At 41.6% G+C, this 144179-nt stretch overlaps 1 protein-coding gene across 1 annotated transcript; it reads right to left on the bottom strand.

Annotated features, from left to right (window-relative positions):
- Positions 1 to 34438: 34438 nt before the first annotated feature.
- On the bottom strand, positions 34439 to 136966 carry LOC121278836 (syndecan-2-like). The gene is made up of 4 exons (XM_041189295.1): positions 136875 to 136966; positions 136473 to 136771; positions 40268 to 40403; positions 34439 to 34614 (listed from the first exon to the last, which is right to left on the bottom strand). Exons 2-4 carry the CDS (start codon positions 136530 to 136532, stop codon positions 34439 to 34441), a joined length of 372 nt encoding a protein of 123 aa, XP_041045229.1. The 5' UTR covers positions 136533 to 136771; positions 136875 to 136966.
- Positions 136967 to 144179: the final 7213 nt, after the last annotated feature.

Genomic DNA, 144179 nt, shown 5'->3' with positions numbered 1-144179 from the left:
GCTGGCCAATTAAGGCCCACCCAACGTGACGCACAGCTGGTTGTGCTTAGCACTACCTGTGCGAATGGGGGGAGGAGGGAGAATCAGTGCCTGCGGTCTTTCATGCATGTGCACAAAAGAGCACAGAAATCTCTTTGAGGCACAGAGCTACCTCAGGGAGATTAAGTACATAATAAAAGTTCATAAATAATAAAGTTAAAAATTATTTAGATATGTCACCTCGTGTGACAGTGTCGCATGAGCTGGGATATGTTTATGAATTGTGCAAAATTTATTTATTTACTTAATAAAACTTCCAGGAAACCTCATCCCACCCGTGGATGAGGTTTCCTGAAAAACGCGAAAGCCGCTTGGGCTCTTCGCTTGCCCACCAACCTTAAGGTTGGACGGGCAGTGTGTTGATAACAACTTTCATTGTTTTTTTAACAGCCTCAATAGGCCGTTGACAATTCAGCAGGCGCACAGCTGCCTCCAGCACATGCCCGCCAAATGTAATATCTAAATGATGCGTGCTGACGTCAGGATGCACGCCCAACGTCATCACGCATCGGCATGCCAGGCCCACCCCCGCACGCCGATGTCAAAATTCAGGCCATAAGATTGAGGAGGCTTGACATGCTAAGTAGATGCTAAGAAGGTGTTTCCCCCTCTCGTGGGGGAATCTAGAACTAGGGGGCACAGTTACAAATAATGGGTCTCCCAATTAAGATGGAGATGAGGAACTTCTTCCTTCAGAGGGTTGTTGGTGTTTGGCTTTCTCTTCCCCAATGAGCAATTAACACTGGGTCATTGAATATATTCAAGGCTGAGTTAGATTTTTGTTTGGCAAGGGAGTCAAATGTTATGGAGGGCAGGGGGCAGACAGGAAAGTGCAGTTAAGTCCACCTTGGTCACAGCCTGAAACATTAACTCTGTTTCTCTCTCCACAGATGCTGCCAGACCTGCTGAGGATTTCCAGTATTTCTTGTTTGTATAATGTTGGTTCTGGGATATGTTTTAGGGATGGAGGGGAAAGGCATTTCCAGAGTTTAGCTCCTAGACAGCTGAAGGTCCTGCCAAAAGTCATCAGTAAAACATTAAGCATTATAATATCTGCAAGAGAGAACTGAAATTTGTTACTAGACCCTTTTTAAAAAGATGCCTTTTAAAAGTTTCTTGAAATTTAACCCAGTCAATTGTACTTCCATTTTGTTTCATACGGTTTTGAAATTATTGCCAGAATGAAAGGCTAATATTTAAAACAGATACTCTTATTCCATGTGCCCTCTTTTAGGTAATCCATGCCTTTTGAAGCATCAAGTGCACAAAGTATCCTCACACCTTGGTAGACAATGATATATTTCCCAAAATATTTTCATGTGTGACCACAATTACAAATGGCATATCAGTCACAGTCACATCCATTAACATGCCACCCAGCATCAAAGATGTTTACCTTAATTGGTTCCTGATGAAAAAAATTTCCTTTCCCTCATAGGCTTGGTGTCTGTGTCCTACCATTTTGTACATTGTAAGAGAGCAGCCTCCCTTTACATAGTCCCAGGTCAGGTATAACTCAAAAACACAACCTTAGTTTCCACCTGTACATCAAGGAAACTCTACCTTATCAATATGTCCACCTCTCTTGACCCCACCATTGTACCTAAATCATTAGCCTGCTTGTCCAACATCCAGTGCTGGATGAGCAGAAATTTCCTCCAAATAACTATTGGAAAACTGAATCTATTGGCTGGAATTTTCTGACCTCATCATGGTGGGACTCACCACAGGATACTTGGTAGCCCAGCCAAAAATCCATTGATTTTCAGCAGGATAAGACTATCCCAGCAGTGGGCAGGGCTGGAAAATACCACCCATTGTCTTTGGTTCCTACCACAGACTCTGTTCCCTAACCACCAACCCCATCCCTCTCCCTAGCATTTGTGTGTGGCTGAAACAAACTGTTCACAACCTTTGTTACTCATAATAAGCACTTGTCATGGAAGAATGAGTCCAAAGTTAGTCTTTTCCCTCAAGCTGGTTTATTTTCAAGACAGCTCTGCAGTGTTGCAGATTCTCCCAATGCCTTCCACACTGGAGTGTTACAGCTGTGTTCATTTATACTCTTTACCAATGCCCATCACCTGTTTTAACATTGCAGTTGTCTTAACAATCTAATTTTTAGATAATATAATTGTCGGTCAACAAGAAGATTGTTATTGGACCTTGACAATGTAATTACTGATACATTGACAACCTCAATGTCATCTTTGGCCCTGAGATGAGTTTCCATGCACATAACTAATCACTAAACACCTTCATAATATCACCTGCCTTAGCTCATCTGCTGCTGAAACCCTCATCCAGGCCTTTGTTACCTCTGGACTTGACCATTCCAATGGAGTCCTGGCGAGCCTCCCACTTCTTACCCTCTGTGAACTTAAGGTCCAAAGACTATACTGCCCATGTCCCAACATATCAAGTCCATTTACCCATCATTCTTGTGCTTGGTAACCTACATTGCTGCATTTCTTAATCAGGAGCCAATGTTAACATTAGCATCTTTATTTTCAAATGCCCCCCAATGGCCTCACCCCTCCCTACCTCTATTAATTCCTCTGAGATATATGTGTTCCTCCAATTCTGGCCTCTTGAGCATTCCCAGTTTTACTCGCTCCACCATTTGCAGCCGTGTTTTTAGCTGTCAAGGCCCTAAGCTCTGGAATTCCCTTCCTAAACCTTGTCACACCATTACCTCGCTCCCTTCCTTTAAGATGTCCCTTAAAAACTACCTCTTTGACTAAGCTTTTGACTGTCTGCCCTATTATCTCCTTATGTGTCTTGCTATCAAATTTTGTTGAATGCTCCTGTGACTAGGTCATGTAAGTACAGTAAAAACAAACTTGCAATGTTTTACTATGTTAAAGATACTATATAAATACAAGTTGTTGTTTACTCTGCCACTGTAACATGCCAGCTGCAACCTCAGAAAACACATCCTGTGGCCTATCTGCATAAGATTATCAATTTTATGCTGAGTTAGTGAAAGCTTTGTGTTATGAACTCACAGTGGCCAGAGACTGGATTAAGGTTACACTTGCTCATTATGCATAGGATTCAATCAGACAATGGATACTCTTATCCCATCACTATGGATTCAATCCCAATTCCCAGAGGTGAGACGCTTGCTCCTAACTTTATTGCTGCACCAGCTCCCCTATTCATGTAGAAGAACATATTTGGGAATTACCAGCTAAACATCCAGATATACTGTTCATATAGCGGATGTGTTTTTCTGAATAATATTATTGCAACAGGGATCAACAGAGGTTTACTCTACTCATAACTGTTCTACGCTTGACCTGAAAATGTTCCACTCTTCAGCACTAATATTCCTCTGCTTGATAAGTACAAAACTCAGAAAAAAATTACTTTTGCAGAGGCATAAATCTCAATAGGTAATTTTAACTTACCACTGGGTGAAAAACAGGCCGTAGCAAACCGACCACCTGCTTCAGACCCAACCCAATTCTCTTTTTAATATATTTGTTGTCAGTACAAATCTCTCAAATCTTCTTAAGCTTTTGCAATCGGGTGAAAGCAAAATACTGTGGATGCTGGAAATCTGAAACAAAAACAGAAAATGCTGGAAAATCTCAGCAGGTCTAACAGCATCTGTGAAGAGAAAAACAGAGTTAACATTTGATACGGACTCGAAATGTTAACTCTTTTTTTCTCCACAGCTGCTGTTAGACCTGCTGAGTTTTTCCAGCATTTTCTGTTTTTGTTTGTAAATAGGTGCTTTGGAGTGAGCAACTAGTTCCTCTCTGTGGGCTACAATTCACAGGACAAATTCATAGAAAATCCTTTAACTAATGGGTCTCATAGTACTTTATAGAAATACATACTGTATAAGATTGAAACACCTTTAGAACATGGATCATGCTGAAAGATGCATTGTTCGAACAAAATCTTGTTCCTTAATCATTCTTACGGTGTCACAGGTATTTTGTAACGTAAACTACTTATTTTAGGATTGCAAACATTCAAAAATACTGGAATTTAAATAATTACAAATTCTAAGGTTGCAGTACTGTATTTCATAATCTAATATAAAGTACAATAAAAACACACTTTGCCAATCCTGTTTGTCAGATCTTTTAAATAGAAATGTTTGTTTTGTCATCCTCACTGCAATGTCTTCTTTTCCTCTTTTTCTCTATTTTCAATCTATTTCTGATTTAGATCGAAAATGCTTAGCATTTTGCCTATTGGTTCTCCTGGTTCATTTATTGCCAGTCTCTGGGACAGTGCCATGTGACACTTCTGTGAGGCCAGCATTACTTACAGTAAGACTTATATTGTTGGTTGTTCAAGATAACTATTTTGATGAGAATTTTCAGCTCATACCTTGTGAATAGAAACAAAAGCTATTAAAACAACAAATCACTCCATATCAGGATAGCTTTGTCAATGTAAAATGAATCCAATGTAAACAACCATAACTATTTTTAAGATGCAAATGTTAAAACACATCTGCTCACTCCCCATCTTCAGTTTTACATTTTACAATATAATGTAATATTTTTCTTAAGATTTTTTAGAAAAAGGAAAATATTTGTTCTCACTGAGCCACTTATGTAACATCTTGAGGATTAATTTTAAATATGTCTAAAATGGATTATCATGTGACACAAAACAGGTGTTACACACATTGAACTGTGCAAAGTGGGACAAAATGATCAATGTTAAGATATGATGCCCACACATAAATCAACAGATATGGTGTAATTTTGCATTGTAAATTCGGAGGCATTTTAACAGCACTACTGGAGTACATGATTTTAGTATTTGGAGTGCGCAGATTGGTTTCAGTTAATTTAATATGACTTCTAATAACTTGGCTCATTTGAGTTTATTGGCCCATCAATGCAACACATATATCATGTTAAAGCTACATCAAATTTGTGAATTGTCAAATATGATTCTGAGTAGCTACAATACTGGACTTCCATATTCTGCATCATGTGAGTGTAAAAATTGAGTGTGAACATAGGTTCTTCTATGTTTATGTCTTCAATTCTCTGATTGCTTGAAGGCAAGGAAGAACTTGATTTTCACAATTAAAGGACATCCCAAAAAGCTTCACAAACAATGAAAAGCTTCTTGAAGCATAGTCACTGTTGTAATGTGGAGAATGTTACGACCACGTCCAATGTTAATTGCTGCACAAACCAAATCCCAGAAGGAAACTTGGCTTACAGGCCACAACCTTTTTTTTTGTATTCTGAAACCGAGATGTACTGAACTCAGCAGTAAGAGGTCTAGTAACACTTTTGGGATTTTAAAAATTATAAGTAAAAGTTTTATTAACAAAAATAAAAGAAAACTTAAGCACACAAGCTTACAGTTACACAATTAAGGTTAGTATTTTAAAACATTCCCCCAAAAACTCTCTAATTGGTCAAACCCACAGGTAAACACCTTCCAGGCAATACTTCCTTATGGATGTTAACAATGAAATCCAGTAATATTACACAGGCAAACTACTGTAGCTTCAATAAAGGTTGTACCACATGACATTTGCCTTCCACTCTGCAGTGGAATCTACTTCAGAATAAACCTGCTTGCTGCAGCCCAAGACTTCTCTGGCTTGGCTGGATGGGTGATTCAAACAGCATCCTCCTCCAGCCCAGCGCTCCAGCTCAAACAGCTCCAGCCATCTCTAGCTCAAGAGTTATCCACAGCAACTCCAACTTTTCCCCCTTTCATCTCAGTCTCATTGCTCTCACACCCCTTTGAAACCCAAATCCTTCCAAATATAAAATTTTTCATGTTTCTATCTTGTCTTTACTTTTAGGTCAATAAAATATAATATCCCCACTACTTGTTTACCTATGGAACCCTAGCAGGATGCAAACATTTTCTAGTCAGTTCTGACTCCCCTTCGATATTCAGACAAACTCTCAGCTTATCTAAAAATGCAAATTTTAGATCAAACCTATTCACTTGCACCTCAACTTAACACCTCTATCCGTTTCATGTTTCCAAACCCCCAGACAACCTGACTCCTATCAAACTCTTGGCCAGTTTAATTAAATCACACACACACAGACCCCCAGCCTTCTTTACAGCATAATGCAATTACCTCAAAATATTTTTTAAAAACAAGAAACACACAGCAAAATCCCACAAGCAGCACTCAGATAACTTGATTTACCAATGTTGCTTGAAATAAATATTGACCAGGACAACAGAGAGATTACCCTGCTTTAAGAATGGTGCAATGGGATGTTTTACATCCACCTAAGCATAAATGGGGCAGCAGATTAACAGCTCTTACATATGAACAAACAAATTAGGGGCAGTAGGCCATTTGGTGCTCAAGCCTGTTGCGCCATTTGATAAAATCTTGGCTGATCAAATTGTGGCCTCTATTTTCCTGTCAATGCTCTATACCTTTTGATTTCCTTGTCAGTTAGGCATCTGTCTTACTCAGCCTTAAAAATATGCAGTGACCCTGCCTCCACTGCTCTCTGGGGAAGAGAATTTTACAGGCGAAAGAGCCTCAGAGAAAAAAATTCTCCTCATCTCCATCTTAAATGGGAGAGCCTTTATTTTTAAACTGTGTCCCCTAGTTCTAGTCTCTCCCATAAGGGGAAGCATCCTTTCAGTATCCAACCTGTCAAGTCCCCTTAGGATCTTATATGCTTCAGTAAGGTCACCTCTCATTCTTCTAAACTCCAAAGAACACAGGCCCAACCTGTCCAAACTTTCCTCATAAGACAATCCCTTCATCCCAGAAATCAGTCAAGTGAACTTTCTCTGAACTGCTTCTAATGCAATTATGTTCTTTCTTAAATAAGGAGACCAAAACTATACACAGTACTCCAAATATGGTCTCACCAATGCTCTGTACACTGTAGCAAAACTTCCCTATGTTTGTATTCCATTCCCCTTGCAATAAATGATAACATTCCATTTGTCTTCCTCATCACCTGCCGTACCTGCGTACTAACGTCTTGGGCAGAATTTTGCTCTTGACATGTGGAATCAGCAGGGGCAGGCAGGAAGCCAACCACGGCCCGCAATCAGCAGTGCACCGCGATTTTGTGTGGGCAGACCTTGCGTAAGACGCGGCTGTGGAATGAGCGCAAAGGGGCGGGTGGAGGTGGGTGCACAATGTCCGCTGGGTCCACAATATCCGCCGGGTCCAATGGTGACCCGGCGGCCGATTCAAATGCGGCCTCGGTAGCCCTTGGAAGGCTGCCACCAAAGGACGCGGAAGTCATGCTGGAGAGCATTACAGGTGGACATGGCAGGCAGGAGGGCAGGTCAGCAGGGCATTTCCGATGAGTGCCTCCTCCAGGAGAGAAAACCCAGTCCCCAGGGACAGGAGGAGGAGGCCCCTCCCACCTCACCGAAAAGGCCTGGGAGGAGGTGGCATCCAGGATCAGCAGCCATGACGTGGTGAGGCGCACATGGGTGCAGTGTGATCGGGTAGAGTGAGTACCATGTTGGCATTGGTCACTTTGCAGAGCAGTTAAGAGCTGCCCATCCCCCGTGGACCTCAGAGGGATTAAGAATGTGAGTGGCAAATGTGAATGAGGCAGCATCTGGGCAAGGGGGTAAGCCCTGGCTGTGGCTCCAGGGTCACAAATTGGCTGAGCCCTGTGAGGTATTCCTCAGGTGGGGTTGGCCAAGCTGTAATGGCGCTGCAGGTACAGGATGGACTAATCAATGCTCCTCTCTGCTTTCCGGAGAAAACATCTCATAACAATGTGTACTGGCGGGGGACTGCCACACCTACTAATCCTCACTCAATATAAGCAGGAGGCCCTGGAGCTGGAGAGGCACCATGCGCCTAGTTCAAGCAGCAGCGGTGAAGTTGGGGTGCCACAAGGATGTAAGAGTGCTATGCACTGAGGTCAGAATGTCTGGCATTGCAACCATTCCACTGTTGTCTCTATATTGATGTGAACCTCGAACCTGAAATCTCCATTTATAATGGAAAGACGAGGGCACCCTGATGAATGTCTCTGTCTCATGAGGCTGCCAGGCATATACAGTAACAATGTGATGACTTCATCTAATGACATGTCCTTGTTGTTCCTTTTAGGGTCACCACCAGCTATTCGGGATGAGGAGCCTGAAGCCCACCTCTGACCCCTGAGGACAACACTGATCAGAATGCGTCAACCCGCTCTCTCAAGCAGGCACCAGCGCAGATACCAGCACCTCGGTGGGCATTAGATCACTGGCTACTATTTCGGTGCACATCGGTGAAGGCACTTCACACTCGTTTGAGGTGCAGGCGGAGGCAGAGAGCGCCCAGGACGCTGGCAGTCGGAGGACAGCTGGGGACCAGGACAATGCTCAGTCGATGGCTGATGATGTGCCTCTGGAATCCTCCATGAGGCAACAGATGCTGAAAGTCCAGCAGGGTGTGTGGGAGGATCTGGCAGGGATACATGAGGGAATGCGTGCCATAGTCTCCATTGTGGAGGGGTTCTTGCTGAGCGTGAGCAATGCGTTGACCCTCATGGCCGAGCGCATTGCCTCCTCCCTGGAGAGAGTGGGGACTCTCAGGGGTTCCTGGGGATGCACTCGGACATGCAAGCCCTCACAGCGGCAATGCCCTCAGGTTGTCAGTGTCAGTGTGGGAGATGGATTGGGCACCCAGTATTCCAGCTAGGTGCCCATCCATCAATGATGAGCATGGAGGTCCAGAGCGACTTTATGTTGGTGCACGATCTGCCTGTCGTCTCTGCGAGCTCCGCTCAGGGCATTCCTCCACCCCTCTGCCAATGACCATGGGATCTAATGAGGCTGCAGCGACTGGGGAGATGCCAGCCATGGCACTGGCTGCTCCCTCCCAGGCGGGGTCAGCCCCGGCTCCATTGGCCAGAGGATGCCTGCCAAAGTCATCAAAGCCAACAGGACAGCAGAGTGAGCAGGCTGTCTCCAATGCTAGTACCAGCAATCAGGGAGCACCTGGACGTAGCACCCGCAAGCGAAAGCTCATTTTTGTTTCCCCCATTTTTATATTCAGTGTTTATTAGTGTAATGGAAAACACCTGTCAATCTTAATTTGTAGAATGTTTGCCAGGCACTAGTTAATTAAACGTGCTTTTGTGCAACTGGCTTCTGGATGCTTCATTTGCTCTGCAGGTACAGGGTAAGCCATGATGTTATGATGGACGTGCTTATCCTTTATTGAAATGGCACATGGTGTATGTTGTTGACCAAGGAACAGGACCTGTCACGGATCGAGTATGAAGCCTGCAGCCCTGGCATGTGACGGTGGCCCATATTTGGTAGTCTGGCTGAAGGAGCGTTGGATCAAAGCGTCCAGGGTGTCCCTGACTCCCTAGAGATTGCCCAGTTCAGTGTCAATGTCCTCAGCGTTCTCCTCACTGTGCTCATCCTTGGACCCACTACTGGATTCATCATCTGTTGCCTGTGCAGCTGTGTCAAGTTCTTCCTCCATTGCGTCTGCCCCTTTCCAGTGCCAGATTGTGGAGAGCGCAGGATACAACCACTATCAGTGACACACGATCTGGGGGGTATTGGAGTGCGCCCCCTGAACGGCCCAGGCATCAGAAGCGCGTCTTGAGAAGACCTATGGTTCTCTCCACCACAGCCCTTGTGGAGGCGTGGCTCCTATTGTACCGCTGCTCTGCCACTGTTCTTGGGCGATGGAGAGGCGTCTTGGGCCACCTTTTGAGGAGATAGCTCTTATCACCCAGCAGCCATCCATCCTGTCGGGCTAGAGCACTGAAGAGCCTCGGCACCTGGGAGTGTCTCAGGATGTAAGCATCATGGGAGCTGCCAGGGTACCTTGTAAAGACTTGCAGAATCTGCATCCTGTGGTCACACACTATCTGTTCATGGAGTGGAATCCCTTCCTGTTGACGAAGGCACCCAGCTCACCCGCTGGCACCTTGATGGCCATGTGTGTGCAGTCTATAGCACCCTGGATGCAGGGGAACCCACCAGTGCTGCAAAGCCTCTGACTTGCTCAGCCTGGCTGGCCTCAACCTTACGGTAATGAATGAAAGTCAATGCATGCCTGAACAGAGCTTCTGTCACCAGCTTGATGCAACTGTGGAGAGCTGATTGGGAGACTCTACACGGATGCCCCACTGAACCCTGGAAGGAGCCGGAGGCATAGAAATTGAGAGCCACCTACAGCACCACTGGCATGGGGTGTCCACCCACACAGTCGGAGCTGATCTCAGGGTCGATCCTTTGACAGATGGAAGTCACTATCGCTCTTGAGAGACTGAGCCTGTTTTGGCATTGCACCTCAGACATATTGAGGTAGCTGCATCACCACCTGTAAACTTTGGCAGCAGGATATTGGCGTCTTTTGTGGCCCCTTCCACCTTGGACTGCCTGTTGGTCCTGCGCCCTTTGTGCCTGCACCTCTCCTCCCACAGGTTGCTCCCCTGGAGGCTGAACAGGAACACCTGGCCTCCTCCCTCTTCTGGCTCCCTCTTCCTCCTCAGAAGAGGTGCCTCCAGCAGAGACCACAGTCCCCATTACCAGGGTAAGAGGAGGCTGTCTGATACCTGGAAGGCCCCAAGTGGTATGATTCCTCCGGAGCCCTGAACTGAAGCCTCTTATTTCTGTCAATGCAGCTCTGAAGCGAAATGAAGATGTCCTGTTCACAGAAGCAATCAGCAGCAAGTTATATCCTAAACTACAAATTACTCGCATTTACAAGCCAACTGACCCCTCTTCTCCCATCCGTGGATGAGGTTTTTGAAATTGTGTCCTGCACGCCTGCCCATTTTGCCTGTACAACAACCTGAAAATTGCACGGGCTACGTAAAGTCTGAGACAACTGTGCCTCAAGTACCTTAACTGGCCACTTAATTAATGGCAGGTGCACCTCCATCTTCATCGCACACCCGGCTACTGAAATATCGTGAGAGTGCGCATTGATGTCGGCACGCTCTGCTGATGTCAACGTGCTTTATTTCACGTTCAGGTGTGTCGGGCATGTGCTGAGCTAAAAATTCTGGCCCTTGTGATTCATGTACTAGGACACCCTGACCCCTCTGTACCTCAAAGTTTCCCCATCTCTCTGCTTAGATAATAAGCTGCTATTCTATGCTTCCTGTTAAAGTTGACATGTTCACATTTTCCCACATTATATTCCACCTGCTAATTTTTTTGCCCAGTCACTTAACCTATCTAAATCCCTTTGCACACTCCTTATACCCACAGTACTGCACTTCAGTCCCAGCCTAGATCTTATGCTTAAGCCTCAAATCGGACTGAAGTGTCAGCCTCTTGATGCAGAGGCAGGAATGCTACCCATTGAACCATATCTGGCAAGTTATCAGCAGTTGTCCCGTACTCACATATTTCAAGAAGTGAAAAATTGGGGAGCTCTGCAGTATTACCTGGAATGCAAATCAATATTAATGAAGTGGCTTGTCCCAGTGACCTGTTCCAGTTGCAACAAACTTACACAGTAGAGGTTACTTGTAAAGAATTCTTAGACCTTTTTGCATCATCCCCAAGATTAATAAATTAGCAAAGAAATTTGTGTTTTGTTCCCAGATTTTACCACCACAGATCTATCTGGTGAAATTTCACCCTTTATTCTTGGTATCAATGCAATATCAACCCCACAAAAAGTCTATTACTTTCCTTCTCTAATGGTCTTCAAGCTTAATTAGCATACATATATATAGAACTGGAAAATCGAAACCTTTTTCCCCCATCTGACTGGTTCCAGAATTCAAACACAGAATGGACTAGTAATCCAGAGACCCAGGGCAATGCTCTGGGGACCTGGGTTTGAATCCCACCACAGCAGTTGGTGGAATTTAAATTCAATAAAAATCTGGAATTTAAAAATATAAATTAAAACATCTAATGATGACCATGAAACCATTGCTGATTGTTGTAAAAACCCATCTGGTTCACTAATGTAATTTAGGGAAGGAAATCTGCCATCCTTACCTGGTCTGGCCTACATGTGACTCCAGACCCACAGCAATGTGGTTAACTCTTAAATGCTCTCTGATCAGGGGAATTAGGGATGGACAATTAATGCTGGCCCAGCCAGTGACACCCACGTCCCATGAACAAATAAAAAAAAAAGTTCACTGCCTATATCACCTCAGTTCTTTTTCTCAACAAACGTTTGTCCAACCTCCTTTTAAATTTACTTATTCTATCAGCCCTGATTGCTTTACTTAACAGTCTATTCAAAAACATTCAATATCATATGTGTGAAATTAGGCTGGATTTAATGCTTCCATACTGATGGGTCTGAAGGCTGCAGGGGGCCTACCCACGTCTACCCTGTCCCCACCAGAATTATACCAGCGGTGGGGGTGACATCGAGTGGCCACCCACCAATGGGTCATTAATTCCTTCTTAAATGGCTCATACTGTCACTGTTGGGATTTAACTGGCAATGAGAGAGGCCACGCTAAGTGACCAACCCAGCAGGTTCCCTGGGCCCATTGGAGGGTCCCCACAGTTTTAGGTCTCCTCAGTTTGCCTTCCCCCCACACGGCCTCTCAAAATCCCAGCCCCAGCCCCCACACTAGGCACCAGGTGAACCTCCATACTTCCTCAAATCCCGGCCACTGCCATACATCTCTGTCCTGAAGTCCTGGATATCTGCCAACATCTAATTGGCCAGCAGCTCTCGGATGTGGGTCTTCCTGATCCTGAGGGGCGGGAATCACACTTCCAGCCTATTAATGGCTAAATTGAAGTCAATGGAATCAGGCGATAAACTCTCCACTGCTTTGAGTCATCCCAAGCGCAAAGAAAGATGGTTGTGGGAGGTCAAGTCATCTGAGTTCCAGGACATCACTGCAAGATTTTCTCAGGGTAGTGTCCTAGGCCCAAACATCTTCAGCTGCTTCATCAATGACCTTTCCTCCATTATCAGGTCAGAACTGGGGATGTTTACTGAAGAAGCACAGTTTTCAGTACCATTTGCATCTCCTCAGAGTAGTCAGTGTCCATATTCACCAAGATCTGGACAACATTCAGGCTTAGGCTGATAAGTGCCAAGTAACACTCACCACACAAGTGCTGGGCAATAACACCTCCAACAAGAGAAAATTGAACTATCTCCCCTTGACATTCAATGGCATTACCATCGCTGAATCCCTCACTATCAACATCCTGTGGAGTCACTATTGACCAAAAACTGAACTAGACCAGCCATATAAACACAGTGGCTACAAAAGCAGGTCAGAGACTAGGAATTCTAAGGAGAGTAAGTCACCTCCCGACTCCCCAAAGCCTGTCCACCATCTACAGGGCACATTTCAGGAGTGTGATGGAATACTCTCCATTTGCCTGGATGAGCGCAGTTCTATCAACACTCAAGATGCTCGATATTATCCAATAAAAATCAGCCTGCTTGATCAGCACTCCATCCCGCACCTTCAACATTCATTCCCTTCACTAGGTGCACAGTAGCAGCAGTGTGTATCATCTACAAGATACACTGCAGCAACTCACCATAGCTCCTCCTCCTCCTCTACTACCTAGAAGAACAAGGGCAAATGATGCAGGGAACATCACCACCTGCAAGTTCCCTCCAAGCCACACACCGTCCTGACTTTGAACTATATCTCTGTTCCTTCACCGTAGTGGGATCAAAATCCTGGAATTCCCTTCCTAATAGCACTGTGGACTGCAGCAGTTCAAGAAGACAGCTCCTGACCACTTTTTCAAGGGCAATTAGGGATGAGCAATAAATGTTGGTCTAGCCTGCAACACCAACCACCCATGAAATACTTTTTTTAAATGGCTGTGGGGCAGCTGGTGTTCCCCTCGGTGAGATCCCGCCACCCTCCTCCTCCTCCACCACCTACCCCCGCCACCCACCAACTTTAGTCCATTGTTATATCTGACCTGTCTAAAATCACGTTCCCTTTTCCAAGCCTCATCCCGAGAAGCCTTACTCTCATTTTCTGAGGCTTCCCAGGCTAATTTTAAAGATTAGAAATTCCTGAATAAGATCCCTTCAGTTTTCTTCCCTACAATGTAAATGAACACAGCATATGTACTCTTCTTTTAGATCAGCTATCCACCACCAGGTAAGAGATGGGGATTTCAAAATCAGACAGGCTCATTTTTGGTGATGCTGTGATGTGGAATATAATCCCAGTGCCCACATTTTGTGGTACAAGCTACTCCCAATAGTGGGCAGAGGGTCTCATTTTTATGAAGCAGGCAAGCTACAATGAGTGCAATCGTCAGCCCATGTTATTTGAATGTGGAATCAGGCTTTGCAAGTAAATATACTTGAAAAACTTATTCTGGTGAAGGCCTGTAGATATGCATTTAATGACAACTGCTTAAGCAGCCTGTGGTCTGGTTCTCCCGAGGCAAAATAAATAACAAAAAATTTAAAAAGCATCATTAATATTCTGACCCAAGTTGCTTCACAGGGGCATTATAATGCAAAAACTATGGCTTCAGTCTTCCAAATATTTAATTGGAGGAAATTTATGCTCATCCAGTACTGAATATCAGATAATTTAGCAACAGTGAAGGAATCAAAAGTGGTGGTGGTAAGGTAGAGCTGGGTGTCATCAGCACACATGAAAAACAATATTGTGCTCATATGATTTTGCCCAGGAACAGTATATGGATGAGAAATAGAAGGGGTCCAGGGGTAGATCCTTATTAGACAGCGGAGGTAACAGTACAGGAGTGGCCATTGCCAGTGATACTCTGGGTCCGATTAGATAGATAGCAATCCCACTGGATGACAATGTAGAGAGATTGGAGGAGGATGGCATGGCCAACTATGTCAAAGGCTGCAGACAGTTCACGAAGGAAAAGGAGGGATGGTTTACCTTTATCAGGGTCACATGGGGTGTCATGTGACTTTGAAAAGAGCACTCTTAGCTCTATAGCAGGGGCAGAAAATGGATTGGTAGTTCTGTCGAAGGGTCATGAGGACTTGAAACGTCAACTCTTTTCTTTTCCGCCGATGCTGCCAGACCTGCTGAGTTTTTCCAGGTAATTCTGTTTTTGTTTTGGATTTCCAGCATCCGCAGTTTTTTGTTTTTATAAGGATGAGAAGTTATTCAGCTCAGATGCTGAGGCAGGAAGCAGTGAAGCACTGACAAATTTGTTTGAGAGCACCTCAACAGGTGTTAGGTCCCTTATCTGTATATGCAAAAGATCTATTGCATGATTCAGACACAGCATTACATGCCGATTTTTTGGTCTTAATGAGAGGCAATGCAATTCCAGCTCACAATGCACGTGCGCTCCCTGACCACAACATTAGAAGTCTGTTTAGTCCCCAAATAGTGGGCGTTGCATATCCAATTTCTAGGGCTGGAGTCCTTTGATGCACCTTTTCCAGAACCATTACTTCTTGTAATGTATTTATCAGAAATGCATGTAGTGCTCCAGATGGAAGTGAATCAATGCCCTACATTAGATCAAATAACAGGGTGTGATTTTGTGCCAGGCTATGCACTCACAACTCAAGGTTGCTGCTACCACACATTGAACTAACATCCTCAAAAATCTTTCCCCTGCTGTTACTTATACATGAACACAATTTGTAGTTTAAATGTTTAGCTATCATCACTAGCCTGATCATTATTTACTTATTGACATTAAATTTAATTTGCTGTTTCTCAGCTCAACTCCCTATGCCCTGTGGGGTAATGTATTAGCATGGATTGAGAATCGATTAACACACAGAAGATGAAGTGGGTCTTTTCAGGTTGGAAAGACGTAACTAATGGAGTGCCACAAGGATCAGCCTTAGGGCCTCACTTATTTACTATCTATATTAATTACTTGGAGGAGGGGACAGAGTGTAATGTATCCAAATTTGCTGACAATACAAAAATAGGTGGGAGTGCATGTTGTGATGAGGACATAAGGAATTCGCAAGGTGATATAGGCAGGTTGAGTAAATGGGCGAAAACTTGGCAGATGGAATTTAATGTAGGAAAGTGTGAGGTCATGCACTTTGGTAGGAAGAATCAAAAGGCAGACTATAATTTAAATGGAGACACTCTCCAAAAAAGTGCAGCAGAAAGGGATCTGGGTGTTCTTGTGCATGAAACACAAGTTACCATACAGCTGCAGCAAGTAATTAAGAAAGCAAATGGAATTTTGGCCTGTATTGCTCGGGGGTTGGAGTTTAAAAATAGGGTGTTGGTGAGGCTGCACCTGGAGTACTGTGTACAGTTTTGGTCCCTGTATTTAAGAAAGGATATACTGGCATTGGAAGTTCAAAAGAGATTCACTAGGCTGATTCCTGGGATGAACTAACTTATCAAGAATGGCTAAACAGATTAGGCCTTTATTCAATTAGAGTTTAGAAGAGTGAGGGGTGATATTATTGAAACGTACAAGATTCTGAGGGGGCTTGTCAGGGTAGACGTCTGAGAAGATGCTTCCACTAGTGGAGGAATCTCTAACTAGGGGACATAGTTACAGAATAATGGGACACTTGTTTATAACTGAGATGCAAAGGAATTTCTTCTCAGAGGATAGTGAATGCCTGGAATTCTCTACCCAAGAGAGTTGTGGAGGCTAGATCACTGAAAGTATCTAAAGAGGAAGATAGATTTTTGAAATAGTGGGGAGTTGACGGCTATGAGGAGCTGGCACAAAAGAGGACTTGAGGCCTGGGGCAGATCAGCCATGATCTTACTGAATGGCGGGGCAGGCTTGAGGGAGATCCGAGCACTGATTCTTCTGATAACACGATCAATCACTTTCATCATTTGATGCAGTTTCACAAACCACCTGCTTGTGTCTTTGATGCAGCTGCTTTTGTATCAGATTTCACACTTTTTGCATTAATTAAGATATCTTAGGTTTTATAGCAAAACAAAATCATGTAGTAATGCTGAACTGAGCTAATATAAACATCCCATTGCAGCACATCATACTCAACAGATGGAGATAAGGTACAGTATTTGTTTGATTGCACTTGCTCATTTATTTAGCTCCAGGCAATCTCTACTAAAGAAAACAAATTCCTTTCGAAGCTCTTTCTCAACATTTGCCTAGGCTTGGTCATAACCAAACTGACCGGTGTTGAAAACTTGCAAAATATTTCAGACCTAGAAGTACATTGTAGAACTTGATTATTTCTCAACAGCAAACAAATGTTCTCAATCTGGAATACTGATTGGAAATGCGAGCAATGAGTAACATCACATCCCCACAGCCTATTTATCTTAGTCAATATTTTCATTTAAGCTGGAATAATAGACCAGAATACATTGTGAACTCTGAAAACTTGCATCCTCCAAGTAAACTGCAATTCAGGACTGCTATGTAGCCTGTCTCAGCAACTTACATTTATATACCATTAACATAAAATGTCCCAAGGTGCTTCACAGGAGCACTATAAAGAAATATCTTACACTGATTCACATAAGGAGATATTAGGGAAGATGGCAGATTTTTAAGGAGTATCAAAGTAAGGGAGGTGGAGAATTTAGGGAGTGAATTCCAGAGTTTAGATTCATGGCAGCTAAAGGTGTGGCCATCAATGGTGGAGCAGACAAGCAGGGATGCATAAAGGGCCAGAGTTAGATGAGTGCAGATATCTGAGGACTGTGGGGCTGGAGATTATAGAATTGAGAGGAGGACAAGGCTATGGAGGTATTTGAAAACAAGGATGAGAATTTTGAAATCAAGATACAGCTTGGTTGAGAGCCAATGTCAATCATCAAACACCAGGGTGATGGGTGAACTGGACTTGGTGCATAAACATTCATGTATACAGAGTGCACTATGTGGGAGGCCAACCAGAAGTGGTATAGACAAGTCTAGAGATAACAATGTTATAGATGACTGTTCCAGCAGATGAACAGAGGCAGAGTTGGGTAGGCAATGTTAGAGGTTGAAATAGGTGAGTCTTAGTGATGGTGCAGATGTGTGGTTGGAAGCTCATCTTGGGATCAAATATGACAAAGTAGTAAACAGTCTGATTCAACCTCAGTTGCCAGGGAGAGGGGCTGTGTTGGTAGCTAGGGGACAATGTTTGCAGCTGGGACTGAAGTCAAGGGCATCAATGCTCTCAATATTTAATTGGCAAAAATTTCTGCTCATCCAGTACTGGATGTCAGACAAACAGTCTGATAATTTAGCAATAGTCAAGGAGTCATGAGAAGTGGTGGAGGGGTACAGCTGAGCGTCATTGGTGTACATGTGAAAACTAACACTGCTTTTCGATGGCATTACCATGGGACAATGTGTGAGAAATAGGAGGGGTCAAGGATAAATCCTTGGGATACGCGAGGGGTTACTGTGAAAGAATGGGAAGAGAAGCCATTGCCAATGTACTCCCTTCCTAACACCACATGGACTGCAACAGTTCAAGGAGGCAGCTCACCACCACCTTCTCAGGACAATTAGGGATGTGCAATAAATGGTGGCCTAGCCAGTGATGCCCACATCTCATGATTAGATAGCTAAGAACAAAACAAGGTAATTGCCGTCTCAGCCAGCTGGACGACAGTGGAGATGCATCGGAGGGCGACGGTGTGGTTAACTGTGCCAAAGAGCAAAGACAAGCCGAGAAAGACTAAGTAGTATATAGTTCACTTTTGTCACAGCACATAGGATACTTGTGATTTTGACCAGATTTGTTTTGGTAATGGAGCAGGGGTAGAAAGCTGACTGGAGGAATTCAAACATGGGGATACAGGAAAGATAGGCATGGATTTGGGAGGCAAAAACAATCAAGGACTTGAGAGGAGCTGGGAGATGGGTGGTACAGTGGAGTCAGGATTTCTGTTTCAGGAGTGGGTAATGATGGCAGAATTGAGAGGTGGACAACTGTTAACAATTTCAGCTAATAAGGGAACCGGGGGGGGAATTGAGTGGGCAGCAGTTTAGTGGGAATAGCTTCAAGGGAGAATAAGGTGGCTCTCATGGACAAGATCAGCTCAGAGAGGGCATAAGGGGTGATGGGAGAAGTACAGAAAGATGCAAGTTCAGGGCGAGGCCAAGAGGCAGGGAGCAAGAGATGAATAACACAGGGCAGGGGGGTCTCCATTCCCCTCCCCAGAAACAAAGTCAGTGTGGAGCTGACCTGTTGAAGCCAGCCTGCCATCAGATTGGCTGTCTGTCCAAAATCTCCTGTTTTCTCTCCTGCATGTCGAAGTGAAGAAAACTCCAAAGGCAGAATTTTTCCCTCATGAACAGGAGAAAAATAGTATGCAATGATGTTGGGCGAGCATCCTGACATCATTGCACACTCGGTTGGCATGCGAGTCAGCAGTGTGCCCGTTGTCATGTTAGTGGCCTGCATGACTGCAAGAGGAGGAGGAGGAGGGTGGCCCATGGATCCCCAGAACCAGGTAAGTCTGGGGTCTTAGGCAGGGAGGGTTTGGGCAAGCCTGGGTTGGGGGCTTTTGGGGGGGGGGGGGGTTGGTGGGAGGAACAGGCTAGTGGAGGTAGGAAGAGGAAGGTTTCCAACTTTGCGGTGGGGGGGGGGGGGCATCCCACGATCCATCTTCTTTTCTTTCCCACCCTTGGAATAAATGATAAAAAAAAAATCAGGCTACCTGCAACAAATGTTTTATGGCATGGGGAAGCATATTATCAGGGTCAGTTGGTTTGGTGACAAGCCTAATTGACCCTTGATTACCTAGTTAAATAAGGTGGGTGAGCTGCCAATTTCAATGCCCACTCAGCCTCCCCCCATATTATGGGGGTGGCAGTTTGCGGGTGGGTGGGAAGGTGATAGGGTGGGTGCCCCCCCCCTGCCAAAAACACATCCAGTGGGGGCAGGTAAAACGTAGCCCAGGGAGAGTGTAATGGTTTTATTGGGGTCTAGTGCAAAGGTGGAGGTGAGGATGCACTTGAGCAGAAATGCTGTGGCAGAGTGCCAAAGACTACACAGCTGAGATTTTGTATTTGCAACTGACGGCACCAAGTTACAACATATGTTGCATTGAGAGTTGTCATAGGTTTACATTCTTTGTTCAAGTTTGTATATCAAACCACATGACAAAGATGCAAGTTGAGGATAACGATGCTCTAATTCTTATCTTCAGAGCCTATACATTTTTAGTACAAACCTTCATATTTTTACATAAAAGATCCTTGGGGCAGGGTTTTTAACCTCATCAGGCGGGCAGGCCCAGGAGCGGTTGCAAAAGCGTCCACCACCTGTGATCAGGCCCCAACTGCAATTTCACACTGGCTGGCCGTTAATTGGCCAGCAAGCGTGAATCGTGTGCCAAAATGCTCAGCGTTGCCTGGGTGGCCAGGGAAGAGGAGGAGAGCGAGCTCGGAAGTCAGCGCATACACGTGGGTGCACTCACTGAAAGCTCCTTGAAGGCAGAGACCCCCCTCAGGTAAAGATTTTTAACATGAAAAATAAAGAATGGAAACATAAGGAAAACATCCCCTCATGTGACTGTCAGATGAGCAGGGCCATGTTAAAAATGAGTTAAAGTTTTTATTTTCTAAATCACTGGTCAAAATCTCATCCCGCCCCAGGATGAGGTTTTGCAAAAAAATGCAAAGGCCGCTTGGCCTGCCCAGCCTGTTCGTCCACTCGCCAACCGTAAGGTTGGACGGGTAGAGAAAAATTCAATTAAATTAACTAATGGGCTTAATAGCCCTCTTAATTGACAGCGGGCGTACTGCTGACTCACACGCATGCCAACCGAAATATCTCGAGCGTGCGATGATGTCAGGATGATCCCCCAACATCATTGCATACTATTTTTCTCCTGTCCACGAGGGAAAAATTCTGCCCTTGGAGTTTTCTTCACTTCGACATGCAGGTGAGAAAACAGGAGATTTTTGACACCAGATATACTACATATTGTGCAAAGGATATTAAGCAACTAAGATGACAACTTCCTACCCAAGAATCTCTACTGACAAACTACGAAAAGCAAAGCCAAAGGATTAAGCTGGGGATGAGAGTATTCTAATTCACTGACCATCATCTCATGTTAAATTTGTATGCAGGCTGGAGAATTTTTGATTTTAAAAAGAAAGAAAAATAAACACCAGCTGCCATATTTTGTCTTTTCTACATAGCAAAAGTTGCAAATTGGAATATTGCATGGATTTGGGATGCACAGATTTCAGAAGATCATAAAAACACAGCTGGTCTTTTCTCCCCCACACAAGCTACAAAATAGTAATGAGAAATTTTAATGGTTCCTTTAAACTGCTAATTTAAAAATCATACAATTTTAAAGCACAGGCAGCTATTTACATTTAACCAGTGCCAATTCTCAATTATCCACCAACTTTTATTTACCTATTGCCCTTTACCCATACACTTTTTAATTTTTCTTTTAGAAATATATCTTTGAAAAGCTATTATGAGCTCTGCTTCGTTATTCCGGTCTCATTCATTTTTTTTTTTAAACATTTTGCTACAAATCAAGACTTACAACTCAAACCACTTAACACAATTATTCGTTGGGCCAAAGAACCTTCTTTTGTGATGAATATTCTATACAATTCTATGTAACTCTATAAGTAGGTCACTCTGTACAAAACAGCTAATGCTGCAAGATTTAAAGTTTCAAAATAAGTATCTAATAGTATTTTTATGCACGCCGGTAATTCATGTTTAAGATCAACTAGAAAATGCAGAATTTTTTTTATTCATTGATGGGATGTGGGAGTCACTGACTAGGCCAGCATTTATTGCCCATCCCTAATTGCCCTCGAGAAAGTGGTGGTGAGCTGCCTTCTTGAACTGCTGCAGACCATGTGGCATAGGTACACCCACAGTGTTATTAGGGAGGAAGTTCCAGGATCTTGACCCAGCAACAGTGAAGAGATGGCAATATATTTCCAAGTCAGGATGGTGAGTGGCTTGGAGGGGAACTTGTCCTTTTAGATGGTAGTAGTCGTGGGTTTGGAAGGTGCTGTCTAAAGAGACTTGGTGAGCTGCTGCAGTGCAACTTGTAGATGATACACACTGCTGCCACTGCGTTAGTGGTGGAGAGTGTGAATTTTTGTGGATGGGGTGCCAAATCAAGTGGGCTGCTTTGTCCTGGATGGTGTCAAGCTTCTTGAGTGCTGTTGGAGTTGCACTCATCCAAAAAAATTTGTGTCGTTCTAGCTCTTGCAGCCCCCATGCGTTTAATGTTATCTGCGTAAGTCACTCCAGGCAAGCAACTTACTCCTAGGCCACTCCCCATGTCAACTAGCTGTTAGGATGAAGAAAGTAGAGTCATGGTCAGCGTATTTTCTGCTTATGATGAGAAGCTCACGACCTCCTGACATCGCATCCTGAGAAAGGAGAACTTACCATATGGGGATCAGGTTCTTCTTGCAAAAAAGTGTGATTAGTCATTGGTGTACTGATTTATTGTACGATCTATTGTTCAGCTCTCCCCGATTCCCAGCACAAACATACAGCTTTTCATTTTGATGAAATGCTCAGTTTGTCCTGTGATGATGCTTCAAATATAAAGTCTATATTCCCCAAAATACTTATGCAGGCAATTAAAGTGTTGTGAAAGAATTAACCCCATGATAAGCATCATCTGTTCTAAATGATGTACTCAGAAGTTAGTAAATCATTGTGATTGAGAAAATGAACCGACCACTAAAAATGTCCTAGCTAGAGAATAATCAGTATAAGAAGGATCAACAGTAAATAATAGATGAACTGGGATTTAGGTACCTTTTTTTTTAAAAATAGTCACTTTGTACCTTGGGATAATTTGAGGAAATAAATACACTTGCTTTCAGATAGCTGCTAATGAGGCCAATATTTTCATTACCATTCCTAGAAGGAAGTTGAGAGAGAGATGATGCCCATGGACACTCATTTAAAAATCCACATACATTGTCTTACTTGTTATACATGGAAGAGTTACAATAAAAAAGACAAAATTTAGAACTCTAACTATGCAGTAATTGCAGATAGGTTAATTATTCCCTTATCTACAAAAGATTCATTAATAAAATAGTGTATATAAAAGATTTATGAGAGAATGAGGGGAGCTGGGTGTTTGACAGGCCTAAAAGGTGAAAGTGTCAGCTACAATGCAGGTAAACTACAATTTCTATTTTTAATTAAAGGTAGGAATGCAGTAAAATACCTCAGTAACAGCTTTATTTGGTCCCTGACAAGACTGTAAAGGAGTATTCTGAGGCTTATAAATTGTGCATTCATACCAATAGGTTTGTTAACACAGTTTCCTAAAAGACACATGAATGAAGGCGATGGTAATTCATTAGTGGGCCACATAATTTATTCAGTAGTTTATGTTCCCCATCTTTCAAATTAAAACGTGTCTGTTAAACAGTAAAAACTGCAGCACTTAAATTAACTGAGCTTACAAAAGACCATACATTTGCTGATATCAACCTCAAAAAATCTGCATGACAGCAGTAAAGGAACCAGGGAATTGTAGGCACTTAGTAGGCTTATGAAAACCTGTACCTGTTGATTTTAAGAGGTCTGGTCCAAAATCTTCATTTCCTACCAAATTTAAAAAGAAATTAATACAAAAAAAAAGATAAAATTAACATACATCTGTGGCTGTAGAAATCTACTTAAGTCACTAGTCTTTGGGTCTGCTCAGGATTATCATTATTTTATATCAGATCTTATGTACAGGAGATCTGTGAATACACATGGGCACAACTTTACAGAATGTAGCCAAAAATAAATTTTGTACTCCGTTTTCAGGTATTCAATTGCTAGATGCTTAAAGAAATAAAGCACAGTGTAAAATAAACATCGTGACACTACCATTCTATACAAAGTAGAGATCATGTTTACATAGCTCCCAAAGCTGAAATTACATTTACACATATTATTTGAAGACAAATTGCACCATGAAAACTATAGAAAGGCATTTTAACATATCTGAAAAGATAAATTAATGAACAATTTACTTGCAAGATCAATTTTATATGCATTATGACTAAATTATAGAACTCTGATAGAAAATTTAAGAAAACAGAAGAAGTATCTATCATACTTTCATTCTGTCTGTAGGTGGAGTTAATATCTTTTCTTCCTCAAATTTGGTAAACAATGGAAACTAAGCCATGTTCACTGTCACAATCTTAAGCATTAAGACTAGATCGAATGGCATGTTTGAGTTTAAAAAAAAACATGAAAATGTTTTAAATACAACAGGGTTTGTTATAAGAGAGCCTTGATGTCTTTTTCATTAAGAAAAGGTCTTCATTATCTCTATGCAAAAAGCTTTAATTAATATAGTTCAGTGATCTCGCAAATAGAGATACTTCGAAGGTTTATGCATAAAACTCCTTGGTTGGTGCCTTTTGATAGGCCGCAGTGGATGGTTTGCGTTCACCAAGGTCGTAGCTGCCTTCATCCTTCTTCCTCATGCGGTACACCAACAGTAAGATAAGGAAAATGGCGAACAAAAAGCCAATGACTCCTCCAGCAATAACAGCTATGAAACAAATATTAAAATGGTGAGATAAACATCAGCAGTTATATTTAGATACAATTACCATATTGTCATTCACTTATGAACATTGGATACAGTTAGGCATCTGAAAGATGATTCTGCTATGGAGTGCAACCACCTTACAGAGGGTTAAAATTTTATTTTGGCATGTTTTCAGTACTTGAGTTGCAATTAATTATGTGCAAACCCCAGAAATTCTGGACAAGACATTGTACTGGGAGTTACCTAGTTTAGTTCGAGATTAATTTTTGGGGTGCCATTTCTCTGACTCCTCACAGTCCTCCATTGTATGGGTCCTTGTCACTTACAATATAACTGTACCAACATAATTACTGTCATTTGTGCCCCAGTACTGGACACTAGGAGTGTCCAGGGTACCCAGGCTTGTTAGAGCAGTGCAAGGGAAAGTGCAGGTGCCCAGATGTGCTCCACCCACCTAAATTGCGCAAAATATCTTGATCCCAGCAACAGGTTATTGGGGTCAGGGGCAAGCCGAGCTCCTGGTTGACACATTAACCCTCTTTTGGGTCAGAACTGTCAAAGACACACAGGCTATTTTTAATTAGAATCCTGAATAGTGCAAGTGTTTAATAAATTTTCCCACTTAAAACCTACTTTGGAGCTCATGACGGCTTGTGTCCCAGAATGCCAAGGGGAAATAGCATGCTCTGGGCACATTTTTTGAAACGTTTTGGATATGAAAGCTGGGCTAGAGGACTAGCGATTGGCTAATCATCTCTGCTGAGAGAAAGAGAGAGACAGGAGCAAGCTAGGTAACCATGGATGAGCAGGTTCAACATTGATTGTGGGTAAGCTTCTATAATATTAATGTTCACACAGATAAACATTTAAAATAGTGCAAACCTGATAGGAAAATATGTATCCGGAACTCGATATTAAAAATAAAAAAGATTAGGAAAATAATTAATTAGTAATTAAAATGCAGTAAGCATAGCAGGGCAGGTGATGTTCTGCAGCTGTACGTGGGATCTTATGGAAACCAATGTGATCCATGACGACCACATCCACAGTAAGTGTCCACTGCTCAAGGAGCTTCTGCTCACAGTCAATTAGCTGGAGGCTGAGCTACAAACACTACGATATATCAGGAGGGAGAAAGTTGCCTAGACACTGTCCAGAAAGCAGTCACAGGCTAGGGTCTTCTGATTTGGGTCAATGGTCAGGGACAGGGACAGGATAGTGTGACTGCGAGTGAGGCAGGTAAGGGGATTGAGAAGGCAGGAGTCTCAGCCCTTGCAATTTTCTAACAGGTTTAAGATTCTTGCAGCTTGTATGGATGAGAGCATGGGTTGTAGGGCGGAGCAGCAAACTGACCATGACACTGTGGTAGAGGAAGCTATTCAAGCAGGGGGAATAAATAGGAATGCAGTGGTAGTAGGAGACAGTGTAGTCAGGGGGCTAGACCCAGTTCTGTGCAGCCTAGAGCGAGAGGTCAGGTGGCTGTGTTGCCCACATGATGCCAGAGTTTGCTTGGTGCTGGAGAGGAACTTTCAGTGGAAAGGGGAGGATCCAGTTGTTGTGGTCCATGTAAGTACCATAGACAGGACTACGAAAAAAGTTTTGCATAGGCAGTATGAGCAGCCAGGCACCAAATTAAAAAACAGAACCCCAAAGATAATAATCTCTGGATTATTACCTGAGCCACAAGCAAAGTGGCATAAGGTAAATAAGATTAGGAAGTTGAATGTTTAGCTTAAAGATTGCTGTGGAAGGAATGGCCTTTGATTCACGGAGCACTAGTACTAATGCTGGGGAAAGTGTGAGCTGTACCACTGGGATAGTCTTCACCTGAACCGTGCTGGGACCAGTGTTCTGCTGACTTGTATCACTAGGGTGGTAGAGAGGGTTTTAAACTAAATAGGGGGGGGGGAAAGAGAGGAGGGGGAGGAATCACGTGAGGGCAGATACGGCAGATTAAAAAGGTAAAGCCAAGGCAATAAAGCAAGGTAGCAAAATGGTAATGCCAATCAGTGTGGCGGGAAGGGACAGGGCATACAAACGTGTGTGACAGTAGGCAAGGACAGAGTTGGCAAAATTAATAAAGCGACAGAACTAAAGTCTCTGTATCTGAAAGCATTCATAACAGAATAGATGAATTGACAGCTCAAATAGGAATAAGTATACATGATCTGATAGCCATTATACAGGTGTGACTGCAAAGTAACCAAAGCTGAAACTTCAATATTCAAGGGTACCTGACATTTAGGAAGTTCAGGGAGCTAGGAAAATGTGGTAGGGTAGCTCTGTTACTTAAGGATAGGATAACATTAGTATAATAGTGAAAAGATGACCAAAGTTCTAAAGATCAAGATATAGAATCAATTTGGGTAGGGATAAGAAATGACAAAGGTAAGGAGTCATTTGTGGCCATAAGTTTATAAGTCCCCTAACATCAACTACGCTGTAGGATGGAGCATACTGGAAGAAATGATGGGTCTTGAAAGAAAGGTACTGCAATAATCATGGGTGATTTTAATCTACACATGGATTGAGCGAATCAGATTGGCAAAGGCAGCCTGGAAGATGAGCTCAGAGAGTGTTTTTGGGACCATTTCTTGGAACAGCAGTTCTAGAGCCAACCCAAGAGCAGCTATCCTTGACCTGGTAACGTGCAATGTGACAGGATTCATTAATGACCTCATAATAAAGGAGCCTCTATGAAGCAGTGATCATAACACAACCTGAATGTGAAATTCAATCGAGGGTGTGAAGAGTGAGTCCAGGACTAGCACTTTAAACTCAAATAAAGGCAATTACAAGTGTATAAACAGAGTTGGCTAAAGTGAGGTGGGAAATTAGGTTAAAGGGTAGCACAGTGGAGATGCAGACATGTAAGATATTTCATTACACTTAGCAAAGATACACTCCAGGTGAGAAAGAAAGGCTAGGAAAAGGATGCACCATCTATAGCTAACGAAGGAAGTTAAAGATAATATCAAATTGAAAGAAAAGCATACGATTCTGCAAAGATTAGTGCTAAGTCAGAAGATTGGACAATTAAAAAAAATCAGCAAAGGAAGACTAAAAAATTAATGACAGAGAAATTAGAGTATGAGAAAAAGCTAGCTAGAAATCTAAAAACAGATAGTAAGTGTTCCTACATGCATTTAAAAAGAGTAATTAAAGGGAGCATTAATCCTGCAGAGACCGAGACTGGGAAATAATGGGAAATAAGGAAATGGTGGGAGTGTTGAACAGATATTTTATGTCTGCCTTGACTGCAGAAGGCACAGATAATATCCCAGAAATACTTGTAAACCAAGAGGTGAAAGGGATAGAGGAACTCAATTACAATCATCAGGGAAAGGGCACTGAGAAAATTATTAGAACTAAAGTTTGGCAAGTTCCCATTACCTGGTGGCCTGCTTTCTAGAGTCTTAAAGGGTGTGACTGTGGAGATAGTTGTAATTTTTCAAAATTGCTAAATTTGCTGATGACAAAGATAGGTAAGCGAGTAGGTTGTGAAGAGGACATGTGGGTTTAGATTTTCACAGAGAAATGACAGAAGAGGCCAAAAATCAGAAGTCCTGCCCCCAAACACAGCACCTACCATTTGCACAGGGGCAGAAAGGCACAGGTCAGGATTGGCAATGCACGTTTTGCAGAGGCAGCTGCCCAGAAAATAATTGTCTTTGGGTATGGCCCTGGGACACCTTTGGGGGAGGTCAGGTGCCCCTTGGGATTGTTAAAATCAGGCATGAAAGTGTGTAAAAAGAGTATAAACTCGTAACTGCCAAGCTCATGAACAATGAGGTGTCAAAATGCACTGTCAAAGGAAAGTTTCAAAAAATTTAAAACTCCTGCCCTTTAAATCACTGAAATAATGTCCAGAATGTTTTAAAAATCATTGCTTGCTATTTCACACTGTCTGCTGACATAATCCTGAGGGCTACCATTACAGGATTAGTGCTACTTGACTTGATTTCACAACGTTCCATTATCACAGTAGGGTGTCTGACAGTTCAGTGTGACTGACAACTCCACTTTGCTCCAGATTCTGACGTGGGATTATGAATTCCAATGCTTATTTTTATAAGGGATTACGCACTTGAATGAAAATGTTCTTAGAAGAGATTATGTAGTTGAAGGAATGCAAATGTTTTTTTTTTAAATAAAGTTAAAATAAATATAGACACTTAGACCTTAATATTATTTCATCTCATCATGGCTCTTGAGGTTTGTCCATGCTGGATACTGGGCGAGTTGCATGATAGGTGTAAAGGCAAAGGGTAGTAGTTTGGGGGAGGGGGGGGGCATGGGTTGACATGATTTGGCATTAACTCTGAAGAGTCATATGGACTTGAGACGTTAACTCTACCTCTGTCTCTCCAGAGATGCTGCCAGACCTGCTGAGTTTTTCTACCATTTTTTGTTTTTATTTCAGATTTCCAGCATCCGCGGTATTTTGCCTTCATGAATTGACATTAAGTTGGCATAGGGGCTATAAGAGGCAATGGGCTGGGCAGAGGGGCATAGGTTGGTATGGAGGGGATAAGGGAAATAAGGTGGCATGAATGAGGCATGGGGAGTGTATGGAGGGGTAAGGGGGCATGAGGGGTAAAGCCTAGAGTGCTGTTTTATTGTTTTTCTGTAAACTACAACACAGTGCCAGACACAGACAGGCCTTCCACCCAGCCCGCCTCCGCACTTGTTCTGGGGTTGCCCGACCTGACTCCCAGGGAACCCTGCCATCCCACAATGAAAATCCCAACTAACTTCTGGGGCATTTTCTCCCGGGTCAGGTTTACAGAGCCAGGAAACATCCCGACTCTGCACACCCGATCCAGGAGTGGAAATCCAGGCCAAGGAGTCTCAAAAGGGATATAGATAGGTTAAGTGAGTGGGCAAAAATTTTGCAGATGGAGTATAAATGTGGGAAAATGTGAACTTGCCCACTTTGGCAGAAAGGGTAGAAAAGGAGCAGATTATTTAAATGGAGAGAGATTGCAGAACTCTGTGGTACAAGGGGATCTGGGTGTCCTGGCACATGAATCACAAAACGTTTGCATGCAGGTGCAGCAGATGATTAGGAAGGCAAATAGAATGTTGCTGTTTATTGTAAAGTCAATTGAGTATAAAAGTAGGGAAGCTTTATTACAGTTGTACAAGATGTCGGTGAGACCACATCTGGTTACTGTGACCAGTTTTAGTCTCCTAAAAGGTATAGCTGCATTAGAAGCAGTTCAGAAGGTTCACTCAACTGATTCCTGGGATGAATGGGGTTATCTTATGAGGAAAGGGGACAGGTTGGGTCTACATCCATTGGAGTTCAAAAGAATGAGAGGTGAAACATCCTGAAGGGGCTTGACAGGGTGGATGCAGAGAGGATGACAAGGGGAGGTGGTAGCAGCATCGTGGTAATATCACCAGACTAGTAATCCAAGGACAGGCTAATGTTCTGGGGACATGGGGAATTTAATTAAACCACTAGTGACCACAAAACCATTGTCAATTGTTGTAAAAGCCCATCTGGTTCACTCATGCCCTTTAGGGAAGGAATCTACTGTGCTTACCTGGTCTGGCCTACATGTGACTCCAGACCTACAGCAATGTGGTTAACTCTCAAATGCCCTCTGAAAGCATGCAACTCAGTTGTATCAAACCACTACAAAGTCTACAAAAAGGAACGAAGCTAGACAGATTAACCCTGTCATCAAACTAGGCATGAGAAAAGACAATGGCAAACCCAGCTCTGTTGACCCTGCAAAGTACTCCTACTAACATCTGAAGGCTTGTGCCAAAATTGGGAGAACTATCCCAATAGCCTGACAATCATACTCTCAGAATCTTGCCTTGCAGACATATGTTCCAGTCACCAACATCACCATCCCTGTCCTACCAACAGGAGAGGTCCACCAGAGGTGGCGGCACAGTGGTATACAGACAGGAGGGAGTTGCTCTGGGAGTCCTCAACATTGACTCCAGACCCATGCAATCTCATGGCATCAGATCAAACTTTGACAAGAAAACCTCCTGCTGATTATCACCTACCACCGCCACCCGCCCCCCCCCCCCTCCCCCCCCCCCCCCCACCCCCAACCCTCCCCTCCTCCCTCTGCTGATGAATTAGTACTCATCCAGTTGGAGGAAGCATTCTGGCAAAGGCACAGAATGGATTGGGGGAGACTTCAATGCTCATCAAGAGTGGCTCGGTAGCACTACTACTGACTGAGCTGGCCAAGTCCGAAAGGACACAGATGCTAGACTGGGTCTGCAGCAGGTGGTAAGGGAACCAATAAGAGGGAAAAGCATACCTGACCTCATCCTTACCAACTTGCCTGTCACCATGACAGTATTGTTAGGAGTGACCACTGCACAGTCCTTGAGGAGACTAAGTCCCATCTTCACACTGAGGATAACCTCCATCGTGTTGTGTGACACTACCACCGTGCTAAATGGGATAGATTTCAAATATATGTAGCAACTCAAAACTGGGCATCCATAAAGGTGCTGTGGGCCATCAGGAGCAGCAGAATTGTATTCGAGTAATCCATGACCTCATGCCACAGCTTATTTCCCACTACCATCAAGCCAGGAGATCAACCCCTGGTTTAATGAAGAGTGCAGGAGGGCCTGCCAGGAGCAGCACCAGACATACCTAAAAATAAGGTGTCAACTTGGTGAGGCTACAACACAGGACTACTTGCATGCCAAACAGAAAAAGAAGCAGGCGACATACAGCACTAAGTGATCCCACAGCCAACGGATGAGATCTAAGCTCTGCAGTCCTGCCACATCCAGTCGTGAATGGCGGTGGACAATTAAACAACCAACAGGAGGAGGAGGCTCCACAAATATCTCCATCCTCAATGATGGGGAAGCCCAGCACATCAGTGCAAAAGACAATGCTGAAGCATTGCCACAGTCTTCAGGCAGAAATGCCAAGTGGATAATCCATCTTGGCCTCCTCTAGAGGTTCCCAGCTTCACAGATGCCAGTCTTCAGCCAATTTGATTCGATCCACATGATGTCAAAAAACAGCTGAAGGCACTGGATACAGCAAAGGCTTTGGGTCCTAACAAGATTCTGGCGACAGTACTGAAGACTTGTGCTCCAGAATTACCATGCCCCTAACCAAGCTGTTCCAGTACAGCTACAACACTGGCATCTACCCAGTAATGTGGAAAACTGCCCAGGTATGTCCTGGCCACAAAAAGCAGGACAAATCTAACCTGGCCAATTACTACCCCATCAGTAAAATGATGGAAGGGATAGTTGACACTGCTATCAAGTGGAACTTACTCAGGAATAACCTTCTCACTAACGCTCAGTTTGGATTCCATCACGGCCACTCAGCTCCTGACCTCATTATAAGCTTAGTCCAAACATGGACAAAAAAATAAGTATTGAACTCCAAAGCTGAGGTGAAATTGACTACTCTGGACCTCAAGGCAGCATTTGACCGAGTGTGGCATCAAGGAGCCCTAACAAAACTGGAGTCAATGGGAATCAGAGGGAAAGCTCTCCACAGATTGGTGTCATACCTAGCACAAAGGAAGATGGCTGTGGTTATTGGAGGTCAATCATCTCATTCCCAGGACATCACTGCACGAGTTCCTCAGTGTAGCATCCTAGGCTCAACAATCTTCAGCTGCTTCATCAATGACTTTCCTTCCATCATAAGGTCAGAAGCGGAGATGTTCACTGATGATTGCACAATGTTCAGCACCATTCGCGACTCCTCAGATACTGAAGCAGTCCATGCCCAAATGTAGCAAGACCTGGACATTATCCAGGCTTGGGCTGACGAGCGGAAAGTACCATTCACACCACACAAGCGCCAGGCAATGACTATCTTACAAGGTAAATTCTAACCATCACCCCATGACATTCAATGGCATTACCATCGCTGAATCCCCCATTATCAATATCCTGGGGGGAGTTCCCATTGACCAGAAACAGAACTGGACCAGCCATATACATACTGTTGACTACAAGAGCAGGTCAGAGGCTAGGAATTCTGTGGCGAGTAACTCACCACCTGACTCCCCAAAGCTTGTCCACCATCTGCAAGGCACAAGTCAGGGGTGTGATGAAACACACTCCAATTGCCTGGACGAACGCAGCTCCAACAACACAAGAAACTCGACACCAAAGGTAAAGCAGCCGCTTGATTGGCACCCCATCCACCACCTTCAACATCTAATACCTCCACCACTGGTGGCAGTAGTGTATACCATCTACAAGATGCACTGCAGCAACTCAAAGGATCCTTCAATAGCACCTTCCAAATCCATGACCTCTACTACCTAGAAGGACAAGTGCAGCAGATGCATGGGAACACCACCATCTACAAATTCCCCTGAGCCAAACATCACCCTAACTTGGAGATATCTCGGTGTTCCTTCACTGTCACTGAGTCAAAATCCTGGAATTCCCTCCTTAACAGCACTGTGGGTGTACCTACTCCACATAGACTGTAGCAGTTCAAAATGGCACACCACCCCCTTCTCAAGGGCAATTATGGATGGGCAATAAATGCTGGCCTAGCCAGTGGCGTCCACATCCTGTGAAATAATTTTAAAAGAGGACATTTCTCCTTGTGGGAGATACCAGAACTATGGACATAGGTTAAAAATAAGGGGTGTCTCATTTAAGATGGAAGGGAGAAATTTTTTTTCTGAGAATCATTAGTATGTGGAATTCTCTTCACCAGACAGCAAGTGGAAGCAGGGTCATTGAATATTTTTAAGGCTGAGTTAGATGAATTCTTGGTAGCTGAAGGAGGTAGATGGAAATTAAGAGTTGAGGGCACAAATCAAATCAGCCATGGCTTTAACAAATGCTGGAGCAGGCTCGAGGAACCAAATGGCTTACTCTTGCTCCTAATTCTATGTGTCTATGTAAAAATACACATGTCACTGTTCCATCAAGCCAATTGGATTACAATCAATAAAAATGGCTTCTAAAATAATTTTGTTTTAAATTCAAAATTTATAACCCACAAGTATCCTTCGATATAATTCTGTAAGTATGTTTATGACGCTCTATGATTCTGTGATGGAAGCATGAGAAAACAAGCTGCACCTGCAAGCACCTGGAAAATCAATGGGACACACTTTACTCATGGCTCAATCAAAGTCAATACGACTCTAAGTGTCTATGCTAAATGCATGTAACAAACTGTAAGATACAATTTGCTCACACATCCAGTAATAATCCGAAAAATGATAACTAAAATCAAAAAAAAACCAAAAATAGATAAATAAAGTTTCGTAAATGTAATAACAAAAGAACAAAAAAGATATATAACCAAAAACAACAATAAAGGAAGAAAGGATTTACCCAAAGAAGAAGAGGAAGAAAAGAAAAAAATCCATGAAAATACGCAAAACGAGGATAAAAGAAGAAGAGAGAACCAACACACAAGAGGACGATCAAAAAGAAAAAGAATAGAGATAGAGAATAAAGAATGAAAAGTAAATGAGAATAGCAAAAATGTAAAAAAGAAAAAGAATCAAAAGAATAATACGAGGAAAAAAAAGAGGACTAATAAAAAAAACAAAAAAATACTGACAAAAAGACATAAACAATAAAAAAAATAGAAACACAAAAAAACCAAAATAAAAAATGTGAGATTACCAAACCAGAAATGCACTCTGTATCGTGGTTGGATGATTCCAACAAAGTATAGAAACAATAAAATTCATGTAGGAAAAAGAATTATTGGTATATTTAAAAAATCCGTGAAAGAGAAATGAGTTCAAGAAAAGATAGTTAATAATAAAAAAACAAAAAAAAGCAAGAACAGAATGATTTAAAAAAAATTACAAAAGTAACAAATACAAACCTGACAAAACAGAAAACGTAGTTAATCCACAATGCGCTGTAGGGTACTGTAATATAGTATGGAAAAGGGGTGGGATAGCGAGAAAAAAAAGCTAGGAACTTTCATTATAAATACATTTTACTGCAGTGCATGACCACATATACTGACAATAAAGAAAACTGACAGCTCTCGCAAAAAAGATACTGATCTTTACAAAGTACATTATAAATCTGAAAACATTCCGTTAAACCATGTTGTGTTTACTTGCCTCTGTTCGGGTAGGCTTCCTGCCCATCTTTTTCTGTGTGGTTGGATCTATTCCCATAGTTACTGATTTAGGTGCACCACTAGTTGGTTTGACGTCTGGGTTCACTTGTGCAGGATTATAGGTGACCATTTGTACCTTAGTTTCAAAATTCCCTGTGGAAGAGAAATGTCATCTCAACATATATTCAAAAAAATGTCTATCGTAACAATTAAATTTGAAACTGGGATTGTTTTTATTTAAGGAATGTTCCTACTTGCACAAACGTAACAAACTTGGCAGACCTGTCACCGAGTCCATGATCAGAAATGATTGCAAATTAAGACTGAACATCTGATTCTTATAGAATCGGGACAAGCACCTCCCCTTCACAGCTGTCCATTCCTATAATGGCTGTTGGCTCATTTATCCTACACACCACACTATATGACTAATCCCACACTGTATTTCCCAAACACATCACGACCTTTTTTTTCACCTCAGCCACTAAAACACGAACCACAACATAATTAAATTATATAATTTGGCACACAAAGCTGTAAATTTAAAAATGGTTATTAAAATTTTTCAGTTAGCTTTTCAAAACTCCTTGGGAGCAACTTTCTGTGGGGGTAAGTTAGAAGTAACAATGTGAAAAAAACCACACAAAAATTCCTACTCATGTTAGAGCTAACTGGGGGAAAAAAAACGTCATATGGAAAATTCATTTTGTAAAACCCAGTATGAGTACAAGAAATGCTTTGGTTATAAATTGAACTCGGTGTTTTTGGTCCTTGCATGCCAGCTCAAAGCACACATTTGTTGGGAACTTCTGGCATGCCATGCAGATTTAAAGGTTAGAACTCATATCATCAATATCATCATCCTGTTCATTTCTGTAATGAAGTTATTGTTTGATGAGAAAAATCAACAAGCTTTTCAGTCAGAAGTCAGAACTCAATTCATCATAGAATCATGCAGCATAGGAGGCCATCTGGCCATCACTCCAATTCCGACTCCCCAACTGTCTCACTCTCCTGCTCTTTCCCCATAGCCTGCAAATTTCTCATTTTGAAGTATATATCCAATCCCTTTTCAGAAGTTACTGTTGAATCTGCTTCCACCTCTTCGAACAGTGCATTTCAAATCATAACTCTAAGTGCAAAAAAAAATTCTCATTTCCCCTGAGTATTTTGGCAATTATTTCGAATCTGTATCCTCTAGTTACTGACTTTCGTTTTGAACATTTTTATGCAGTCTCCCCTAACTTTAATACAAAATGCTGCAGATGCTGGAATTCTGAAAGAGAGAGAATGTTGGGAATACTCTCTGCTTCTCTACAATCCAGCTTCTCTACTTTCTCCACATAATTGAAGTCCTGAATCCCTGGTAGCATTCTAGTAAATATCTTCGACACCCTAAATCCTTCCTGAAATGTGGTGCCCAGAATTAGACACTAGCTGAGGCCTATTTAGTGTTTTATAAAGGTTCAAGGTACCTTCCTTGCTTTTGTACTCTCTGCTTAAAGCCCAGAATCTCATAAGCTTTAAAAAAAGAGCTTTATGAACTTGTCTTGCCTCTAAAATTATATTTAATTAATATTTCCTATCCTCATAGGAATATAAGCATGCCAATATTGAAAGAAAATGAAACAAGTGCTTTAGCAGCTCTCAAGAAAACCATATATATGTTAAGTCACTAAGGTAACAATTTCTTGCAGAATGTTAACAGGCATACAAACTTGCCAACTCGCACAGATTTCCCCATCGAGCCTCATAGACCTGATGTCCACCTCAAAAGTCTTACTTGCGCTTTAATCTGATGGAAAATATCAGTCCTCAGCACAGCAAAGCAGTACAGAGTCTTCAGCCCACTTACACTGAGGAGCAATCAGAGATCCAACAGTTAAACCACTTGTCCCAATTCTAGCCAATGCTCCTCTGCGCACACCAAGATCAACCTCCCTGGACGACTGTCATCCAATTCTCTGCCAAAAGACAGGCTGTGGTGGGACCAGCAACTGGATTGTAGAACCAGGCTAGTGTGAGCCTCAGGCTGGGAGAGGAGCCTTGAGCTTCAATTCATATTGAATTAATATGCCCTCTCACTTTAAGGGCAGAATTTTGCCGTCGGCGAGCAGGGGGCAGGGCCCACTCGCCAACTCGTAAAATTACGCGGGATGACGTCAGACGGAACCCCTGACGCCATCCCGGTCCATTTAAATTTTCAGGAAGGCGGGCCCGCAGCAAAATCAGCTGTGGGCGCGTCGACCTATCAATGGCCAATTGAGGCCATTGACAGGATCAATTATACAATTAAAAGAACCTGCCCGTCCGACCTCAAGATCAGCGGGCAGGCCAGGAGCCACGGCGGCCAACAGATAAAACATGAAACCTCATCCACTGGTGGGATGAGGTTTCATGTCAGGTTTTAAAAAGTTTAAGAAAGTTATTATGTAAATTATGAACATGTCCCATCTCATGTGACACGGTCACATGAGGGGGACATGTTAGGGAACTTTTTTTCTTCTATTTTTCATATTTTTCAAAGTGTAAGCGATCTCCCTGAGGCTGCACTTTGCCCCCACATCCCGTGAATGAATAGAAAAAATTCAAACCTAATTCAGCAGGTGGAAGGTTTGGGGAAGAGGGTGATCAAGTCTACTGCATTTTGTAATTTCACAGTGAAGTTTGGAGTTGGAAATTTTCTCTAGTGTCAGATTAATCAACAAATGCAAACATCTTCAAAATATCCAGCATTATGCAATTATATATGATCACTGCTTAACAAGATTTAATAATCCTATAAAATGTTGTTTCAGAGGTAAAGGTTGCACAATAAAAATGTAACAGGCTGAAAATTTTGCACAAAGATAAATTGGTGTATTTGCAAAGATTCAAAAGGAAAGATGGGCATAAGTGACACTTATTGTCCTCTATTTTGGGTTGAAAGAATTTTGTCTGTTGAAAAATACTCGCGATAGCTTTGGCAAGTCAAATATTTCTGAGTCAAAGCAACTCTGCTATTATTTGCTGAATTGTGAATGCTGAACTATTGGTTCATCATACAAAATGAACAGTTTTCACACTATTGAGCCTAGTTATATGACATGGATCAGAAACAAGTGCCTTGATATTAACTACCCCTCCATGATTGTACTGAAGAGATCATGGGTGAGCCCAAAATGGCTTTCAAACATTTCTATTAACATGTTTAAATCAGGCTGACAGCGCAATTAGAAGCCGGATTTAAATCTAACTGGTAGTTGACCAGGTTTACCCAGGCCCTTCCAACAAGCCTTAATCCACCCTTCTGCTGATTGCAGTCTCTCTCCAACCCTTGCCACGATCAGCGACCTCCACCCCCACCAGACCAAGCCCTGACACGCAGTCTCCGTGATCAAAGCCAACAACCACCCTCATTCCGGGTCTGTAACCTGATCTCCTCCAAATGGCCAGGGATCATCCTAAGGGTTTGCGGCCGCAGCCTCTGACCTGACCTGGTTTTCCCACCTGTCAATTTAGCTTGCTGCCACACAGGAAACAGAAACGGAAGATATCTTGAGGAGTTGGTTTTGAGTAATAATTTAATATTTGAATTAAAACCCACACAGACAAATTCAGCTTGTGGTTCATGCATCATCGTTTCCCACTGAAACCTTTCCACAAACTCATTTCTTCACAGAGAAAAAAAAACCTCTGCAAAATTGTTGAAACTGAAAACAACTTAATTTTGTAGTCATTTTCTGGGACATAAAATAATTATAAAATCAGAATCTAACCTCGCATATCAGAGAAGTCAATTTTCATCATTCTTTATTTACTGATGGTTGGATTTCAACATCAGAAAGAGGAGAGAGTTTATTGGCTATTGTGAGATTTTCTTGAATTGCCACTGAAATAAGATAAGAATCAGAAGCAGGAGGAAGCTATTCAGCCTCTGGAGCTTGCTTGGCTATTCGATTGTGGCCTTAACTCCATTTTCCTGCCAGCCCCCTTATGGAGTATTCAATGACCCAGCCTCCACTGCTCTCTGGGGTAGAGAATTTCAAAGATCAATGACCCTCAGAAGAAATTCCTCCTCATTTCAGTCTTTAGCAACCCCTTATTTTGAAACTGTGCCCCCAGTTCTAGGTTTCCCCACGAAGGGAAACATCCTCTCAGCATCTGCCCTGTCAAGTCCCCTCAGGGTCTTAGATATTTCAATAAGATCACCTCTCATTCCACTAAACTCCAATAAGTATAGGCCCAACCTCCTTAGCCTTTCTTCATCCCAGGAATCAACCAACTGGACCTTCTCTGAACTGCCTCCAATCCAAGTATATCCCTGCTAAAGATCAACACAGTACGCAACATCGTAGACACTCTAGATGCCCAACATCCTGTACAGTTGTAGCACAACTTCCCTACTTTTAAACTCCACCCCCCCTTACAAAAAGGCCAACATTCCATTTGCCTTCTGAATTACTTGCTGTACCTGTGTGCTAACTTTTTGCAATTCACGAACAGGACAATGCTGCATTCTGCAGTCACTTTCCACAAACAATATTCTGCTTTTCTGTTCTTGCCAAAGTGGACAACCTCACATTTGCCAACAGCCAAATTTTTTCTCACTCACTTAACCTATCTAAATCCCTTTGCAGACCCTCTCCTCACAATTTGCTTTCCTATTTTTCTGTCATCGGCAAATTTGACTAATACACGTTGTCCCTTCACCCAAACCATTAACATAGAAAGTAAATATTTGAGGCCCCAGCAATGACCCCAGTAAACCCCATCAGTTAGTTTGCTAACTTGAAAATGACCCTTTTAACCAGACTGTTTCCTGCTAGTTAGCCAATCCTCTATCCATATTACCCCCAGCACCACAAGCTCTTATCTTGTGTATAATCTTTTATGTGGCACCTTATCAAATGTTCTTTGGAAATCCACATAAATTACATAGGGGAGATGTGGCGTAGTGGTAATGTCATTGGACTGGTGATCAAGAGACCCAGGCTAATATTCTTGGAACGTGGGTTCAAATCCACAGCAGCTAGTGGAATTTAAATTCAATGAATAAATCTGGAATATAAAGCTAGTGTCTGTAAGCGATTGTTGTAAAAACCCATCTGTTTCATTAATGTCTTTTAGGGAAGGAAATCTGCCTTCCTTACCTGGTCTGGCCTACAAGTAACTTCAAATCCACAGTAATGTGGTCAACTCTTAACTGCCCTCTAAAAGGACTTAGCTCAGGTCAGTTCAAGGGCATTTAGGGATGGCCTTGCCAGCGACACCCACATCCCATTAGAGAATAAAGAACTACATCTCCTGGCTCTCCTTTATTCACCCTGTTTGTTACATTCTCAAATAATAAATTAGTCAAACATGACTCTCCTTTCATATGACCATTTGACTCTGCTCGTTATGAATATTACTAATTATTTAGTAGTGGATTTCATCATTCTCTCAATGACAAATGTTAGGCTAACTGGTCTATAGTTCCTTGTTTTCTGCCCCCTCTCTTTCTTGAATGGAGGCCTTTATACATTTGTGATTTTCCAATCTGGAATTTTGGAAGATTACAACCAATGCATTCACCATCTCTGCTGCCACTTCTTTTAAGGCTCCACGGTTAGGTCACCAAGACCAGAGGACTTGCCAGCCTTTATTCCCATTTGTTCTTCAGTTTTAAATTCCTCCCTATTGCCTCTTGACTTTGATTTTTCACCATTAATCGGGATGCCCCTAGTCTCTTCCACCATGAAAACGGATACCAAAAACTTCAACATCTCGGCTTTTTATTTTAACCTTGCCAAAAAAAGGAAATAGTGTGCTGCTATCCGCTTACCTGAGCCTGATCCAGAATTATCATAATCATCGTCGTCAACTGGCCAATTTCCAGACTCAATGGGCTCATTCTCAAAAGACTGTTCAAGATAGAATTCCTCAGGCCATGGCATTTTTGTTGCTGAGACTGACTGCCTCTATAATACAAAAAAAAGATGGATTTTTTAAAAATTCAAAACCCTAACAGCATCGGGTATTATTTGCACATAAGACAAATTAAGTTTCTATTGTCACACATCAAGAAGCTTGCTAGTCAATTATGAAATGGTAATGGAGAATAAAATAAATTAAATGCATGTTTCCTATATTCCTACAAAATGTTACTTAAGAAAGAGGCACAACTTTGCAGGTTCTCTCTAGTTGCATCGATTGTAGCCTTTTGGTATGGTCCTTATAAAAAAAACGGCCAACACAACTTTTCAAAACCATAATTTTTGCATTACAAGTAGTTTTTTTGACATGCTGCAAGGGATTACAGGCTAAAAATCTGTTTCCTCCTGTTCTGGGCATGGGGAGAGTGCCTTGCGATCTGCCTGCATCCAGTCCTGTTGGAGCATGACCTTTGCTGATGGATGGCTGAATGCTCCACAGGGGCCCTAGTAAACGTTCCAGCTAACCTGCATCTCAAAGGCGCAAGTGCCTTCTTAAAAGGAAGCTGCTGCTGACTGCCTGTGGCACTTATGGAGGAAGCTGAACAAATGGAACACCAGGGAACAGAGAAGACTGAAGTTCATGGATGAGGCACTTGAGGTCTTTCTGAAATGGAGTTTGCCAGGAGCGGCCATGTTTCCGCCAGGGGACAGGAGACCCTTCAGGAACACCCTCCAAAAAGGGAGTGAGAGTAGGGAGCTAGGGAGGTCAATTCATGGAGTCTAGGCCAGAGAGCCTGGCAGCAGTGCTGCAAGAAGTTCAGTTACCTCATGCAGGCAGCCAATGTCAGTGATCACCACATGACATCACCAACCCCTCATTACTCAGTGCACCACACCAGCATCACTCCACCAGCAACAGTCCCTAGCATTCAGGCCCATCATTCAATTGCTTCACATACCTTTAATGATACCAGCCTCAGACTCATCTCTTGCACCCTCCACATACCTCTAGCTATTCAATGTAGCAGGCATATCACCCAAACAGTGCAACACAATGACCAAAACAAGGATGCACACAAATGCAGAAACCAGAGCAGATCTGATTTGGGGGGGCTGCAAGGCAGAGCTGCATTTCTTGAGCCTTAGGGAAAAGGTGGTCCTCCGCATCGTGGGGCCGGCTGCAAACAAGCCTGTTGCATCTCGTGCTGCCGAGAACATGGAGGATGATGTTTTCCCACCTTGCGGCCCTTCTTAGCTCCAACCTCACCCTCATCCTGCTATCTGGCATGAAATACCAGCTGCTGATGGTATAAGCAGTCCATGCAGTGAAAGCATTGCATTAGAACACTGATGAACTGATCCACGAGGTTTCTGTGGCAGCATGGTTCTCATTGTCCATCCGTTATCCTCAAGATCTGGTGGCAACGGGCAGGGTATCAGCTGTATGTATGTATGTAAAATAGATACTCCTTGTCCCCAGACAGACAGACACTCTGATGCTTTGTATTGGCCCAAAGATAATGGGAATCACTGACTGCATCAGGATGAAGAAATCGCGCCTGCTGCCAAGATAGCAGTCATTCATAGGAGTCATGTACAGCACAGGAGGCAGCTAGTCAGCCCACTGGATTACTATGCAGGGAGCCAGCATGGATCAATCAGTCCCACTCCCCTTCTTGATGTCCGCAGCCCTGCAGGTTTATTTCCTTTACGTGTCCATCCAATTTCCTTTCGAAATCGATTGTTTTTCTTCCACTATTGTCTTGGGCAGCGAGTTCCAGGTCATTACCATTCGCTGCACAAAACATGTCCACCTCACATTCCCCTGCATCTCTTGCCCAAAACCTAAAATTTGGGTCCCCTAGTCCTTTTACCATAGCAGATGGGAACAGATTTTTCCAAACCAGTCAGATTTGTACACCTCTATTAAAACTTCCCTCAATCCCCTTTGCTCCAAGGAGAGCAACCCCTAAACTAACCTTGTATTTAAAATCCCTTATCCCTGGAGCCATTCTGGTCCATATCCTCTGCACATTATCAAGGACCTCACATCCTTCCTAAATTGTTGTGACCAGAACTGGATGCAATGCTTTTTTCACCGGTTTGTGCATTGCTCCCTGTTGACATGTGACATTCAAAATTACATGCGTGCAATCGATGGATCCTTGTACCTTTGGGAATCCCATTATTTTACCAAAGCCTCACATCCTCTAATCCTGCTTGCATCTGCTTTTGAGACAATACAATGAAATCTTCTCACTTTGCATATAGGGACCCCATCTCCCTAATGCAGTTGTGGCCGCCAGGATATGTTTGCTATGTCAACAGCTCCCATCTGGAAGGATCCAGTCGAGTCAAAGTTTACAGCGACGGTGACCTTGATGGGCACTGGCAGCACCATCCTTGCACTGGTGAGGCTGCACGTCCTGTTGAGCAAGGCAGCACAGTTCTGTAGTCACGTTCTTAGTCAGTCAATCTCAGGCACCTCGGACATTGCTTCGGGTGGATATGGAGATGGGAGAAGTACTTAAAAATCCATGGTGGGTAAGGCATTCTGTGTAGAGCCTCCTCCCTGTCTGTAGATCCTCCCTTCTCTGCAGCTCCATTTGTCTGTTATGTTGCAGACCCAGAGGCAAAACTATAATCCCCATACCTGTTGTCGCCTGAATGTAGACAGGTCACCAAATCCTGTTTCTCCTTATATGGATGCCTCAGCATTCCCTGCTAAATCCAGCAACTCACCACAGCACCTTGTAAAACCATACTTCCCCAAACTCTGCAATAACTGAAGTTAAAAGCACTTAAAATTTGCAAGTCGGATGGCTGTTTCTTTAAATAGCGCGAGTTGGGCGAATCCTTGCACAGCTGAGCAGCAATTGGACTGCACTGAACGTCCGTGCTAAGTTTCGAAGATGTGCATGAAATCAGTTGCAACGCCTGCCAGGCGTCACAACCTGCCCACAAAGGCTTCCAGCACATGCACCAGCAATGGGACTCCTATTTATTTTTTAGCATATTAACATTTATGAGTCACATGGCCTAAATTTTCACCAAGTCGGGATGACTCGGGAGTCATTAAAAGTGACAGGTGGATCCTGATTCCGGGATTCCCAACTCCATTCCCGGACTGATTTTCAGGGGCGCCTTTAAAGGGTACGGGCTGGTTCCTGTCAAAAGCCAGTACCTGGCACCCCTGACCTGTCCAGCTCCAATGCGGAGCCAGGCATATCCTACTCCTCTAATTTTCTTAGGACCGGGCTAGGTTTTTTTTAAATATAAAAAAAAAGAGTTGTGGTTCAGGGCCCCTCAGAGGAGTCATGAGCCATAGTCTGCATGATGGAACCTTTTAAAAGGCAAGTTCAGAAGGTTCTCCTCATGCCTCTGAGACCAAGTTAAGGCCCCACACACCCACCACGCCATAGCCTCTTCAAACCCCTATGCCAACCCCTTCACCCTCCCCTAAATACAATAACCCCGAAGAGGAAATGCAGGTCTCAGGATCATTCTGAACAGCTGTGAGACGTGGAAACAAATAAGGATGAAAATTCAAAGCTTGAAGCAGTACAAAAATTGATGAAATCTCTGAAGAGATTACCCGAAACACTATACTAAATCCAGCTAAACTGCACTTTTCTCTGCTAATTGGAAAATTGAAAGGCACTTCAATGCTTTCATGATGTTGCTGCTCTGCTGGTGAACCACAGGAGTAAAGTGTCGGGGATGCTTAGTACTCATTGAGAATTGACTGCAATTCAAGATGTTTTGATATACAAATGCTGGATGATGTTCTTTGACTGAAGCTCAACATTGGAAGGCAGAAAAGACACCTTAGATATTGAGGAGACTGGGTCTCTGCTTCAGAGTTAATATTTGTCTGTTTCCGACTATTTCCAGAGGTAGCTGTTCAGGATTGCAGTATTCAGTTTTTAATTTCTAAAAATTATACCTATTATTAGTGGGTCTTAGATTAAGACAAAACATATATAGATATCACCTAGAAGTAATTTTCTTTTATTCATGAGATGTGGGCATCGTTGGCAAGGCCAGCATTTATTGCCCTCAAGAATGTGGCAATGAGCCACCATCAACTATTACGTTCAGCTATTGGAGATACATTCACAGTGCTGTTAGGCAGGGAATTCCAGGGTTTTGACTCAATGATGAAGGAATGGTGATATATTTCTAAGTTGTTATGGTGTACAATTTGTAGGGGATCTTGGAGGTGGTGCTGTTTTCCATGTGCTTTCTGCCCTCATCCTTCTAGGTGGTAGAAATCACGGGTTTTTGAGATGCCTTGGCAAGTTGCTGCAGTGCATCTTGCTGCCACAGTGCACTGGTGGTGGAAGGAGTGAATCTTTAAGGTGGTGGATGGGCTGCTAATCAAGTAGGCGGTTTTGTCTTGGGTAGTGTTGAGCTTCTTGAGTGCTGTTGGAGCTTCACTCACATCCAGGCAAGTGGCGGGTATTCCATCACACTGGTGGCTTCTGCTTTGTACATGGAGGACAGGTTTTGGCCAGAATACCCCACCTTTGCCCTGCTCTTGGAGCCAAAATCTTTATGCAACTGGTGCAGTAAAGTTTCTAGTCAATGGTGACCACCCCTAGGATGGTGATGGTGGGGAATGCAATGATGATAATGCAAGTGAATGTCAACTGTAGGCAGTTTGAGCCTCTCTTGGAGATGATCACTGTCCAGAAGTTGTGTGCCAGTAATACCCATGCCATGCCCCAGCCTAAGCCTCAAAGTTGTCCAGGTCTTGCTCCATGCAGGCAAGAATTGCTTCAGTATCAGTGGAGTCGGAAATAGTGTGGCACACTGCACTCATCAACAAACTTCTCCACTTCTGTCATTATGTTGACAGAAATTTCAGCTTCGCACTCTGACTCGAGAAACTCCTCATGTGATGAACGGCTGAGATTATTATCTATTACAGTCTATTACTGTGCCGAATATGAACCTTTCCCATGGTACTATTTGCAGAACAGCAACGCTTTCTGGTGACCAACATTTATCCTTCAACCAATACCATGAAAAACAGGCTCTCCCCATTACTGTTTATAGAATCTTACTGGATGGAAATTTCCCTACAGTACAACAATGATTACACTTCAAAAGAGGTTTGGAATAGTTTGAGGTCATGAAAAGTGTTCTACATATGCAAGTCTTCAGTTTCTGGAGTCAGTAATTTGAATTAGCTGGAGGTGCAAATTAGCCATGTTTCATGTGGTTTCAGTGAAGTAGTACACTGTTAAGGTGCAGGAGCACTTAGGAAAATGTCACAAAACACCAATTTTCTAAAATGCATGTACCGTACAAGCTGCACAAAGCAAAGTACAGTTATTTCACCAAATAATCAATAATTGCTGTTTGCTTCTTGCTGACAGCACATCTGTCTTCAAAGTTTCGACACTATTTAGTGCAGAAAAAGTTCCATCGGGACCCATGGTCGAGTTGCCAGCAGTCGCACACAATTCAATGTCACGGCTGTCGTGAGAGCTGGCTCCTCTACCACCATTTGCTTGCTGGTTTCACTCAAATTGTCCTCATCCTCTCACAATGCTTCTGCACAGCAAAAACAATTTCCATATTGCTAAGTAATTCGGACATCAGAACATATCAGCGTCAATAATGGACACAAACCCTGAACTGCCAGTAGTCACAACTGGATTTCTCATGTAGTCAGAGATTGGTGCTTCAGGCTTGGCATCAGTATCCATGTGGTGTGACGAATGAATGTTCTCACCCTCAAGAGTTTGGGTCCCAATTAAATAATTCCTGCAGCAAGCTTTCGAGAATTTAAAATAAAGGTTATTTATTCTCTTTCACCCACACCACGCTCCGCCCATACACAAAAATGTGTTGTTACAGCTTGCAATTTCTTGGATGGTTTTGATGCTTTAAAGTTGAAGTATGGGTCTTGTAAAGCGAAGGACTCTCAGCAGACTGAGGCCTTGTAGTGAAATGGCTTTTTTTTAAAAAAACTGAATGGAAAGTAAGGAATTACTTTTTTTAAAAAGTGCTTTTGTAAAAAAAAACGATAGGATTCATTTGTTCTATATAATGTATAGTGGGTTATGGGACATGAAAGTGCCAAAGCTTAGCTTAGGGGACATGAGGAACCATAGGGACTTGGTCAGGGACACAATTTGTGTTATGAAAAATGTATAATTTTTAAGTTGAATGCGTTGTGTGTGTTAAGGTAAAAGTGGTTTGAGTTTCATTTAGGTTGTTTGTGAGCCTTGGTGCCTGGGAGTCTGGATAGACTCCTGACTGAAAAGTCAGGTCTACATTACAAACTTCCTTGGAAGAATTGCTCGTCTCAGAGGGCTGTGAATCTCTGGAATTCTCTAGCTCAGAGAGCAGTGGAGACTGGGTCATAGAAAATATTCAAGGCTGAGTTAGACAGATTTTTGATCAAGGGGTTTGAGGATTATGAGGGGCTGCCAGGAAAATGGACTTAAAGCCACGATCAGATCAACCACGAATGGCAGAGTAGGCTCAAGGGGCCAAATGGTCTACTTCTGCTCCTATTTATGTTATGTCCCTTGCTTTTGGACTCTATGCCTCTACTTTAAAAATAAAGCATGCACAATCCTTGGCTTTATAAAGCCTTTTCAACTTGTTCTGCTGCCTTCAAATATCTGTATGCACACTTCCCATTGGGGTCCTTAAAACAAAGAGAAAAGCCATAAGTTATAGTACAAGTTTTTGTACCCTTTTCACAGGTTGATAGAGATAGCAATACTTCCAGTCTAGGTAGACTAAACCGAACAGTAAACTTCACTAATTAACTAAAAGGTCCCACAATTGTTTACTATATATCTAATGATCAATAAATCCATAAATATGGCAAGAACATGATATACCTTTTCTAAAATCAAAGTTTATTCAAAATATACAAGAGTGGTGTAAAGCTTTAAATATTGAATAGAAACAAAAGTTACTGCATCATTATAATCCAGCTACTTTAAAAAAACACTTCCATCCTGTTTTGACGAATCCAGATAAATGATTAAAGCTACCTGGACTACCCTCTTGGAATTCAAATCAATAACTCGGCAGCTAATAGGGTTTTCACTGCCTCAATGCCCTTCTCTTCTGGCATTTATTGCTGCTGCTCCACATGGTCACATTTCATGGCAAAATCCCTGGAAACCTATTTGGAACTGCTGAAGCTTGCCCCGTAGATGTTTTTAAATACCAATTGTATTCTTCAGCCTCATCAAAAGCAGCTACAATCAATCATGTAGGGCTATGCAAGTGATGCCACATTCAGTGGTCTAGTGCAAGTTAATTGCATATCATTCGCCCAAATAACCCCTTATCTTACCTATTGACAAGAACTACTCAAAAAAAACTTGTCCTTTATTGGCACCTTTCAATCTCAATATTCACCAAAGCTCTATTTATTGTCACAATAGATGTACAGTAAGGACCATCCATTAAAAATACAAATGTTTGAACAGATATGCTTTGACCTAAAGTACCATGTTTTTTTTTTACACTTGCCATTTTTGTCCCAACTTGAATGCTGCTGAAAAAGGGTCTATCGAGGCTTACATACAAGGTGCTGTTTCCTTCTCTACATTAAACAACTCTCAGCATACTAAATCTCCCTGTACTGTAATCAGGCATTTTTGTTTACCTTCTATGAACCATCTTGGGATGGTTAATTATGTTAAAGGTGCCATACAAATACAAGTTGTAGTTGTTTACTAAAAGCATTGAGCTACCTTTGAATGGACAATTCAGTGAAGCAAAGAAATGAATCTGGTAGAAGGAACAGTACCGTTTCAGCTATTGCCTAGCCCCCAAAGCAAAAAAAGACTCCTTCAGCAGAGACAGAAATATCGCTTCGAACTTGGTGGCAGTATTGTGAAGTCTATTCTTCCAGTTAATACAAGATGGCCAAATTACATAATTTACTACTGCATCAAGCCTAAGAAACTGGAAAGATGCACTTTGTAGGCCTGATTACATTGAACATCTATCAGTACAAGGTAAAATATTCCTCAATCTCAGTTAAAACATGACAGCAAGGAAGCCTGATATAATTCCTCGAGGGCCAAAACCTAAGCAACATAATTAGATTCTACTCAAAAGAGAATTCATCATGGAAATTTCAACAGGTTCTTTCTTACCTACTGATAAATTGAAAATGCAGTAGCTGAGGTGAGACGATTTTAATCCTCGAGATACTACTTCCGCTCATGTCAACAAGAAGAAACAGGATGAGCAGGGAATAAAAAAAGCACCTGGTGTTTTGAGACTCCTCCCATCTCTGATCTTGTCTAAATTTTCAAGTTTGTTCTTTTTGCCTTTTGAGGGTAAAGCAGCACAAGGTGTCAATTAATTACCTCCAGTAACTGGGATGACATTCCTACAGCTTACAGTAATATTGAATCAAGACTTGGGAGTTAGCTCAAGGCCCGGTGCAGGAATTGAAAATAATCATTGTGCCTAAGGCCCTAATCAAAATATGGCAGATGTGACGCCACCTTTCTTTTGTGAAAGTGCAACGTCTAGCAGTAGATTAAAACATGTGTTGCTGGAGAGATGTTCAAAAAATAAATTCAGTTTTCAGGCCATTGACATGATGCCTTACGATGGATGGACAGAAGCATGATGTTGCTAACAGCCAAAATATGAATTTCAAACCTGGAACCACTGTTAAGGCTATGTATTGTTGACTTGGATGGCTCATTTATCCTCTTATATAACTTTTTCCAAGGGCCCAAGGTATTGCATTAGATTTCATTAGTGCTATAAGCAAGTAATAAGCCAAGCATACAAACAGAATATCCTGCATCAGAAAACTGAATAGAAATCGAACTATTGCCTTCAATTTTCAGTTTTACCGCTAGTACAATTAAAGCCAGCCAAGTGGTATAAAGCATAAAGAAGAAATTGGCTCATCTGCAGCAGTGCCTCTGTGCTCTGAAGAAGGTAGTTTCTTAGTGATAGAAGAGAAATCTTAAAAGTTTAACTTCAATTTGAACACTTTACAGATAAAATCTCAAGCTTTACAAAAAAATTTAACTAAACAGTGGAAGGAAGCTCATTTTGATGTGTCTAAAAGTATTAATAAGCAGTTAATATCAAGAACACAAGCAGTCATGACACACTCAATTGCACCACCTTTTTTAAAAGAAGCTTACATTAAAATTAACATTATGGAGCAGTAAAGGGTTGGAGGCAATGTTCCCTCTAATTTTTTCAATAACGTGCAAAATGAATTTTGTTATGTTCACCAATATCAAGCTAATGTGCCACAAAGTTGCCATAAATATGAAAATAGAAAGAATATTAAAATAAGGGATAATTAACAAGGATGAAGTCAAATAAAAAGAAAATTAACTGCCAACTTTTCAATAACTTTTTACAATCTTGTATATCTATTCAATGCATTCTTCATGCTTGAAGGATTCTCTCTCTCTTGGCCACTAATCACTGTCACTGGAATGATGAGCCTGAGGTAGCAGTTGGCAGGCTAGATGGTGGTACAGATACTGGTCTCTGATCTCAGGAATTCCCACTTTGTTGGTTGATTTTTTTTTTGCTTTTGTTTAGACATGGCTGTTAAAAGGGCATGCTGTAAGTAACCCTCACAGAACCACTTAAACCAACAAAGGCACAAACAGTCTGGTCTCTGGCTCATTGGCAAGTTTCAACTCACTAGTGAGATGCAGCTGAGTTTATGAGCAGCAAGTGCAGGAGGAAAACAGCCCGTGATTGGTGGAGCAGCAGGAAAGTGACTGATGGCACATTAGCGTGAGCACCAGAGGATCTGTGAACTGTGCACCCATAATAAAACGCGTGGTACTCCATAATCTATTGCTTGGCTGCGGAGGTGCGCAGCTTAGACAAAACATAGGTTAGAGAGGGTGGGGTACAAAGGTGAAGGACAGGGATGAAAGGAATTGGAACAGCAAGTGGGTAAATACAGAGCCCAGACAGTAACAACAAAAATGTTACTTGGTTCTTCATCCCCACAACAAGCAAAGTGGAGAATTAATTTTTAAAAAAGTGGCAACAGTGGGGTACCAGGGGTATGGGCAGAATGAGGGGCAAACAAGCAAAAAGACAAGAAAAACAGGCAGAAGCATGCAGAGGCAAGAGAAACATCACATTCTCAGGTTTAGCATTTGCAATGCTGAAAAGGAAATCCACAAGTGTATAGATAACTACACAGATGCACACACGCCTATTAAACCACGACCTGCTCAATGCTTACAGAGCATAATAACCATATGGCCTGCAGCGGCTCAAGAAGGCAGATCACCACCACCTTCTCAAGGGCAATCAGCAATGGGCAACAAATGCTGGCCTTGCCAGTGATGCTTAGATCAAACAAAAGAATTTTTAAAAAGCCAAAAAAGTCAAGTCATTGTGCAACCTCTCCACTCTTGGAAAGGAGATGGAGGTGGGGGTAGGGCAGACCCAGTGAGAATTTAAAAAGAGCACAAAGGGAGTGACAGCATGTGGCAAAGCCAGAGAGTGTAAAAAGAATCAGGCCAGTCTATGGCTCCAGAGCAGCCTGGCCCCATACTGAGAAAAATCAAAAAAGTGAGACATTACAAGCGGACAGTTAAATGATTGGTGAGTATTTTTCTTGTTCATCTTTCAATGGTAATTTATTACTAAACGTAAGGTTTTATTAGTAGTAAGGTTTACTAAGAGTAGTAAAGCTCATTAGTAGGATTTATTAATATTAAATTAAAAATACATTAATAAAAAAATTATTAATTAATAAATAAAGATGGCAGGTCAGGTTGTGTGTTGTGGCTGCAGTATGTGGGAGCGGATGGACGCCACATCTGCAGAAGTGTCTGTGACTCGAGTAGCTTACTCAGTCAGTCAACGAGCTGGAGGCCGAGCAACAAACACTGCAATGCATCAGGGATAGTATCACCTGATTTGGTTAGTGGTCTGGGACAGGAGGGTGTTACTGGGTGAGGCAGGTAAAGACATGGAGAAGGTACATAGGGATGGGTCTCAGCCCTTGTAATTCTCCAAGAGATTTGAGGTTCTTTCAGCTTGTATGGATGAGAGCCAGGGGCTGCAAGGTGGATAAGTGAACTGACCATGGCACCGTGCTACCAGAAGCTACTCAAGCAGGGGGAGTAAATAGGAATGTTGTGATAGTAGGGGACAGGGGGTATAAATAGTTCTCTGCAGCCAAGGCTATGTTGCCTGCCTGGTGCCAGGATTTGGGACATTTGCTCTGGAGAGGAATGTGCTTGGGGGGGGGGGGGGGGGGGGGGGGGGGGGGGGAGGACGACAATCCAGTGGTCGTGGCACACGTAAATACCAACGACAGATAGGAGTAGGAAAGAGGTTCTGCTTGGGGATTATGAGCAGCTCAGGGCTACATTAAAAGGTAGAACCTAAAAAAGGTAATAATCTCTGGATTATTATCTGAGCCACGAGTAAATTGGCCCAAGGCAAATAAGATTAGGGAGATAAATGCATGGCTCAGCGATTGGTATGGGAGAAATGGACTTCAATTTCATGGAGGATTGGCAGCAGTACCGGGGAAAGTCAGAATGTACCACTGGAATGGTCTTCACCTGAATCGTGCTCCAACCAATGTTCCAGCAAGTCGCACAACTAAGGCAGTAGAGAAGGATTTAAACTAGAAGACTTCCCAAAGATACTCAAAAATCAAGAGGTGAAAGAGAAGGAGAAACTTAGAACAATCACCATCACCAGGGAAAAGGTACTGAGAAAACTATTAGACCCAAAGGCTGACAAGTCCCCAGGACCTTTTGACCTGCATTCTAGGGTTTTAAAAGAAGTGGATGCAGAGATAGTAGAGGCATTGGTTAGAATCATCCAAAAATTCCTTAGATTCTGGAAGGGTCACAACAAATTGGAAAATAGCTAAGGGGAGGCAATGGTGTAGTGGTATTGTCACTGGACTAGAAATCCAGTGAGCCAGGTAATGCTCTGGGGACTCCTGGTTCGAATCCTGTCACGGCAGATGGTGGAATCTGAATTCAATAAAAATCTGGGCCATGAAGCCATTGTCGATTGTTGCAAAAATCCATTTGGTTCACTAATGTCCTTTAGGGAAGGAAATCTGCTGACCTTACTTTGTCTGGCCTACAGGTGACTCCAGGCCAACAGCAATGTGGTTGACTCTGAACACTGTGGGCAATAAATGCTGGCCGAGCCAGCAACACCCACATCCCGTAAATGAATTTTTTTAAAAAAACACCTTTATCCAAGAAAGGAGAAAGGCAGAAATCAGGAAACTACAGGCCAGTTGGCTTAACATCTGTCACAGGGAAATTGCTAGAATCCATTAAATCAAAATATAATGGGATCAGGCAGAATCAACATAGTTTTGTGAAAGGGAGATCATGTTTAACTAATTTATTAGAGTTCTTTGATGAATTAACAAACAAGGATGATAAAGGGGAACCTTATGATATGGTACATTTAGATTTCCAAAAGGCATTTGATAAAGTGCATCATCACTTTATCATCAAAGGTAACTACACAAAATAAAAGAGCTCATTGGTGCAGGGGGTAACATATTAACATGGATAAAGGATTGGTTAGCCAACAGGAAGCAGAGTAGGGATAAATGGGTCTTTTCGGATCTTGAGTGCCAGTGCTGGGGCCTTAACTATTTACAATCTATATCAATGCCTTGAATTAAGTGATCGAATGTACAATAGCTAAATTTGTTGGCAACACCAAGATAGACAGGAAAGTAAGCTGAGCAAAAATGTAGCAGATGGAGTATGATGTGGGAAATCATGAACTTGCCCACTTTGGCAAGAAGAATAGAAAAGCAGTATACTATTTAATTGGAGAGAGATTGCAGAACTTGGTAGTATAGAGGGATCTGGGTGTCCTGGTACATTAATCCCATAAATTATGTAGTATGCAGGTACAGCAAGTGATTAGGAGGGCAGGTGGAATGCTAGCCTTGGTGGCCCTGTACTCTATACAGCTTTGGTTTCCTTATTTGAAAAAAATATATAATTGTGTTAGAAGCAGTTCAAAGAAAGTTGGGCTTACCTTATGAAGAAAAGTTCAACAGTGTTGGGTCTAAAACCACTAGAGTTTAGAAGGTTGAGGGGTGACCTCACTGAAACATATATGATCCGGAGGAGACTTGATAGCGTGAATACAGGGAGATTGTTTCCTCTTGCGGGGGAGATTAGAACTAGGGGACAGAGTTTAAAAATAAGGGGTCTCCTTTTTAAGATGGAGATGAGGAGAATTTCTTCTTCTCTCAGGAGAATCATGGTTGTGGAATTCTCTTCCCGAGAAAGCAGTGGAGGTTGGGTCATAGAATTTACTCAAGGCAGAGTTAGATAGATTTTTGTTAGACAAAAGGAGGCAAGGGTTATGAGGGACAGACAGGAAAGTACAGTTGAGACCACAGCCAGATCAGCCATGATCTTATCAAATGGCAGAGCAGACTTGAAGGGCCAAATGGCCTATTCCTGCTCCTAAGTCCTATTTTCCTATGAGTGTTCCTAATTTACATATAGTGCAAAGTTTGTTAATTTTCTTTTACATTTAATATATAGATATGTCTATCCTGGTTGGCTATCTTATTGGAATTCTGCGTTTTATAAATATTTAAAGCATCTACTTTAATAAAAAATAATTGGCATCAAATTTTCCCTTGATGGCTATTTAGAACACAGAAAAGCCTTGAGAAATAGTATCAAGCTGCCAATAAGCACATAGATTTTACATTGTTTAATGCATGCTCCAGCAACTCCGATTCAGCAAATGGTGATTAACTCTGCATTTGTACTGAGGTGTACAAAGGACAAGAGATCAGACTCCAAATGACAATACTGTTCAGAATAGAATCACAGAGGATTAAACAGCATTTAAAACCTTGGTACTTGTACTCAACGTAGACTTTGTGGATCAATGCCCAGGCAAGGCTATGGAGCATACAAAGTTCAGGCAAATTAAGAGTATTTCAGCAGTCTTCTAAAAGAGGTGGTGCAATACATACTACATCTAACTAGATTTTTCTTCCTATTTATAAAAGACAAATTCTTGTATTAGGCAGTTCTAATTTTTGCAACCTCAAATGTAGCTTATTTTTGCTCGGAGATTGAACTTTCCATCAAACTGCCATGTTATTGCTGAACAAAGCACAGATCAAGCACTGGATGCTGGAGGAACAATCAGCAAACAACTACTGCACAACTTTCAGTGGCTGGTAGTCATTAAGGCATGTCATTTCCTGGAAAGAGGCAATTTTTAAAATTTTTTTTTTAAAAAAAGCCCAGCTCTAAGCTTATCATAATAAATAAAGGTTTTTAAGCTAGGGGCCATTCGAGTAGACCTCCTCTGATCCTTTTCTATCTAATCTACCATTAAGGAGACCACAAATGAACAGAATATGACCAGGAGTTTAGTACTTAAGCAAAATCTCCAAGTTTCTGTCCAGAACACCAAAGTTGTGACAACTACATCCAAGCATTCTGTAGCAACCTAAAGGCCCTCACACCAGTGCCAGACCATCACAACCCTTGCATGTGGAGCTTTCATCTAAGCATGCAACAGTTCAAACTCAGTTAAGTCAGCTATTAACCCTTTAGCCTACAGGAAACGTTTGCCATGCATGATGCTAGCAAAATAAAATCCGCAAGCCATTCTCTGCTCACACCAAGGTCAGATTTCTGAGACATTAGGCAGTGGTGGCTCAGTGATAAAAGTAACACTCTCACCTCAAAAGGTGTTGAAGCTTATGGGTTCAAGCCCTCTCCAGGGACTAGAGTACACAATCTGGATTAGTACTTCAGTGCAGCAATGTAGGTGGCTGCAGCTTTCAGATGAGATATTAAGCTTAGTCTGCCCTTTTCGCTGGATATAAAAAAGGAGTGCTCCTGGTTTCCTGACCAACATTTATCCAGCACCACCCAAAAAAAAGACTATTTCTCTCATTGCTGCATGTAAGGTCATGTTAACATTCAAACTTACTGCTGCATTCATTTGTGCTTCACAAGTAAAATAAATGAAAATTCTTCCTGCTCCCTCAGTACTGCAATGGGGTCTTGGCATAGATTTTTGTGCTCAAGCCCTGGAGTGGGACTTGAACCTAGAAATTTGTATTCAGCTCTACTTGTCCCCCCCCCCACTTAAACTAGCTTATATTTCACCTTCTCTTCTATTTTTACTTAGTTCTGTTGAAGGGTCATTTGGACTCAAAACATTAACTGTGTTCCTCTCCGCAGATGCTGCCAGAACTGCTGAGTTTTTCCAGGTACTTTTGTTTTTGTTTTGGATTTCCAGCATCTGCAGGTTTTTGCTTTTATCTAGAAATTAGTAACTCAGGTGAAAGTGCGACCAACTGAACCATAACTGAAGTGAGATAAGAGAAAGTCTAAGACCTGAAAAACACAAATAGTAACAGCTCTAGGAGGTTGGCATACTGGTGGAGAGAACCCTGTTGCACAGGAATATCCTTGCTTTGTACACACAAAGCACAAGCCTACATTATGATTGGCAAAATCGAGGGCAAAGAGCAGAGGTTAGATCTCTCGTTCTCAAACCCACTAATTTTTAGATGCCTTATACAAAACATGGAACTTTAAAATAATTGATACTTTATTTTATTCTGCTTATCATAATCATAGTTTTCACAGTTTAGTTATTTTGGAAAGATGATAAAAGTGTCTTTAGTACTCAGAGCTGGAATACTTTGTTGTTAGTGCTAATTGATCATTCCCCTTTCCCTATGATGTAAACAAGTGCTACAAGTTATAAATCAATTTAAAAGACACAGTTTGTTCTTTGCCCTTTACCAGAAACCACACATTACATTTCATACATATTCAAAAGTCTGCATGGCATTCAATTTTTCACACCAGCAGCTTTACTCTGCAATAGAATTAGATGCACATATATCTAAACATTGTTTTACTCACATTAACTGCGTGCAGCTGTTCCAAAAAACTAGACTTCCAAAATAGCTGACATAAAAAAAAATTCAATGGCCTCCTGCTCCCACCTCGAGCTACACACATTAGCCTCTGTACAACTATAGATAGAGTGGTCTAGATTTGTTTTTAGCCAGTCCACTCTGATAGAATAAATAAGCTTACCCAGTATTCTGTTCATTACCAGTCTTTTAAAGGAATGGGAAGAATGGGTTTTGTTCTCTCCCTGCCTCCCCGACACACGTCCACACACAATAGTGTGTCTGTAGCAGAGTACTTATAGATAATGCACAATGACTTGCCAATAATTGGTTAGTCAAAAAGAGGAAACTACAAATACGTCCCAAAGATTCAGTAGGAGATGCAAAATCACCCTTCCACTGCATGTAATGACATTGACAAGCCTTCAGACTAAGAGGCAGGAAGAGACTAAACAAAACATAGTACTCAAGAATGTTCCATGAATTAATCAGTTTGGGTTTACTCGGGTTTCTGTGGCCTTGCTGTCAAAATTATTTCCCAATTTTTTTTAAACTTGATCTGTCAGGGTCTATTTTATATTTGGACCCCATGGTCTGGGCTCACCCATAAGGTAGAAACAGTTTACCTACCTCCAGCCTTACAACGCTTTCATAATTTTAAAGACCTCTATCAGGTCCCATCTTAATATTCTCTTTTCCAGAGAACAGAGCCCCAGGCTATTCAATCTTTTCATGCTAGCAACATCCTCGTAATTCTGGTAACATCCTCATAACTTACCTCCCTGCTTTCATGTTCTAATCCTTTAGAACTTGTACTTTTCATCACCTCACCAACTCGTGTCTTATTTTTATAGCTGTTTGCATGTCTGCATTCAGAGATTTCCTTGCTTCTCTACCCTTTTTAGTTTGACTTTCCACGGAATAAATAGCCTCCTTATTCCTGCTACGAAAATGAACCACATCGCATTCTGCTATGTTGAATTTTATTCATCCACCCATTTCACAAACCTGTTATTACCTGCAAATTTCCATGCACATTCTGCAGTCCAAATGACTTATATATGTGGCCAATGGTCCCAGCACAGATCCCTACAGAACACCACTTCCCAAAAGTCAGAAAAATCCCTCAACTCCTACCTTTTTTAAAAAGTTGAGGCTAAAGTTCAAATCAATCAATCATTCTGTTACCTGGCCTGACTCCATGGATGATAAATTCAAGAGTGCCAATGTTTGAGCACCTCATTCACACACTGTTAACAGCCCAAGCTCAAAAGGAAGAGGTTCCAGGAGTCCCAGATGTTGGGCCTTGGGCCTTAGCGTGTTGTCGATGACACTGGAGCAGGAGACTGCACAGGTTAATGCTCCAATTTCCAGGTAAGTGAACAGCGAGGTCCACGTTCGGGGTTTGATGGGGATCAGCTAGGAAGGTAGCAGGCCTCAGGAGAAAAGGTGGCTACAGAGTGCTGTCCAGGGATCAGGTGGGAAACTTGCAGGCATTGGGAGTACTGTTGGAGTGTTCGGAATGCTATCGGTGGATGAGGGTCAGCGGGTGTTAGGAGGGTGGAGATCACAAGACTGGGAACAGCAGTGATTAAGTATTTACTTTGGGTGGTGTTTAGAGGTCGTTTTCCCTATGGCAACAGCACTGACTTCCTCAGGTTAAACCAAAATTGTAGCAGGAATCAGAAGCAGCTATTAGGCTCCTTTAACTAGTCTGAATGCCTGCTTTGGAAAGGAGTAAAAGAACAATGCCTGTTTGACCTTTACCAACATGGCTTCCTCCATACTGCCCATTAGAAGTGAGAACATCTCAGACCCCATTTTTCGATCCTCATGTGGCCATATAGCGCATGGAAAAATGAGCACTCCACGGCTCATTTTAGCACCCCAACATGTCCCGACCTTTGTCAGGAGTTCCTTGTCAAAAGCCACCATCCATACCACTTCCACTGATCTGCCTCTGACAAAATAACAGCATGAGTAGGCAGAGAATTCAATTAGACTGGTTAAATATGACCTCTCTTTTGGAAATCAGAGCTGACTTATTTTAAATTATTATATTCTCCATCTCCAGACGTTGTCATCTTTTGACAAAGGTTCTAGTATCTTTCCTACCACTGATGTTAAGCCAACTGGCACATAGGTCTCTGGATTAGTTCTATCCCCCTTTCTGAAGTTAGGAATTATATTTGTTCTTTGCCAATCCTCTGGCACTATTACTTTATCTATTGATTTTTTGTTTACATATAGATACTGGTGCCTCTGCCAACTCTCCTTAGTTTAGAGTATCCGTTGTTGCAATCCATTGGACCCCTAGTTTTGTCCCCTTTAAGTTTGGTTAGCATGCCTTGCTTTCCATTTCATAAGTTGTAATATTCTTCCAAACTTTTACTGTCATTGTTTCCTCTTTGGTAACCTTTCAGTGAAAACTGAGGCAAAATATACAAACTGATGCTGAATGGATGAGTTTATCTTATTCATTCTGTGTTTTAACTCTTTTGTTACATGCATCTATAGAATACTATTTCTTTTAATGTGCACTGATATTTCCATTTCACATTTCTTCATTATCTTCTTAATTGTCATTAACTTTTTTTCTAACAAATAATAAAAGGAAAAAATGAAATAGTATGTACTTTATCTGTGCCTTTTCCTTTAAGATCATCTCTTCAGTTATCCATGGTAACTTATTCTCGGCCAGTTTGTTTAATTTTTAGTGGAATACATTTTTCCCGAACTCCACTTGCAATAACATTCACTGTTATTATACTACTTTACTTGTTAACATTTTACTTAGCTCCACTGTCATTTCCAAATAGTTGTCATTTCTTTGCTTATCTATTACTGTAACCTCCAAATCTAGTGGCAAGAAAGACAGTCCAACAGCAGCATCCTTGCCAAAGCCAACATGCCCAGCATCAAGGTGCTAATCACTTCTCAACCAGCTCCTCTGAGCAGGGCATATAGTTCGTATGCCCGACAGCAGACTTTTAAAGCAATTGCTCTACTCAGAACTCAGTTGCAGCAAGAGTCTCCCAGGAGGACAACAGAAAACACTTCAGGGATGTCCTCAAAGCATCCTCGAGATCATCAAATGTTCCTGCCAACTCATGGGAGTCCCTGGGCTTGTGACTGACCAAAATAGGCGTTTATTCGGGGAGGCACCAAACACATCAAGAGACATCGCTGGGAGCATGCAGGGACAAAAGTCGAGGCATCAAAGAGAACATATAAACCTCCAAACACCTCATCTATTTAACTCTTCAAGTACCATCTGCCCTGCATGTGACAGTCTGCAGATCACACACAGGACTTATCAGCCATCTCAGAACCCATCAAACTGGAATGGAAGCCAGTCACCCTCAATCCCAAGGGACTGTCCAAGAATTATCTAAAGTTATCTTAATAGTTTATGAGCACTGCTCCCTAAAATTTGGCCAGACTTCTCTTACCTATTCCATTCTACTTCTAAATAGTAAATAGAGTGCTTCTGCTATTGTTGGGTGCCTCAGATACAAATCTTCACCCAATGACATAAAATAGACTACAACTGGTAGGATACAAACCCTCAGCTAATTAAGAGATGGACTTTGACTTAGAGAATACTTTAGATATTACACTCAAGAAAAGGCAGTAGCACAAAACAAGCAACCATGAAATCAGTAATACTTAACACTCTGCCATTGAAGTTCTATGTTACCAAAGACTCAATTCATTTTCACTCAACACTGCAAAACTTCAGGATACAAACAGCATGCAATGGTCAATCAACATTAATTTCCAATTCACAGGGCTATAACTGTTACTATTTGTCAACCATATGAATTAGGAGCAGGAACAGGCCACTCAGCCCTCTGAGCCTGCTTCACCATTCAATAAGATCATGGCTTTTCACCCCTTTGCCTGTCAAGAATACCAGGCATCTACATGTAACGTTGAAAATGTTACAAAAAATTTAAATGCCCCAATGCTTAAAAGTTGCCAGTTGTATCATCAGCTATTTCACACACAATACATATCTGACAAGGCAAGTGCAAATCAACTATCATTTTTACACTAAAACTCAATCATATGCTTGTATGTATGTTCGTATGAACTACTATTCACTTCCCATATGGTATCTGCTACTAGCGACACAAATACCCAAACATTTGGTCTAAGTAATGCCCAAACCTTCAAAGCTCCTCCTCCTGCTAAATCAGGTTGCAATTATATGCAAACATTATATGCTGTATCACTGCTTTCCTTTTTCACAATAAAATCTGACTGTGACTTTATTCAGTAACTTGCATTCTACATTATTTTCCAGTCAAGAGAGTTAGCAGATGTCAAAGGCAGTAATTCATTACATTTGCAGGAATACAAGTTAATAAAATATTGGAGTAGTTTGCTTGTAATTAGACTCATACATCTACTGAAACAAAAAAAAGAGCAATAGTTAAAAGTCATGACTTCAAACTGCTATGGCCGAGCCATTAAAATACAGGAATGCAAATCTGTTCAACCTAAACTTATGTTTAATTGGAAGTATATGGTACCTCTTGGCAAAGTATTCTCAAGGCAGCATGGCACATTTCATAACAAGGGTATTGCTATTAGGAGTGCAGTTTGTGGTCTTATCTAGAATTCATGTTTTAAAAATCTGAGCAAAGGATTTTAGACCACATGATTAACTAAACTTTCAAGATTGTTGCCAGAGTCAGAAATTAGAGTTGAATTCCAAACTGAACACCTGCAGCACTATGTGAAAAGCAGCACATACAGCTTATTAATTTGGTGGGCAGCCGACCAATTAGAGGGCCTGGGAAATCGTAGTTGGTACTGAGTCAGCAGACTCAATCCAGGATGAAAATGAGTGGGTGAATTCCATGTCTTTATTACAAATGAATAGGGATAAAATTGCTTTACTCTTCTACTCCAACTGTAAAGGGCCTAGACAAGATCAAATCTGAAGTACTGCTTACAGTTTTATCCTCCTCACCCAAAAGGAGGATATACTTGCCCTAGAAGGAATGCATCAACTCGGTGAAAGACGCCCTTTGGTCTGCCTGAAATTTGTTGGTCTTCCAGCACAAAGAGTTGTCCCCAACTGAATGTTGCAGACTGGCACATTCCAAAGTCCAGGACTACATGCTGAGGGACGCACTAAAGCTTGGGGCAGCTGCCGCAAAGGCGCAATGGGGAAGGGTCGCTGCCTAAGACCTTTCTGCCACAGTGCACTGAGGGACTGGTAACTGTTTAAATCCCCCCGGGCTGTACAGCTCAAAATGAATGTCTGCAAATGATTGTAATATTCATTTGTTGTATTGATGCATTTCGTGATACACATTGTAAAAGTTGAACCTGATTGTATTTTTGTGATGGTGATTTTGAAATGGTTTGAAACGTTGAAGATATTTTATGAATAAAGTATATTTTTGCAATAAAAAAAAGAATGCAACAAACGTTCATCAGGCCAATTCCTGGGACGAGGAGATTTGCCCACAAGGACAGATTTTGTAGACCAAGGCTATATTCCCTAGAATTTAAAAAGAATGAGAGATGATCTTATTGAAACATAAATAGCTTAAGGGGCTTGACAGGGTAGATGCTGGGAAGATATTTCCCTGGTTGGGGAATCTAGAACAAATCAGTCTCAGAATAAGAGACTGACCATTTGAGGACAGAGAGGAAGAGAAATTTCTTCTCTCAAAAGGGTAGTAAATCTTTGGTTCTCTACCCAGAGAGCTGTGGATGCTCAGTGGTTGATTCAAGACAGGGGAATTTTGAATATTTTATTTTTTTAAAAAATGTATTCTTTCACAGGATTTGAGCTTCCCTGGCTAGACCAGCATTTGTTGCCCATCTCTAAATGCCCGAGAAGGTGGTGGCAAGCCACCTTCTTGAACTGCTGCAGGCCATGTGGTATAGGTACACCCACAGTGTTGTTAGAGAGGGAATTCCAGGATTTTAACCCAGCGACAGTGAAGGAACAGCAGTCTGGTTCCAAGTCAGGATGGTGTGTGGCTTGGAGGGGAGCTTGCAGGTGATGTTCCCAAGCATCTACTGTCCTTGTCTAAATGGTAGAGGTCATGGGAAGATGTTGTCGAAAGAGAGTTGACAAATTGCTGCATGCACCTTGTAGATGGTGCACACTGCTGCCATTGTGCATTGGTGGTAGAGGGGGCAAACGTTTAAGATGGTGGATGCGGTGTCAATTAAGCAGACGGCTTTATCCAAGATGGTGTCTAACTTCGAGTATTATTGAAACTGCACTCATCTAGGCAAACGGAGACTTGTCCATCACACTCTTCACTTGTGCCTTGTAAGCAGTGGGCAGGCTTTGGGGAGTCAGGTGAGTCACTCACTGCAGAATTTCCATCCTCTAGCCTTTCTTGTGGTCACAGTATTTATATGGCTGCTCCAGTTCAGTTTCCAATTAATGGTGACTCCCAGGATGTTGATTCTTTTTTATTCTCTCTCAGGATGTGGGCATCGCTGGCTAGGCCAGCATCGATTGCCCACCCCTAAATGCCCAGAGAGCTGTGAACGCTCAGTTATTTGAGTATAAATCAAGGCAGAGAGCTTTCTGGATACTTCGTGATAATGGGGGAATTCAACAATGGTAATGCCATTGAATGTCAAGGTTATTGCCTCGCACTTGTATGGTGTGAATGTTACTTGCCACTTATCAGCCCAAGCCGGAATGTTGTCCAGGTCTTCCTGCATTTGGAAACAGGAGTTGTGAATGGTACCGAACATTGGAAAATCAGTGGATGTGGAGATAGTGCAGGAAGGTGTAGTGGGAGAAGGTCAGCCCTGCCTGATCTTATCAAATGGCAGAGCAGGCTCAAGGAGCCAAATGGTCTACTCCTATTTACATTTTGATGTCTCCTGATAGATTGACTGCCAGAGCCTTGACTGAGGTCCGATGTGCATAAAGCAGCACTTCTGCTGAGCCTTCAATAGTGGAGTGAGGAGACCAGAAGGAAATTCATTCTGTAGTACATTGGTCTCAATAACCCTGGAAACAAGAAAAGAATTGCTATCCTGTGATGCCCTCTACAAAATGAGATCAGGTTCAAGTTCAACTGTGGTGTTTCTCCACCCCAAATGCCTAAATCCTAGCTGCACTCATGGGCAAGGTTCACAATAAAGTAAGGTCACCTTGAGATACATTGTGGAATATTACCCAACAACAGCCAGTAACTCCAGGGGGAACAGGATAAGAAACAGTACATCTCTAAGAGATGCAAAATTATATATAGTGCTATATGCCATCGACTCTGCTCCGAGTTTCCTCAAGTTAAATGATTCAGAGCAACAAACGTGCTGTGCAGCCAAAACAACAATCCAAGACCAACCACAAATGTCAAAAGGACATTTAACTAATATGAAACATTAGAGGTGGCAAAATTGGGCACATCCCTAATTGCTCTCAAGGTGGTGGTGGGGAGCTGCCTTCTTGAACCGCTGCAGTCCATGGGGTGTAGGTACACCTACAGTGCTGTTAGGAAGGGAATTCCAGGATTTTGATCCAGTGACAGTGAAGTAATGGCAATATAGTTCAAAGTCAGGGTGATGTGACTTGGAGAAGAACTTGCTATTGTTGTCAGTTGATAACTCTCGTCACCCAAACTTTTGGTTTGCTACAATGGTCAAATGTAGCAGATCAACGACATTTTGCCTATTGCCAGGATACGAGACATTGACCTACAGGGAGAAATAATGGCTTGGTGGTAATTAAATCGAACTAATAAATCTGGAATGTAAAGCTTGTCTCAGTAATGGTTTTTGTAGATTGGTGTAAAAAAAAAAAAAACTGGTTCTCTAGTGTCCTTTAGGGATGGAAATCTGCCATCCTTACCTGGTCTCAACTATATGTAACTCCAGACCCTCAGTAACATGGTGACTCTTAACTGTCCTCTGAAATGGCCTAGCGAGCAACTCAGTTCAAGGACAATTGGGGATGGGCAACAAATGCTGGCCTTGCTAATGACACCCACATCCCATGAATCACAATAAAGATTTGCTACCCAGTGTCACACACCAGCTGTATGTTGAGGAAATTAAATCCTTTCAATTCCAGTAAAGGTCAAAGTTGAAATATGATGCCCGCAAGTAATGTGTGCACAGTAAATGGTACTATGGACTATGTGGAAACCTGCATTCCAAAAGAAGCCACGTGCTAGGTCCACCTGCTTGTAATTGTCAGACGAGATATTAGTTAGTTCTCATTGCATATAGAGCTTCAGTGACCTCTTATGCAACACTGGATAGATAGAAAACAAATGTTCCAAACCTTCTCCAGTACTAGCCCAGAAGGAGTCAGCCAAATAAAAGTTAATCACCAAGTTCACCTTTACAGCTCACTGGCAGTGCAGTCCTTGCTCTGCTTGGAGGTTGCACCCAAGGCTAGGCAGATTTTGCTGGAGGACATTCTTGCTCCTTGCTAGTATCTAGGTAGGAGAATTGAGCAATAAAACACCCTGAAAGAATATGTTCCCCAACTGACACCTCTTTACTCTTCCCTCTTCCAGAAGCTTGTAGTGTTCTGCATGGCCTTTGTTCATTCTTCCATGCTGTATTCCAAGGAGAATGTCTACTAGTGCACCAACGTCTGGAAGCAACTGGTTTGGGCAGAAGCCTTGAAGTCAGCAAAAAAAAGTCCTTCCACTCCCTGTGAACTTCTGCAACTTGGAAACAAATATAGAAAGCACCAAACATTCGTTGGATCATAGCAACAGATAGAGGAAAACCAACAAGCAATTAACCTGCAAGTAGCTGATAATCCATTTAATAGCACTGGTGGGAGGTCCTTCCTGCTGCAGGACACATTCAGCTATGTGAGGACTGGAGTGTTGAGCTCAAAATTGGCACCGCTGATGTCAAATTAGCAATGTACGCTGATTTACATCACGATCTGCCTGCTCTGCATTCTTCCATTGGCTTTCACTCTTCGTACATGCTAACACCTGCAATAACATGGTGTCCCATCTATAAGTGTGCATCCCTGCGCAGATGCCATTTTAGAATCGAAGGGTACTCCTACTGGGGGCTAACAAGCCTAATTTCACGCACTAGAACTTCTTGACTAAACTCTGACTGTAGAATTTAAACTTCAGCAGAATACAATTTGCTTTGAAGTACTTGTTACATGCATTTGTACTCAGCATTTAACTTCAACTAGTTTTGAAAGAGTTCGAAGAGAATGTAGACTTCCAAGAGGATCAGTACCAAGCATTTGATTAATAGGAGTGACGAGAGCCCAGTTAGTGGATTTCTGCTTTGCCAATGGCAGTGCAAACCAATTTAAATGCGGTATCAAGTCGATAGTGCAATACCATTAATACATAAAATTATATTTTGTGATGTAGTTTCAAATAAATAATAAAGCAAACTTACAATTTGTGATTATAAGGATAACATTTTCTCTACTAAAATAGGTTTCAGGCAAAACAGACTTTCAATAACCCATTAGCCAGGGAACAGTGAGCCACAGAAAAAAGGACAGGCACAGAGGCATGTAAATGTTATTTTAAAGTAATGCATTATAAAAAGCTCAGTTTTCAATCTAAAAATTTTAACATTGAAACATTTTTTGTTCGAGTATGCCTGCAGGCTATTAGTTGGTATGTTAATGCAGGATGTGGAAAAGGGAGGAAAAAGCCCTCAACTGGTTTCAAAACAAACTGTACAGAGCAACATTTTCTAGTCAGGCGCCACATTCCAAGCCCTGCAGCTTCACAACAGGTCACTTGTACTCATATTTCACGTGGTCCATTCAGGACAGGACACGATTAAACTGGACAGGAAATGTCTCCTCTGTTTCTTCCTGCTTTAGATCCCAAACATCAAAACAGAGTTGGTCCCAAGATTCTTCAACTATGAATTAATTAAACTAAAATATATGGAGCTATGTGCTAGTATTTAATCATACAGAAAGTTTGAGGCATAAAAATGATCCTACTCAGGGGCATAAAACAGAATTCTCCTTCCTCCCCCCGCCCCCTTCAATATATATTACATTTCTCTTCAGTGTCTCTTGCTCCACAGGGTCTTTTCCACAACATGATAAATTCCCTTTGGACTGTTGGGAAACGGAGTAGGTTTGCGACAATTTAAACTTGCACAGTTCCAATTATTTTTAATAGCTTCAACCAAATGGTTCCCAGAAAAAGGCAAAATTATTTCTCCAACTTAAACATTTCTCCTCTGCCTAATCAATTGCAGTGACAGTGGTCAGTTTGTTCTGCAGCCATCTCGCTGACACTGGTAATACACTTTATCTGTACCAGATCCCAAATGAACTGATTCCCTGGTTCAATAACCATAACTTTACACACGCCGAGTACATATAGTCTAAGACTCTCTTAATTTTCCATCACCAGATCCCGCTTGGCCACCATATCTACAATTAGTCCCTTTCTGGAACCAAATACCATTACATATTGAACGGAGAGCTCAAATTTACAAAAGGGCGAGCTTGATTTTATATCACCACTCAAGGCTCATATCACAAGAGGAGCAATAATGTTGTGGGTCTTCCGCTTCTCATGGTGCTCAATGGAGCGTGAGGCCACAAGATGTGTCCAAGATTATTTTGAGGCCACTTGGGACTCATCCATAGCCAGAGGTCCTGTCTGTGAAAACGAACAGTGGCACAAGGAGCTAGGGTCTTGACTTTCAGAGGAAAAAAAGTGATTGAAGTTTCAGCACTAAACTGAATTACCTACATTCAAAACACACTTTTGCACTGTAACAATATTTCCGTGCATCTGTCCCTCCCTTGACTCTCAGGCTCTAGTCCTCAAGCCTCCTCTCTTCCTGCAAACCAGGCCAAGATCCAGCCTCACTACAACACCCCTGCTGCCTTATAACCCCTCACACATTCCCCTCTAACTCTTCTTTTAACCCCTTTGCTACATCCCCTCCCCAGCCCCATCCTCCATAACCCCTCTCTTACCTCATAACCCTTCCTTTCCCCAACCTTTCAACCCTCTCCCCATAATCCTTCTAAAATTCCCCTTATCTACTCTTACCTCCCACTTTTCCGGATCCCCTCATCTCGTAAGCCTCTCTCAATCCCTCTCCATAAACCCACACTCACCCAGTCCCCCCTCTTAATCTCCTCTCCCCCTAACCACTCACTCTTCCCCCCCCCCCCAATACCTTCATAAACCCCTCTTAACTTGTCCTCAATTCCTCTCACCCTCGCCCCTCCCTGTAACCCACGCTTACCTTCCATTTTCACCATGGGCCCTCTTGCCCAGCCTCCCATTAGCCCTTCTTACCCTCCCCCCTCTCTGTACCCCGCTAACTACCGTCTTCTCTTCCTATAAACCCTCTCCCACTCCCCACACCACCCTTAGCCCTCTTACCCTCTAACCTCCCATAACCTCTCTCCCACCACACCCACTCTACCACCACTGTCCCACAGTTCCTCTCTCACTCCCCAAGCTCTTTGCTCCATAGCCCCACTCCATAACCGCCACACCCTCCTCACCCTGTAGCCCCCCCTCTCACACCACACATATCGCCCCAGTAGCCCTTCTGAACCCACATACTCCACCCTCTCCCTTTAGCTCCTATGTCAACAACCCGCTCTCCTGCCCCCATAGCCCCTCTCTCACCAGCCTAGGTCCACAGCAGTTACATGAAACAAATAGCCAGTCTTCACCAGTTCTCTCTCTGGGTAGTTCGGTCTAACACTTAGTACCAAACTGGTTTTGAAGTGTAGTCACTGTTGTCTAGGCCAACAAGGGAGTCTATTTGTGAACATTAATGTCCCATAAAAAGCAATGAGATAAGTGATGTTATAACATGATTTGGTGCTGTTGACTGCGGAATCAATACTGTCCAGAAAACCATAAGAACCCCCCTGTTCTTTTAATATTGCCATTTGATCATTTACAGCCACTCAAACAAGGAATGTCCTTGTTTAAAATCAGCACCTCTGATAGTGCAGTACTACTGTCAATACTGTGTGCTCAAGTCTTGCAATGGGGTCTTGGACCCACAATTTTCTAAATCAGAGGGAAGAGGAGTAGGGCCAATTGACTATTATTATTAACACCATCTCCAACCTATCCTTACTCTTAGAGATCCTTCAAAGCAATTTTTTCCCAAAAATATACAAATTTTATGAATAACTACATTGCAAAAGATTTCAACTTGAAAATTACAGAAAGTGCAATAAAATTCAACTCGTCGCCATACAGCACTTTCTGCTCTTAGGTGCCTCAATATAATTGTCATATTCTTGATATTTACAATATACATTTAATGTCAGGCATGCAGTCTGAGGGCAAAACATTTGAAATTGAAAATTACAGGAAGTGCAATAGAATTCAACTTCTCTATCCAGCAAGTACCACTCTGGGAGATGCCTCAACAGTTTCAATATTCTTGATATTCACAATGTACATTCCTTGTCAGGCATACAGCCCGTGGGGTTGGACAGAGTTTCCAGCCCCTCAGTGTACAGTGGCTGAAAGACCTTAGACAGCGACCTTTCCCAATTGCACCCTTATGGCGTCTCCCCCAAGCTTTAATGCATCCTTCAGCACATAGTCCTAAACCTTGGAATGTGCCAGTCTGCAACACTCGGCTATGGACAACTCTTTGCACTGGAAGACCAACGAGTTTCAGGCAGACCAAAGAACATGTTTCATCGAGTTGAAGATCCTCTAGCTGCAGTTGATATTTATCTCAGTGTGCGCCCCTGGGAACAGCCTGTACAGCACAGAGCCCTGCGTCATGGAGCAGCTCAGGATGAACCTTGATGAAAACCACTGCACCTTTCTCCAACCTTCTTTGCAAAGGCACATCCAGAAGGAGGTGCACAACAGTCTCTTCTCAACCACAGCCGCCTAGAAGGCAACGTGTGGAGGGATGACACTCCGAGCATGTAGGAATGATCTGATAAGCAGGACTATCAATCTTGTTGCCTGTTTGAAAGTTCTGGTGATGAGGCATGCTGCCAAATGACTTTGACAGTCTGCTCAGGCAACCAGCTGACAGGGTCTACCATTTCCTTTTCCCACAAGGCCTATTGGACATTACGTGGAGATGGAGTTGCTGTCAAAGATGTTTTTCTGGATAAACTTTTCCATGAGAGGTACGGCATGGTCCAACTGCTTGGAGCATTCTGCAGCAGCGTGGCCAGACCCATCCCTCACAACATCAGGGACAGGCAAGAACCTTGGCACATAGTGATACTTGATGTTTGTGTACCAAGGATCTACGCACAGCTTGATCCTTCAAAGCATTGTTAACGCCAGTGTTTGCATCTCTTTCATCATTCCTACTGAACTCTATCCTGAGCACTTTCTGATTAAGCCACATCAAGATCACGCTGGTCAAAGTCATTAGCAGCCATAATGGCTATAACCATGAGTTCCCTCTCTTCGCTACCTTCATCAGGCCAATCGTCTTGCAATATCTCATCCTCAGATAATCTTATGCTCATTCAGAGATTGATCATTGAGTGGACATGCCCATAATATCTGGAAATCTAGTCCAGAAATTAATTCCTCATTATTCTTTTTTTTGAGAGAAACACAAGTTTAATTTCTCAATGTCAGCTCTATAGGCATGGGGATGGGGCTTCAAGAAGATAATCAGCTTCAGAGAAACTGTCATAGACAGCCAGAGTAACAAAGGAAAAGAAAAAGATAAAAGCAAAAAACTGCGAATGCTGGAAATCCAAAACAAAAATAAAAATACCTGGAAAAACTCAGCAGGTCTGGCAGCATCTGTGGAGAGGAACACAGTTAACGTTTCAAGTCCATATGACTCTTCAACAGAAGTAAAAATAGAAAAGAGGTGAAATATAAGCTGGTTTAAGGGGGGTGGTAGGACAGGTAGAGCTGGATAGAGGACCAGTGATAGGTGGAGATTGCCAAAACATGTCATTGACAAAAGGACAAAGAGGTGTTGAAGGTGGTGATATTATCTAAGGAATGTGCTAATTAAGGGTAGAAAGCAGGGAAAGCAAGGTACAGATAGCCCTAGTGGGGGTGGGGTGGGGTGAAGGAATTGAAATAGGCTAAAAGGTAGAGATAAAACAATGGATGGAAATACATTTAAAAATAATGGAAATAGGTGGGAAAAGAAAAATCTATATAAACTATTGGGAAAAAAGGGGATGGGGATGGAGGAGAGAGCTCATAATCTAAAATTGTTGAACTCAATATTCAGTCCGGAAGGCTGTAAAGTACCTAGTTGGAAGATGAGGTGCTGTTCCTCCAGTTTGCGTTGAGCTTCACTGGAACAATGCAGCAGGCCAAGGACAGACATGTGGGCATGAGAGCAGGGTCTCTCCAATGTAGAGAAACCGCATTGGGAGCAACAAACGCAGTAGACTAAATTGAGAGAAGTGCAAGTGAAATGCTGCTTCACTTGAAAGGAGTGTTTGGGCCCTTGGACGGTGAGGAGAGGGGAAGTAAAGGGGCAGGCGTTGCACCTTCAGCATTTGCATGGGAAGGTGCCATGGGAGGGGGTTGAGGTGTAGGGGGTGATGGAGGAGTGGACAGGGGTCTCCCGGAGGGAACAATCCCTGCGTAATGCCGCCGGGCGGGGGGGGGGGGGGGGGGGGGTGTTAAGGGAAGATGTATTTGGTGGTGGCATCATGCTGGAGTTGCGGAAATGGCGAAGGATGACCCTTTGAATGAGGCTGGTGGGGTAATAAGTGAGGACAAGGGGGACCCTATCATGGTTCTGGGAGGGAGAGGAAGGTGTGAGGGTGGATGCACGGGAGATGGGCCGGACACAGTCGAGGGCCCTGTCAACCACCATGGGTGGAAAACCTCGGTTAAGGAAGACATGTCAGAGGAACTGTTTTTGAATGTGGCATCATTAGAACAGATGTGACGGAGGCGAAGGAACTGAGAGAATGGAATGGAGTCCTTACAGGAAACGGGGTGTGAGGAGCTGTAGTCGAGGTAGCTGTGGGAGTCAGTAGGCTTGTAATGAATATTGGTGGACAGTCTATCACCAGAAATTGAGACAGAGAGATCAAGGAAGGGAAGTGTTAGAGATGGACCATGTGAAAATGATGGAGGGATGGAAATTGGAAGCAAAATTAATACATTTTTCCAGGTCCAGACGAGAGCACAAAGCAGCACCGAAGTAATCATCGATGGACCGGAGAAAGAGTTGTGGGAGGGGGCCTGAGTAGGAGTGGAACAAGGAATGTTCCTCATACCCCATAAAGAGACAGGCATAACAGGGGCCCATGCGGGTACCCATAGCCACACCTTTTATTTGGAGGATGTGAGAGGAGTTTAAGGAGAAATTGTTCACTGTGAGAACAAGTTCAGCCAGACGGAGGAGAGTAGTGGTGGATGGGGATTGTTCGGGCCTCTGGTCAAGGAAGAAGCGGAGAGCCCTCAGACCATCGGGGGGGGGGGGGGAATGGAGGTGTAGAGGGATTGGACATCCATGGTGATCTGGAAATTGTTGATACGATGTAGGGTGTCAGAGAAATCACAGATGTAGGTGGAAAGGGACTGGACAAGGGGAGAGAAAATGGAGTCAAGATAGCAAGAAAGTGTTCCGTGGGGCAGGAACAGGCTAACACGATCGGTCTGCCAGGACAGTCCTGTTTGTGGATTTTGGGTAGGAGGTAGAAGCGGGCCATCTGAGGTTGGGAGACTATGAGGTTGGAAGCTGTGGAAGGAAGATCTCCAGAGGAGATGAGGTCAGTAACAGTCCTGGAAACAATGGCTTGATGTTCAGCGGTGGGGTCATGGTCCAGGGGGAGGTAGGAGGAAGTGTCTGCGAGTTGACGCTCGGCCTCCGCGAGGTAGAGGTCATTGTGCCAGACAGCAACAGCATCATCCTTGTCAGCAGGTTTGATGACGATGTTGGGGTTGGACCTGAGAGAACGGAGTGCAGCAAGTTCAGAGAGAGACAGATTAAAGTGGGTGAGAGGAGCAGAGAAACTGAGATGACTCATGTCACACCGACAGTTCTCAATGAAGAGATCAAGAGAAGGTAAGGATCCAGAGGGAGGGGTCCAGGTGGAGGGAGAATATTGGAGGCGGGTAAAAGGATCCGTTGAACGGGAAGAGGACTCCTGCCCAAAGAAGTGAGCACGGAGACGAAGGCAGCGGAAGAAGAGTTCAGCATCATGCCGAGCCCAAAATTCAGAGATGAGGGTGTTAGGGTATGAAATTAAGTCATTTGCCGAGCACTGAATATTCAGCATCAGAGAGGGGAAGGTCAGTGGGTATGGTGAATATACAGCTGGGGCTGGGATTGGAAGATGAGATGGGGACAGAGGGACAGGCAAGGGTGGAGGATCCTGGATGGGTGTTGCTGTTGATGAGTTGTTGGAGCAAAAGAAAAAGGTTGGGGGGAGGGGGGGAAAGAGGAGGAGGAGTGTTCTTATCATAAAGGAAACATTTGGCTGTTCCCACGTTTTCATATTTACAAAGCACAAGTCATCTTTATTCAATCCCACTGCTCCATGACTCTTCTTCAAATATATGATATGATTCAATCACACAGCTGTACGCATTCCTCAGCCAGTAGATCATCCTTTTCCATCCTTCACACAGACATGCAAGCTTATACAAAACTATTCCAGACAATTTGTAAACCCAGAAAGACAAACTCCTCAGCTTATCTCAAGACTGTAATTCAGCATCTGCAAAACACAAAAACGTTTTGCATCAGCAGACTGCTACACAAAAAATTCACAGTCAATTCTGCACGGCTCATTAACTATCCCCCTGTGATACTTAGTGATCGTTAACTTCCGATTTCTAACAGTACTTCCTCAAAAAGGAAGTAAAAAAGGTTCTTGGACTCCAAAAATAGCAACTGAAAAAGAAATCAGAACAAGTTTTAAGACCAACTGTTCAGAGCTCTCCTTAGTGACTGATCCCTGGGAAAAAAAACTTTCACTCTTCAGCCTTATTGACAAACCTCAGCTTGGTTTCACTATCTTGTTCTTTTTAACGATCAACTGTTGATTTTCACAGTTCTCCCCACCCCCAACTTTGGCACATCATATGCATAAATCATCCAAAACTCCACTGCTTGCAGACACAGCTTTACCAACAGACACCAAGTCTGACCTGGTGAAATGCAAAACAAATGTCGGACATTTCACAGCCTTACACCAACCTCCTTTGGTTTATTGTTGCTGTAGAGGTGTTACTGGGGCAATGCCCTCCCTCTTCACAGTAGAGGGAATAGATTATGTAAATTCCAGAGAAAGAGAGGGTCAGTGAGGGAAGCATTTGCAGATTAGGTTGCAGGTTACTCAAAGAAAACAGTTCACATTTTAAAAATTGATCTGCAAGTAGTTGCAACAAGTCTAAATATCTTTTGTGGTATCAGGTCAATTTGCTCTTCTAAATCTAAGCATTTAAAAATGACAGTTGGTGAGTATTAATGCAAGTAGAAGATAACTACAGGATTATCTCCCTTGCTAGAGGTACTTCTGGGTCCAATCTTGTAACAAACAGCTCAAGGTCATTTTCAGTCAGAGACAAACATAAGAGATTTCACATTTGTCCTTGGGTCTGTCAGTTCTTTGGTCTGGCTGCGAAAAAGATATGGTCAGTACAGACACCTTGTCCCATAAGTCAAGGGATGTCCCAGACAGAATGGCAAAAAGGCATAGAAATGACTTCAACAAAAACACCTGAAAAAACTCAGGTCTGGCTGCATCTGTGGAGGGGAACACAATTAACGTTTTGAGTCTGTATGACTCTTTAACAGGACTTGCTTTTATCATAGAAATGACATTTGTACATTTGTGAGACTGCATCTATGTTTGGAGGAACTGCAGGATTCTGCTGCAGCCAAATCCGCCCAGGGTGATGGAGGTGTAACCGAACCCAGCACGCACTGCTGGACTGCTTCAGTCTGATTAAAATCCTAGAGAAAGGTCACTGTGAACAGTAACTTCTCCACTCAAGGAATCATAGCAAGCTTTACACCCCTGCTGATCCAGGACCATCAAGCTGACTTTGAGAGCCATTTGCATTGTCAAAGTTGAGGATTCAGCAGACAATTTACTATGACAATGTCAGCTTTTGTTCTGGTTACCATTCAGTCTAATTTAATATCAAACTATTTAGTTACCATTGCTCTTCCTGGACCGAGATTTTTAATTTTTTTGCTCAAGAGAGTAAACAACCTTTTAAAACTGTTAGATTTGTTCACTGTAGCAAGGCTGAGTGAGTTTAAAAAATAGTCCATTTCAAAAATGAGGTTTTCCCCATAAACCAAGACAACAGTAATAGGAGATTTCTGGTTACTTAAAATATGTTGTACAGCAACTAGAACAGACACTTTGCACCAAGTCTGACCATCAACAATAGTTACCACAGTAATTTCATAATGCATCTGAATAAGGAATGTTTGGAGACAAAATATTTAATCAGGTAATGTTTGAATATTAGAGAAGATTTTTTTATTGTTAGCTTAGTCCCATTCACTATTACTAGTTCTTTTGGTTATCATCAACCAGCTATTGTGGGTGATGTAGATCCTAAAACTGAACCCTTGCTAACTTTTGAAAGCAATTATTTTGCTAATGTAATTTATATGAAATCCCCATTCTCAAAGATTGCAACACAAACAGTTTTATTGCAAGCTTATTCGAACCCACAGCGAATCCCGGCTTGGTCTGACCTTCACATTGCTTCAGTTGTTAGCTTCTCTCCCACCTCTTCAAAAAAGAGGTGCAGCCAAGATTTAAAAAGCTCCCTTACTTAGAAAGTGCCCTGAGCCATTCAAAATGGGTTCAAAGGCAATTTCCTTGATCAGGACTCTAAACATTCTTAGAATATATAGTTATAGGTGGGAGAAAGTTCTGAAATATTATTGCTGATGGAAAGTCAGTCACGTGCTTTGACAAAATGCACTCAAGGGCCAAGGAAAATCCTTCACAACAGACTAACCATATTCAGGGCTAATATGATACTCAAAAGAGAAGTCACTTACAGGAGAGAGCAAACAAAATATCCAACATCCAAAAAAATTAAATCACAAATCAACATGAGAATATTCAGGGATTCTGAAGTGTTGGTTACATTCCACACACACTCAAATGACACACATGCATAAACAAAGCTACACTAAAATATATAATAGATTATGTCGTTTGATTTCAGAACCCAAATACTGTGGGGAAAATAAAGAGATATGCTGTTGAAACTTTTCATCTTGCACTCATTAGGACAGAAGCAAGGTGGGGGCAGACCAGCAACCTCTCTCGACAGTTGCTTCTCTCTTGTGCCACAAACCTCTCAGTTGTGGCTTAGATCTCAAAACACGCAAAAACATTTGGACCCATATTCTTAACTCCACAAATTCAGCCCTTTTTGACTGCAGTCATTTAAAAAAAAAGTGCCCACCAATCCTAAAATGATTCAAGGTTAAATTTGAATTCTCCAGGAAGACTCCTCAAGACCTGCTGGGTGCCAAATTCAAAACTAGAAACTGCTCTACACAAGTTTTTGGACTTACTCTTCATAAAAATATTCGCAGTTCAGGCTCAGGACAACCTCACCAAAATTTAAAGCTAACTTTGTCACATGGTTTCCAGCATTCTTAGTCCTTATGTTCAGTAGTCTAAGGGAGTAAGACTGACCACACAATGCCACAGAGGGCTCCCTTGTATTTCTTCCAAGTAATTCCATGGGACCTTGGCTTTGATCCAACTTTCCATCAATGGACTTCACTACAAACAATGTGGCGCTCCTGTTGTATTACAATGGGATGGCATTTGAGCTTTTTGCCCAAATAGAAGGTGAGGCTTAAATAGAGCCAAGAACATTACTAAAGTTAAGCTGAAAATAAATTCTCATTCAGGGACCATTCACATTTCAGAAGTTGGACTTCATTTGGGATCATTTATTACAGGAGTAGGGTTATGCAGATTATGTTGCAAGAAAAAAATTACAAATATTGTCACTTTGCACACAGCAAGACCCCACAAACTGCAACAAGATGAATAGCAAGTCAGCTAGTAACAATTGAGAAGAATATTGACCAGGCAAAATGCAGAATTCTTCGTTTTTCTCGAAATGGTGCAGATTGGTAGATTGGCCCTTCATTTAACACCTCAGCTGAAGAAGGCCACCTCTGATCATGCAGCATTCCCTCATCAATGCACTGAAGTGTCAGTCAAGATTATGCACTCAAAAGTGGGGCTAGAATCCACAACTTTCCCCAGAGGCGACAATATTACCAACTGAATTAAGCTTCTGACATAATAAAGGGACTGCTGTACAGTGTCAAATGAATAAACGAAAAGCAAGCACATGCAGTGATGCACTAACACTGTCAATGCACTACCTGTGTCAAGATAGAGGGAAAATAAATGTTAGAGGGTGGGGCTTTTTACTGATTTCACACACAGGCCAACCCAGTTATATAGCGGAGACAGGCCCAGCAGCAGTTTGATCTACTTCTGAGGGAACGGAGAGGTGAAACATCTTTTCTTTACACAAAAGATAGTGGACAACATGACAATTATCCTGGGCTCCAGTAATATTTTGGGTAAAAGATCTTCAACCTGAAACATTAACTCTCTTTCTCTCTCTCCATAGATGCTGACAAACCTGCTGAGTATTTCCAACATTTTCAGTTTTGATTTTAGATTTCCAGCAACTGCAGTATTTTGCTTTAACGCTTTGATAAAGAAGAAAAATGCTGCAACATCTGACAGCTCTCAAGAAATTGAAAGTAAACACTGGCTGGGAAATTAGTCTTGTGCAAAAAAACTAGCACAGCCAAAATTCACTGTAAATTGAGCCTTGGAGCTCATCTACATAACACTGGTGAGCAAAAGGATGCTGATGCACCTTCAGCCAAGATCTAGACTGAGAGGTGACTAGAAGAGAGAGCAAGAACAGGATCTGAAAACATGTATGTTATTCAAGAGGCTGACTATCTAAAGCACTCCCAGGCCCCTTTGTAGAAAATCCTTTTGATATACAAATTGACTACAATATTTGTGTACAATTTTAAGTAACTTCAGAATTTCAAAAATGGTTTAAAAAATTGCAAATTCATTTACAAGATGTGGGCTTCGCTAGCTGGGCCAGCATTTATTGCCCATCCCTAACTGCCCTTGAGAAGGTGGTGGTAGTACACCCACAGTGCTGTTAGGAAGGGAGTTCTGCAACAGTGAAGGAACAATGGCATATTTCCAAGTCAGGATGGCGAGTGACTTGGAGGGGAACTTGCAAGTGGGTGGTGTTCCCATGTATCTGCTGCCCTTGTCCTTCTAGATGGTAGCGGTTGTGGTTTGGAAGGTGCTGCCAAAAGGAGCATTGGTGAGTTTCTACAGTGCATCTTGTAGATGATACAAACTGCTGCCACTGTGCATCAGTGGTGGAGGAAGTGAATGTTTGTGGAAGGGGTGCCAATCAAGCAGGCTGCTTTGTCTCAGAAGGTGTCGAGTTTCTCGAGTGCTGTGGGAGTTGCACTTATTCAGACAAGTGGAGGGCATTCCATCACACTCCTGATTTGAGCCTAGATGGTGGACAGGCTTTGGGGAGTCAGCGGGCAAGTTCTCACCACAGGATTCCTAGTCTCTGACCTGCTCTTGTAGCCACAGTATTCATATGGCTAGTCCAGTTCAGGTTCTGGTCAATGGTATCTGCCAGGATGTTGATAGTGGGGGATTCAGTGATGGTAATGCCATTGAACATCAAGGGACAATGGTTAAGATTCTCTTGTTTGGAGATAGTCATTGCCAGGCACTTGTGTGGCACAAATGTTACTTGCCACTTGTCAACCAATGTCATGGACTGCTTCAGTATCTGAGGAGTCACGAATGGTGCTGAATATTGTGCAGCTTCTGACCTTATGATGGAAGGTCACTGATGAAGCAGCTGAAGATGGTAGGGCTGACGACACTATCCTGAGGAACTCCTGCAGCGATGTCTTGATTGACCTCCAACAACCACAACCATCTTCCTTTGCATTAGGTATGACTCCACCCAGCAGAGGGTTTTACCCGATCCTCACTGACTCCAGTTTTGCTAGAGCTCCTTGTTGCCACACTTGGTCAAATGCTGCCTTGATGTCAAGGGCAGTCACTCTCACTTCACCCGGAGTTCAGCTTTTGCGTCCATGTTTGAACCAAGACTGTAATCAGGTCAGAAACAGTGACGCTGGCAGAACCCAAACTGAGCGTCTATGAGGTTATTGCTAAGCAAGTGCCATTTGATAGTACTGTTGATGACCCCTTCCATCACTTTACCGATTATCGAGAGGAGGCTGATGGGATGGTAATTGACTGGGTTGGATTTGTCCTGCTTAGTGTACAGGATATACCTGGGCAATTTTCCACATTGCCAGGTAGATGCCAGTATTGTAGCTGTACTGGAACAGCTTGGCTAGGGTGGGGGGGCAGGTTCTGGAGCACAAGTCTTCAGTACTATAGCCAGAATATTGTCAGGGCCATAGCCTTTGCAGTATCCAGTGTCTTCAACCATTTCTTGGTATCACATGGAATCAATCAAATTGGCTGAAGACTGGCATCTGTGATGCTGGGGACCTCCAGAGGAGGCTGAGATGGATCATCCACTCAGTACTTTTGGCTGAAGATTGTTGCAAAAGGTTGAAGCATTCGCATGACGTTATGGGCTCCTCCATCATTGAGGATGGGGATATTTGTGGAGCCACCTCCTCCGGTGACTTAATTGTCTACCACCATTCACAACTGGATATGGCAGGACTGCAGAGCTTAGATCTGATCCATTGGTTGTGGAATCACTTAGCTCTATCACTTGCTGTTTATGCTGTTTGGCACACAAGTAGTCCTGTGTTATAGCTTCACCAGGTTGACACCTGATTTTTAGATATGCCTGATGCTGCTCCTGGCATGCCCTCCTGCACTCTTCCTTGAACCAGGATTGCTCCCCTGGCTTGATGGTAATGATAAGAGTGGGGGATATTCCAGGCCATGAGGTTATACAGATTATGTTAGAGCACAATTCTGCTGCTGATGGCACAGGGCTTCATGGATGCCCAGTGTTGAGTTGCTAGATCTGTTCGAAATCTATCCCATTTAGCTCAGTGGTAATGCCACACAACACACTGGCGGGTATTCTCAATGTAAAGATGGGACTTCGTATCCACAAGGACTGTGCGGTGGTCACTTCTACCAATACGATCATGGGCAGGTGCATCTGCGGTAGGCAGGCTGGTGAGGATGAGGTCAAGTATGTTTTTCCCCCTCGCTGGTTTCCTCATCACCTGTCGCATAGTCTAGCAACTATGTCCCTTAGGACTCAGCCTGCTTGGTTAACAGTGGTGCTTCCGAGCCATTCTTGGTAATGGACATTGAAGTCCCCCACCCAGAGTACATTCTGTGCCCTTACCACTCGGTGCTTCCTCCAAGTGGCATTCAACATGACGGGGTGATGATAGGACTTCAGGACATGCTGAGGAGAACAGGCACTATTTAAATAAAAATTTCTTCTTTCCTTCAAATGACTTACTGTAATTATTTGTCCTAGTTGTAATAGTGGAGACACAGCATCATTGATGACACCACATATACAATGCTGAATATTGCACAGAAATGCCCAGCTCAGCAGATTAATTCCTTGGCACTGAAACAAAAGATAAAGAAGTAGATTGGGCAAGGGGGGAGGGCTGTGTGTATGTGTGTGTGTGCGCGCGCGCGCAGTACAGGGTGAGGAACAACTCCTTGTGCTCAAGAGGCTGCAAATGGTCTCATTTCAACAATCTTCAGGAAGGATGTGTCCACTTGCTTCAACAGAAAAATATTGACAAAGATTTGGGGAGAACTGTATAACCAAAATGTTTAAATTATTTCTTTCCAATCTTGCAGGCACCCCCTAAGATTGTAGCATACTTTCTACTGAGAGGGTAACACTACTCAGAGGTCTTGGTGCATCAACTCACTGTACTGTTGCATTGTGGTCGTTTAATTTCAACTGCAATTATCGGGACATGATCTGTTTGAGGCTGCTGTGGAAACTTAATGGAGTCATGGTACTTTGGATAGTGCAAGCAGTAGTGAATGGTGATGTGTAGCAACCTAAAACAGGCTCAACCATGATTCAAATATGAGGTTGAAGTGCCTGTGAAATCAAATAGTTTTGTAATCACAGATAATATCCCCTGCACCCCACCCCACCACCCCCCAAATCTAAATGATAATACTCATATGAAAGTTTTGCATGTCAAAAGTCATCACAACACAGGAGCGTTGCATTTGACCCAAACTCATGCAATAGAGTACTTTACAGATATTAGCAAGATGGGTGTACCTGCTTCTCACTGCAGAGTCTATGTATGGTGTGGTATTTAACAATGATGCTCATAAATGATTAACTCCTACTTTACCCAATCAACACTCCAATGACTGGGATCTCACCATCCAGGAAAGGAGCAGGATCAGTTGACGGAGCTTTAAAAAAATTGACAGTTTGTAGATTAAATGCACTCCAGACTTGCTCCATTGGTAAAACAAGCCTAGCTTTTAAAAAAATTACTATTCTATCCATTCCTCTCCACAAACTGGGGATTAGCATGTCTGACTGATGTGTTGAAGAACCAATAAATGGTTAATGTCTCTGTTCCTGTCTAGGGATTTCCAACCATACACAGAGGTGGTGCTTAGGTGTTAGTAAGCAGGTCAGCAAGGTTATGATTAGTGTTAACATTTATTATTGAAGGAGTTTCATTTAGTAAACTTTCTATTTCAATAACCCCGTGTTCCTGGGAATGTGAACAGATCATTTGCGGATTGTAATTAGTGACGGCTGATTAAAGTAATGACAAATTGATATATGGAAATTTGCTTGGAGGGGAAGGAGAAATGTCACATACAAGGTCTGCTAAAAACATGGGTTTGATTGGCCAAATGGCTTTCCTCCACTACACGTTTTATTCTATTTGTGCATTCTTAGTAATGAAAGCTAATTGTAAAAATATTGCTTTACAAAAAAAAATGTAATACAAGTTATTCATTACATGCCACTATCCCAAATTGAAGTATCAGGGTGGTGATTGAAGAAAAAGTTAGAGAAAATGTCTTTGTTGAACTGAAATCTTTTAAATCTGTTTTCATGAGATTTGATTAGCATAATACTGTAAGCATTTTACAATTTTGTGGTCAAGAAGGAAAAAATAACTTTCATAACTTCCATCTACTGCCTTATCTCATCTCTTGGGAGTGTCTGTTTGGCTCAGCCATAACACCCTCATCAAACTCCACTCCAGGACTTGAACATAAACTAGGCTAAGATGATAAATCAAAGCCCTCAGGGAATTCTCTGTGTCCTGGCCAAATTCAGCATCAAGCAACACTACCACCAAAAGCAGATTAATTGGCTATTAACTTTATTTCTTGCATGAGACACTTTTTTTGCAGAATGGTACCACTTTTGCTTACAAAAATGTGACTAAGTTGGAGGAGATTGAGGTGTAGTGGTAATGTCACTGGACTAATAATGCAGGAGGACCAGGCTAATGCACTGGGGACACGGGTTCAAATCCCATCACGGCAGCAAGTGGAATTTAAATTCGATTCATAAAAAAAATCTGAAATTGAAAGCCGGTTTCAGTATTGGTGACAATGAAACAATCATCGATTGTCGTAAAAATCCATCTGGTTCGCTAATAGTCCACAGGGAAGGGAATTTGCCATCCTTACCAGACACCAACATTTTCCATTCAACTTTGCTAGGTTAACAATATGACAAGTGTGCTTCAAGTTCAAAGTGGATTTTTTTTTTTGCGATGTGGTTGACTCTTAATTGCTCTTTGAAAGCACCTAGCAAGCCACTCAGTTCAAGGGCAATTAGAGATGGGCAATAAATGCTGACCTTGCCCATGATGCACACGTCTCCTGGAGGAATAAATAAAACATTGGAGCACTTTGCGACGTCCTGAGGATGTGGTACACCTTATACAAGTGCAAGTTATTTCTTGCTGTCTGGATACCTCAATGTGCTTGATAATTAGCTGCTTTGACATGCAGCTACTGTTGTTACATAGCACAAACTAGAATCTTAATGGCTAGAAAAATTCTGTTTTTTTGATGATGGTTGAGGGAGGAACATTGGCCAGGACACTAGGCCAACTTCCTACTCTTCCAGTTAATTCCATGGTATTAACTTTCACACGAACCACTGATTAATCAGATGGGTCTTGTTTTAACACATCAACCCAAAGGTTACCACATCTGACAAGGCGGTAGTTTCGACCAAGCCTAGGCCTGGAGCAGGTTTTAAACCTACAAACTTTTGACTGCAATGCAAGGTAGTCAAGTTTTTACAAATGCAGTATAAGGGCATTAAGTATCTTACATTTAGCACATACCAATGAGATGTGGCAGCTTTTGTTTTGATATTTACAGACTTGAATTGTGGAAAGTTTTTCTAACATTATACTATATGAAATGGTCCATGTGTCTGGGATTTAGCTTGTAAATTCCCTCCTCCAGGCTTTGTACCACAGTCTTCCAGTTGGCAGTAAGATTGGTTACATCATACATTCAAGGGTTCCAAACATATGTTGCTTAAAGAGTAAAGCCTGGTTTGGCGAAAGATGATGTGGTAGGAAATTTAGTATTACTGTACAAGCTTTATAATCTATGACTACATCAAGACTTGATCGGAGGCTAAACGGTTTCCTGCCTGAATGAGAAAATTAATCAAAGTTATTGACAACATTCTAACAGTGAAGCTTAACTTTAATAGAAAGGACTAGGAAGTTATGAGCACTTAAGCATACATTATTTCACATTTGGTTTACAGAAACAGATAGATTCTGTGGCAGACTTAGCCAAAATGGCAGCTTGGAGCTTCACTGCCCTCAAATGTGCCAACTCTGTTAAACTGAAAGCTCATTTTTGAAGATGATTGAGTTCCATTTGAACAGATTTTCTTTTTGCATCCAAGTGCCTAAAGATCACCAGTGATTAAGATTTGAAATTCAACATATTGAGAGGTATAATAAAAACAAAACTTAAAAAATGTATGTCCTCAGGATATGAATGTTGTAAGAGCCATGTTTATTGCATATTAGAAAAGGAAAAGCTCAGTTGATAACCAACTTTTGAAATGCATACCAGAACCAAAGTTGTCAGGATAACATCTTTTGCACATTCCTTTAAATATTCATACAAAAATCAAACCCAGGAGAAAGCTGGATCATTTTTTAAAATTACAACTTTGACATCAATCCTGTACCAAAACGTCAGACACTGTTGATCATCTCAGCATCAACTATTCAGTTTCCTTGCTGAAGAGAAGGAAGGGTGATACACATAAAATCACCACAGCTTAAGCAGTGCAGCAGCTTGATCAAAAAGAGTGGTGAGAACAGGCTGTCAGTCAGACGCCTCTTAACTAGTTCCAAGCAACAGAGTGCGCCTAGCTTAATTGCTCATCTGTTTCGTAGCATATGCTGTACGATGGAGACCACAGGGAAAAAGAAACTAAATCACAAACGCACAACAATGTAAAATGGATGAAAAAACAGCTAGTTAAGAATTAAAATTGTTGATAGTTATACTATAATTCATTTTATTTTTGCCTATTAAGAGACAAGATGAATTGTGCAATAATGTTTCAACTTAGTGAACTGTTCACCATCTTTCAATAACAACCTGTTTGCATGATCAAAAATCCATAAAATTGATCATTATTGAAAACAGACTAACCTTATTGTAAAAACATAACTTAGATAATCTAAGGCTTTGAAACTTCCAGGTTTCCCACAACTCTTCCAATATGCTGATTTTGAGTGTTAAAGTATCAGAAACAACAATAATTGTATACATTTTGCTTGCATTTGTTTTAATGACTTATGAAGTAAAATAAACCACAGAAAGTGCAACTTGGGGGATGAAAGTTATCCCTGGAAAACAAAAAAAGGAGCACCTCTAAGACAACAATGGGTATTCCTTAAAATACCCAAGCAGAGCAATGTAGCAGACTAGAAGATAGGCTGTGACATCAACATTTTCCATTCAATTTTGCTAGGTTAACAATATGATGAGTGTGCTTCAAGTTCAAAATGGATTTTTTTTTGTAAGGAGCAACCAACATTAACTGATCCTATACACAAAACGGCACTTTCTAATATTACACAAAAATGAGCAACACACTACGCTGTATTCTCTAGACTTTTCAAACGAATATAGAACTTCCAACAGCATATTGCACTTAGATTCCAAAATCCTTCGCCGAAAATCAAAAAAATGTATTCTGTACACCACCACATTGGACAAATAAGTTCTATATTATTCTCACTAATCAGCATATCATATCAGCAACACATGCAATCCACCCCTTCAACCAACCAGTGAACAATAGTGAGTAAAACCTTTGCAGACAGCAAAGCCACCAATGTTTCATGAATTCAGGGATGCACTCATGCATGCTGTGCAATTAACTTCCTTCCACTTGAGGATTATGAGTCCCAGCTGTACATGCCCCAGTTGGCCTGTGTGTGCAAATTCCAATGAGATGAAACAATCCCAAATTGTGTTTATGGTCACCAGTCTGGCCATACTCTGGGGAGATGGAATTTGTGGAGCAGGGAAATGGGCCAAAGTAATTAACCTTCAACTCCTGGAACTGAGACTAGATACTGTAGATATCAGCATTTAAGTTGACTTTAGGAGCCTCCAAAAATTATTCCAAACATGGGAGGTCAATTTATACAGTGAGTATAAAATGCAAACTGACAATTGTTGATGGTTGCCATTTTAAAATGCAAAAAAACTATTGGTAATTCATATTAACTTAATGTGGAATGGTTTAGTGAATAAATTAGTCGTACAAAGATACCTTTAATTGGAATGAATGGGTTTTAAAGCCCATCAAATTCATTGCCTTTAGCATCTGATGCAACGAGTACCGCGAATTCATTGAGTCACTTTGGCTATGGCATCATCGTAAACATCCCACAATGGATCAGATGTGGCGCTTTTGGTTTCAGAATCATCCCTCCACATCCGTGGAATTGGATATTGCACATTTTTTAAAAGATCTGATGACCATTTGTGCACTAATAGTATCCCATGATTTATTGAAGCAGCATCAAGTGGGGCAGTGCGCATATCTACGTTCTAAAGGTTTTTTCCTCCTTCAATCATCCATTCCATTTGGTGTGGATATGATCCTCGAATGGCTTGATGAGGCACACATCCAAAGGCTGAGCTACGGACCCCCTTGTATAACTACAATGTGGGTGTTATTTCTTTGCAGGCACCTACTGATCTCATCGGTTATATGGAATCTGAACATACTCCACATTAGTAAGCTTAATTCTTTATGTAGGCCACCAGGATGCTTATTTCATATATTACTGATCCATAACTTTACTCCATCCTCATCCATCTAACCCTGGTCATGGACATGCACAAAAACTCCTGCAGGGAACCTGATTTTCAGAAATAAAAACAAGGTTCTGGAAAAACTCAGCAGGTTTGACAGCATCTGAAGAGAGAAACAGAGTTAACGTTGAGTCCAATATGACATCTTCTAAAAGCAAGGATTTACAGTTGAAAACTACCACTGGGTTTAATTTTGTTCCAGCAATGGAGGCTAGTACCACGGTGAATCTTGCCCTAAAGTCCTGTGGTTTTCACCACAATTGTTTCAAAACCTTTTCATTCCAGTTCGGTTACAGGTAATACTGAAATTCATGGGGATTTCATCCACGTTGGCGATGTGGCATCTTGGTTACTAAGCATTTTTCCGCTGTCTGATGAATTGCTAGAAACTGCTAATTTTGACATAAGTCTGCTGAATACGAGACATTTTTGTCCCATGAAGCAGCTGCACAAACCAGCTATTGCTGATTGCGGGACCCAAGGTTTGATTTGGCCCACTTAAGTGCACATATGTCACAACAGTGGATTACAGCCTCAAGTTATTTACGGGCATGTTGAACTTAAGGTAGACATGTGATTGTTAAGCAAAGACACTGAGCAAAAGATGGCGGAGAATGAAAAGTAGCCGCTTTCTGGAAAATTCCAATGCGGATTATGACTGACTCGTCCTGAGAGAACATGGAACTTCGCACCAAAAAAGATGACATTTGAAGGCAGACACTTGAAAAGGAAGAAATGAAATTCAAAAAACTGAACCTTAATCTGTGTTTGCGGGGCAATGGAGACTGATTGCCACATCTCAGCAGGTATCCGAAACCATCTCCTGTGGAGTTATATCTAAAAAAGTGTGGGAATGATCAGAGTTGAACGAAAATGGACTCTGAGCGAAAGACATGATTTGTTTTTTTCCCTTCCAGGAATACCCAAGGAAATGGGTTAAAAAGCTAGCTGCCAATCTGATGTATGTTCTGGTGTGCAAAGAAGATGAGCAACTAGACATCCCTGCAGCTTGCAGGCAAAAGGCTTTCTCTCTCTCTGTTGCTGGAGGCAAGTCGGCAAAGCCACAATCAAAAAGGAAATAAACAGGACAGCTTCTTCAGTCAACCTGCCGAGCCAGGTGTCTCCAAACCCACTGCAAAACTGCCAAGGTCAGCTCTACTGGAATCACACAACTTAACGGCCACAACATTTCACCATCTAGTCCTCATGGACAAGCCAAAGGCTGATTCGTATATTTTAAAAACAACTTTATTTGGACTCAACTTCATTTCTGGTGTGTGTCCGTTTTTATTTATTTCTTTTCCCACTTGGGTTTTTCTTTGACTCAAGAAAGCCTGGTTAAATTGGCTCCTTCTAAAACAAATACATTTGGACTGGGAAAAGGCATCCATAGGGGAATGGATCCCTTTTAAATTAACCTTGGTGCGACCAACTGAGGAGGTTGAATAAGGGGGAGCCAGCTCATTCCTCCTCACCCGGAAGCATGAAATTAGGGATTTAACAAATTGGGGGGCCTCTCCCAGGGACCAGTCGTAACAATATGCATTGCATTTCTGGTGACAATAAAACTACTCTGATGATTTTTGAGTGCCCACTCCGATATATGCTTAAAGTTCAGGCTACGGGCTGGCTGGTCCCTGTTCTCATGGCACATTTGGTCTTAGGGCAGATTCCTCCTCCTCTCATTTTCACACCAGTTTTTCACTAACATCGAATTCCCTCACTGTAGCAGTTATTTGACAAGCTAGTAAACATCTGACTTTTAGCTTGAAACCAGTGGCTACTTCATTTTGTTGGAAGACTCATTTCTCGGTCATTTGCCGCATGGGGTCCGCTCTTGTGGGCGTCTGAAACTCTCACACATCATCGCAATACAGCCCCCATAGTCTGCTCAACCCCTCCTGCTCAATTATAAAGTAAAATGTGCATTTGTGGAGCAAAATAAAATTGTATACTCGTATTAGTAGTCAGGCTCAATGGTTGTGGCTAAAAAGGGGCGTCTGGGGTTGACTTATAAACCATATATATGCATAAATATGATTTTTGGGGGCCAGAAAAATTGAGTCATCTTATATGCCAAGTCAATGTATTACCACAATCTACAATAGATTCCACATTTGACCCATCCTATAAAATGCCATTACCAACATAAGATATATTATACAGTAATAGAATTAACTGATGAATATATTGCTGATTATAAACTGGATTCATCTTTTGACAGCAATATTTGTAAACTATATGGCCAATAAAAACTTGGTGCTGTTTTCTGTATCAATAGAGTTGAAGTTTCTAACTAAAAGCTTCCCTCTTCAATGAAATATAGTGAAGTTAAGATATTGTTAATTTGAATAACTATGGTTTATTCTGGAGGTTGAGGAAATACGCTCTACCTAGGGAAATATTCCTTAATGTCCACATGCACTGTTACAAGGTCAGCAATGAAATGCTGGACATCATTCAGGTTAAATCTTATTCGTTGACAACAGATCCCAAGTCACTGCTCAATGTGTATTAAAACAAATGTCCTCGAAATAGCTCAACTGCCATCATTCATATAACTAAACATTAAAATACAGCAAAATAAAAAAGAGAAAAAAAAGGATAAATTCTGGCGATTAAAAAAGATTATGTGGGAAATATACAAGATTAATATCTGTAAAAAGACAAGCTTTTTTCATTTTGGCTGTGCACCTTTATGTAGGCTAGACACAAAACATCAAAAGGATCAGGGCTGGGACTACTTTCATAATTCCTACATTTTGATGGTACCAAATTGGGAGGGACTGTCAACACAGAACTGCAAAATATTACAAGACAATATTAATAAAATTACCTAATGGTCATAACATAACAGTTAAGACTGATTGATATTTTGTTAAGAAAAATCAGGAGATCACAGATTGTTACTTTACAGGCAATATAAATTAGGGTAGAGAAGCAAAGGGGTGTACAAATGCTGAAGTTGGTAAAAGTTGTGACAGATCAGTAAGTTCCAAAAGTAGAGAATTTACACTAAACTTGTATCAAATATTGTTTAGATCATCCTTGGAGCTATGTTCAGTTCTAGTGATGTACATGGACTGCAGAAAGTGCAAAAACAATTTACAAAAGATGCTACCAGAACTGAGATTACTTCTATCTGGATGAACAGCCTTTTGAAAAGAAAAAGCTGAGGGATGTCCTAATAGGAGGTCTTTAAAATTTTGAAAGTGCACTTTCATATGATAGAGGAGGGGGGGATTTCACTTGCACAGGAAAGCAAAACACGAGGCCATCAATGAGACAATCACTAGGAAATCACAGGGAATTCAAAAGAAGCTTTACCAAGAGAATGTAGAGGTCATTCCCAGAGTGATTATGAAGGAATTAGTATGGATGCAATTATGGGGAAACTGAAGAAGCAAATGAGGGAGAAAGGAATTAGAGAAGAAAGGATGGGAGGTGGCTCAAGAGATGTGGATATAAATGCTGGCATGGACTAGCTGGACCGAATGGTCTGTTTCTGTGCATGTGTTCAATGTAATCATAACCCCTCTTTTCTCTTTGCAGATACTAACTAACGAGTTAACCAGCATCTGCCTTTTTTTAATTTTAAAATTTGGAAACACAAAGCAATTCTGAATAGGTTTTAAGTACAACACAAGATATTACCAACCTACTGGTGAATTAATAAATCTCTATTTCATAGACTACGAAAGAAATAAATAAGAATGTTACAATCCCCACAGAGAAAGATAACTCTTTAAGGAATCCCCATGACAACAACAGAAAGAAACCAATGGATAAGATTTCACTTTACTGTAAAAAAAAAACTAAAATCAACCCAGATCAAACATTAAACAGGCAACTAATACTTGCTTTTGGTTTGATGCAGGTTTTTTTTTTTAAATTCGTTCATTGGACGTGTGTCACTTGCTAGGCCAGCATTTATTGCCCATCTCTAATTGCCCTTGAAGGGGGGTTGCAGTGAGCTGCCTTCCTGAACCACTGCAGTCCATGTAGTGCAGGTACACCCACAGTGCTGTTAGGGAGGGAGTTCCAGGATTTTGACCCAGCAACACAGTGAAGGAATGGCAATGTATTTCCAAGTCAGGATGTTGAGTGACTTGGAGGGGAACTTCTCTACATCTGCCTGCTGCCCTTGCACATTAGCTACTAATAGAACAGAAATATGCTTTTAATCTATGCCATGCTTCTGGTAGCCCTAAAGTAGGGGTTCCAAAACTGTAGGGCATGACCCCCAGTGGAGTTGCGAGCTTCCTCTCCTCTGTGGTAACAATGGCAACTGTGGAGCAGAGACTCAAACAAGAGTTCTGGGATCAGTTCCATGGGCCCTTGAAAAGTGCACACAAATTTTTCCTTGTCCTGCTCCAATGGGTGTGGCCTAATGGAATCAGCTCAAGGCTTGAACTGCCTGCCACAAAGCCTGCAAAACGAGAGTTGAAGAAAACACTATTCTCCAAGTCTCCACTGCTCTCAGCTGTACCTCCTCACCCCATTCTCTCCTGCCTCTCAATTTTACTCTGGCTCGGACAGCTCTTCTCCACAGCCCTCCACCCCAGGTGACAGCTCCAATCCATCGCTCGCAACTCTAGCCCCTCTCCCTGCTCTCAACACTAGACCCCACCCTCTTGCTCCCTCTCTCTTCGCCCCCACCCCCCTCACTCAATTTTCAAGCTTCAAAATGGACTCAGTGGGGAAAATTTTCAGGAAGCAGCGCCTTAAGAAGAACAGTCCAAAGTCACTCCTAGCTCTCCAGCAGAGTTTCCCCTCTCCATGCTTCGTGAGGTCCACCCAGGTTTTCTCAATCCAATCAGTACCAGCATAGCACGCCTTGACAATTCCCCATTCCTTAAATCTTCAAGAGCTCATCTGTCTGTTCCTTTTCTTCTGAACAGCAAGAGATCCCTTAAAAGCAATTAGCTTGGTCTTTAACAAAGTTTTCCCTGCTTTTCCACAGCAGCAGCCTTTGTCCTTCTCTTCTGTAACTCATTGCAAAAGGTGCTGAAACTGCTATTTCACACCTCAAATGAGTTTCTATTTGAGTTTCTCGCCCCAAGGTAACTTGAGATCACACAGGCACTTCTCCGAACTGAGGCGTTTACAAGGAATTCACCACCCCCCTTTTCAGAGCTGTTTTACTTTTAAGTCAAAGGGACATTTTAAAACATCAATTTAAAAATTGTAAAGTTGTGTTCATGACAAAGTAAACAATTCAGATAATGTAATGCCCAACTTTTGAAAATCCACTTATCATCAATAAGAAAAAATGAATAATTCATTAAGTTACCTTTCAAAATATGCAGATGCCAGCATAGATATTCAAAGAATTTTCCTGAACATTTAGCAGAAAAACATTTCGGCTTCAGTTTTGTAACAAATATTAATACTGGTGGAGTGAAAAGGGTGTTGCAATATAATCCAAGTACGCACAAACAAGAGCCACAAAACCAAATCATATCATCTACAGGTAGATCCAAATCAGTCATAGGGTTAGAATTCATCAAGAGCCGTTTTGCAACAACTGCAAATAGAAGAGCTTTTTCCAAAACTTTTGTGCGCAGTTCACTGCTGGTACACAATAAACCTGGTAGTTGCTCTGCCATGGACGCGTTTAAAACAGAAATTTCCAAAAAACCTGTAGTAAAATTCCAAAGAAGATATTCATAATAGAGAGAGATTTCTAATACCAGGATTAGATGTTCATTTATTTATTCATTCATGGGACATGGGCGCCACTGGCTGGGCCAGTACTTATTGCTCATCCTTAATTGCCCTTGAGATGGTGGCGAGTTGGCTTCTTGAACCACTGCATTCCGTGTGGTATAGGTACACCCACAGTGCTGTTAGGGAGTTCCAGGATTTTGACCCAGTTGCAGTGAAGGCATGGTGATATTTTCCCAAGACAGTCGGAAATCATTTGGATTCACACTGAAGTTGTCAGCATTACAAAAATATTTGGAACTGGATTTGAACAGTTCGGAGGGAAAAAGCAAGTACTGAGTAGCTAAAAGAATTCTGAAAGGCTGTTTTCCTAGTCTAAGGCTTTCTGAATTTCCTCGCCATTTAGCCATCAGTTTTAGTGCAGCTTTATTAATGGCAGGGAGGAATTGCTATGCTTCTAACAAAATTGCAAAAGCAAAGTATTTTCAGCTGCTAAGTAGGTTGAGGGACCGAATGAACATCCTGCTTTGGGCGAATCTTTCCAAACTAAGCAGATGGACACCAGGTAAACAACATATCAGGTCCCTTTTTTGGGGAACACTTCACTTTTACTAGTGCTGCAAAATAGAAGTTCTGTATGCCAAAGCAAAAATTGAGCCTTGCAGCCTATTTCTGAACAAAGCAGACTCTCAGCCCACCCACTGTAAAATGTACTGAATGCAGCTGTGTTTTGTACTGGTTGGTGCACTGTTATGCTTGCCCACTCATTGACAGTATCAAAATTCCAGTAAGCAACAGAAATAAAATTACAGTGAGCTGTACAAATTTTTATCTGGGACTTGGAGGGAAATAAAGCAGCAGGGGACATCTTCTTAAATCATTTCATGCCAAGTTATAGTTTCACATTCCACCCTAGTAAACCGATATGACCATTCTTCATTGTTATCAACTTCGATGATGAATCAATAGGTTGTGTTCAACTAGGATGTAGGTTGAGACTAGGAAAACTGTCAGAGCAATGCTTCATGCATGCACCTGTTTCTTGTAGCATGGATCACCAAACAGCACTGGAGCTAGAATCATAGATCCCCATTTCTCTTTAACAAGAGGTACTGAGGCCAAGTGTAGCATTGTCAACTTTGTCAGAGCCAAGGTTAGCTAATTCAGCACAGGTATAACAAAATGTTCCAGATCAAGTACATGTGCTGTTAAAATCCATGTTAACACTGGCCATTCAAAAGTACAATAATGAAGTTGGAATGCCTATAAAATGCATTCCAAGTCTCCTTTTCATGGCAAGCAGTAATGGAATGCAAAAAACACGCATGAATACAACAAAACTCTGTCTTAAGACTAGGTTTCACATCATCAAACCCTCAGTGAAACTAATTACACTTCCAATGCACACCTCAAGAACACCAATCGCAAAAAGATGAATTTATATTGTTTCATTTAATCTCCATTGCCATGCCTAATGCATAGCTCCACTACAATGTAGATCACTATCAAATTTCACTCTTCAGTGGAGACCCAGTCAATTGTGGCAGATAATGGAGGCTCCACAGTTAGATAAATGCAGGTTTCTGGCAAAAAGAGAAAGGAGGGAAAAGTGAAGCACATTCTTGTTTGGGTGTGATGAGGTCACACTGTTTAAAAATCTCATTGCTTTCTCAGTTATGGAGATAATTTTAAGTTAAAACATACAGTTGCAACCAGCATTGGGCCAGAAGATACAGCTCCCATCATACTAGCTTGTGAAAAAGAACAGCTTGTTGAGAGATAAAGCCATTTAGATTAAAACAGAGTAAAATCTTTTTAAAAAAGATACTGACTAGAATAGCACTTTTTTGTCTCCCTTCCCCCTGTCAAAGTAGGACTGTTAGAAAGGATCAATTGGAGCATTAGCATCAAGAACATAAAAATCCTAAATTAATTTGCAGGCAGGGAGATGAGGCAGGACACATTTTCTGATTCATTCCCATTCCCTAGGGATTGTCAAATGGGGTACATTATTTAATTGAAATTCTTCCTAACAATGAGAGAAACAAAACTCACTGCTTAGTTATTGAAGTGCAGTACTCAAATAGGGGGACTAGAAAAACACACCATAAATCTTCTTGCAATTAACACGAATATGAGCATTTAAAAAAATGGGGAGGAGATTCTCAAATATTGCAACATATGTATGCTTAATTCCCGAATGATTCTGAATTGCTCCTGAGACTGGATCTCAAATCAAAACATCCAAGGTTCACACTTATCAGTTTTCTAAATCCAATGTCTGAATCTGCATACATTAGCAGTCTACAGGTTAGGCTTTTCATCCATTCACAGTTGATCTAGTATTTTAGAATTGGCTATGGCTGGGTTGTTTTTGTACAGTTTTATCGAAAGAGGAAACTATCAGGAAATAACTTGTTCTTTAATAAGGCATATTGCCTCTTTGTATTTAGCAATGAAATCAAGAGATACAAGGTCAAATAAGCCAGTGCTCTTTAATACTTCTGGTTGTGCCAATATTGAAAACCCAGATCTGAATCAAAAAAAACATCTATATAAAAACAGTAGATATGGCCAATTCCAAAAATAAAAAAATTATTCTATCCAACAGGAAAAAAGACTTGTGCAACCCCTACAAATAAAATGTTCTGCATTAAGCATTCTGAACAACTAAATTTGTGAAAGATTAAAAACTTACATCTAAAACAGAAGCTAAGTAAATGAACAAATTTGGTCAAACTCAAAATGATATTTACTGGACAAAGTGCTGTTGCCAGGACAATGTTTTAACTATTTAATAAGATACATCCCTCCCCGGCCCCAAATACTTCCTCGGAAGTGGGGCACAAAATTCAATTTTCCAAATGCCATGCCATCTCTTAATTAGAAGGGAACTGTCAGGCTAGGATCAGTAGGAAGTAGGGGCTCTCTGGCACTAAATTCAAGAATAATATCCTGAAAAATCAATGGCAGACTGAATCCATAACCAAATGGGGAGGATAAAGGAGACACTTGGAAGTTGGGTTCACAAGAAACAAAAAGAAAAAACACCCAAATTTACACAAATTTTAACCACAATATAGAATATATCAAGCATTTATCTTAATATTGACATGGCACTGAACACAGGAAATTGAGCATTGCATTATGTTGCAACTTTGCACTGCAGTTTTTCTAAAATCACTGCTCAAAACTATTAACACTGCACAAAAGTAGTAATAACAGGTAAAGAGCAAAGCTATTATTACTGAATGTATAATCTTATACAAAATCAGTACCACAAGTTAAATCAGTAAATATAGCATCAATTACGCAAGCTACTGGTGAACATTTCACTACAGCACATCCACATCAGCGAAAGCACCAGTCTTACTTGCCCCGATGATCACATTAACATATACTATTGGAAACCATAAAATAATATTCAGACAAATTTAATTACAATGAGAGAACCATAATAAGTATTTAAAATGCCCCAGTTGGCAGCAATACTCTCAAATTACAATAAATAACCACTATCCCTGGTGGAAATGCACACTAAACCACAGGAGGAATAAAAAAAGCTGAAATCAAAAGAAAACAGAATCCTCCCTATCACTGCTAATGCATATACAAGGTGGTCAAAAATGCATATGTAGCTAATATTTAAAACACATTGCTAGCAGCTGCACCATGGATAGAATAGCATGTTGTCATAATTCAAACAATTGCTAGCTGCTTTGCACATGCCCACATTGGTGAAAATTAAACAGTTATATTGATGGCACCCTTGCATGCACAAAAAAACTGGAAATCAGCATATGCACACAAAGGAGCTTTTCTTTCCTAACTCCTTAAGAAGAATAAACTTGACGAGCATTCTTTCCACCCCACCCGCCCCCCCCCCCCCCACAAGCACAAAAAGTTGAGTACAAGGACATGAGTAGAATTAATTTCATGTGTTATTCTGGCAACAATAAATAATTTACTTTTCATCTTAAGAATCCTGAAAATATACACTATTAGCATATTGAAAAGTTCTTGAGATGAGTAGCACCTAAACAGATTTCCTTGCAGAACAAATTTACCAGTGCTATTGTGAAAGGTTTAAACTAATTTGGCATGGGTGTTAGAACCAGGAGGTAAAAAGAGAGTAGCAGCAAGGTGCAGAGAATGCTACAAGAGACAGCACTAGTGTTGGCAATAGCATGGTATTAGGTGGGTTCAGTGTGAAGGGGGGAAGGCAATAAAGTCTAAATTAGGATTACTGTGCATGTATGTGAATGAGCGGAGTGCAGTAAATAAGATTAGTGAGTTAATGGCACAGATAGCCACATGGAAATATGATGTGTAGTGATAACAGAGGGGTCAAAGGGCAGGATTGGATATTAAATATTCCTTGATACAAGGTGTTCAGGAAAGGAGGGAAACGGGTGGCAATAATGATTAACAACTTCGCAGCGTTGAATAGAAAATGTCAAAGAGGACTAAGGACAGAATCTATTTGGGTACAGCTAAGGAACAAAAAAGGTGCAATTACATTGCTGAGTCTAGTCTATACACCAGCCAACTAGAGGGAAAGATGTGGAAGGACAAGTTTGCAAGGAAATTAGTGGTGCAAAAATTATAACAGGGGCTTAATTATCCAATAAAGACTGGAATGGTATTAGTGTAAATGGCAGAGAGGGGCGAGTGTGTTCAAGAAATTTTCCTACAGCAATAGACTTCAGTCCAACAAGAAAGGAGACATTGATAGAGCTGGTTCTAGGCATCAAGTGGATCAATTGACAGTTGGGGAATATTTAGGGGCATTGATCATTGTATCTGAAGGATTTAGGCTGGCTATAGAGCAGGATATGAAACAATCCAGAGCAAGAATAACTGGGGGAAGTCAACTTCAAAAGGGGTAAGAATGGATCTGACCCGTATAAACTGAAATCAAAGCTTGGAAGGCAAAACTGTATCTGAAGAATGAGCTGCCTTCAGAGGGTTTGGGCACAGTCAAATGTATATTCCCATGAAGGGGATAGGTGGGGCAAACAAATCCTGAGCTCGCTGGGTGACAAAAAGTCAAATAAGGAATAAAACCACAGGGCCACCTGGCATTGACTTAGGCACTAGAAATGACAATGGCAGACTCAGCCTGGTCACCCTTACAAAGTCCTCCATACTAATATCTGTCTCACAGACTAGTCAAACAGCCTGACAGTCATACTCAAGGAATCATACCTTGCAGCCAATATCCCAAACACCACCATCACTGGTTATGTCCTGTCCAAACGGTAGGCCAGACCCAGTAGGGTCAGCAGCACGGTGGTACACAGGAGGGACGATCCCAGGTATCATATCAAACATGGGCAAGGAAACCTCCTGATTACCTCCCTCAGACGATAAGTCAGTACTCCATGTTGAACACAACTTGGAGGAGGCACTGAGGGTGGCAAACATGCAGAATGTACTCTGGGATGGGGGCTTCAATGTCCATCACCCAAGAGTGGCTTGGTAGCACTACTACTGACCGAGCCAGCAGAGTCCTGAAGGACATAATTGCCAGGCTGGTTTGGCTTCAATTGCATGGCATCCAGCTCTGGGCACTACATTTTGGGAAAGATGTGAAGTCATTAGAGATGGTGCAGAAAAGGTTCATGAGAATGGTTCCAGGGATGAGGAACTTCAGTTATGTAGATAGATTGGAGAAGCTGGGACTGCTTTCCTTGAAGAAGGTTGAGGGGAGTTTTGATAGAGGAATTCAAAATAATGAGGGGTCTGGCAGTGTAGATAGGGAGGAACTGTTCCCATTGGAGGAAGGATCAAGAAAGAGAGCACAGATTTAAGAAGGTAATTGGCAAAAGTAGTAATTGAGACAAGAGGAAAAACTTTCATGCAGCAAGTGGTTAGGATCTAGAATGCAGTGCCTCAGTGCGCTAGAGGCAGATTCAATCGAGGCATTCAGGAGGTAATTGAATTAGTATCTGAAAGGGGAGATTGTGCAGGGCTACAGGGATAAGGCAGGGGTGTGGCAATAGGTGAGCTGTTGCTTCAGAGCCAGCACAGACACAATGGGCCGAATGGCTTCCTTCTGTGCTCTAACTGTTCTGTGGTGTTGCAATAAGTGCTGGATGCTGACAGAGGGAATTGCATCCATAAGTTCTCTGCATTAACAATTGTGTTCTTCCTCAGTTCCCAATTGGTCATATTGTCATTAGTCGTCTTCCCACCAGCTCTTGCTCAATTAAGGGTATAACCAATGCTTTTGCTGAGGTCAGTGCCTGGAAGGAGGGAATTAAGTTCTCAGAGATCATTGGCAGAAACATTATTACTGTTCTATAAATTGGTATTTTGGGATGTGGACTTTTCCAAGGCAAAGCTCTTGCTGGACTTTTTCTCTTGGATGGTGGAATGCAACCATGCAGTGTGGTGTCTAGGAACCCTACTTTTTAAGAACTGATGATAACCTACCTCACTGATAATAGTGCAATCCTTAAAAGGCAGCGTAACACGTGAATGTTGCTTTCAAAGCAACTGACTTCATATCAATTTAGTGTGCATGGCTGCAATGTGACCATATTGGAGGCAGAGAATTCTGTAAATGGATAACAGGACAAGAGTGGGTGCTGAAAGTGTTTCGGTCAGCTTCCGATTTTGCATTGGCCAGAGCACACAGCACCTGGAGTTTACTTTTCCCTCAGTTTCTTGATGTGCGCTTTGAATGGCAACATTGGGTTTAGTCTGATTCAAAGATATTGGATATGCAAAGTTAGAGGACTGTACCATCATACGTTATTTGGAGGGATTTCCCCCCCCACCACCTCCCTTGCTGTACAATGTTGAAAGCGTAAAGCACACAATTGTATCTGGTAAGAGTTGGCATTCAGGTTCAACACACAATTGTATTTTCCAGACAATGGTTAACATATTCTGCGTTAACCGAATGCAATTGTTAACCTCTTCAGTAACCTAAGCAGTTAAAATACAGCAGAGAAATGCATTGTGGGCATAATTTCTGTAGCAGTGTGTTTGATTAGTGATCACTGTAAAAGGGTCCTCTCAGTAATCCATCACAGTCAAATCAGTACTTTTTTCCCCTATTTATTTTATTAGGCAGGAAAATCAGGGCTGGTGAGCGCACAATGGAAACAATGGCCAGAAAGATTCAGTCACACTGCTACTGGAACACCAGAATAGAGTGTGTCTTCTTGCTCAAGTTACTACAGCAGAAATACTATTGTGTACTCCTAGGCTGCTACAAACGAGCTATCCTCCATCCCTCACCTTATAGAAGCCATTAAAACAAACTGAAATGTGATGTTAGAAAGGGATGTTTTCTTTTATTCATTCACAAGATGTGGGCTTCACTGGCTGGGCCAGCATTTATTGTCCATCCATAGTTGCCCTTGAGAAGTGGGCTAGCAAAATAAAATGTGCGCTTTATTGAGCACCAGGTGATTTAAATCAATAATTCTGTCAGTCATTTGCAGCACAGGAAGCCGCCATTTGACCATTCAGTCCATACTGATTCTCTACAGAGCAATCCAGTCAGAATGCCTTAAATCTGCATCCACTAGCCTTTGTACTATCAACTAGTGGGAACAGTCTTGTCCCTTAACAAGATTATGACTGGCTTGGATAAGGTAGTTAACTTCACTTTTACAATTTTGAACATGCACACCGAGCTTCCATGCATGTCAAACAGGCCAAAATATATCTATAATTTCATTTAAAATTCTCTACATTGAAATCTACAGTAGACCTAGCAAACCTCTACAAGGGAAGTCAAAGAAATCTGGAATATAAAATGCCAAAACTTTCAACATTGGATGACACTCTGCTATTAATGTCTAATACACTTCATTTAATTTGAAGAAATGCCTCGTTTAGATCTCATTCATCTATTCAGTTACCACAGTATGATGAAAAATAGCCCTTTACTCAGTAAGGACATATGCTATTTGTATTGTACTTTTATAAACATAGGTGTTAATATATTTGGGCTCAGCAGAATCTTGGCATTTAAAAATATTACTGAAGGGGAGGGGGTTGCTGGGGAAGCACTACATTAAATGTCATTTTACAATGCTGCAGAAATTATGGTTTGTCAAATGCCAGAGAGACTTAACAAATCTTCGGACAGGCACTAGATTAATCATATATATTGTATAACAGTCTCAATTGTTTCACCAGATTTGTGCCAGTGAATGACAATGGTTATGATAATCCATTATTGTGGCTATGCTTAAAAAAATTAGATTCAGAACAGGTTGCAATAGTCAAGCCCATGATGTATAAATGAAAAAACTCCTTATGTGCAAGTATCACAACTAATAAAAGGAGCCTGGAGATAGTAAGTCACTATCCTTAAAAAAGGAATATAAACAGACCAGTAACCTCTATCAAAAGAATTTGCTATGAATTTAATATACAGCTCTGGATTTGTGTATCAATTCCAGTGACATAAAACAAGAAGTAGTATTAAAGGACAATAAACAAAAAGGTTCATGCCAAGGTAGGAATTATTGTACATGTATCACCAGATTTCAACACATACATGCTTCAGTTTATCATGGCCAGTTCTTAACATTCCCTCCCTTTTCCCATTTGGACTCAATTTTTGTTGCCGCTTTTTAAGACATGATGCTGGAAAATCTTCCCACAATGTTCTACAATTTTTCCATCTAGCCAGAGTATCTGGAAGTGTTCCACTCAATTACACTAAAACAAATAGCATATGTTATCACAAGTGGTGTTGAAAGTTCCCAGACTAAATGTCTTTTTCATAGTGCAATGCTTCAAAAGGCAACATTTTAGGAGTCACCAGTAAAGAATCTGAAAAAACCACCCAAAGAGATCTAATTATATTTGGCAATATCTGCTTGGGTGGGGGGCAGGGTGGGAACTTAACACTCAGGTTTTGTATTGTCTTCAAGTAACAAAATTTTTGAAGAAAAAAGGTACTTCCTGCTTGACTAGTTTGCCTGCAGGTTATGTCCAGATCATAGTGAAGGAGGTAGGGAGAGGTTTGAAACTAACACAGAAGACAATGTAGCTGTGTCAGGAGATCTTTTTCTTCAAATTGAGCTGAATTTTAATCAAAAGCTTCAGATGTGTAGGGACAATGAAATATCAGTGCCCTTAATTTGAAAATCTAACTAAAAACAGAAAGAATGCTACAGATGTTGAAGATCTGAAACTCAAATTTGTTTGCAATTTTGCAGAGAATTCAGGTTGTTCCACAGATGTTGAATGAAACTTCAGCTAAAAAATTGGATGGCACCAATTTGCAGGTGTGGGACTGATTTGTGACTTGCCCTCAACCATCCTCATTGAGGCAGGCAGCATGCAAACCCCAAGCTGCTCTGCATGTTCAACCGTGAACCTAAGGCATGTTCAGTTAGCATATGTTCCAACCTAAGGCACGTAGGGTTAGCATATCATATGTTCCAACCAGCCTCCAACTTATTGCATTTTGTCCCTCGAAGCGAAGCTGCACTGAATCAAGTAGACTACTGCTGACTATCAGCAGTAACTAAACAAAAAAGGAAATGGAACACCAGGGCAGATTAAAGGCTTGCCAGTTCCGGGATGTGGCACTGAGCCCTGGACAGGAGAGGTGCCATAAAGGAGCACCCACCGAAGGGAATGGGAGCAGATGGCCAGGGAAGTTAACATAAGCAGTCTGCCACCACACCACCCACCCGAGACCTGTGCTGGAAGAAATTTAACAACCGAGGGTGGTAAAGGTCAGTGATGTATTTTCAAATGACCTCGCCCACCCTCTCATGCTGCTCAATTCTCCATATCCAAATCATTCAGTCAGCAGCAGTCCCTTGCAGTCAGGGCTCACCCCTAACATTCAGGTACTCCACATAACCCACCTTCTACTGATCCCAGCCTCACACTCAGCTCTTGTTGTCTCCACGTTACTCCAGATATTCAGCTATGGCAGGCACATCATCTAAACACCAATTGCAACACAATCGCTGAAATTCTTCCCTCTCTCAGGAGAAAAGACAAGCAGAATAGAAAGGAGTAGAAACTGGCAGGGTCTTTACGCACCAAGTCTGACAAAGCAGGTGGTTTTCTGCATCATTAGGCCAGCTGCAACAGTACCTGCAGCATCCAGCGTAACGAAGACAATTGAGGATGATGGTTGTCACCTCCTTACAGCCCTTCTCAAATTTCAACCCCTCTCATCCTGCTATCTGGCATGAAGTGCAAGCTGCAGACAGTGGGACGACAAACCTTTTGCTTTGCACGCCACTCCCTCTTCCCTCACCCAACCCCACTCCTTCTGACGTTCTGCCTTCAGATACCAAAGAACTGCCACCTACCCACTATGGCTACCGAGAGGGACAAAAAGCAACCTCAAACCACTAATGAAGAAGCGCCATCACTTGCTAAGACTCTTGCAACCACCAGTTCAGATGCTGGCACTGCACGTAGTTTAAGAGTGTAGTACAGAGAGAAGAATGGCATAAAAACAAAAAAACTGCGGATGCTGGAAATCCAAAACAAAAACAGAATTACCTGGAAAAACTCAGCAGGTCTGGCAGCATCGGCGGAGAAGAAAAGAGTTGACGTTTCGAGTCCTCATGACCCTTCGACAGAACTTGAGTTCGAGTCCAGGAAAGAGCTGAAATATAAGCTGGTTTAAGGTGTGTGTGTGGGGGGCGGAGAGATAGAGAGACAGAGAGGTCCAACCCCCTCCACCTCTCTGTCTCTCTATCTCTCCGCCCCCCACACACACACCTTAAACCAGCTTATATTTCAGCTCTTTCCTGGACTCGAACTCAAGTTCTGTCGAAGGGTCATGAGGACTCGAAACGTCAACTCTTTTCTTCTCCGCCGATGCTGCCAGACCTGCTGAGTTTTTCCAGGTAATTCTGTTTTTGTTTTGAGAAGAATGGCATATGGTGATTCTCTGGGGATGAATGGGCTGCAGTCAGGCCAGGGTAAAAAGGGTAGTATGTGCCAGCTCTACAAGGGGCAAAGTTGCTAACATGCCCTGTCAAATGAGAACTTCAATGGGTGGCATACAGAAGAATGGTGGAGATTATGTACAGGGTGCTGGTGCATTGGCAGACCTGTCAGACAGCCTCCACTCTCTCAAGAGCATCCAGAAGCCTGGTTCCAATGTGGCACAGGACAATATCTTTTCCAGCGTAGCAGTGCTGGCCAACTCCACAACAGCACTAGTAGACCCAGCAATGGTGCATCGTCTGGAAGCCCCTGTCTCAGCTTCCATTACAGCACAAGCAGAAGCCACCCCACATCTCAGGTCTGCAATCAAAACTTAAGACAGGAGGTCAAGAGATCCATTCAGGTTCAGACTGTTGCATGCATAGCTGCAGATGTGTTCAAGATCACATGCAGGCTCTCAAGGCAGTCCAGCTCTCTTGTGCTCCAGCAGATTACCAGGATTGTGAAGCTACCATATCCCATGATAGTGGCGTGGCACCATGGAGCACAAACCTGCTGTGTTCTCTTAGGTTGACAGCATTCGTGCTCCCACCACTGCCACTCTGCCAGTGCCTTTGCTTCTTAGCCAGCCAAACACTTTTTTTAAAATTCATTCATGGGATGAGTGTGTTGCTGGCTAGGCCAGCACTTGTTGCCCATCCCTAGAGGTGCTAATGGTAAGCTGCTTTATTGAACTGTTGCAGTCCATGTGATGTAGGTACACCCACAGTGCTGTTAGGGAAGGAGTTCCAGGATTTCGACCCAGCGACAGTGAAGGAACAATGATATAATCCCAAGTCAGGATGGTGTGCGGCCTGGAGGGGAATTTATACATGGTGATGTTCCCATGCAACTGCTGCCCTCATCCTTCACGATAGTAGCGGCCACGGGTTTCGAGGGTGCTGTCTGAGAAGCCTTGGTGAGCTGCCAAGGTGCAGTCTGAAGCAGGGCCCTCAAGGCCCAGAACTGTTTGAGATCATCCTGCAAAGCTATCTGCAGCCTCCGTGAAAGTCAACAGCCTTCCACAAGCCATGCTGGGGCAACACTGCATACAAGCGCTAGGTCAGGTAAAGGCATCTGCAAGAGACGCACCAAGAAAATGCACAAGGGTGAATGGCTCATTTCTGTTTGTATAATTTGAAGTGTTGTTGGATAAAGAGGTTAATGAAAAGATGATAGGGCCCCTCAAACAAATGTAAACAGTAGGGAATGGTGCACCCATAGGGGGTTAAGAGAAGTAGCTTTATAGAAACCAAAGTGTCCAGGAGCACTGCACAGGCCAATTTCATTGCTGTTACATGTGTGCCCAGCTTTTCAACAAATGCACTAGTAGATTTTAATTCATTTACTTTTTATAAAAACTGCAACACTGGAGGAGGCCATTTGCCCCTTTGAAAGAGTTGCACTTAGTTCCACATCTCTGTTTTTGGTCCCTAACCTTCCAAGTTCCTCATCCCCAACTCTAGCTACTTTTTAAAACTAGTTTTCCACTAACTTGTCAGGTGGAGCTTTCCAGATCCCAGCAACTCTGAATGAAAAAGTTCCTCCTTACCTCCCTTGTTCTTTTGTCACTGATTTTGAATCTATGACCTCTAATCACTGATTCACTGGCTACAGGGAATAACTTTTCTCTATCTAAACCTGTCATCTTGAAAACTTCTTTGAAAACCCCTTAAGCTTTTCTGTTCCAAGGAGAACAGTCTTAATTTGACTGTCATGCTAAAGCTTATAACTATCTTCATCACTGTCTACTACTTGTCCAACATTCTTATATTCTGCAAACTTTATAAATGTTGCTTCCTACACCAGACTGAAGAGATCCCCCCCCCGCCCCCCCCAAATTTTGATAAACAGTAATGCTCACAAAAAAGTGATGCTTGGGGAACACTACTGCAAACCACATCCTAGAGTGAAAAAGAAGCACATCTTCTGCTTCCCATCACTGAGCCAATCTTTTATTCATACCATAAGATGTAGGAGCAGAAGTAGGCCATTCGGTCCATCAAGTCTGCTCTACCATTCAATGAGATCATGGCTGATCTGATAATCCTTAACTCCACCGTCCTGCCTTTTCCCCATTACCGTTGATTTCCTTACTGATTAAAGATCTGTATCTCAGCCTTGAAAATACTTAACGACCCAAACTCTACAGCCCTCTGCGGTAAAGAATTCCACAGGTTCACTACCCTCAGAAGAAATTCCTCCTCAGCTTGGCAACCCCTTACTTAGATTATGCCCTCTGATCTTAGACTCTTCCACAGGGAGAAAACCTCTCGGCAAGTAGCCTGTCAAGCCCGCTAAGAATCTTGTGTGTTTCAATAAGGTCGCCTCTCATTCTTCTAAACTCCAATAAGTACAGGCCCAACCTACTCAACCACTCCTCATAAGAAAATCCCTCCATACCCGGGATCAACCTAGTGAACCTTCTCTGGACTGCCTCCAATGCCAGCATAAAGGGACCAAAATTGTTCACAATATTCTAGGCGTGGTCTAACTATTGCCTCATATAGTTTTAGCAAGACTTCCCTATTTTTATACTCCATTCCCTTTGAAATATTGCATATGCCTTCCCTATTATCCGATGAACTTGTATGCTAGCTTTTTGTGATTCATGTGCAAGGGCCCCAAATCCCTATGTTGCAGCTTTCTGCAGTCTTTCTCCATTTAAATAATATTCAGCTCCTCTATTCTTCCTGCCAAAGTCCATAACCTCACACTTTCCCACATTCCATCTGCCAAATTTTTTCCCACTCACTTAACCTGTTTATATCCCTCTGTAGACTCCTTGTATCATCCTCACCACTTACCTTCCCACCTTTTTTTAAAAATTATTCATTCATGGGATGCAGGCTCTGCTGGCTGGGCCAGCATTTATTGCCCATCCTTAGTTGCCCTTAAGGTGGTGATTGAGCTTCCTTCTTGAACCACTGCAGTCCACGTGGTGTAGCCACACCCAATGCCGTTAAGAGAGTTCAAGGATTTTGACTTAGCAACAGCGAAGGAAAGACGATATATTTCCAAGTCAGGATGGTGAGTGACTTGGAGGGGAACTTCCAGGTGGTGGTGTTCCCATTTACCTGTTGTCCTTGTCCTTCTAGGTGGTAATAGTCATGGGTTTGCATAGCGCTGTCGAAGGAGCACCTTGGTGAATTCCTGCAGTGCATCTTGTAGATGGTACACGCTGCTACTGTGCAGCGATAGTGGAGGGAGTGAATGTTTGTGGATGTGATGCCAATCAAACAGGCTGCTTTGTCCTGGATGGTATCAAGCTTCTTGAGTGTTGTGGAAGCTGCACTCATCCAAGAAGTGGGGAGTATTCCATCACACTCCTGGCCTGTGCCTTGTAAATGGTGCACAGGCTTTAGGGAGTCAGGAGGTGGGTTACTTGTCAAACGATTCCTAGTCTCTAACCTGCTCTTGTAGTCACAGTATTTATATGGCTAGTCCAGTTCAGTTTCTGGTCACTGGCGACCCAAGATGTCGATAGTGGGGGATTCAGTGATGGTAATGCCATTGAACATCAAGGGTCGATGGTTGGATTCTCTCTTGTTGGAGATGGTCATTGCCTGACACTTGTGTGGCACGAATGTTCCTTGCCATTTGTCAGCCCAAGCCTCGATATTGTCCAAGTCATGCTGCATTTGGACATGGACTGTTTCAGTATCTGAGGGGTCACGAATGGTGAACATCATGCAATCAGCGAACATCCTCACTTCTGACCTTATGATGGAAGGAAAGTCATTGATGAAACAGCTGAAGATGGTTGGGCCAAGGACACTACCCTGAGGAGCTCCTGCAGTATGTTCTGGAGCTGAGATGACTGATCTCCAACAACCACAACAATCTTCCTTTGAGCCAGGTATGACTTCCAGTGGAAAAGGAGGTTTCCTTGTCCATGTTTGTCTTGATGCCATGAGACTTCATGGGGTCCGAAGTTAATGTTGAGGAGTCCGAGGGCAACTCCCTCCTGACCATATACCACTGAGCCGCCACCTCTGCTGGGCGTGTCCTGTCAGTGGGACAGGACGTACCCAGGGATGGTGATGGTGGTGTCTGGGACATTATCTGTAATATGAGGATGACTATGTCAGGCTGTTGCTTGACTAGTCTGAAACAGCTCTCCTAATTTTGGCACTAGCCCCCAGATGTTAGTAAGGAGGACTTTGCAGGGTCGACAGGGCCGAGATTGCCATTGTTGTTTCCGGTGTCTAGGTCAATACCAGTGGTCTGTCAGGTTTCATTCCTTTTTTGTGACCTTGTAGCGGTTTGTTACAACTGAGTGGCTTGCTAGGCCATTTCAGCGGGCAGTTAAGAGTCAACCACATTGCTGTGGGTCTGGAGTCACGTGTCGGCCAGAGCAGGTAAGGTTGACAGGTTTCTTTCCCTAAAAGGACATTATTCATCTGCAAATTTGGCAAAAGTACATGCACTTCCCTCATCCAAGCCATTAATATATATAGTCAATAATCGTGTCCACCACTTTCCCCTCAGCCCACTGGCTTCCATCTTTTTAACAAGCCTCCTACGTGGCATTTTGTCAACTGCCTTCCGGAAGCCCATATGGATATCTGCTGCATTACCTTGAACAACCTTCTCTGATGCTCAAAGAATTCAAATCAAGTTGGTCAAGTCTTCCTTTAAAAAATCCATGCTGGCTCTCTTTGATAAAGCGTCATTTGGAAAGGATGAGTTAATTTTTTGTCCCCAGTAATAGTTTCTCATAACTTCACCACCACTGATGGCAGCCTAACTGACCTGCAGCCACCCAGTTTATTCCTCTGAAGTACTGAAACACTAATCCTGCGGCACTACTTCTGTTTCGATGAGGATTGAAAGATTGCGACCAATTCCACCATTTCTGCATTTGCACTCCACCTGGACCTGGTGACATGCCAACTTTTAGTAATGTTAATCTTATTACCTTTTCTCTATCTATTGCTATTATCCATGACTTTCCTCTTTTCGATGTAACCTCCCAGCATCCACTTCCTTTGTGAACACAGATGCACTGATTTAATACTTGAATCACGTCCTCTGCCTCTACAGGAAGATTTCTCTTTGGGCTCCACAAGTCCAGCTTTTTCTTTGGCTAACTTTATATGTTCATAAAATATTTCAGGGTTCAATTGAACATTGCCTGCTATCTTCTCTTTAAAGCTCTTTGCCTCTCACGCATTTAAGTTTTCAATACTTGACATAATCCTCCTGGTTACCAACTAAATATTGCTCCTGACAGGTCATAAGCCTCATTTTTCTGTTATATTTTAATTTTCCATCATACAAGCCACGTTAGCTGATGATCTACTTTTGTCCTTCAAAGGAATATCCCTGGCTTCTAACCAAACAATCTCTTCCCTGAATTCTCTGCTCCAATTCTGAATAGAGATTATTAGGGCCTGAACTCTGCTCTTTGTTTCCTACCTGGAAATCCAGCTGCTCCTTTCTTGCCTGACCTTCCGACTCAGCCTGGGAGAGAACTGTGTGGTGCCACATACTCTGGAGGCCTTCTGTCGAGGGCTGGAGAGTCAAAAGGTAAGGAAGCCACACCAATTTTTTTTTTTTTTTTTAAAAACAGCACTAGCTTCATAACGCAGGTAAAAGGTCCAGCCACTTTCAGAAGCCAGGGAGAAGTACGTTTTTAAGGTAAGTGGGTAGGATTGGGATCGGGGCGGTGGGGGGGTCGTCACTACTATAGTTACCCAGGAGTTAGAAGTGGTTTTAATTCTAACTTTTCCTGGGTAGCTATTACTATAAGACAGTCAGAATCATTCGAAGTGTGCAATTTAAATCGTTGTTTCAGATGGTTCTGATTGCGGGGTATTATCAGAAGTTTGAACTTCCTGGGCAATCCTTACCCGGGAACTTCCAGAGTGGGGATGGTGTCCTCAGCGTAGCTTTGGGGTACTCCCAGTTACAACACCCAGGAACTACGGGCCATTAATACACAGAAAATATTCAGATCAGGCGATACCTGTGGAGATGTAAAGAGGGTTAATGTTTCAAATCTATGATCTTTCTACAGAACTGGACAAAGTTAGTTGCATCAGTTTGAACAAGTAGAGAGGCAGGGAATTGGAGAGGGGAAGGAAAGAACAAGAGGGACAGTCTGTGATTGGTTGGAAGGCAGGAGGAGTGATTAAATGACATTGGGAGAATGTTGCAAGGCAAGATGGGGCTGTCATGGGACAAGTAAATGAAACAAAAGATGAGTTTAGAGGTCAGAGCTGCAAATGACAACAGAAGGACTATAACCAGCACCTGCTGTCTGAAAAAAGAGCAGTGATCATGATCTGAAATTTTCCTGGGTAACTGAGTCCAGAAGGTTGTAGTTTAGAGCCTTCCAAAAACTGCCATAGGATTTAAATGGATAATGTACAACTACCTCGAAAGTATATTTTCTCTCCCACATCCCGGATGCTGAATTTTACAAAAGAGTTACTTGGACCTGAAAAGGCTAAAATTTTCACCACAAATTTCAGCACTGTTCAGAAAATGTTCCAGCAGTGTGGCTGGATAAGGCATAACTAAATCTACACAAGAATTTGTTCAAGTCCCAAAAAGACTTTAAAAAAAATAAAATCCATCTTCTAGAGTTATGATATATCCACATTGAAAGCACTATATAGGGCACAGGCACAAGCTAAATTAGCCCATTGGTCTAATAACTTCTGTCTAACCAACAGCATAAAGCAACTGAATCCTGATCCCTTGAAGGTTTATCCTGAAGAAGCCAATGATCTGAATCTCGTGTTTTTAAGACCAGAGATAGCCACACTAATCTAAACTGAAAGTGACAGCATGAAAAACAGACACCCAGCTTCAGGCAGTAGCAACAGGTGAGGATGGGTGGGTGAGGGAAAGGAGACAGTCTCACATTACAAAATTAGTTTTGGGTGTGAAAGATTTCATGTTATTGCCTTAAGCTCAAAACATTCCACAAATAGGGATTCCCTTACTTAAAAGGATATTAAACAAAAACTCTTTTGGTGCTTTGACAATAGAATTAAAAAGGGAAAAAAATTACCAACTTATTCCTGCATTTGCTGACCGTTCCAAGCGTTCATCCCAAAAGCTTTCACTGAGTTAATTAAAAATACACATTTCACATCCACATATGGGTTACCGACTGTTCACTTTTGTTTCAACTCGATGGATAGAATTGTAATCAAAACAGATGGGCCAAAACGGTTATCCCAAGCTAAGCAAGAGAGTTTGCCTCCATTACAAATGGCTTCAAAAGGAAAGCTTTTGTAAATCCCGAGTCTAAACTCTTTTAGGTCTGCCACACGGTGATCAATCAATAAACCTTAAAAGATCTGGCTTGCAGGAAGCCATTTTCATTCCCATACCACATTTTACTGCTGTTCTAAGATGTCTTATTGACATCCTTTGGAAAGCTTCACAGATTCTTACACACAGGTCAGATTTATTTTTAAACAATCTAACAGCTGGAAAAATAAACAGTACATTTTTAAGCATTCCACACAAAACATATCAAGCAACAAGTTATAACTCTAGAGTCCATAAGAAAACTAACTTTGCTAACATTTGATTTTTAGATCTGTTTTAATATTTCAACAAGTGGCCTTTTTAAAAACCATAAAACCACTAATAGTCAAATTAACCAGTGACAGAAAATGATGGATAATGATGGATAAAAATCTCTTCAGGATCACATGATAGACTGTGGCAGTGCTTACTCAAAGGCTACTGTGTAACGAGGATATTGATGACTCTAAAATATAGGGGTTCTGCTATTAAGGTATTTTAACTCTGTTGCTTTGGGGAATTTCCAAAAGGTTTGCAACGAACAAAGCCTCAGCACAGTTAAGAGGGCAAGTGTCGTGGGGTGGGAATGTAGCAAAAGTGCCACAAAACTTTAGGAGACCCGATTTCTCTGATTAATTTGGGACGTGAAATATATATCGCTGGAGGCCAGAATGCTAAGTGAGTTTAAGCATACGGACTTCCAGATGGACAAAAGACTCCACTGATTACATCAAGACTACGGAACTGACCTGGCCCCATACCTGAGTCAACCCCATCTAGAGTTGACAACTGTGACTAAGTGTATTCCTGGAGGTTTCATCACATAACTTGTCCCCACACTCTTGCTATTACTCAGCCAACACATCTATCCTTGTGACGTGCTGCCTTCCTGCACTAACTGGAAAGCAAAAAGACTCATTGCCCAATTGGATGATGCTTGACCGTCAGCCAAACAGCCCTTTCCTCTATTTTCAATATTTTTAATATCTGGAAAAGCTAAAATTTTCAACGAGAATGACAAGAAAAACAATATTTTAATGTCATGATCTCCAGGGTTGCACAAAGCACTGTTCAGTAATTGAAGATCAATCTCCAGGAGATTCCAAGCCAATCTTGATGGGTTGGTAACCTTAACCCCGTCCAACGTGAAGATGGAGGGCAATTATTATTTATTTATTTTACACAGGAGATTTAAGGGGACACAGCAGAGCTAAGGTCAATCTCTGCATTTACTGGTCACAGGATTTTCCAGCCACATTAGGCAAGTGGACACAGAATGCACCCATAGTGACACTGACACTTGTCTGCAAACTGTAGCTGTGTCTGTGCTGAAGGGCACAATCTCAGACATTTGGGATCATGTTGGGAGGAGTTTTAGGGCTAATATATTTTACAGCTCTAATTCAAAGGTGCTTCTCAAAACAATTGCCAACCACATTGCTTTCATGCTGACTACACCCGATTTATAACATCGTAGTATATATTCAAGGAGTCACCCCCTTGCCCTCAGCTGCTGCTCTATCTGCAGGGGAACAAGCAGTTAACCAAAACACAGCAGCACGAGTGACTTGAGCCGGACCAAGCTTTAAGGCATCACTTCTAATACCGCTTTCTTTGGCTTAAGTGTAAATTTTCATCTGCCTGTACTTTTGTGAAGCGCCTTGGGCAAGGTTTTCCTACGAATAAAGCACTACATAAATGCAAGTTGTTGTTGAGTGCTCCATTCTATCAGTAGTGATGCAACACTTAACAACACAGCACCATTTGTTCACAAATGTAAAATTTGGGGGAGAAAGGAGAACGAAGACTTTAATCTGAAGTTATATTCCTTTCTCTTCTCTATTGCCAATCATGCGAACTTCTCAGTAATGAAAGCTGTTTCAGTCCTGGGCTATTAATGTAGATTTTGGAAGCCAAGCATTTGTCAGCTATATTTATAGTTATTTTTCCATAGCTTAATGTTCAGAACTTTACCAGAGTTTTTACTAGAGTCCAGCACTAGACTACGGACGCCTGGCTGACCCACAGTCAGGGATCAAGTAAAACTGCCATACTACCTGGTGGAGCACTGAGCCATACAGGCTAGAGGGTGCCAGGTTCAATTCCTAACCAATACTGTGTTAGTTTAACTCAAATGAATCAGCATCAATTTGCATCTATGAAGCAAAACATCAAGAAAATTCACGGATTATCAAATAATGGTTACACTGAGCCACAAGAGGAGATATTCGGAGAGGTGACCAAAAGCTTGGTCTAATAGACAAGATAATAACACAACTGGCCATGATGTGGCAGACATCGGGGTTGGGAGTGAGGGATAGAGAGGAGAAAGCATTTGGAATGGACTGCAGGAGGGGGTCATCATTTCCATTTTGGATCACCACTGGCTGACCCCTGCTGAGTTTTTCCAGGTAATTCTGTTAAACGTAAACTGGGCAACCGCTTTGCATAACACCTGCGGTCTGTCCGCAAGAAAGACCCAAACCTCCCTGTCGCTTGCCATTTTAACACTCCACCCTGCTCTCTTGCCCACATGTCTGTCCTTGGCTTGCTGCATTGTTCCAGTGAAGCCCAACGCAAACTGGAGGAACAGCACCTCATCTTCCGACTAGGCACTTTACAGCCTTCTGGACTGAATACTGAATTCAACAACTTTAGATCTTGAACTCCCTCCTCCATCCCCACCCCCTTTCTGTTTCTTCCCCCTTCCTTTTGTTTTTTCCAATAATTTATATAGATTTTTCTTTTCCCACCTATTTCCATTATTTTTAAATCTTTTATGCCCTGCTAGTCTTTCCACCCCACCCCTACTAGAGCTGTACCTTGAGTGTCCTGCCATCCATGCTTAATTAGCACATTTGTTTAGATATCACCACCTTCAACACCTCTTTGTTCCTTTGTCTGTGACATCTTTTGATTATCTGCTCCTATCACTGCTTGCTTGTCCCTACAACCACACCCCCACCTCCCCAACTTCTCTCCCCCCACCCCCACCTTAAACCAGCTTATATTTCACCCCTCTCCTAATATTCACTCAGTTCTGTTGAAGGGTCATGAGGACTCGAAACGTCAACTCTTTTCTTCTCCGCCGATGCTGCCGGACCTGCTGAGTTTTTCCAGGTAATTCTGTTTTTGTACTGGCTGACCCCTGTTGGAAAACCTAGATGTCAGATAATGTCAGGGCTTGGCAGGGACAGAGTCAGACCTGACTGCAATGTTCACCACGGCTTAAGAACCTAGACTCACGTGAACTGTAAGGAATCAGAGTGCGGCAGGTGACCATTAACTGTATCACAATAGGAAACAGTGGCTTCAGGGACAGCGGATAGAAAGGCTGAAAAAAAGAGAAACAGGCGTGATCTGAATAGTAAATGCTTACTTTTCAGTCTTACCACTATTTAGTGGTGAGGGGGCAAAGTACTTCCTCCTCTCCCTAGGTTTTAGTCAGATTTTCCAGATTGGGGGTGGTGGGGATGGAGAAAGAGAAGGAAGGATACAAACCATTGTACAGCAAATGGGAGTTGCTTCATTTGACTTCTGTTTGTTGTTATATTATGTCAAATGGTCAAACTTTAAAGTTCTGCATAGTTATACATCAACCACACAATAATTAGATTAACAAATTATAGTGTGAGGGAAAAAGACAAATAAGCTGTTTCTAAGATTAGACCATCAAAAATTCTTGTGGAAATAAACTTACTCTGTTCTTCAATACCACTTTCCAAACAAAAACTAACTTCAGCCAATCAGTCCCAATACTGAAACAAAATTATCCCAGCTGTATTAATTTCAAAGGTTTGTGAAGTAATTTAATATTCTTACTTTTGAAATACTGTAGGATATCTGGTATTCAACCTGCTTCTGGAACCAGCTAACAGGAGACAGATGACAACAGAATGGTTTGCCACCAACTCTGCCCTTCCCCAGGGAACCATTGCTTCTACAGTCACTTTTCAGTCTTTGTAAAATTACTTATTTGGGAAGGGAGATAAAAAAAAAATGATAAGACACAGAAGAGGAAGTAGAGAGAGAAAAGAAAGAAACAAAAAAGGTGGACATCACTTCACACACCTTTCGCTCTGATGCACTCAGGACACAAACACAGGATTAAATTTTAGCTAAAATAGCCTACAATGAAATTAGAAGAACTTGTTTTAGACATAGAAAGCTTAACTTAACTTTTCTTTTTGGAGATCATTATTGCCCTTTATACGAATAAGTCCTTGACTTAAATCAACACGAGACCACCACCCCGGCCTCTTGTGACCCCATACCCCTTCCCCACCTCTCTGCAAGGAATGTGGCTATGTGCGATTTGAGTTAAACAATGTTTAGCACCTACTGGCAAAACTGCTGACAGTTACTCATTTCTTTTTGTCCATTTTCTCTCTCAATCTCTGGAAATTAAAGACCCATCAGCTCTGTGGCTGGCTTGAAAGTCTGACTGTAAAACCAAGATTCTAGGAACATTCATAAACTGTTTGATATAAATGGTCTGTGCAAAGACCGAGCTCATTCAGCTCCAACTCTGAGCTCCCTTTCAATTATTTTAGTCACCCCATCAGATTTTGCTACATTTGGATAAAATTTTATTTTCCCGAAATTTTCTTTACTCCCACCCTGCCCAATATACGGGTTCAGAAGCACCATGTGGCTGTTTCCTACGCCTTTGTGCTGTAGCAGCCAATGAGAAACATGCAAAATACCACCAAGCATAATCTCTCCCCTTAGAATTAGGTGTAATTTCATGACCCCTGTGTTAGAATTTATACGCACAGCATAGTTCCTGAGGTTAAAGAATTTTCAACTTATTGGGATTTAATAAGTGGGTAGTTGATTTTTGAGGTGAATACCCACCATCAGATAGGTTGTAAATAGTATGTGCGTTACCACACAGACTTGCTTGATGCTGGTCCAGATTTTGAAGGCATCTGATTCAGGTATCCCACACAAGACAGTTGCAGTCATATCATGAAGCAGTTTCAGGATTGTGAAGCAGTTTCTTAGAAATCCAAGTCTCTGGCACAATCCACAGCACCTCACAATTTACTGAGTCAAATGCTTTGGTCAGGTTGATCAATGCAATGAAGAGTTCCTAGTGGTGTTCTCAACATTTTTCTTGGACTTGTCTAGCAACAAAGACAGGCACCACAAATCAACGCAAGTCCTAGTATACATAGCAGCTGTTGTCATCTAATTCCTGTACTTTAGTGAGACCTGGACTGTGCATCAGCAACAAAGAGTGGAGAAATTCCAGCAATGCTTCTGCCACGTCCTCCGGAATCAACAGGAGAACTGTCAAACAAATGCTAGTGTACTTCTTGAAGCCAGCTCCTCAAGCATTCAGGCAAAACTTCTGCAAAATTAACTGTGCTGGACTGGACAGATGGCCGAAAAGGGTTTCCCATGCCAGGTCTTGTTTTCTCAACACTCAAATGTTCCATGGGAGGACAAAAAAATGGTTCAAAGAAAGTTCTGAAGCTCTCCCTGAAGTGTGGCAGCATTGACATTAATGACTGGGTGGAGCTTGCTACCAACCACTCAAAATGGCAATAACTTGGCTATCAAGCAGCACCAAGCTTTGAGTCGCAACGTCTTAATAATGAGGCAGTGGTGGCAGTGATGAAAAGGAAGCAAATCCTGCACTCCAAGTCCCACTACCTCCTGGGACATCCTGCACCATGTGCTCAAAGATCTGTGCTGAGAATCTGTTCAGTTACATGAAGACCCATGGCAGAAACTCAGGACCCCGAGTAGGTATCATCCCCAAATCGAGGGACAGCGAGTTCCTACCTATTGACACCAATCAATATGTAAACACATATTTCAGAAACTATGTCCCTTTTTGTGAAAGCATGATTTCTGGTGTCACAAACAACTGCAGAAAGGGATAATACGGTAAGCTCACCCAGGAATCCTTATTTTGTGCCAAGAATGCAAGTTCAGTGAAAAAAGGGTATATGTATATTTAAACAAAAACTTTTTCTGCAACAAGTAACCTGGAATTTTTACTCTTCCTAATTCCTGTTAGCAGCCTTAGCTCTATTTTCTGGAGCTCTCCCTTAATGCTTCTGCCTCATTGTGTTTTCAAACCATTTCCTGAAAGCCTACCTATTTGACCATGATTTTGATCACCGCTCCCAAGTCCCTCTCTTCTGCCTTAGAATATAATATAATGTCAAGCAAAAGTCTAAAGTTTTATAGGTCAAGAAGTGTCTGTATGCACTTTTGATGTGATATGAACAGGTGACATTCAACCTAACCTGCCCTCTAACCCATTAACTAGGGTCGCCAACCCTCCAGGATTGGCCAAGAGTCTCCCTGAATTGAAGATCAATCTTTAGGACACAGCAGCGTGCAACCCTGGAGAAAAATAATTGGAACATTAAAGATTGATTTTGTGTCATTTTCTTTGAACATTTTGCTTTACCAGATATAAAAATATTGAAAATTTGGGGGGGAGGGGGTGCAAGTTGTTTGGATGACAGTTCAGCGTCACCCAATTGGGTAATGGAGTCTTTCTGCTTTCCAATTGGCATAGGGAGGCAGCACGTCACAAGGATGCATGTGTTGGCCGACTAATGGCTGGAACACAGAGGCAAGTCATGTGATGAAACCTCCAGGAAGAGGTGTAATCACAGTTGGTAACCCTAACCTGAACTCTACGCTATCCTTTCCTATTCCAAACTGCTGGTTTTCAAAACCCAAGATTGGTCTCACGTGACCACTACTTCATTAATTAGGTCATCTTCAGCCTCAGTGGTGCTTGGCACTGTGGGCCTTGATATCTCAACTTAGAGGAAGTCCAAATCTTGAATATTAAAAGAAGGACACAGCAAGGAAGCATAGGAGATCAGTAATTCTGCTACAACACAACAGCATACCTAATTTTAAAAAGTACTTTATGCCTATAAGCTGCTTTGGGATCTTCTGGGATCGTTAAAGGTGTTAGATAAATCTAAGCTCTTTATTTCTCAAGTTGAATAAATACAACAGCAGGCATCCCTTTTCCCAAATGCTTCCCAAGCTTTCAAACTAGGCTGGAGTTTGAGACAGTGCAGTCACTCCATTTGCAGTCTACATGATTCAGCCAATACAGTCATATCTCATGACAATAAAGCTCTCCACTTCATGAGAAAACCAGCAGGCTCTGTCTATTTCAGCAAAAATGGGCTTCCTGTTTGTTTTGGCACTAGTGCTCCTTGAGAGAAGCCCCTTGTGAACCTTCGACATCCAAATAGTCTTATTATTCAATGCACTTTTTGTAGCACAATGGAAAGCTGAAAAAGAAAGTGAGGCAAACTAATGCAAGGTCACTTGCACATCTGCAACCTATTTTCTGCAGCCACTGATCAACACTAAGAATTGTGTGACTACATCAGTGCAATTTTCCCACAATTATAGAAGGCCACTTAAGACCAATTTTTAACAAAATTTTCCAATCCCAAAGATGTCACTAATTGAGTACAGTTGAGGACTAAAAACATTTAAGGATTTCCAAGCATTTCCTTCTGTTGGATTGGGGTGGGGGGGGGGGGGGGGGGGAGAATAAGGGGAAAATAATTTCTCAACAGCAAGGCTATGAACAAAGATTTACTTCAGTTAGACAAGAGACTTCAGAGAATACATGTCACGGTTCAGCAGTGCCCTTTCCTCCATCCAAATACTTAAAAATCACCCAGCTAAATTAGTTTTCATAAGCAGAATTCTCTCTTATGAGCCGAAACCTGAAATCTGGGTTATACAAGAACTGACAAGCATAGATTATGTAGACGTTAGCTGCATTTACACTGCACCCAGTTCCAGATCCAGCTAGGTACTAAGTACTGTTTTTACTCTGCTCAGCTCTTGCCTGACGGAAATCTGCTTATCCTGTCCAGTAGACAACCTTGTTTACGTATGAATGCATGAACACACGAGCTTTCTCATAAATGGTGAAAGATGTAAATGCTTAGAAAGTATGGAGGAATTTCTGTGCTCTACATTAAAATCAGGTAACTCCAACACCGTGCTAGATACTTCATATCAAAATACATTTGACATCTTGCAAAATTCCAAAGTCAAAGTGATCTGATCTGTAATTCCTTCCTCTAATAAGTCTCACTCCACATCTGGTCAGAATCAGTTTGAATCAGATTCAGGATTTACACTGAAAATTTACTGCTGTTACAATCGAAATTAATTCAAAGAAACTGAATTTAGGGTGTACATGATCACTTAAATACATCATCTAATTTGGATTGTGAACACAATTGGAAGGTGCAAGAACAATACCAACAAAAACTCAACCATGAGTGGCATTCAGAAGATATTCCTTCTTTCCCTAAAAAATACTGGCGGACTTCTAGAATACTTTTATGGAAAAGTAGCAAATGGTAAACTTATTCACGCCTTTGGGGAAATAAATTCTCCTAAATTTGGGTAACTCAAGTTAAATTTCAAAAAATGAATCACAAACATAGCGATGACTATTCATGGAATATAAAATTAAAATACTCATTTCCAATTAATGGACCAAAAAACCGTAGGGAAGGAAATTTGCCCAAATTGCCAAAATGCATTCCCAGCATGTGAAGCTAAGCACTGGAGATAAATATCATTCTCATTATGATTACTGAACTACTGAGGCTAATAGAATATTATAGATGGGAAACCATGGTCAAGGCCAATCAAGATTATTTTGGGATTACACATCCGTTGACATCAAGGAACAATTATACACATTTTTCTCCTCAGGGCAATAAATTGGTCGGATATGATCCGCAGTGGGTCAGATACTTCGTCAGAATCATCGAATCATATTCAACACAAAACATTCTCTCCACAAACGCTGCCAGGCCTGCTGACCTTTTCCAGCACTTGGTTTTTATTATTAAGTCAGGTGATAATCGGTCTGTGGAAAAGACAGGGATTGATGAGCCTTGCATCCTTTACTTTCAATATACCAGTCATCTTTACACCCTAAAATGCATGACAATTTACTTAATCCAACAAACTGATAAATAATCGAAGAACAACAATTAATCAACTTTTTTAGTAAGTCCCAAACTGAACTGCAGATTCAGTCAAGGTTTCTAGCAGCAAAAATATTTGAGGTTTACATGCATAATAAATAGTTCCATGAGATAAAATGCTACACAAATTCATTAGTTGTGAATGGAGTTATCTTAAACCAAAATTAAGTTTAAGTTCAGGTGAGTGAGAAGCTATCCGAAGTAATTAAAAGCATGAGGCAGGTCAAAGATGGGTTGTTTCAACCTGCATTCTTTAACATTTTCTCTGAACTACCAATTGTAGTGGTTACATTGCTGAACTAGAAATCCAGAGGGCTGGATAATAATGCAGAGAACATGCTCAAATTGCAACAGAGCAGTTGGAAAATTTTAACTCAGTTTAAAGAACACAATATAAAAAAGTCAGTAAAAGTGAGTATGAAACTGAGATTGTCATAAAAATCCATGTGGTTCACTAATGTCCTTAGAAACATAAAAACTAAGAGGAATAGGCCATTCAGCCCTTCAAGCCTGCTCCACCTTTCAATATGATCGTGGTTGATCCTTTATCTCAATGCCACATTCCTGCTTTCTCTTCATACCCCTTAATGCCCCTAATGTCCAAAAATTTATCAATTTCTTTCTTGAATATGCTCAGTGACCTGGCCTCCACAGCTTTCTGTGGTAGAGGATTCCACAGCTTGACCACCCTCAATGAAGAAATCCTTCCTTATCTCAGTCCTAAATGGCCTGCCCCATATCCTGAGACTGTGGCTCCTGGTTCTAGACTTCCCCAACCACGGGAAACATCCTCCCTAGATCCATGCTGTCTAGCCCTGCTAGAATTTTATACGTTTCAATCAGATACCCCTTCATTCTTCTCAACTCTATGAATACAGGCCCAGTCGAACCAATCTCCTCATACGACAGTCCTGCACTCCCCAGTATCAGCCAAGTGAACCTTCGCTGCACTCTATGGAAAGTATATCCTTTCTTAGATAAGGAGACCAAAACTGCACACAATACTCCAGGTGTGGATTCACCAAGGCCCTGTATAACTGCAGTAAGACATCCTTGCTTCTGAACTCAAATCCTCTTGCAATGAAGGCTAACATACCACTTGCCTTTCTAATTGCTTGCTGCACCTGCCTGTTTACTTTCACTGACTGGTGTACAGGGACAGCCAGAGCCCTCTACATCCACATTTCCCAATATATCACCATTTAAATAATACTCTACCTTTGTTTTTTTTTTTTTTACACCGCAGCGTATAACGTTCACATTTATCCACATTATACTGCACCTGCCGTGTGTTTGCCCACACAACTTGTCTGAATCACCCTGAAGCCTCCTTGCATCCTCCCTACAACTCTGCCCAGTTATGTGTTGTCAGCAAACTTGGAAATATTGCATCTGGTTCCCTCATCTAAGTCATTTATATATATCATGAATAGCTGGGGCCCAAGCACTGATCCCTGCAGTACACCACTAGTCACCGCCTGCCACCCAGAAAAGGGCATTTATTCCCACTCTCCGTTCCTGTCAATCAATTCTCAATCCATACCAGTATATCACGCCAATCCCATGTGCTTTAATTTTGCCCACCAGCCTCTTATGTGGTACCTTATCAAAAACCTTCTTGAAATCCAAATGCACCACATCCACTGGTTCTCCCTTATCTATTCTACTAGTTACATCCACAAAAGTGTTCTGTTACCACGCCTTTTGTAATAAGCTCTAGCATTTTCCCCACTACTGATGTTAGGCTAACTGGTCTGTAATTCTGTTTTTTCTTTCCCTCCTTTTTTAAATAATGGGGTTACATTTGCCACCCGCCAATCTGTAGGAACTGGTCCAGAGTTTATAGAATTGACTACCATGACCATCAATGCATCTGATATTTCCAGGGCCACTTCCTTTAGTACTCTGGAATGTAGATTATCAGGTCCTGGGGATTTTTCAGCCTTTAACCCCAATACTTTCTCTGGCACTTTTTTTTTCTAAAAAAGTGATATTGATTTTCTTCAATTCCTCCCTCTCACTAAACCCTTGGTTCCCTAACATTCCTGGGAAATTATTTGTGTCCTTTTTCGTGAAGACAGAACCAAAATGTGTGTCCAATTCTTCTGCCCTTTCTTTGTTCCCCATTATAATTTCCCCGCATTTCTGGCTGTAAGGGACCTACATTTGTCTTCACTAATCTTTTTCTCTTCACATATTTATAGAAGATTTTATAGTCAGTTTTTAATGTTCCTTGCAGGTTTACTCGCATACTTAATTTTTCCCTTTTTGATCAATCTTTTTTGTTGAATTCCAAACTGCTCCCAATCCTCAGGCTTGCTGCTTTTCTGGAGGGGAGGAAACCTGCTGTTTTTACTTGGTCTGGCCAGTCTCACACCAAGCTGTTGATGAAGTGGCCTAGCGAGCCACTCAGTTGTAACAACTATTGCAGCGATTCAAGAAAAGTTACCGGTGCCTTTTCAGGGCAACCAATGAAAGGCAATAAATGAATGCCTTGCCAGAGACATATATACCCAGAGAATAACACAACATAACTGAAGTTCATTTTAGCTGTGCTGCATTTATTAAAAACAATAAAATCATCTGGATTAATTACCCACTATCATTTTATCGTTAGAAAAAAATTTCTGCCTCACTTGATCTGGTTGCTGAAACAAAAAAAATTAATGCATCCCTATAATATATTTTTAATATGACTTTCGATTGGCAGGGTAAGTGCTACTTTAAAAACTGGTTTCGGCAGTAGCACCTGTAAAGAAAGCTCATTACCTCTACCGTAAGGATGACCGCTGCAGGATCAGACAGACAATCTCAGTTAGAATTGGTCTTCAATAGATACCATTTGTAATGAAGATCTCCAGAAACAAGTCAAAATTTGTTTTGAAGAAGAGCCATATGGACTCAAAACATTAACTATTTCTCTCTCCAGCATTTTCTGTTTTTATTTCAAAATTCGTTTAATGCCTATTATGAAAAATTGATATGTTTGGTTTAAAAGAGCAGAGAGATCATCAAATTCAATTACTTTGATAGTTGAACCATTAAAAGGAGATGTTGGCCCACAGGCAGTAATGCCTTTCCCCACAACATGCAATACCAGTTGTGCTCACAGACTGTGCACAAATTTCATAGGTGTAGTTTATAAATTCAAAAAAGGTGCCCTTTGCACAAAACTCAATCAGAATTCACATCATGCACATGCGTATTATGATAGCCAATGAAAAATTTCCATCCAAGAACCTGGTCACCTAGCATGCAATTCACAAAAAAGGCATATGAATCCTTTAGTCTTATGATATAAAACTGTACTATTGGTGTATCTTGCCATATATTAATTCCATCCGCAAATAAATTTACCAGATCTAACACAATGATGTTTTCAAACTTTCACAGGGTGGAAGGAGAATGTGGTGAGCACATTCCATGGTATCCAGCAGCTGATGTTCTAATAAAAAGGATCATTGTTAGTCCTCAGCATACCATCTCAGACATATATTTACTGATGGAAGTTTTGGTTCATACAAGGCTCGGTCTGCTCACAGAAACTGTCTTCATAGGAGAGACTGGGTAAAGACAACAAGTGTCCTTCCCTCGAGTGTTAGAAGAAAGCCTGAATGGTAACAATCTCTGCATCTAAAGCGTAGTAACCTTATATGTACAGAAACTTGTTCAGATGGTTCAAAAACATCAAGTAAATACTTCAGGCCCCCCTGAAGACCACACAAGGACACGTGCCATAAGTACAATAAATACAAATGCTTGCAAAAAAAAAAAAACCCAAAAGCATATGAATTTACTTCACAGTTAGTACTGGCACTCTAGCAATGCGCTGCTGTTGGGATTGCAATTTAGCTTAAGTGTCTACTTTAACCTAATTAGAACTTCTGCTACCCAAACTTCATCTCCTCTCTCCACCTTATTAGAATCTTACTTTGATCTTATGTCAAGGTTAGATCATAATCTCTTTTGATTGTTTTTGTGATTCATCCTAGTTTTGAGTAAAAAGTTGTCCAGCTCTCTTTTGACAGCTCTCCAACAAATATGGTATTCCTTTAACATCTTAACTTACAAACTCCATTCTTAGGTATATAGCTCTGGATAGAACGGTAATCAAAATGGGAAGTCTAATTCACGTCATTATTATTTTCTTGGGAGTGGAACATAAAGCCCAAACTTCACTAGTTAATTTTCTATTTGAGCTCCAACTCTGAAGTCATAGATGGAGCAAAAAACAAACTCTGAATCTAATGATATGCAGGGTCATCAAAAATGAAAATAGGGACCATTGTTATGATCCTCAGCTGAGGTTACCATTGAACAAGCCTTACCCCCAAGGTCAAACCCAGTTTGAGAGATCCTAACCTTTATTTGTTTGTTTAGATTCATGGAGAAGGGTTACTAAACAGTCAGCTAATGAACTTCTAACAAAAGCATAAAACATTTAATAAACAAGAACTGTATTACAATACTCCATCCACAACTATGCCTTTACAGATAGACAGATTTATGAGGATAGCTTTTGTAACTTGTTATGTTACACTTTATTGTTCACAGTAAGTGCAGTCCATGTAAGTCAATTGACAACCTGTGGTCAGACACACCAAACTCTGAAACCAAGTGACAGATACCACCCCAGACAAATGCTATGGCTCTCCCCTCAACTCTTCCCCCAGGCTCGACTTACCATGAGCCAATCAGTCTCAATGAATTCAGTCTTTCACACAAAGTTTCCAATCTCCACTTTCCAAGAACTCGCTTTGGAATCTTCTCCCAAACCGATGCTTTCCAGCAAGGAGTTTTGAACACTCCTTCTGATGTTCCTCTCCCTGGATCACGACATGCATTCAAGCTTCCTTCCATGCACTCACTCTCACCGATTCAGCTGTCAACAGTACACCACTGCTTCACTTGCCCATAGCAAAGAGTTACAGACCTCAAGTTGCCTCTCTGAACTTTCTGACTTCTCACAAGCTTTTATATCATGTTAACTCTGCTTCCTGCAGCTTGAAGCCTTTCTCTCTGCTCCTCACACTTCACTTAACAGAACCTTTTCCAGGTTCCTGTCCTTCCTTTAACTGGAAGGCCTGCTTGGGACTTTGTCCAGTTTCACTTCCCTGGACTTTGGGGATTTTCTTCCTTAGGACTAGCTATCTGCCCCTTTTAGGTTGCTTCTGCCTGGCAGCTGTCTTCAAAACTGAATTCAAAAGCTGCTGTTTCTAGTTTCTTGTGTGCATCTGTAGGAGGGACCTGCCTCTCTGGACCAGCCTCTCTGAACCCTTGTTGCTAGGGAACAGCCCAGTTCTTCTACTCGTGTTTTTGCTTAACTTCTTACATGGTCTTAAAACCCTCATCAGAAGTGCAGGCACCTTTTAAAGTGAAACTAAAACTCAACTTGACCAACACACAGATACAGAAATACAAATCAAACAAACATTAAAGCTAAAACTCATTCCTAACATCCACAAATATCAATATAACAAACTATTTCCTAACACCATTAAAAGCAACCAAGGTTTAGAATAAGTCAAATCTCTTAACTGCAATAAAAAAAGAGAATGTCAGCTAAATAGAGTGATTCACTCAAGCTAAAGATGAAGATAACAGAACTTGCCAAGTAAAATCTTCATTACAGTAGAAATTAGAAGTCAGAAGTGATATTCGACCAGACAAGCAAAGGAAAGGAAGAGGTTAAGTAGCAGCCAAACATGCATTTTATCCTTGATGTATATGGAAGAACAGACATAGTCCCAAATATACAACTGGCAGGAATGGATTGAAAATAATTTAGCTTTGGTCAGGCAAAAACAATAAAGCCCACTCATTAAGCTCAAAAAACCTTGAGAACAACTCCCCCCATTGTGAACAGAATAACCAAAAAATGGTAGCCATGCTCACCTGACAAGCAATACCTCGTCACCCCATTCTTACTTAGTGTGTTGACACCATCAACTCTATCCCTGCTTGCTCACCTCTTTATCCTCCTACTTTCTGTGCAATATCACAGGAGATCAAGTAGTGTTAATAAAAACCTTTATTAATCTTTGCTCATGAGGTCAAAAGTTTAAAATCTTCAAATGATCAATGCTGATCTTTCCTGAATTCTGATGTATGAATATTTTTATTTGAAGGTGAGACATCCAAATCAGTTCAATACATTTCACTCAGTTTACTGAATCTAACCACATAAACCCAAACCAAAATGTACAAAACACTGATCCATGTGACCAAATTAACTAAATGGTTAGATCCTGGAGTAGTATTTATCGCATGGTAATTTACTACTTCAAACACAGTACAATGGGAGGATCCACATGAACTGCTATAACCTTGCTGCTTAATAGGTAATCAAAGAACTCCAGTTTTTCTTCAAAAATATATCTTCCACAAAAAGTAATAAGGCTGTCCCATATTTCTTGACCAACTAAATTAGATTCAGGTCTCTTTCTACATCAACTCTTACTACTCATCTAACCCTAGATATTAAATGGAGACATAGCTTAATGGAAGACACCTGACCAAAATATTTTGATTTCCAAAGCCTCTATTCAATCAGAGTCATATTTATACAAGCTTTGTTTAGCAATACAGTCTTGGAAACTCCACAAAATGGCTGCTACTCTTACTGAATGGTATCAGTCAGAGCACAATTTTTGTTTAGTTTCATATCTCATACAACTTTCCCAGGTGGATTTGAGGGGGGGCAAAGAAGAGAATATCAATATCTCGGGTGGGGCACAGATGATGATGCAAATGAAATCAAAGTTGATGCTCTTCTGGCTTTCCCTCCAAGAATAAGCATTTCCAAACTCACTGGTGGCTTCCCAGCGGGTTCTCAATGAAATCAAGACGACATGCGAATTAGGAGCAGGCGTCAGTCACTCAGCCACTCAAGCCTGCTCTGCCATTCAATAAGATCATGGCTGATCTGATCCACATTCTCACCTACAACCTTTCAACTCCCTTGCTGATCAAGAATCTAACTCTGCCTTAAAAATATTCAAAGGCCCTGGTTCCACTGCCTTTTGAAGAGGAGAGTTCCAAAGGCTCTCAATCCTCAGTAAAAAAAAAAATTGCCTCATCCCTATCTTAAATGGGAGACCCCTTATTTTTAAAAAGTCACCCTTAGTTCTACAATCGCCCATTTCTGGATTCTTCCACATTGACCCTGTCAAGGCCCCTCAGGATCCTGCATGTTTCAATCAAGTTGCCTTTACTCTTCTAAAGTCCAGCAGATACAAGCCAAGCCTGTCCAACCTTTTCTCATAAGACAACATGCCCATTCTAGGTATTAGTTTAGAAAACTTTCTCTGAACTGCTTCCAATGCATTTACATCCTTCCATAAATGAGACTAATACTGTACATAGTACTCCAGATGTGGTCTCACCAGTGCCCTGTACAACTGAAGCATAAACTCTCTACTTTTGTATTCAATTTCCCTTGTAATAAACAAAATTATTAGCTTTCCTAATTACTTGCTGTACATGCATACTAGCCTTTTTTTAATTCATGCACTGGAACACCCAGATTGCTCTGCATCCCAGTGCTTAGTAATCTCATTTAGATAATACGCTTTTCTATTGCTCCTGCCAAGATGGGCAATTTCACATTTTCCCACATCATACTTCATTTGCCAGATCTTTGCCCACTCACTTAACCTATTGATATCCCTTTGTAGCCTCATGTCCTCTTCACAACTTACTTTCTTACCTATCTTTGTCGTCAGCAAATTTAGCAATCGTATCTTTGATCCCTTCATCCAAGACATTTATGTAAATTGTAAAAAGTTGAGGGCCCAGCATCAATCCCTATGGCACACCACTCGTTATATCTTGCCAACCAGAAAATGACCCATTTATGCTTGTTTCCTGTTAGCTAGCCAATCTTCTATCTATGCCAATACGTTAACCCCTACACCATTTCTTGAATGTTACTCATACCCTGTATAGTGAAGACCAATGCAAGATACTTGTTCGGTTCATCTGCCATCTCCTTATTTTCCATTATTAATTCCCAGACTCACTTTCTTTTGGACTAATGCTCACATTGTTAACTCTTTTCTTTCTAAATTTCTATAGAAACTCTTACAACGCCTTTATATTTTCAGCTAGCTTTCTCTTGTACTCTAATTTTTCCCTCCTTATTAACGTCATTCTTTGTTTTATTTAATATTCTGTCCAATCTTCTGATCTGCCACCCATCCTTGTGCAATTATATGTTTTTAAGTTTGATACCATCCTTAACTTTTTTAGTTAACCACAGAAGGTAGATACTCTCCTTGGATTCCACTCCCCAGCCCCTCCCCCAGGCTGGAATATATCTATTCTGTATATTCTGAAATGTCCCCTTGTCTGCCACTGCTTCTCTAGTGACCTATCCCTAACCTAATTTGCCAGTTCACTTTAGCTAGTTCGACTTTCATGCCCCCATTATTGCCATTATTTAAGTTCAAAATACTAGACTTGGACTCACTCCTCTCTCCCTCAAACTGAATGCAAAATTCAATCATATTATGATCACTGCTACCTAGGGATACCTTCACTATGGAGGTCATTAATTAATCCTATCTCATTGCACAATATCAGGTCTAGTGTAGCCTGCTCTCTGGTTGGCGCCAGAACATGCTGCCATAAGAAACTCTCTCTCAAAAACATTCTATGAATTCTTCATTGAGGCTACCTTTGCTCATCTGATTTTTCCAGTCATTATGTAGATTGATCATGGGGGATTTTATCACCAAATCTTTCTGACAAGCTCCATTATTTTTCTTTCTACCTCGTCCTATGTGCTTACTGTTAAGGGGGCCTGTACACCACTCCCACAAGTGAATTCTTACCTATTTCATTTCTCATCTCTACCCAAACCGCTTCTATATCCTTGTTTCCAGAACTTGGTTCATCCCTCTCTATTGTGCTAATTCCATATTAATTAACAGAGCCACCCCTCCAACTTTTCCTTGCTTCCTGTCCTAAAATGTAATGTATCCTTCAATGTTCAAGTCCCAATCAAAGCCACGTTCAAACTGAAGTTCTGCTATAACTGGACAAAGACTTTAAAAGAGACTGAAGCTGTGTCTGCCTGTGACCCTGAACAAATGAATTTTCTGGCAATATCTGAGAAGCTGATACCTCGTTATCAATGAGGAGACACTAATGACCCTTGTGCCTGCAGAGATCAAATTCAAAAGGGAATTATCCAAAGGCCATGTACATTTCCTAAACCAGGCCTGGCCAATGGAGACTACCAGCATGCTAGATTAAAAGGACCCTGTAACCTAATTACAAATGACTGAGACACTAACAATCTCAAGAGTCCAGATAAAGGAATATACAACCTTTGTCAAAGCCAAAGTGGACAAGTGTGAATTATCATGTGGCCATCCTCCCATTAATCTGCCCCCCAAAAGCTGGGAGAACCAGTCACGCTGTCTTGCTGTACTGCCAATCAATCAATCTACCATTTTCCATCTAGCAAGCAGTTCAGAAAAAGGGCTCTCCCCAGGTTTGAATATCTGCTTTTAAATTAAACACATTCCTGTCCATAACAGGTTCAATACTTTATACACACCCGTAAATAAAAAAAGTTAGATTTACCAATTATTAATTGATCATTTATCCATGTATAAAAATGTTAGTTGGGATTAGTTGCTCAGTCAATTGAGTAATAGTTTAAATATGGAGAGCCAATTGAAAACAAGTATTTTAGCTCCAGGTAAGCACTGCAGGAATTATTCCTGGAAGCATGATCAGCCCAGCATTTTCCCTCAGCCCAACATTTTCCCTCAAGTCATAAAGGTAAGTTGAGTTGATGATGCCAGTAATCAGTTCTATCCAGAAGGGCTCTGTTAACGAAGGAGACAGTGCCAAAGCACGGAGGAACTGAACAACAGCAAGGCTTGGACTGACAGCTGAGAGGTAACATTTGCAACACAATTGCCAGGAATGATCAGGTTGCACCAGGAATAGCCAACCAGCAGTCTACACTCACCGCCACCCCCCTCCCTGACTTAACAGCACGACTATCAATATCTTGCATGTAACCAATTGGAACTTAAAACTGAATCATTCATAACAGCATGGTTATGTGAACAGGGCATGGACTGGGTACACTGCTACTACAAATGGCCCACATTCTGTTCCTTCAAAGCTCCTTTATCATCTACAAAGTTGTGGTTGCACCCATTTACCAGGTTGGGTGCAACCACAACATGCAAGTAGCTCAGTATCACTTAGGAAGAAACAGTTTGCTTGAATGGCACAGTACATGAACAGGGTCAATACTCACCCCCTCCATCACTGTGGCCACAGCGTACAATGTGCATTTTCAACAACTCAGTTATTTTGATACCACTGTTCAACTGTCACCACTCTCACCAAGGTGCAGCAATGTCATTAGAACAGCATCCCCTTCAGTCTTGGACGCATGTTGCCATTCCTTCAGTTGCTGGGCGAACACTCTGGAATTTCCTACCGAATGTTTTTAGGATAAAAGTTGCAGTGGTTTAAGGAAAAAGCCCACCAGCATTTTCTCAGAATGACTACAAATGGGAAATAAATGCAGCCTTGCTTACATCCTAAAAACAAAATAAAGTTTTCTCCGCCTCCAACTTTCTATGTTTTACTTGCAGATCTTCTTGCACTTAAAATTCATTTAAGTTGGCAATCTGAATCTGCAGCAAAATTAGTTTCCACTCGAGTTACCTAACTTCTGTAAGAAAAAAGTCAATTGTGTCTGTAACGCTTATGTATTGTTATTTCACATTGGTGAAACATGTTGCAAATTACAGCAAAGATTTCAAATTTCTCAAATCCTAAAAGGGATAGAAGCAAAACTAGTTAAATAAAAACACAGCACTGGGAAATTAACATAATTGCATGTAAATTTATCCACTGAAAAACAAACAGTCCATCATTTCATATGTCACAGATGCTCTGGATCAGTTGCTTCATTTATTAAATTATATGTTTTGTCATCAAGGTATTCCAGAAAATTCAAATTCTTCCTTTCATATTGTCTCAGATCTATAGATAGGCTTTGTTCCACTTGTTGCAAATATCTAGGTCATGGTTAATGTGTTTTAAGAATATAACTTCTGGCTTTAGGAATTAAAGTTTAACTGAAGTAAACTGACATCCGCAATCCTTGAAGTAAGGGCAGTCCAGAGAGATGTTTTTGCTTTGGGAGTTCAAGCTAAATTAGTTTAAAAGCATTATGTAAACCTTAAAGGGTTGTAAAATACATTTTTCTTCAGATCAAAGAAGGAATTTTAAATGAGGTATATTTAACCTAAAGATCTCTTCAAGATCATCCCAGAACATGCCATGCCATCATGGAGATGGGTGGAGTTTAGAGAGGTTTTCTGGGTGCTTGCTGAGAGCGTAATTAGTTGTAGCTTAGATTGTGTTCACTGAGAGAAGACAGCCAAAGTCAATGACAGTTAGTTAGGCCTGCAGTGTAAGCAGAGAAAAAGCTAACCTCATCGTTCACCTCGTGAATTGCAGGTCGAGTTCAACCTCAGTTTGAATTTCATGAGGGAAATTAAGCTGGATGATTGCCCAGTTTGAAGCTAGTAGAAAAATCTGCAGTTATCTTCACAAACTTTTGTGGCAAAAGAAAGTAACTAGCAGATTAACTTAGAAGGCAACCAGAACAAGGGACTGAGGCATCCACAGGCAAGAGGCAATAAACAGAGTCTCACTTCAGAATAGCTTGATCAGAGGAGAATTGAAGTAAATTCCAGAAAACTATGGCATAGTTTGGTTGTTCTCAACAGAAGCAGATAACTCAAAAGAATTCTTGTGGAAAGTAAGTGGTAAAACTGAGTGCATAACATACAGTTAAAAAGCACACTGTCTAATAATGCTTGCTTTGTTTAAACCTTATATACAATAAAGTTATTGTTTAAAAACATGAAATCTTGTGTAGTTCTGTTAGTTAAAATGAGGTGCTCAGATTTCTCTAAGTGTCAACAATCCCCAATAGGGTCATAAAACAACATTGAGTGCTTAATGGTGGGTGAAAAATTATTGGTCAATAGAACTTACTTAAACTTAACCAAAGGTTGACATCCAAGGATATTAGAAGTATCTAAGGAACAGAGTGGTGGCTGAGACTGTACCCGTTTAAAATTCCATGAGACAGAAATTTGTTTGAGTCAAAGGGTGGAAAGTTTGACACAAAAAAAGGTAACCTTAAAGTTATACACATGTTGGTCTTACTTCAATAGTTACTAAACTACCAGATGACACAGCTAAGCAACTGGAGAACCACAGGTTATTCTGAGCTGGTCAACCTAACCAACTTTATATAATATTTTTAAATAACAGAGGATACCAGCAAGTGGTGTTCCAAAGAGTATATGTTAAGGCCACTCTGTTACACATACACTGAATGAACTGCACTGACATTTACTAAGGTAAATTATGATGGGGGCAAGAGTGTAAAAGCCTGCAGGACAGGCAGGTATGTGGCATGGGGAGTTTAAAAAAGGATGGACATAAAGTAATACATTTTTGGAAGCAAGAATGTTTATGTAATGTTTCTTGAAAAAAATTTAAACTGTAGGTATAGCAAGTAGAGAAGTCCCCCCAAAAAAGCAAAGAGAATGCTGGTGTCCAATGACATACAATAGAATATCAAAAAGATAATGCTGAACTTACACGGAACCTTAGTTGGGCTGCAGCTGGGAACATTATGTATCGCCTTGAGCACGATATGTAACAGCTGCAGGCCATTCAGCCCCTTGAGCCTTTTGTGCCATTCAATTAGATTACGGCTGATCTGTACCTCAATGATATTTACCCGCTATTGTTCCTTATCCCTGGACACCCATACCCAACTGAAAAAACTATTGATTTCAGTCTTAAAGTTCAATCGATCCAGCATCCACAGCCTTTCAATGAAGCAAGATCTAAATTTCCATCAACCAGTGTGTGAAAATGTGCTTCTTAATTTCATTCTTAAATGACCCAACTCTAATTTCAAAATTATGCCCTCGTTTTGGATTTCCCTACGAAAGGAAACCATTTCTCTATATCTACCCTATCAAACCCCTTCATAACTTTAAACACTTTGATCATAATCATTCTTTCTAAACTTAAGCCAAGCTTATATAGCCTGTCCTCATAATTTAACCTTTTAAACCATGGTGTGCACTCTACACCTTCCAAAGCCAATATATGATTCCTACGGTTTGGTGCTCAAAACTGAACACAGTATTCCAATGGGGTCTGACCAAGACTCTGCTCAATTGAAGCAGCACTCTTATCACCTTAGAATTCCAACCCCTTTCTGAGATAAAGGCCAGCATTCCATTAGCCTTCTTGATTACTTTTTGTGCCTGTGCAATACCTTCATAGTAAAAGCAATTGAAAAGGGTTGTTTATTTATTCACTGCAATGTTATCCAGTATTAATTAGAAAACAGATTCACTGGAATTGCTATAGTTGAGGAGTAAAACCAAGAGGTCCCGTTTCTGGACAAGATGATAACGAGCATGTATAAATCTAAGATCCTTACTAAAAGATCTAGAAAGGATAGAAAGCCCCTTTACAAAGGAAGGGTCAGAATGTGAAATGCTTTGCCACAAAGTCTTGAAGCAGAGTTCATAAAAAAAATATAAAAAGTGAATGAGACAAGTTGTAGACAGAACATTTATTTCCATTGGCATGAAAATCGATAAAATAGCATAAATTTATGAGAATGAAGGGAGAAGTTAGGAGATTTTAATTATGTAGAAGTTTGTTAGAACAGAAACAGAATACATAGAGTTTTTTTTCAAAAAAAAAAAGGGTCTAAATGGATAGACTTTTCCAAAAAACCAAGACACGAAAGTCTAAATGATTTCCTCGTGTTATAAAATTCAATGATTCTGGTTGCTTGTAAAGAGGGGAAGGGTTGGCTGACATCCAGGTAGATGCAGACTGGACGAGTTCTATACTGTAACATACCATAATTGCTGTTCGCTCTTCAACACTGCTGGTGTCCTGCATGAAAGTCAGCTGTGGCTCAGTTGGTAACACCCAAGTCACATGGTTCCAGGTTCAAGCTTGTTGAGCACAAAAATCAAGGCTGCCAATCCAGTGCAAGTGCCAAGGGATTGCTGCACTCTGGAGGTGCCATTTTTCACCTGCCTGTTTGTGGGAATGTAAAAGAAACTACAAACCTATTTTGAAGAAGAGCAGGGGAGTTATCAGTGATGTCCTGGCCAATATTTATCCCTCATTCAACATCACAGGTTGTCTGATTATCACATTGCTATCTGTGGGAGCTTGCTATGCTTCAACTGGTTGCATGTTTCCTATATTACAACAGAGACCACACTTCAAAAGTACTTCATGGGCTGTAAAGCACTGAGATCTCCAGTGATGGTGAAAATCATTATACAAATACTAATCTATTTTCCCTTTTATTATGGATCCTCATCCCCTTAGTTTTATTGAAAAAGTAGAATTAAGATGTGGGCAGGTCATGTGGGGAAGAAAAACACCAAAAATAAAGCAGAAAAATGGCAGGGAAGGAAAGAAATAGGAAAATAGAAGTTTTAAAAGCTACATTTACAATAGCAATATTCCAAACAAGCATGAAGACAGCAGATTTAATCTAACTGTTTAAAAAGAATGCACATCCCTTAATCTTCACCCCTTGGGTAAATTTATGAAATGCTTCAATAAGTTAATTAAAACAAGTGTGTCTTGTGAGAATTCACTTCATTAGCTTCAGACATTTGCCATCAAGATACTTCTAATTTACACTTTTTGCCACCACCCTCAAAATAAACAAATGATCATTCAAATTTGCCAAAAAACTTGCAGCATTTGTTGCAAGCAGTCAGGCATCTGACAGACAAACCAACACCACATTTGAAAGATTCTCCTAAGCAAGTTGCTGATGAATCGAGACTCACTGTAAAGTTTCTACTTGCCTAAGGCCAAGTGCATGCATTCTCCCTTGAGAGACATCTCTCAAACCCAAGTCTGGAAAGTCTAAATGCAGATTGGCAAGTTAAACCTTTGGGATATAGTACTGCTGAGTTAATCATCTAAAACTGCTCAACTTGGCTCGATGATTTGTACCATTTGTCCTTTTAAGCTTGGGACATCCAAGTAGGAAAAATCCTGCTCCCCAGATTCCAGTGAATCAAACTGGTTGATCAGTGCCTTTGGTTAGAGAGGAGCTGCTTAGTACAAGACTAAGGAGTCTGCCACAAAGAGTTGACTTGACTCCAAACACTCGGTCATCTATGCTACCTTGAAGCTACCTAGGCCCCAACAGACGCTAGTTGGCCAGACAACCAGCAAGTGCAGATGTGAGCCTTCAACATGTAGACATGAAGAGCTCTTAACAAGTGGCACATGTATCTGGGTTGCTCAAATGTCCACTGGCACTGTTTTCCTGATCCCACACAACACATCCAATCAAATGGTAGTTCCACAGTTCTCAATGCAGAGCTTCAACAACAATTGTTTGTCTTTTTGTAACCCAATGATAGTTGGCATAAAAACCTGGATATATGCCTGCTATTTTGATATCTGGTCTCCAAATAACGTATTCCAGCAGTTATCATCTCAAATCTCAGAACTTCCAAATCAACTATAGGCTGGACACCTGTTTTCACCTTGATGGTCTAGATGGTCAACTCCAATGGCTGATACCAAGCTTACTCATCAACAGCATAGTGTAGGTCTTCAAGGTAAGGGGTCTTGAATAAAGGGGAATGCCTATGAGACAGCCTTTCCCCTTCCATGATGTAATTATACAAATTTTGTTTCTCCTCCAGAAACTAAGTTGAATTATTGACTCAGCTGAAGCAATAACACCATATGTAAAATGTCCACCAAAGCCATCACAGTAATGAAAACACACACACACACACAGGGTATGATGCAGGAAACTGGCCCCAACCAGCCTGTATAGCAGCAAGACATTTTATGCAATTCTATTAAAGATTCTGCCAAAAGATGCAGTAAAAAGTGTTATATCAGATAGGAGTGCTAACAGTACTCAAGACGTGTTCTATCTGACCTGTAATTTGACACTGTCACTGGTTACTTACATTTATTAGAATTTCATTTACAGTTGTTTTTTGCTGTTTTATATCAAATCTAATGACATGGTCCACTGGGAATTATATTTACAAGTCAGAACATAGATATATTTACTTCATTTGAAGCAAAGAAAGCAAGCAAGTACAGGTTTAAACTATTTTTGTACTTCTACGTTGAAAATATTTATCTCAAAAATACCATGAAATGAGACAGTAAATTTCCTGGGGGTGGAAAGTTTAATTTAAATTTCTTACTAAATTAAATAAATTAAGAAAAAGAGATGTTAAAGAAAATAGCTATTTGCAAACATGGGTTAGATTCCATACCGTACTCCATTAATTTCTAGAATATTTTACAGGAATTTTGTTGCAAGTGAAAGTCATAAGTTTTAAAAATCCATCATGTAGCTTTGAAATGAAAGAAATTACTAGGGATACAAACATTTTAGTTACAGAGTGGCAAAAAAGCTCATGGGTCCAAATAGCATACTCTTGCTCATATTTCTTAAGTTCTTATGAAAAATTTTTAAAGAAATACTCCATATGTTCTCTAGTAGGTTATATAAAACTGGATAGATAATAATGCTGCAATAGATAGGCACAGTTATTATTCTTAGAAGGTTACAGATAAAAAAAATTAATGGAATAGTCAATTGTGTGTAATGAGCAAATTGGGATGATTTATATAAAAGGTGCAATGAGCTTATTTCAAGATAATTTTGGAATTAAATAGTTTTTGAAGCAGCCAGCTGCACAAATTATATTTAAGAGCCTCCAGACTGGCCGTTAGTTCACACGGTTTATTTTTTTAGTAAACTACGAATAGTTTTCTTAATCACAGGGATCAAAAAAAAATTGTGCATGTACACAAACATTATTGAAAATATTTTATTTTCCCAGTGTAGCTGATACTCCTTTCAGAACAGAAATACTTTCAGGGCTTAAATTTCGATCTGCATTAATTGTAATTACTCCATTTACCTGACCGGTATTTTGGGGAATTCCTATAATGTCAATTTTCCTCAAGTTCCTTATTTTACAAAAATAAAGCCAAACGCATAGCTGCACAAATCCTACATCATGCAAAAAAAATTGACGCAACAACTAGGTTGCAGTAAGTTAACATTTGTGGTGGTGTACATTCAAGTCATCCTGCATGTTATATAAAACTAGCCGCTAGAAAATCTCAGACGCCATCTAAAGGATTTGCATGTTATTCCAACAAAATATCCCACCTGCACTTTCACACGCACAGGAACTTTCTGCCTAACTTGTCCTTTCCAGCTCTCCTTGCTTCCGGAGCTTATTATACGGCTCGTTCCTCAACAGGTTGGCTTGTGCCTTGATCCTTTCACACGGCAGCGAGGGGGATTAATTTACTGCAATCTCCTTTCCACAGCCTCAGGCCAAAGTACTTTTCGCCCTCCGCTCTACCGGGGGGATTAAAGAATGTAACATTCCCGCATGAGTGAAGTGCATTTTTCCAGGGCGCTTTCTAAGACACGCCACAGTTATTAGTCCCGATCCCTGTGTTTGGTTTTAATTCACCCAACCTTGCTACAATCGGAAACTCGGGGAGAAAGAATCAATCCCTATACAATCTGAGAATAAAATAGAAGTAAAGCACAACCCAGGCACAGAAACTATATGGTTTAGCTTATATTCAATTCGATAATTTTTTTTTACATTCTAGATGAAGGTTTATTCTCTGGAAGTGACCACTCAAAACTTTTAAGCCCAAGAATCGAAACACCTGAAAAGAAAAGTCAAAAAACAAGGCAAAATGCGTAGAAGCATCACAAGTTAGATGTGCTTCTGTACGGGGGAAACTGTATCACAGGTTAGACTGAACGGATCGTGTAAATCTCCCACGCTTCACATTTGGGGGTTTACCTTGGAGCAAATAAGACTTAAACGGCGTTTAACACTGCACCGACTTACCAGCTCTCCGTTTGCCAGTGTGCAGAATGTTAGAGTCAGGAGGAGCCAGGCGTTCTCCATCCTCCCCCTGCTGCTGCTACTGCTGTGCGGATGGCGGAGCTTGCAGCCCGGGGGGCTCGCGCCTCTCTCTGGAATGTCCCGGGGATCACACCGCGTTCTTTCGGCAAAGACCGGCTTTCCGTGTCCGAATCAGCAGCTTCCCACTCAGCAAAACTCCCCGCAAGCAAGCACTCTCCACCTCCAAAGAATATTCTTCCGCGGACTTTATCCTCACGCGCTTCTCTTCAAATTCTCTCTCCCTAATTGAATGTAATGCAAATTTTGAGTATATAATTAAAATAAAAACGCTTCAATGATTGCAAAAAGAGAGCTCCCGTCTCAAGAGATTATGGCACTCCTTACCTAAACCTCCTGAAATAACCTCTACATTCGTCAGCTGCGCGATTAAAGTGGGAAAAAAAACTCATTGAGTCAAGCAGACGCGTGCGCAGCTCTGCTTTGAAGGGGCAGCTTGATTTTGCTTCACATAGCCAATCGGGATAAAGCATTGCAGCGCCGCCCAGATAGCGGAGCATGGAGGTGAAAGCAGGTTTAAAGGGTTATCTAGTACATTGCACAAGATATGTGCAAAGTAGAGAGAGACATAAGATGATACAATAGAATAGTGGGACACACTTCATCTAGGTAGGAGTGAAGCTGGTTTCATTCAGGAGAAGCAAGAGCTTTTTGCTGAAGTTTCCCATCTTTCTGCTGTAAAGTCAATACTTTACCTGAATATTCGTTAATGAATGTTGTCTTATTAAATAGCCACGTGCGCAATATGCTTTTCTTCAGCGAAACTTTAGGTGAAGATTCCTTGCCTACAAAGAGAAACAAATCCAAATGTGTCATAACCCAATGTAAAACCAAAGAAAACCCTGGGTTTGTGGATCTGGCAATCCAACCGCACTAAAACCAGTGAGGTGTTTCTTTCTACACATGATATCCACGAACAAGTCCCTATCACTGTCACTGTCCCGATTAGAAAAGTGGAGGCAATTTAAGTTTTGCTTATCCTTGAAAAAATTCGGGCACAGACTAATATTTTGATTTCTTGAAAGACTGCACTTCATGTTTGTACAGATTTTGAAATGTTTTCAAAGGACGCACGTCAAAAATAAACTTGACTTTACAAAATAGTTATGTTTGGCCAGCTGACTGCAACAAGTAGTGTGTACGTTGCCCTAAAGGTTTATTTTTAAAGTTTTCACATTTAGTCAAATTGCTTCTCGACTACAAATATTGTTCCTTTCCTCTCGCTAAGAACTGAATTTAAATTCAACAATAACAACTTTATAGAGCGCTGTCAAGGTAGCAAAACACCCCAAGGGGCTTCACAAGGAGTTACCAAATAAAATTTGGCACTGAGCCAGATAAGGAGATATTAGGGCAGATGACTAAAAACTTGATCAAAGATAGCTTTTAAGGAACACCATGAAGGAGGGAAGGGAGTCAGAGAGGTTTAGGAAGGCAATTGCAGAGTTTAAAGCCTCGGCAGCCAATGATTTCTTGGAAGACTGCACTTCATGTTTGTACAGATTTTGAAATGTCTGCAAAGGACGCACGTCAAAAATAAACTTAACGTTTTTAAATTCGGGATGCACAAGAGTCTATATTCATAATATGAGGCTATAAGAATAAAGGTAGCATTTTTGCTCTATCAGTTCTGATGAAAGGTCATCAGTCTGAACAATAACTCTTTCCCTCTCCACAGATGCTGCCAGACCTGAGTATTTCCAGCATTTTCTGTTTTTCTTTCAGATTCCCAACATCCACAGTATTATATTGTTGCGGTGAAGAATCATTTTTGTTAGTTTTATTAAAATCCTAACTGAAATCATTTTAGATCTCTGGGAATGTGCGAAAGGTCATAATATAACGTGTGCCAGTTTATGTACTAGTTTTTATATCATGCACACATCACACAATTCAGCAACATTGTGTAAATCAAAATTGCATCTCTTAAAGCAGTGGCACTGCTTAGTTAGCGTTCTAGCCATGGTAGTAATGTGCAACACTGGCTCAAAGCATTTGTTCTTCTAGGGGATCTCTCTTCAAATACTAATTACAGCTCCTTAGCTTAGAAAATCAGATAAGGGAAAAGTTGGGGTCAGTTATAGTAAAATGGTTTACTTTGGAATCTGGCTAATCCTGACAGTGAACAAGGAAACAAATGGAAAATATTGCACTCTCCAACATTGATATGCCTCACCTTTCTAAACAAAAAAGACCAAAAATGTAAGTGAAAAAAATCCAGACAAGAAAAATATGAGTAAACTGCTTTAATACATCATTTGCAGTTTTCTTAATAACTGTCATTCACTTTTGAAATAATAACTTAACACTCAGCAATAAAGTAGAATCAGCTTGGCAGATGGCAAACAGCATTAATGTAAAAAATTGGATCATGAACTGCCAAGGACCAAGCAATATAGATTATTTTCTGTATTTTCTTTTAAACAAACACTGTAACTATGATGGTGTATTCTGTGGTAGAATTGCTAATGTCCATCTACAATAAACTTTAAATTAAAATTGTGGAAAATGTCTGTTGCTTAAAGAAAGTAACAATGGAAATGATTGTAACTGCACCTGGATTTTGACAGAGCTGCTGTGTTGGAGCTTTGCTAACTGGGTTTGCACATTTCCAGCAGCCTTGACCACTTCTCTTGTGATGCATGGATGTGAGTAGATGTGATGGTGTAACAGCTGAGGCCCTGATTTAAATATTAGTAAAGAGTACACTTTCCTAACCATTTTAAATTAAAACTATAAAATAAAGTTAGAAATTGACATCTTCTGTAGGAATGAAAGTAAGTTTCATGTGCCTTAAGTTGGTTACTCGGTTATCAGTGTAAACATTGACCTCATGAAATTCATTTGCAGAGTCAGACTCTGAAGAACTTGGATAAAGTGCTTCAATTGTGATGGAAAGGCTATGAGGCACCTGAACCCAAAAATGTAACCAGAATTAGGAAGTTGGCTAGGTTTTCTCTCCTCTTTAGCTGGCTTGCTTAGTTAAAATTTTAATGTGACATGCTCTATTTTAATTTATTCTGATTATGAAACTATGTGTACATTTAAACTTAATGGGCCTGATTTTGGTATCCCATAAAAGTCAGGAATATGTACAGGAGTTGGCAAAATTGAGGCTGTGGGACCATAAATTCAAATTTCCCCACATAAGAGGGAAAAGGTTTGGGTTATGATTCCGCATTCACAGCCTGTAACATTGGGGTCATCATTGACAGACCTAGGAGAAATTTATATTTACTGTTGCATAGTATTTTTGTTGGTTCAGGCGGGTTTTAGAAGCCTTTGGAAAACCCACTAAGTAAGAAAGTTTGGAAATTTTGGGGGAAGCCTAATGAAGAGTTGGGAACATTCCAACAGATAAGTGTTAAATGATAGAGGTGGGACCATTATGAATGCTTGGCTGAGTATCAAAGACTGTTAATAGTCTGAGCACAGCGTGGTATTGTTTATACAGTTGTCCTGGGGGCTGATAGCTTTGTGTGATTAACAGTTTTAAGAGGATGTAATAGGATTATCTGTCTTTGATGTGAGTTCTGAATAGATGTTTGTTTGTTTCTTTTCACAATTTAATGATCACTTAAGGGGATTTAACTTTTTTCAATGAGAATGGAGTATTTTTCTGTGTAGTAGGAATGGTTATATGTTTTATTGACAGCTTTATTAGATTTTTAGATGTTTATTTTTTCAAGTCAATTTCATAGGCTTTCTACTGCTATTACATGACTCCTGAGGTCTGTCCATAATGGATGCTGGGTGACCGGCTATCTAAGATACACTGGGCTATGGGGGTGTGAGGGAATGTGGAGGGGGCATGGGGAATATGAGGGGCTTGGAAGGAGAATGGGGGCATGAGGGGGCATGGAGGGTAATGGGTGCAAGCTGGGGGGGATGGTGTGGCGAAGGATGAAAGGTCAAGGGGATAAGAACAAGATGGAGATCTCAGCCGATATCATGAGAACTGAGGCGGGCCTTATGACCATGAAACCGTACATTACCAGTGTATCTTTAAAGAAATGTAAATATTTTCATCTTGCTCATCCCTAATGACTTTCACCGCTCATTTAATCATAATCTTCATGCACTGTGCAAATATGTTGAGGGTGCATTATGTGGATATTCTGGTTGTCTGAGAAGGGGGAAACAAGACAATAGGGAGGGAAGTAAATGACACAGCTTGAGAATTAATTTGAGCAACTCAAAGGAATTCTGAGGAGACCTGTCTTTGGTGCCTCTACTTCATCAGAGAGGCAGTGAAAGCATTGCCCTGTGACAAGCTATTTTTTTCATTCATTCACGGGGTGTGCGCTTTGCTGGCTGGGCCAGCATTTATTGCCCATCCTTAGTTTCCCTTGAGAAGTTGGTAGTGAGCTGCCTTCTTGAACCGCCGCAGTCCAAGCGGTGTAGGTATGCCCACAGTGCTGTTAGAAATGGAGTTCCATGATTTTGACCTAGCTTGACTATGAAGGAACAGTGATATATTTCCAAGTCAGAATGGTGAGTGACTTGGAGGGGAACCTCCAGATGGTGGTGTTCCTACCTCTCTTGTCCTTTAAGGTGGTAGTGGTCATGGGTTTGGAATGTGCTGCCTAAGGAGCTGTCTAAGAAGTCTTGGTGAATTCCTGCAGTGCATCTTGCAGATGGTGCACACTGCTGCTACTATGTGTCAGTGGTGGAGGGAATGAATGTTTGTGGATATGGTGCCAATCAAGTGGGCTGCATTGTCCTAGATGGTGTCAAGCTTCTTGAGTGTTGTGGGAGCTACACTCATCCAGGCAAGTGGGGGGTATTCCATCACACTCCTGACTTGCGCCTTGTAGATTGTGGACAGGCTTTGGGGAATCAGGAGGTGAGTTACAAGTCACAGAATCCCCAGTCTCTGAACTGCTCTTGTGTCCACAGTATTTACATGGCTAGTCCAGTTCAGTTTCTGGTCAATGATAACCTCCAGGATGTTGATAGTGGGGGATTCAGTGATGGTAATGCCTTTGGTCGTCAAGGGGCGATGGTTAGATTATCTCTTGTTGGGAGATGGTCATTGCCTAGCACTTGTATGGCACAAATATTACTTGTCAGCCCAAGCCTGGATATTGTCCAAGTCTTGCTGCATTTGGACATGGACAGCTTCGATGTCTGTGGAGTTGCAAATGGTGCTGAACATTGTGCAATCATCAGCAAACATCCCCACTTTGACTTTATGATGGAAGGAAGGTCATTGGTGAAGCACATGAAGATGGTATGGCTGAGGACACTATCCTGAGGAACTCCTGCAGTGATGTCCTGGAGCTGAGATGATTGACCCCCAACAACCACAACCACTTTCTATTGTGCTAGGTATGACTTCAATCAATGGAGAGTTTTCCCGCTGATTCCCATTGACTACAGTTTTGCTAAGGCTCCTTGATGCCACACTCTGTCAAATGCAGCCTTGATGTCAAGGGCAGTCACTCTCACCTCACCTTGGGAGTTCAGCTCTTTTGTCCATGTTTGAACCAAGGTTGAATTGAGGTCAGGAGCTGAGTGGCCCTGGCGGAACCCAAACTTGGCATCAGTGAGCAGGTTATTGCTAAACAAGTGCCGCTTGATAGCACTGTTGATGACCTCTTCCATTACTTTACTGATGATGGAGAGTAGACTGATGGGGTGGTCATTGGCCTGATTGGATTTGTCCTACTTTTTGTACAGTAGATACCTGGGCAATTTTCCACATAGCCGATTAGATGCCAGTGTTGTAGCTGTACTAGAACATCTTGACTAGGGCCATGGCAAGTTCTGGAACACAAGTCTTCATTACTATTACTGGAATATTGTCAAGGCCCATAGCCTTTGCAGTATCCAGTGTCTTCAGCTATTTCTGAAATTATAAAGAGTGAATCGAATTGGCTGAAGACTGGCATCTATGATGCTGGGGGCTTCTGGAGGAGACCGAGATCATCCATTCGGCACTTCTGGCTGAAGATTGTAGCAAATGCTTCAGCCTGGTGTTTTGCACTGATGTGCTGGGCTCCTCCATCATTGAGGGTGGTGATATTTGTGGACCCTCCCCCTCCAATGAGTTGTTTAATTGTCCACCAGCATTCACAACTGGATATGTCAGGACTGCAAAGCTTAGACCTGATTTGTTGGTTGTGGGATCACTTAGCTCTGTCTATCGCTTGCTGCTTGGCACACAAGTAAACCTGTGTTATAGCTTCACCAGATTGACACCTCATATTTAGGTATGCCTGTTGCTGCTACTGGCATGCCCTCCTGCTCTCTTCATTGAACCAGGGTTGATCCTCTGGCTTGATGGTAATGGTAGAGTGGGGGATATGCAAAGCTATGAGGTCACAGATTGTGCTCGAGTACAATTCTGCTGCTGCTGATGCCCCACAGTGCCTCAGGGATGCTCAGTCTTGAGTTGCTAGATCTGTTCAAAATCTATACATATAGTACGGTGGTAGTGCCACACAACACGACAGGGGGTGTCCTCATTGTGAAGGCAGGACTTCGTTTCCACAACGACTGTGGCCATTCCTACTGATACTGTCATGAAGAGATGCATCTGCAGCAGGCAGATTGGTGAGGATGAGGTTAAGTATGCTGTTCCCTCTTGTTAGTTCCCTCAACACCTGCCACAGACCCAGTCTAGCAGTTATGTCCTTTAGGACTTGGCCAGCTCGGTCAGTAGTGGTGCTACTGAGCCACTCTTGGTGTTTGATGTGAGATTCCCCCACCCAGAGTACATTCTGCGCCCTTGCCACCCTCAGTACTTCCTCCAAGTGGTGTTCAACATGGAGGAGCACTGATTCATCAGCTGAGGGAGGGCGGTATGTGGTAATCAGCAGAAGGTTTCCGTGCCCATGTTTGACCTAATGCCATGAGACTTAATGGGGTCTGGATTCAATGTTGAGGACTCCCAGGTCTCCCTCCCGACTGTATACTACTGTGCAGGGAAGGTGATGGCAGTGTCTGTAAGATATGATTCCATGAGGATGACTATATCAGGCTGTTGCTTGACTAGTCTGTGAGACAGCTCTCCCAATTTTGGCACTAGCCCCCAGCTGTTAGTAAGGAGGACTTTGCAAGGTTGACAGGGTTGAGTTTGCCATTGTTGTTTCCGTTAACTAGGTTGATGCCGGGTGGTCCATCCGGTTTCATTGCTTTATTGAAGCTTTGTAGCAGTTTTATGTAACTGAGTGGCATGCTAGGCCATTTCAGAGGGCATTTAAGATTGCTGTGGGTCTGGAGCTACATGTAGGCCAGATCAGGTAAAGACAGCAGATTTCCTTCCTTAAAGGGTATTAGTGAACCAGATGGGTTTTTATGAAAATCAAAAATGGTGGTCATCATTAGACTTTTAATTCTGGATTTTTATTGAATATAAATTCTACCATCTACCATGGTGGGATTAAAATCTGTGTCCTGGACTACTAGTCACCAACTTGCCAAGTGGAAATAGCCTAGTAGCTGAAGTGGACACAGAGGCCTTGGTTTTCACAGAAGGAGAGATTGTAAAGGTGCAGGGTGCCCTGTACCAGATTAAGGATTTCAAGGTTGGGAACAAGGAGGCCCTGCCGATTTTAATCTCTACATGGGGAAGGGATCTGGTAATGATTGGAAAGGGATAGGGGAGGGGAATGCATCCCCATTGAT

Source organism: Carcharodon carcharias, chromosome 6, assembly GCF_017639515.1.
Source record: "Carcharodon carcharias isolate sCarCar2 chromosome 6, sCarCar2.pri, whole genome shotgun sequence".
Lineage (NCBI taxonomy): Eukaryota > Metazoa > Chordata > Chondrichthyes > Lamniformes > Lamnidae > Carcharodon > Carcharodon carcharias.
The sequence above is the reverse complement of the archived record's forward strand: the minus strand, read 5'-3'. Positions and strand labels throughout refer to the sequence as shown.

What these genes read in the sequence shown, in the direction of transcription:
- LOC121278836 (XM_041189295.1), bottom strand. Translation starts at nt 136,532, where the DNA reads ATGGAGAACGCCTGGCTCCTCCTGACTCTAACATTCTGCACACTGGCA. An exon ending in CACTGGCAAACGGAGAGCTG is followed by an intron (nt 40,404 to 136,472) that starts GTAAGTCGGTGC and finishes TTTGTATTATAG; the next exon opens with AGGCAGTCAGTCTCAGCAAC. An exon ending in TAATTCTGGATCAGGCTCAG is followed by an intron (nt 34,615 to 40,267) that starts GTAAGCGGATAG and finishes TCTCTTCCACAG; the next exon opens with GGAATTTTGAAACTAAGGTA.